General features: G+C 33.2%; 13 protein-coding genes and 1 long non-coding RNA gene across 14 annotated transcripts; 12 read left to right on the top strand and 2 right to left on the bottom strand.

Moving 5' to 3' along the window:
- Positions 1 to 10,370: 10,370 nt before the first annotated feature.
- On the top strand, positions 10,371 to 13,143 carry LOC123703144 (UDP-glucosyltransferase 2-like). Its single transcript, XM_045651047.1, has 4 exons — positions 10,371 to 11,248; positions 11,540 to 11,762; positions 12,433 to 12,652; positions 12,811 to 13,143. The coding sequence occupies exons 1-4, from the start codon at positions 10,427 to 10,429 to the stop codon at positions 13,106 to 13,108; spliced, it is 1,563 nt and encodes a 520-aa protein (XP_045507003.1). The 5' UTR covers positions 10,371 to 10,426; the 3' UTR covers positions 13,109 to 13,143.
- Positions 13,144 to 13,412: 269 nt separating this feature from the next.
- On the top strand, positions 13,413 to 16,777 carry LOC123703145 (UDP-glucosyltransferase 2-like). The gene is made up of 4 exons (XM_045651048.1): positions 13,413 to 14,250; positions 15,183 to 15,405; positions 16,084 to 16,303; positions 16,449 to 16,777. The coding sequence occupies exons 1-4, from the start codon at positions 13,429 to 13,431 to the stop codon at positions 16,744 to 16,746; spliced, it is 1,563 nt and encodes a 520-aa protein (XP_045507004.1). The 5' UTR covers positions 13,413 to 13,428; the 3' UTR covers positions 16,747 to 16,777.
- A 5,378-nt stretch (positions 16,778 to 22,155) lies between these two features.
- On the top strand, positions 22,156 to 24,761 carry LOC123703024 (UDP-glucosyltransferase 2-like). Its single transcript, XM_045650894.1, has 5 exons — positions 22,156 to 22,978; positions 23,123 to 23,345; positions 23,642 to 23,861; positions 24,059 to 24,307; positions 24,743 to 24,761. The coding sequence occupies exons 1-5, from the start codon at positions 22,157 to 22,159 to the stop codon at positions 24,759 to 24,761; spliced, it is 1,533 nt and encodes a 510-aa protein (XP_045506850.1). The 5' UTR covers position 22,156.
- A 1,589-nt stretch (positions 24,762 to 26,350) lies between these two features.
- On the top strand, positions 26,351 to 28,810 carry LOC123703023 (UDP-glucosyltransferase 2-like). Its single transcript, XM_045650893.1, has 5 exons — positions 26,351 to 26,518; positions 26,858 to 27,080; positions 27,442 to 27,661; positions 27,804 to 28,052; positions 28,804 to 28,810. The coding sequence occupies exons 1-5, from the start codon at positions 26,351 to 26,353 to the stop codon at positions 28,808 to 28,810; spliced, it is 867 nt and encodes a 288-aa protein (XP_045506849.1).
- Positions 28,811 to 30,237: 1,427 nt separating this feature from the next.
- On the top strand, positions 30,238 to 37,607 carry LOC123703022 (UDP-glucosyltransferase 2-like). The gene is made up of 5 exons (XM_045650892.1): positions 30,238 to 31,059; positions 31,464 to 31,686; positions 36,772 to 36,991; positions 37,135 to 37,318; positions 37,596 to 37,607. The coding sequence occupies exons 1-5, from the start codon at positions 30,238 to 30,240 to the stop codon at positions 37,605 to 37,607; spliced, it is 1,461 nt and encodes a 486-aa protein (XP_045506848.1).
- A 2,350-nt stretch (positions 37,608 to 39,957) lies between these two features.
- Positions 39,958 to 42,138, top strand: LOC123703021 (UDP-glucosyltransferase 2-like). Its single transcript, XM_045650890.1, has 4 exons — positions 39,958 to 40,779; positions 40,905 to 41,127; positions 41,440 to 41,659; positions 41,841 to 42,138. Exons 1-4 carry the CDS (start codon positions 39,958 to 39,960, stop codon positions 42,136 to 42,138), a joined length of 1,563 nt encoding a protein of 520 aa, XP_045506846.1.
- Positions 42,139 to 42,705: 567 nt separating this feature from the next.
- LOC123703020 (UDP-glucosyltransferase 2-like) lies at positions 42,706 to 46,104 on the top strand. Its single transcript, XM_045650889.1, has 4 exons — positions 42,706 to 43,527; positions 44,944 to 45,259; positions 45,494 to 45,713; positions 45,807 to 46,104. Exons 1-4 carry the CDS (start codon positions 42,706 to 42,708, stop codon positions 46,102 to 46,104), a joined length of 1,656 nt encoding a protein of 551 aa, XP_045506845.1.
- Positions 46,105 to 52,578: 6,474 nt separating this feature from the next.
- LOC123703143 (UDP-glucosyltransferase 2-like) lies at positions 52,579 to 55,178 on the bottom strand. The gene is made up of 4 exons (XM_045651046.1): positions 54,175 to 55,178; positions 53,524 to 53,746; positions 52,990 to 53,209; positions 52,579 to 52,868 (listed from the first exon to the last, which is right to left on the bottom strand). The coding sequence occupies exons 1-4, from the start codon at positions 55,087 to 55,089 to the stop codon at positions 52,580 to 52,582; spliced, it is 1,647 nt and encodes a 548-aa protein (XP_045507002.1). The 5' UTR covers positions 55,090 to 55,178; the 3' UTR covers position 52,579.
- A 19,696-nt stretch (positions 55,179 to 74,874) lies between these two features.
- Positions 74,875 to 78,601, top strand: LOC123703019 (UDP-glucosyltransferase 2-like). The gene is made up of 4 exons (XM_045650888.1): positions 74,875 to 75,903; positions 76,345 to 76,567; positions 77,194 to 77,413; positions 78,577 to 78,601. The coding sequence occupies exons 1-4, from the start codon at positions 75,088 to 75,090 to the stop codon at positions 78,599 to 78,601; spliced, it is 1,284 nt and encodes a 427-aa protein (XP_045506844.1). The 5' UTR covers positions 74,875 to 75,087.
- A 7,536-nt stretch (positions 78,602 to 86,137) lies between these two features.
- LOC123703300 lies at positions 86,138 to 87,174 on the top strand. Its single transcript, XR_006752971.1, has 2 exons — positions 86,138 to 86,217; positions 86,882 to 87,174. It is a non-coding gene; the product is annotated as an uncharacterized LOC123703300 (long non-coding RNA).
- A 1,577-nt stretch (positions 87,175 to 88,751) lies between these two features.
- Positions 88,752 to 93,608, top strand: LOC123703018 (UDP-glucosyltransferase 2-like). The gene is made up of 5 exons (XM_045650886.1): positions 88,752 to 89,576; positions 89,655 to 89,877; positions 90,178 to 90,397; positions 92,399 to 92,642; positions 93,579 to 93,608. The coding sequence occupies exons 1-5, from the start codon at positions 88,752 to 88,754 to the stop codon at positions 93,606 to 93,608; spliced, it is 1,542 nt and encodes a 513-aa protein (XP_045506842.1).
- A 1,284-nt stretch (positions 93,609 to 94,892) lies between these two features.
- LOC123703068 (UDP-glycosyltransferase UGT5-like) lies at positions 94,893 to 112,880 on the top strand. Its single transcript, XM_045650946.1, has 4 exons — positions 94,893 to 95,771; positions 99,735 to 99,957; positions 110,803 to 111,022; positions 112,457 to 112,880. The coding sequence occupies exons 1-4, from the start codon at positions 94,953 to 94,955 to the stop codon at positions 112,728 to 112,730; spliced, it is 1,536 nt and encodes a 511-aa protein (XP_045506902.1). The 5' UTR covers positions 94,893 to 94,952; the 3' UTR covers positions 112,731 to 112,880.
- Positions 112,881 to 117,763: 4,883 nt separating this feature from the next.
- Positions 117,764 to 120,097, top strand: LOC123703017 (UDP-glucosyltransferase 2-like). Its single transcript, XM_045650885.1, has 4 exons — positions 117,764 to 118,597; positions 118,677 to 118,899; positions 119,058 to 119,277; positions 119,815 to 120,097. The coding sequence occupies exons 1-4, from the start codon at positions 117,764 to 117,766 to the stop codon at positions 120,095 to 120,097; spliced, it is 1,560 nt and encodes a 519-aa protein (XP_045506841.1).
- Positions 120,098 to 122,451: 2,354 nt separating this feature from the next.
- Positions 122,452 to 128,071, bottom strand: LOC123703016 (UDP-glucosyltransferase 2-like). The gene is made up of 4 exons (XM_045650884.1): positions 127,240 to 128,071; positions 126,784 to 127,003; positions 125,105 to 125,324; positions 122,452 to 122,737 (listed from the first exon to the last, which is right to left on the bottom strand). The coding sequence occupies exons 1-4, from the start codon at positions 128,062 to 128,064 to the stop codon at positions 122,452 to 122,454; spliced, it is 1,551 nt and encodes a 516-aa protein (XP_045506840.1). The 5' UTR covers positions 128,065 to 128,071.
- Between the last annotated feature and the right edge of the window lie 16,108 nt (positions 128,072 to 144,179).

Here is a 144,179-nt window from a genome sequence, read left to right as displayed (position 1 = left end):
CGTTGTTGTTGAATTTTGAAAATTTGACTCCCTTACAAAGCTAGTACTTATAAAAACAACAATAATTGAATGTTTCCAGAACATTCGTCGCTCAAAGTTTGTACAGCACTCGAGCCGGCTGAACTGCAAAACCAAACTATTGTTGGAAATAAATTTCAAGTGTCGAAACACGCGTACAATAAAAATAGTTTACTTATTTTAATTGACTAGGCATTTCTGTTGGACTTTTTAACGACGCGATTTGCAGAAAATTTTGCAGCGCAAGTAAAATCTTCTTCTTTATATCCAGTAAACATTATGAGAAGTGTGTACTCTCTAAGAAGTGATCTTTCTCTCTCTGCAAATGTTATTTTGTAAATATTTAAGCCTACCTGCTGTTCAAATTATTACCAGATAAGCAGTGTACTTTATTATATAGGAGGTAAGGGAGCAGACGCGTCTCCTAATTGGAAAGCTTCGTCCATATGCAACCAGGAGGCCATGAACGTCGTGACTGTACTATCTACCTTTTATTATTTTCTTTATTTATTCGATGACTCAAAAGAGCTTTAGAAGCTCCTCTGAGTCGTCGAAATACGAAGTGTAGTTGAATAAATAAATGTTTGAGTTTGAGTAAATTCTATTCACGAATTAAGTATGATTGATAATTTTAACTGAATGATTCCAGGATTTTAAGTAAACCATTTATTTCAATACACCTTCCCTAATAAAATGAACACCGCATAGTTCAAATAAAATGGAATACCTAGTGCTAAAATAAAGGTTGTGGTTTTGCCAAAAATGTGATATACCCAGCCATGGGACATTGGCATACTTCCAACGTACATTTGGTGTCTGTTACGGACATGACACGGAATTTTTGTGGAATACCCGCTCGAATTTAATTAATTGCCCTTGACATGAAAGCACTGAAATCAAAGTTATGGATTTTCAATAAACGGTTTTAGGTTTATTAGAGAATATGGGTTTGCTTTTCCGGAAATTTTTAGGAAGCATAATATTTTTGGGAAGGTAAGGCATATAAAATATTGTATAGAGAAGACGGCTACAGAACATTCTTCGTTTAGTTCCAAAGTATTCGTATGGCATTATGAATTTTGTGAAAATTTTGGACTCTCCAACATAAATAGGCACACTTAAAAACCTATTACAAAATCACCCCTTTAACGATCCCAAAGAAATATTTTCCACAGACATATTTAATATTTCCAAAGAATAAACTTCAAATAACCACTGAGATTCCAAGAAAATTAAGCTAGCAATTTCCTTGTAAATTTTTGGTGGGTCACTGATTAATGAAGGAAAGTTTTGCAATGAGGAATAATTGAAATATATTACTGGGATTCTAACTGGGTCGCTTTAGATTTGATATTAGAATGCTAATAGACGAAGAAATATTTTCTGAGCTGAAATTAGAGCGACGCGGCATTAATTAAGCATAGTTTTGAAGTAATAAATGAAAGTTTTTGCGTTGGTATCATGGTAGTTAACTAGAATTGGATAAACTTTTTACTGGGTATATTAATCTGAGTATTATCATAGCCATAGCATATACCATATTTAGTAATCTGTGATATTAATCTTATAATAGTACAAGCAATTATTAATTTTAAGCAGCGGCTATATTATATTATAGGTAAAAAAATAGATATAAAAAAAAACTTGAGGGGTGTCAAGGGACAGCGGGATGGAACGAAATTAAGTTAGAGAGAGACAGACAGAGAAACACGCGTATGCCGCACGGCTTACAACTATAGCAAAAAATTTTGTTACAACTTTTCGTCTTAATTTTTTCCGCAACACGTAATATTAAGGAACTTCGTTCCAATAAATAAAAAAAGATAACCTTGAGTGATGAAGCATAAAATTAGTATCTACCTTGTTAATGATTATCATTTAACAGAGACTAATCATTTTTGATTTAATTATTAAAAAAATAAAAACAAGATAAAACACAAAATGAAGTCACATTGTCAGGTGTAGATACGCAGGTGTCAGATAACGAATTGTCTTTGATTGTAACTATAATTTAAAGATAACGATTATTATCTATAATATGTACATAATAATATGATAATATGTGTCATACTGCCTTAGCATACTGCATTACCGTCTAGGAACGATTTTAAATAAACAGCGGTTAAATAACTCAATTCAAATTTGGAATATGCAAGATATTCCCAAAAACCGTCTCGAATCTCTATTCCATTCTTTAAGTATTAAAAGACTTTCCTCTTACAATATCATTGAGCGGAACGAACTCGGCAAAACCTAGATTCCCGAGCAAATATATCGGAACCGTCACGTTTCGAATCTTCCAGAATATTTATAGCAAATCATCCTTTTAGTTCGACTTATATTAGGGTTTCCAATAAATCCTTTGTAAGGGTACAAAATAACAGATGCACATAACATCGATCGTCGCTTAGAAAACTCATATCTCAGCGCTGAGCAAATTTCATCTTTTTATACTGGCAATTTTTCATACAATATTTTCCTCATGGGTAATGCTAATACGCGGTTATTTTGCTGGCGGGAGTACGTATTTTTTGTAGTTTCGGTCGGGATGAATACATTTAAAAATGTGTTATGGTACCCCGATACTTCATTTGAGATTGTTTGGAACAGGGGAATAAATAGCGAAGCCTTTTGTTTGTAAAAAAGGTATTTTACGTTTACTTCGCTTGAGCGTTTTCATTACAGTCAAGTGAATGAAAAGTCTGTCAGAGAAACAAAGACTAAAACGAATAATATTATTAGTTTCTTCTAAAAATTCAACTTAACTATCGCAGTTCTTATGCATCTAAATATACTACATAGTAAAATCAAAGTCGCTTTCGCTGTCCCTATGAATGCTTAATTATTTAAAACTACGCAACAGATTTTGATGCGGTATTAATAGATAGAGTGATTTAAAAAAAGGCTTGCATGTATAATTTATTAGGTTTTATACACAGCAAGCGAAGCTGCGGGTGGAAAGCTAGAATTCCTATAAAGCATTTTGAAGGACCTACATACATTTTTTTCTAAGAATGACTCATATAAAATGCGTCATACAAAACTCAAGCGGAAGTCTCGTCAACCGCTAGTTATTGAATAAAAAGCTATGAAAATGCCTCGAACGTGTTATAAATATTCAGATGTGTAGATTTTTTCTTTGAACTGAAGTGCGTGAAGTCTAGGCGAAGTTATAGTTATAGTGTGGATCTAGCCTTATTTGCGTCATAGAATATCTTCTATAGTTTTAAAAAGCTTTCTTAGTTTCATTTAAAACTCAGTGTTTGTCTTATTAAGATTTTCCTGAAATAAAAATGCAATAAAGTATTCGTTTTAAAAGTAAATAAGAAGTTTCTTGTAGTGGAGGTGGTTATGGTTTCTAAGAAAAGTTGTGATTTATTCTTTCTCAACAATAGACATGTTTCGATCTACATAATATTATTCAGTATAATAAGTTATAATATTTATAATATATGAACGTTTCCGAACGAACGTTTTCGCAAACGAGCTATTATACTATTTTATGAGAAAGAACCTGCAGCAATTTATTTATTTAGAAATCATTGAAAAATGTACTTATTCAACACACATTGAAATTTCAAAGAATAATAACACAATATCCACTTTCTAAATCAGTTTTTACTCTTCAAGCAGAGAACCATCTTAAGCTAAAGTCACGAAAAACGCATTACCTTTTTACAGTTCGTGGCATTTGACATAATAAAACCTAGGAACCGGGTCTTAGAGAAAATCTAGTAAATTCTACGCAAAGATTTATAACAAAAAGACGCCCGAGATCGTTGTTAGCTCTTAAAAAGTTCACACTTCGTTAAAGTACTTTATTCTTTGAGTGCTGGGGTATATTTAAATTCTATTATGTTAGAGATCTTGTATATTTCTTTTATATACTGCCTGTTCTTTTAAGAATCTATTTTAAAAGAATTACGTAAAGATGTATCTTTATGTTTAACGGTGGCGTATTTTCAGTGACTATCTTTTGATACATTGAAATTATATTATAAAAAATGAGAAATTTTACAGATTTCATTTACTTAAAACTTTTCTACGGCATTGTGCTTAACCAGAATCTAAAAAAGGTAACAACCAGTTACAAACAACAGATTTATGACACTATTGCACGCCTCATAAGCGAAGCGTTGAGGTGGGTACTACTGTCACTTCGCGCAAAACATCTGATTTTTCAAACTTAAAATGTCTTTATGTATCATACATTGCACTTGTAAGATAATACATACACACACATATTAAGAAAAAACACTATTTTTAACGTTCATGATATTTTTGATGTCATTTTTGTTATTTAAACTAGTTAAAAAACAGTTTAAAAAAGTTCTGTCTTGGACGTCCGTGTGTCTGTATGTGCGGATCCTTTTTCTTGTTAACACGATAGCGACCGAAATACTTTACTAATCGAGTCTTTTTTTTTCTCTTACGCTTGAGTATGCTCAGGAATAGAACCCTTTCATTTTTCAGGGTCTGATTCGATGTGGTTTAATTGTTATTAAATAAACAAAAAAAATATAAATAAATAAATAAATAAATAAAACATTTATTGTCAACAGCACACAAAAACATACAATACAAGATTAAAAAAAAAACATTCAAAGTAAAAATAAGAGATAACAATACTTAGTAATAAAATATGTATAAGAAAATAATGCTGATAATAGGTATTGGACATTTCTCTGTTGACAAAAGGGACCAACTCAGTATCTGGCACGAATGATGAGATGGACCATTCGCACCACTGATTTTCAGTGGCCCCTTATGACATTTGGAGTTGACAATCACACACTGAACAATAAAATAATAAAAATACATTACACCTTAAACCTAAAAGAGATAAAAACAATAAAAATAAAGTAATGAAAACAAAATGAATAAAAGACAAAAAATAAAATAAAATAAATAAAACCAAAGGAGAAACAAAGCAAATCATGCAATCAAGATATCAAACACTTAAGAAAAAAACAATTGAAAATAAATAAACTTAAACTCAAACATCACAAGTTTTATTTTACACATTAAATATTACATATTTGCAAAGGAAGTTACACTCAGCGCCACCAAGTCCCCTATGGAGGGTTTAAAAGTAAGTGATTTCGATATTTGCGTCGAAAATTTTCCTTATTATATCGACTTTTTTTTTTTTTATAGTGTACTCAAAATTCACCATTATAAACTCGATTCTTTATTTTATAAGCCAAGGTTTAAAAAAATAAGTTGGTAGTCAGTCCCTTAAACCTGCGCAGTTTCACATCTAGGTGGGGCCACAAGAAAAATAGCTCAATTATTACGGTACCGCTTTCTTTACTTTTCCAAATGTTTTATTTTATTTCATTTTTATATTTATAGTCACGTACTCTTTATAAATAATCAATTTTATTGTAAAGGATGAGATTATGAGGCGTGCACTTTTGGATTTTCCAAACTATTTTATTTATTTTTTGCGTATGCTTATGCGTCCATATCTCGGAAACTATCCTCTTTCGGGCAAAAGTTACAGCGACTCTTTATTAGAAAGTAAAATTTCGCTTAAGGGGCAGATGCATTATGCATACATTTGATTTTCAGCTGATTACATCATTTAGCTAGATGTAATTAAATTCATGGAATTCATGTATTTATTTTAATTACTAATAGACAAGTCGAATAATTGCATAATAATATGTTGAGTGTTTGTTTTTGATAAGCAATAAGTACTTTGATAGCAAATTAGTATAAGTGTAATCATTATTTGTTAACCTTTGTAAATTAAATACAGGGCCATTTAATACACGGCCCTGAATAGGGCACCTTAAATAATTAAGATAACGATTTACATCTATACTAATAGATATTATAAAGCTGCAGAGTTTGTTTGTTTGAACGCGCTAATCTCAGGAACTACTGGTCCGATATGAAAAATTCTTTCGGTGTTAGATAGCCCATTTATCGAGGAATAGCTTATAGGCATATATCATCACGCAAGACCAACAGGAGCTAAGCAATGTGGGGCGAAACCGCGGGGAACAGCTAGTTCTAATATAAATTTAATATTAACTTAGAACAAACTGACAATCTACAAAAAATGTGTCGCCAAATGTGATGTAAATATTTTTTTAATAATAGTCCTCAGTAACAATTTCACAATATATCACAAAATATTAAAGTTTTCTATTTTCGAACCCACATCCAAAGCCACACCGCTTTATATTAGCAATTACTGAATAATAATTTAAAAGAAACAAGTTTAATACCTACATTGTCATCATCATCATCATCAGCCCATATATACGTTCCCACTCGACGAGGAAACGGCAGCCCACGTCATCATGGAATGTAAAGGGGTTGCGGAGTAGGTACAGGGCAAGATATCTGGGGTCTCCCGGGTCCCTCCCCGAAGCCTTTGGCAGCCCTCACAAGCTGCTTGGCTAATGGCTTCATGGAGGAGCTCGGGTGGTTTCAGTTTTAGCTGATTTCCCCCACCTCCCTCTCTCACGCAAAATAGGCGCTTGACGTCGAGTTGCGGAGAAATGCCCGTATTATTATTATTATGCGTTCCCACTGCTGGAACACGGGACTCCTATGAGGATAAAGGCCATGATCCACCTCGCTGGCCATGTGCGAATTGGCATGTAAGATTTCCCCACTAAAAAAAACGACATGTAACTCGTTGGAGGAGTGCCGCGGTAAAGCTATTGCATGCTATGCCTTCAAGCCACACCTCCGCCCGTCGGAGTGGGGAGCGTGAGGTTTTTTCGTTACGGAATTTCTCGATTCGGTCCCCGCGCTCAAGGCCCGCGATAGAAGCTACGCAATAGCTTAAAAAAAAGATGTGACATATCGTTAAACTTAAGTAGGTAAGTGAAAGTAATAATATATTATATTCCATCTTCTCATACTACATATTATAAAACTCACGTCTGAAAGAAATTCTTGGATAAAAAGTTCCCTATTCGATTGGGCCTAAGAATATTAATGTTGGCGAATAATCCAATCTGAAATATTTACCATTTTCATATGAAATCTAATACTAATACTAATATTCAGGATTACATTGTTATTCGCATGTCTAATTTGTATTATTATATTTTGATATTACGGTATCCATACTAATATTATAAATGCGAAAGTAACTCTGTCTGTCTGTCTGTTACTCAATCACGCCTTAACTACTGAACCAATTTGCATGAAATTTGGTATAGAGATATTTTGATACCCGAGAAAGGACATAGGCTCTCGGGAAAATGACGCAATCCCGGAAATCCTACGGGAACGGGAACTATGCGCGTTTTTCTTTGGCTGCGCGGGCGAAGCCCCGGGCGGAAACCTAGTGCTTTATAAAATAAACAATAATATTCCGTTACAAACTAAATATTATAAAATTACGTTTATAAAACCTTCTTCAATATTATATCGTAAATTACAAAGTATATATCTTTCGAATAATATTTATGAAACAAATCGGCAAATTTTTTGTCAAAAACATGGGTCACCAATAAAATGGAATTCAAAATAATTGACATTCAATTCAAATTCAAACCCAATCATTCATTCAACATTTAAATTTAATATCCGTTTTATTTTAGTGATAATTTCTATCCTTTCATCGTGAAACCTTTTAAAGAAATATTTGTAAATAGCTTCCGCCCGCGACTCCGTCCGCGCGGAAAAATTAAGATTTATTTTTTTCTTCCGGGATAAAAGGTATCCTATTTTATGCCCAGGTTAAAAGGTATAATTATACCAAGTTTCATAGAAATGGAACCGTTAGTTTTTACGTGATGCCTTCACATACAGACAGACAGACAGACAAAATTTTTTTTTAATCAGATATTTTGGTTTGGTACCGATCCAGAACACCCAATGCTATTTATTTTTTCAATTTTTTGTACTGAATTGACCCTTCTACAGATTTATTATAATATTATTATGTAGGATATTATATTTAATTTGTAATAATACGTCAAACTCCAAACAGACAAGGTTTTGAGAATTGACCGCAAAAGCGACAAAATCAATTCCCACATTAAAGGAAAACAGAAAATCCCTATTGAAAACCAGTGACATGCCCAATTAACAGAATGTAAAGCCAAGCGAATTCTCAAAGGCCTACTATTTTAGTTCTAAACCGTAATCATGCAAGTTTACGTTTGAAACAGTAGTGTCTCTAATTGGCAGATTTGACTTACAAATAAATTCTGTGACTAATGGCAGTTACAGACAGTGTTTGTGTGAGCGTCTGTCATTGATTTTAGTCGTTTTTCGGGGCTTTCTGACCTCTCGTAAGATTTAAGATACATTACGATGCGTTCGGTTTCTTGTACTAATGTTTTTATTTAAACGAATTTTATTTTGTTCTCTTACTTGTGGTGTTTATTGAAATGTCCTACCATTTTTAAAGATATAGATGCGTTTTACGATCTAAAATCAGGTACCTAATTGCCTGACTTGTGTAAACAAGCGAAGGAGATGTAATATGTTTCTTATCTAAGGGTGAAAGAGTGCGTCGTCTAGGCCAGTCCAAATAACAAATAAAACCAGGTTAATATTTATTTTACACATTTTTTTTTTTCTCTTACTCCCTATTGTAACCAATTTTAATTTATAATAATGAAGTACTTGCTAAGAGGCTTTTTGTGTATTTATATTAGAGGCAAGCTGTTTCTCCTAAACACAGGTTGCCCAGTAACCTAGCTAGGGAAACATTGGCTTGTATAAATAATTGTTTTGGTAGCCTTTTTATTTATATACTTTTACATGTATATTAATTGTATACCTATTGTAATAAATTGTAATTGTAATTATTGTATGTATGTATGTTTAATAATAATAATAAAAAATATTCCTGAAAAAAAGTAAAAAAATCAGTTGCTATGTTCGTACGAATCGAATCGAATGATTCACAAATATATCTTTAATTTTGTTATCACAATCGTATTTTTCGATATAATTACAAACTTAACATTTTCCAAGAACTTAATCAAGGGTGACTCAAACACACCTGTCTCGACTGAATTGGGTTGTTCAATCAATCAGGACAGGCCCTTTAGTAACAGATGTTAGTGCTTTGACTTCAAAAAGTGTATATTTAGTTTAATAGCATTCAAATGCTCTATATTTCCCATTAAAGTGAAACTTTTATTGCATCTGCATCGTCTCAAACTTTTTGGTCTGTGTAGCGCATGTCGCGTGACGCACGATACGTACAATAATTATCGTACAAATACGATAATTTTTAGTTAAATGTCTATATTGTGAAAAAAAGTTTCTTTTACCGTGGTTTCATAAAACCACACAACATTTTTTTTTTAGTTGAACTTCTTTATGCGCGTTGAGAGTAAAATTTCGAGGTCGTCACATGGCAATGCCGTCAAGTCATGGAGTAAGGCAGCGATTTTGATATCTTTGGATCTTGTCAAAGTAGTTAAACCTCTGACCTTAACCTCATGTGTGCTGAGCACACATGCTCTTTTTTGTTACTTATATCTGTGTAATTGTGTATATTTTTATTCTTATCTTGCTTCATTTGTGTGTTTAGAAATCTAATAATAGGCTACAGGCTATATCGCATTATGCATACCAATAGGGGCGGAGCAATGCGGCTAAAACCGCGGGACACAGCTAATTTACTATAAATTAAATTATTTTTGTGATATCGAAAAGCATGAATTCACATCGTGAAAAAATATGATAATCATTCAAGGATTAAAATGGTATCAAACGCTATGAGACTGCGTAATAGATACAGATAATTGATAGTAACACAATGATTACCAACTTAAGCCCGTAGTTTTGCTCGCACAGTTTTCCTATTAAATTAGTCATATTATTATGACTAATTTAAAATATTATCTTTTTTAATCCTTTTTTGTTTGCCTAATTAAGTACGTTGTAGATCACACTGCTGATTTTTAAAACTTTCATTATTATATTTTCATCAATATATTGTTGAAAATAATGTTTTATTTTAAGCACCGGATAACTCTACGCAATAGGTAAAAGGAAGGACGAAAATATTATTTTCCATATTTAATCTACATGCCAACATAGACCCGAATCCTCCCAAATCCGTTTATTTGTGTTTATGCGGGGGAATAAACTTCACATCTATAATATTACGAGTAAATATTATAATATTGTTTAAATAAATATCAAAAGACAGATTTTAAGAACACATCTAATAAAAAAATGTGACTGGAATTTATTAAAAGAAAAAATTTCGTAATTAGTGTTTGCGAAACTATCAGTCGAACTATGTATAATGTTTATTTAACAATATACCAAAAATAAGGTAACACAGTAACACATAATAATATAGATATAGAAATTTTATCAGTTTATTTATCATAACAGATAAAATAGCAACCTACAACAAATCAGTAAGCATAATTGAGTTCAAATATTCTATCGGTATTTAAGCATAATGAAATTATTAAGTACAGTTCTATCAATAGTTTTAATAGCAACTATAATTTCAACATCAAACGCGGCACGAATATTAGCAGTATTTCCAACACCATCGATAAGCCATCAAGTAGCGTTTCGACCGTTAACACAAGAACTAGCAAGAAGAGGCCATGACGTCACAGTTATTACCCCAGATCCTGCCTTTCCCAAAGGTCAGGCTCCAGCCAACTTGACTGAGATCGACGTCCATTTCTCTTATGAATTATTCGCAGGAATCTTTGACATGCATCAAGGAAATAAAGGAGGACTTATCAAGCAGATCCAGGAACTTGTTCAAAGTCTAACAAAAATATTTGAACAACAGTTGCAGGTACCAGAATCAAAGAAGTTGTTTGACCAGAAGTTTGATTTGGTAGTCATGGAAGCGTATGTACGACCTGCTTTAGGATTGGGTCATGTATTTAAAGCTCCCGTTATTCAAATCAGTTCATTGGGAACTGGTCCCACGATTTACAGTTTGTTTGGAGCACCATCGCATCCTCTCTTGTATCCATCTCCAGCTGCGCAAAGGCTATACAACCTAAGTCTACTTGAAAAAGCTGAAGAAATGGCAAAGAATTTATTCATTGAATATATATTTTCAACCACAGAAGAATTTGAATATCAAATGATGAAAAGAACTTTTGGTAACGACGTGCCGAATTATGAAGAACTAGAAAAGAATGTTCAGTTGTTATTTTTAAATGAACATCCGATTTGGGCGGATAATCATCCTGTGCCACCTAATATTGTTTACATTGGAGGTATTCATCAAAGTCCAGAGCGAGAATTACCTGAGGTAATGTTTTTCGATTATTGAAATACTTTTTAACGAATTCTTAACCGAATTATCTATTCAGCTAATTCAAAATTGGAAATGTTTATGTAATAGTATTTATTTTTCCAGATAAAAAATTATAGCTTGTGTTGCCGAACTTAATTTTGAAATTTAACATTGCATGTATATTGTATAGCCAAAACCTCATAGAACACTAATCTTAATAATGACAAATATGACCGCATTAAGATTTTTTAATAATAAATGTTATCAATATAATTTTTAATTAAATATATATTTTTTTTGTTTCAGGAATTTAAAACAATTTTAGATTCCTCAAAGAATGGAGTAATCTATATTAGCTTCGGTACCAACGTAAAAGCTTCTCTAATTCCACAAGAGAAAATCGCCGTTATGACGAAGGTTTTGTCTAAATTACCCTATGACGTATTATGGAAGTGGGACGGAGAGGAGCTGCCAGGAAAATCGAGCAATATAAAAACATTTAAATGGTTCCCTCAAGTTGACCTTCTAAGTAAGTGTAGATGATTTCTAGATTAAAATAATTTAAATTTTATATATTAAGCTATTGCATAGCTTCTATCGCGGGCCTTGTGCGCGGGGACCAAATCGAGAAATTCCGTAACGAAAAACCTCACGCTCCCCACTCCGACGGGTGGTGAGGCTTGAAGGCATGCAATAGCTTTACCGCGGCAGTCGGCGAGTGCCACACGTCGTTTTTTGACGTGACAACGTCTTATAATTCGATAGAGCCGTCTGCACGCACGAAAAAACATGACTCATGCGGCGTTACCTCGCTCTGACTCATCTGAGGCGTTCCATGTAAGGCTTGAAGTGCGAGCCAGAGCGCGGAACGAGTGACAAAGAAGCACAATCGGACGTTGTCACGTTCAATTATCGTCAGTAAACCGACTTTACAGACAACCAATTTTTTTTAATTCAATTTCTATTACCACTCCTATGTTTTGATGATTTTGTTACAACATCTCATGGCAGTCTTTGAGTCAACCACCAAACCATCACTGTTAACTAATTAAATATTATAAAAAATCTTCCCTTTTCTTTTTTTTAAAATTGTATCGTTTTTGTTAACAAAGTACCTTAGAATCACAATATTATTGTTATAATGTTGACAGTAAGAATTATCCAAATGCGGTATTTGAATTTTTGTAATATTTTTACAGAACACCCGAAAGTCAAGCTATTCATAACTCAAGGTGGTATCCAATCAGCAGACGAAACTATAAATGCTGCAGTACCTGTTATCGGTATTCCGATGATTGGTGACCAATGGTACAATGTCGAGAAATACGTAAAACATGGAGTTGGTCTGCAATTAGATATATCAGAAATAACTGAGGCAAATTTCGAGAATGCCGTGACTAGAGTAATTGAAGATAAAAGGTATGTTTAAAATTACATAATATTATGTATATAATATACATCAATAATGTTATTATGCTGCTGGGAAGAATAATCTGTTATTAGTTTCAACTGAAATTATTTCCTTTAAGACAAATGTTTCAAATCCATTCACTTCATTACCATATTATTCATTACAGTTTCAAGAATAACATGATAAAACTCCGTTCGCTCATGAGGGAGCACCCAGTGCCGCCACTAGAGCTTGCTGTGTGGTGGGTGGAGCATATACTGCGACATGGCGGTCAGCACCTGCGCTCCCCTGCAGCGGGGCTCATCTGGACACAGTATTATGAAGTGCCCTTAGTCCTCACTGTTTTAGGCGTGTGTTTTAGTGTCCTTGTAGTTACAGTTTTACTGGTATTGTCTTTGATACGGTTAGTGACGAAGTATGTTTGGGGCAAAAGTGATATACATAATAAGCAAAAAATTAATTAGGTAACTTATGTTAGTGAAATACAATATTTTTGGAATTTTCGTTTTTTTTTCTGTTGTCTGTTTTGCGATCCCTCTTTGAAGCATCACTATCACCCTATTTATTTTTTAGATTGATTATTATTCATTGTAGCAATATTCATTGGATGTATAAAACTTGAAAAAGGATTTGTCATATTATTAAAATCACAAGATAACTCTATTATAAGTTATATAGATATAATAATATAATCAGTTTATTTATCATACCAGGTTAAATAGTAATCTCGTATGTAATCAGTATGCGTAATTGGATTCAAATAATCAGTCGGTATTGAGACACAATGCAGTTACGAAGTTTAGTTCTAGTTATAGTTATAATAGCAAATATAATTTCAATAACAAATGCGGCACGAATATTAGGAGTATTTCCAACTCCATCGATAAGCCATCAAGTAGCGTTCCGGCCGTTAACACACGAGCTAGCAAGAAGAGGTCATGACGTCACAGTAGTAACCCCAAACCCAGCCTTCCCCAAAGGCCAGGCTCCAGCTAACTTGACTGAGATCGATGTCCATTTCTCTTTCGGTGACTCAGCGGAAGACATTGCCAAGCCTCTAGGAGATAAAAAAGAAAGTATCCGACTGATTCAGTCTACTTTTGAAGGTCTAATAGGATTATTTGAAATGCAGTGGCAAATTCCAGAAGTAAAGAAATTGTTTGATCAGAAGTTCGATTTAATAATCGTAGAAGAGCATATTCGACCTACTTTGGGATTAGGTCATGCATTCAAAGCTCCAATTATTCAATTCAGTTCATTGGGAAGTAATCCTCCTGTTTACAATATGTTTGGAGCACCTTCGCATCCTCTCTTGTATCCACATATAGCCGCACAAAGGCTATACAACCTTACTCTATATGAAAAGGCCGAAGAATTATTGAAGTATTTTTTCATAGAATATACTATGTCATCCATAGTGGAATTTGAATATCAAATGATGAAAAGAACTTTTGGTAACGACGTTCCGAGTTATAAAGAACTGGAGAAGAATGTTCAGTTGTTGTTTTTAAATGAACATCCGATTTGGGCGGATAATCATCCTGTGCCTCCTAGTATCGTTTACATTGGAGGTATTCATCTAACTCAAAAACGAGAATTACCTAAGGTAGGCACTGATCTTATTTTTAAAGTAAAACTAAAAAAAAAATACTTAGGAGATCAGCAATTTCATTACAAAATTTATCCCAGTACAAAATTTGTTCCTGGAGAGATGATATCAAAATCTTAAATATTATGTTAAGTGCTTATTTGAATTTGATATTTTTGATTTAATGGCATCCAAATGCTTTATAAAATATCTATATAAATTTATAAAGAATAGAAAAAACTCGATCACGAGGCGGGTCTCGAATCCACACTCTTTCGCGCCTAACCGGGGCGGATGCCTGACCAACTCAGCCACTTGTGACCCGCCAGAGCAATCGAACTTATTCTATTCTTTCAGTTTTATGTATCTATGGGACACAACGCGCGCCATCTATTGAGATTATTAAGAATCATCTCTACTAATATGAAACACTTTTCAGTGAATATAATATTGTAACGAAGGAACACATCTTTTTTTGTTGAATTTGATATTCTGGTTTATAAATATAAATTCACCTTGTAATCGAATTTTTTCTATTCTTTATAAATTTACTAGCTTAGGTACCGCCCGCGGCTTCGCCCGCTTTCTCTAAAACGATTTGAGATTTAAACTAACCTATCTCACAAGTTGGATCAAATTGCACACGGTGTGCGAATTTTATTATAATCGGTTAAGTGGTTTAGGAGTCCATTGAGGACAAACATTCTGACACGAGATTTATACATATTAAGATAAGTGCTTATTATTCCAAATAAATAAATGTAAGAAAGACAATATAATGGCTTTGTCTTCTGTTGCCAATATTCCCGGAGCATGAAGATGGCAATACCTCTGAAAATATTTTGTTTAATTTTAAAAGGATAATCATGGTTATAAATATGATAAACATTATTGCAATGAATAGGTGCAGTGACAAGCTTTCGTCTTAATATGATCCAATTTTGTTCCAGGAACTTAAAACAGTTTTAGATTCATCGAAGAATGGGGTAATATACATTAGTTTCGGTTCTAACGCCAAATCTTCCTTGCTTTCACCTGAAAAGGTTGCTGCAATGACGAAGGTATTGTCTAAATTACCATATGACGTCATATGGAAATGGGAAACAGACGAGCTACCAGGAAAATCAAGCAATATAAAAATTTATAAATGGCTTCCCCAAGCTGACCTTTTAAGTAAGTGTAGATAATATTTTCTAGATGCAGTTAATTTAAATCCATGATAATATATATTTTTGATGCCATTTCAAGTACCACCCCTAAGTGTTGAAGATTTTGTGACAACGTCTCACGATGTAAAGTCTCAGTCGTCACTCGTCAACACTATTTTATTTTTTTAATTATAAAACAAAACTGTAAACTTTAAACACAAAATTATTATATTGACTTGATAACAATTTAGGATGAAGTTTAGACATTTAAAATAATTCGCCGAGCGAATTGCAAATGTAGGCAAGCCTTTTAACCGACTTCAAAAAAAGGAGGAGGTTATCAATTCGGCCGGTATGTTTTTTTTATGTATGTACACCGATTACTCCGAGGTTTCTGAACCGATTTACGTAATTCTTTTTTTTTTCGATGCGGGATGGCGTCGAATTGGTCCCATAAAAATTTTATTCGGATAGGCCCGGTAGTTTTTATTTTATGAGCATTTTTGTCTGTAGGTATTTGTAAATTTTGCAAGTGCAAGTTTGAAGTCGGTTGTTTTTAACGCAGTTATCACTTGTTATGTTTAATATTTATTTAAATTTTATTTTTCATTTGTTTGTAATTATGATATAACTAAAATTATAAAAGTACCAAATTTTCCGGATGCTTTTTTACATTACGTAATAATTGAGATATTTTTTATAGAACATCCGAAAGTCAAGCTATTCATAACTCAAGGAGGTATCCAGTCAGCAGACGAAACCATCGATGCTGCCGTACCTGTTATAGGTATACCAATGTTTTATGATCAATGGTACAATGTCGAGAAATTCGTTAAACATGGAGTTGGTCTGCAAATAGAATTGTCCGATCTTACTGAGACAACTTTTGAGAGCGCAGTGAGAAGAGTTATTGAAGATAAAAGGTCTGTATAATATAATATTGGATAATAGCGTTATTTTGCCGCTGGCAAGAATGATTTGTCATTAGTTTCAACTGAAATTATTTCCTTTAAGACAAAATGTTTGTTTCAAAATCCATTCACTTTATTACCATATTATTCATTACAGTTTCAAGAACAACATCATAAGACTCCGTTCGCTCATGAGGGAGCATCCAGTGCCGCCACTAGAGCTTGCTGTGTGGTGGGTGGAGCATATACTGCGACATGGCGGTCAGCACCTGCGCTCCCCCGCAGCGGGGCTCACCTGGACACAGTATTATGAAGTGCCCTTAGTCTTCACTGTTTTAGGCGTGTGTTTTAGTGTCCTTGTAGTTACAGTTTTACTGGTATTGTCTTTGATACGGTTAGTGACGAAGTATGTTTGGGGCAAAAGTGATATACATAATAAGCAAAAAATTAATTAGGTAACTTATGTTAGTGAAATACAATATTTTTTGGAATTTTCGTTTTTTTATTTATCTGTTGTCTGTTTTGCGATCCCTCTTTCACTCCTTTGGAAATAGAATTTCCAAAAATCCTTTCCTAGTGCTCCCCAAGACTGCTTAAGAAACCTTCGTACCAAATTTTAACTTTCAACCCTTACTAGTTTCGGATATACGTTGCTCGTCAGTGCGACACACAGTAACTCATAAAATGCCTCATAGAAGTCAATTATTGAAAACAAAGCGTTGTCTGATTAAGATGATAATACTTGAAGTTGCATTACTTCCAACCAGCGTAGCGAATTCCCATCTATATCGTGACCTCAAATCAATACCTGTTTCATTTGGCCATAGCAGCTATACGAAAAAAGTAATATATTGTTAGCACCTTGGACCAGACCAGACAAATGTTAGAAACGCTAATTAATATAAATAATCTTTTTTTGATACCAATTTACTTTTTGTCTAGGCCTTTTTATACCTATTCTGTCTAAAATAATTGCAACAAATGATGTGCAGTATATAGCCGCCATCAATGATCCTCTTGTTTGTATATATGTTACCGGAAATGTATGTAATCCGTCATTGTATACAATTCCTAGGAAATGAATGTAATTCCTAAAATCGCACGGAAATGTGTGAAATAAATTATTTTATACACATTTCCTAGGAAATCTGTACATTTCCTAAATAGCGATCGGAAATGTAAAACATTTAAGATATTGATATTATGTCGCAGGTAAATTGTATAATCTGGCCGTTTACAAACGGTCGGCATTTTGTAATATGCCGATAATTCGTAATCAGAAATTTTTGGTTTGGATAAGGGGGTGGGTTAGGTAAGGTTGGTATTATTTAAGAATTTTGGAAAATGACGAATTTTCGGCATATTAAAACAGCGGCTAGCTGTTGTAATGTAATACGGCGGATTAAACAATCCGACTGCCACAGATATACGCGGGGACAGCGGGACGAGGGGACTGATTACTTGCCAATTGAAAATTTGCTTTTATAAGAATAAATATAAGTTGATTTTGTGATATTTACGTTAACAGTTAACCCTTAGCTGGTATCGCCTTTTTTGGCAACAATACCGGTATCGTGGGTCAAATTCTACCCATACCAAACAATCTGTTGTAGAACGTAGATTTTTTATTATTTGTATAAAATATGGTTAGATAAGAAATAAAAAATATTTTTTTTTACAAAATTAACTTTATTTAATTTTAGAATATAAAAAAAATATCATGTTTTACACGCATTTGTAAATAACCTTATTTTTTGGCACTTTTTGGTTAATGTGAACTTAAAACATCAAAAAAAATAAAAATGTTAGAAAAACTTTAACTAAAATATATTTATGGCACTTCTCATATCTTTATTATAACAAAAAAACAAATTGCTTCTGAAATCAGCATAAAATAAAAAAAATGACAACCAAAACCAAAATGACTTCTACCATCAACTATCATCCTCATCTTATTCACTCTCATCTCTCGTATTTTCGTTCCTCGTATATTTTCTATTATTCTCGTATCTCCTCTTCGTTTTCACTGTCGTCAGAACTTACTCCAAATACACTGTCTTCTAAGCAACTAACAGATTAGGGATTGTCTCGATCGCTGATGATTTCGTCGTCACAAAGTTAGTTTACATTTGGTATTCTTTAATTTTTTAATTCCAAATCATCACTTAAGTCGTTCATCAACTCCTCGATTTGTCTGTCGTTCAAAAAGCCCTCCAATGTAGTACAAATAAACAATAAAACCAAAAAAGTAAGTAATTACACTCAGTGAAAAAAGTTACTTATTTGGTGTCGTGGGTCGAACGTGACCCAGAAAGCTACTTACCTCCGCTCCTAAGATAGTCACAGTTCTGCACATCTACCCACCGCTGCAGCTAGCGACGCACTGAGAATACTTAGAAGCGCACAGTCGTTGCATAAATATTTAAAGAATTATAACCGAAAAAGTTCGCTTCTGGGTCAAATTTGACCCACGATACCTGCTAAGGGTTAATAGATAGTTGATTTTAAAAATGTTAATTAGTAAGATAATAATATGAACATAATATTATTATTATTTTACGGTATGACTGTTACCCGATTGTATCAATAAGAGCTAAGTATAATAAAAAAAATTAACAACGTGTTGTATTACATAAAGCGCGTTACTTTACACATTTCCTAATACGATATTGGAATTGTATACAATTCCGAGGAAGATTATACATTTCCTAGGATATCCATGCATTAAATAGTTTTTTAAACAATATTTTATACATTTCCTAAATGGTATCGGAATTGTACACATTTCCTAAGATTTGAAAGAAGAAAGAAAGAAAGAAAATACATTTATTTCAAGGACATAATAAACAAAATCTTAAAACAATAAACAAAACATAAAAAAAGTAAATTTAAAAAGAGAAAAAAAAAATAAAATAAAACAATTTGCACGGTAGTGTGTCCTCGAAAAAGGGTGACCAACTCAGCTAAATACTGTACGACACAAGTGTACGCACAGCGCTGGTTTTCAATGGCCCCTAAACGTTGTTGCAATTAGAGTGACCTCCATTCCAACAGTAAAATATAGAAATAAATAAATAATAGTAATAAATATAAACAATTAAACTAAACAAAAATAATACGTCTGTGTGCAGAGTTAAACAAAATTAATAGAATAAATAATAATATGATGTAGTTAGGTATGTAGTAATAAATATAGATAAAGGTAAGTTTAATTAACATAATATTATACATTTGATAGATTTACATTTATTATATAGAGACAGATAGTTATACTATTTATTATATTTATGCATTAATCATCATCAGTAGCCACTAAGGTTGGATCTGTTTCTCAAGTAATATTATAACAGTGTATTTTTTTTAAAGTTCTCAACCGCGCGGAGGCTAGGCAGCGGCGGTAATAAATTGTTCCAACACTTAGTGGCACTGTATTTGAAGCTACCTCGGAAACTGGCAGAGTGGTGCTTAGGAATCATCAATTTAGTCGCTGCTTGTCTCGTTTTGTACGCTGCCTGATGATCTCCCATCCAAACCAACTTTTGAAAAAGGTATCGGGGAGACTCAAACTTAATAATATCGAAAAGGAACGAGGCGAAATGGAGTCGTCGTCGATCGTTTCCATGTTTAACAAACAGGCTTTATTTAAAAATGGCGTAATGTGCTCCCGTGGGGGAATGTTAAAACAGAAACGGGCACATGCGTTTTGTACGCGCTGTATTGCTCGTTTCGTTCGCTTCAAAATCCGCCTACCATATACCACATCCATGTAATTAAACTTAGATAGGACAAGGCGGTCACAAAGCCTTACACGAAGTTCCGTATTCAGATATTTTCTAATTCAGTACAGAATTTTTAAACGATAGAAACAGTTAGCTATTGTAACATTAATATATTTTTCACATCGTAGATTTTCGTCAAAAATGATCCCCAAGTTTCGAGCTTCCGCAACACGTTTTATAACTTTGTCATTAATAGTTACTGGAATGAGACAATTTTGAATGGAGCTAACTGCTTTAGGTGTACCTAAAACCATAAACTTCGACTTATTAGGATTTAGGACAAGTGAATTTCGGCTTGACCATGCGGTTATTGAAGCTAAGTCCAAATTTAAATTGTTTATTGCGGAACATGTTTCATCCGGGTAAAAGGAGGTAAAAAGTTGAACATCGTCAGCAAATATTATGTGATATTTGCATGATTTTATTTGCTTTACGATATCGGCACTATATAATATGAATAAAAGGGGTCCTAAAATAGAGATTTGTATACAATTCCTTGATTTCATACATTTCCGATAACATAATATATAATATCACTAGCTTTCCGCCCGCGGCCCCGCCCGCGTTTTCAAAGAAAAACCCGTTCCCGTAGGATTTCCGGGATAAAACCTATCCTATGTGTTAATCCAAGTTACCCTCTATGTGTGTGCTAAATATCATTGTACCTAATCGGTTCAGTAGTATTTGCGTGAAAGAGTAACAAACTCACATACACACATACACATACATCCATCCTCACCTACCTAACCTATCCTGTGTCCCGGGGTAAAAAGTATGTCCTTTCTCGGGTATCAAAATATCTCTATACCAAATTTCATGCAAATTGGTTCAGTAGTTAAGGCGTGATTGAGTAACAGACAGACAGACAGAGTTACTTTCGCATTTATAATATTAGTATGGATGGGCCGCCATAGTAAGCAGCCTCTTTTTGAAATTTGATGTGGTAATACGCAGAACGTTTCGAAAATTCTTAAGTCCTTTGTCAGACAAATAGTAGTTTCTTTCTTTATTTCTTTAATTAACTAATAAATGGTTAATGCTTGTGTTTCTGTTGAACTGGTTTGATCATAATATGGAAATGTTTTGGAACAGTGTTTCGTGTAGTCTTAAAAAACGAGTACAAGAATTGACTACTAAGCTTGTACTAGTTCATAGTATATGAATCATATTGATGTTTTTTCGCACTATTTACGTGAACGAAATTTTACCAACTAATTAAAATGGAAACGAATCAGTGTACCAACGGTACACTTTGATGTGTTTTGTGAAGTATTCTGGATTTCTGCTTTTTCTTGTAAAGTCAAAATATACTTTAGCAAATAAATAAATAGTAAAGCATGCTTGTCTCACAATCTCGAAAGAGGTAAATTTGCCGTCACATTTTATTTTCCATGTTCACACAGGCTCGTGGATATAATTAATATTTTTTTATTTATGACCCCTATAACACAGGTTTAACCTAGCAAAGGGGTCATTGTTTAAACTCTGTTTGTAACAAAATGTATGTACCTGCAAATTATATCTGTATATTCCTTGTGTTTGTGTTTTTGAGTGAAATAAACTTTATTTATTTATTTAAACAATAACCTAGTTTGATAGCCTGACCATTGCCAATTCATACAGAATGTATTTTTACAAAAAACAACAAAAAAAGAGGGAGGTTCTCAATTCAACCATATTTTTATATTTGTCAGAACTTTTGACTCTGCAAACAGATTTTGATGATACTTCCTGTTTATTTAAAAGCTCTTTACTTCTCTTGTTTTCTTCCATTTTGTTCCATTTCAATTTGATCCAGGTTTTACTATGAAAACATGGAATCATGAGAAAAATAGCACCAATACGCTTTTTAAGCATCATGTCGCACTATTCATTTTTTTGATTGATTATTATTTACTGTCGCAATATTAATTTGATGTATAAAACTTGGAAAATGATTAATCAAAAAATAATCACAAGATAACTCTACTATAAGTAAAATAGATATAATAATAATATAATCAGTTTATTTATCATACCAGGTTAAATAGTAATCTTGTATATAATCAGTATGCAGATTCAAATAATCAGTCGGTATTGAGACACAATGCAGTTACCAAGTTTAGTTCTAGTAATAGTTTTAATAGCAAATATAATTTCAATAACAAATGCGGCACGAATATTAGCAGTATTTCCAACACCAGCGATAAGCCATCAAGCAGCGTTTCGACCGTTAACACACGAGCTAGCAAGAAGAGGTCATGACGTCACAGTAATAACCCCAAACCCAGCCTTTCCCAAAGGCCAGTCTCCAGCTAACTTGACTGAGATCGATGTCCATTTCTCTTCAGATGTCTCAGCGGAAGACTTTGCCTTGCCTCAAGGAGATAAAAATGAATGGATTCGATTGACTCAGTATATGTTTAAAGGTTTAACAGTAGCATTTGAAAAGCAGTGGCAATTTCCAGAAGCAAAGAAATTGTTTGATCAGAAGTTTGATTTAATAATTGTAGAAGCGTATATTCGACCTACTTTGGGATTAGGTCATGCATTCAAAGCCCCAGTTATTCAATACAGTTCATTTGGAACTAATCCTTCTGCTTACAATATGTTTGGAGCACCTTCGCATCCTCTCTTGTATTCACATGTAGACGCACAAAGGCTATACAACCTTACTCTCTATGAAAAGGCCGAAGAATTATTGAAGTACTCTATCATAAAATACATTATGTCATCCATAGTGGAATTTGAATATCAAATGATGAAAAGAACTTTTGGTAACGACGTGCCGAATTATGAAGAACTAGAGAAGAATGTTCAGTTGATATTTTTAAATGAACATCCGATCTGGGCGGATAACCATCCTGTGCCACCTAATATTGTTTACGTTGGAGGTATTCATCAAAGCCCAGAAAGAGAATTACCCCAGGTAAGGATTATCTAACGATCTCATTTATTAAGAGGAAAACGTATTTTTTACAAACATAGAAATGACTCATTTTTCCAAAAATATAATTCTGTATACGGAGCATGAGATGGAATGGGATGAGATTTTTGTTTTATTGTTTTTCAGGAATTTAAAACAGTTTTAGATTCATCGAAGAATGGAGTAATATACATTAGTTTCGGTTCTAACGTCAAATCTTCCTTACTTCCACCTGAAAAGATTGCTGTAATGACGAAGGTTTTGTCTAAATTACCATATGACGTCATATGGAAATGGGAAACAGACGAGCTACCAGGAAAATCAAACAATATAAAAATTTATAAATGGCTCCCTCAAGTTGATATTCTAAGTATGTTTTAAACCGACAAGGATAGATATTAATGGAAAAATGTCTGATGCCGATATAATTTTCGGCCACTTAATCACCACTGTTAATTAAGGATTTCCACATAATAATATATTATGAACTTTAGAGATGTACATTAATTTGTTCGTTCAACGAAAATCAAGATGTTTATTTATTTATATTTTTTGTATATAAAATTAAATCAATAAAATATCGAAGGCTACCAATGACATGCTCTATCATAATAAAAAAATCCAAATCGATTTCTATATTAGGTAATAATTGAGATATTTTTACAGAGCATCCGAAAGTCAAGCTATTCATAACTCAAGGAGGTATCCAATCAGCAGATGAAACTATCAATGCTGCAGTACCTGTTATCGGTATTCCAATGTTTGCTGACCAATGGTATAATGTCGAGAAATACGTGAAACATGGAGTTGGTCTGCAAATAGATCTGCCTGAACTAACTGAGTCAACTTTCGAGAGTGCAGTGAGGAGAGTTATTGAAGATAAAAGGTCTGTCTGAACAATTAGGTTATTCTGCTGCTAGAAATAATGATGTGTTTAGTTTTGTATGTGTTGGTTTCAACTGAAATTACTTGCTTTTATAGCATCTCATTTTGCACTTTTACGAAAACTTACGTTCTAAATGTATCCAATAAAATTTGCTCTACATATTTCAAATCTCACTCACTAAATATTATCGATTGCAGTTTCAAGAACAACATGATAAGACTCCGTTCGCTCATGAGGGAGCACCCAGTGCCGCCACTAGAGCTTGCTGTGTGGTGGGTGGAACATATACTGCGACATGGCGGTCAGCACCTGCGCTCCCCCGCAGCGGGGCTCACCTGGGCAGAGTATTATGAAGTGCCCTTAGTCCTCACTGTTGCAGCTGTATGTTTGAGTGTCCTTGTAGTTATAGTTTTTCTGGTATTGTCTGTGGTACGGACAGTGAGGAAGTATGTTTGGGGCAAAAGTGATATATGTAATAAGCAAAAAATTAATTAGGTAACTTATGTTAGTGAAATACAATATTTTGGAATTTTTGTTTTTTATTTATCTGTTTTTGTACATCTGTTGTCTGTTTTGCGATCCCTATTTCACTCTTTTGGAAATAGAATTTTCAAAAACTCCTTCCCAACCAATACATAGTATATTTGTGAAAAAAGCGTGGGGTGCCATGTAGAATGAAGATACGTATCTATTATACAATCAGCTCATGAAAAGCGTCCCACGCTTTTTTCACAAAAATACTATCTATGTATTGGTTATTGCTTGATTCCTAAATTAAGAATTATTTTCTACTTTTTAGTTGTAAGTATCTATCTTGAAAGCGTGTTTTTTAGTTTTTCAAAATTATGTTTATTTAATACTAAATTGCAATTTTTACGCAGAACGTTTCGAAAATTCTGAAGTCCTTTGTCGGCCAAATAGTAATTAATTAGTAAAGGGTTAATTGCTTGAGTTTTTGCTGAACTGGCTTGATCATATGGAAATGTTTTGGAACAGTGTTTCGTGTAGTCATAAAAAACGAGCACAAGAATTGACTACTAAGCTTGTACTAGTTTATAGTGGATATGATATCATATTGACGTTTTTTCGCACTTTTAACGTGAACGAAATTTTACCAACTATTTTATGGAAACGAATCAGTGTACCGACGGTACACTTTGATGTGTTTTGTGAAGTATTCTGGTCTTCTGCTTTTTCTTGCAAAGTCAAAATCTACTTTAGCAAATAAATAAATAGTAAAGCATGCTTGTCTCACAGTCTCGAAAGAGGTAAAATTTCCGTCACACTTTATTTTCCATGCTCACACACAGGCTCGTAGAAATTATTAATTTTTTTCTACAATTATTTATGAGCCCTATAACACAGGTTTAACCTAGCATAGGGGTTCATTGCTTAAACTCTGTTTTGTAACGAAATGTATGAACCTGCAAATTAAATCTGTATATTTCTTGTGTTTGTGTTTCTGAGTCTAATGAACTTTATTTATTTATTTAGATTGTAAGCCTGACCATTACGATTTCATACATTGTGTATTTTACAAACAACAAAAAACAGAAGGAGGTTCTCAATTTGGACGAACTTTTACTATGAAAACATGGTGTCATGAGAAAAAATAGCACCAATACGCATAATCAAGGTTTCAAGGCGCCATTTTAAGCATCACTGTCGCACTATTAATTGGATGTATTAAACTTGGAAAAGGATTAATCAAATAATAATCACAAGATAACTCTATTATAAGTAAAATAGATATAATCAGTTTTTTTTAATCATACCAGGTTAAATAGTAGATAATGCGTAATTGGATTCAAATAATCAGTTGGTATTGAGACACAATGCAGTTATCAAGTTTAGTTCTAGTAATAGTCTTAATAGCAAATATAATTTCAATAACAAATGCGGCACGAATATTAGCAGTATTTCCAACTCCATCGGTAAGCCATCAAGTAGCGTTTCGACCGTTAACACACGAGCTAGCAAGAAGAGGCCATGACGTCACAGTAGTAACCCCAATCCCAGCCTTCCCCAAAGGCCAGTCTCCAGCTAACTTGACTGAGATCAATGTCCATCTCTCTTCAGATGGCTCAGCGGAAGACTTTCCCTTGCCTCGAGGAGATAAATATCAATGTCTCCGACAGACTCAGTATACTTTTAAAATTTTAACAGTAGTATTTGAAGTGCAGTTGCAAATTCCTGAAGCAAAGAAATTGTTTGATCAGAAGTTTGATTTAATAATTGTGGAATCGTATGTTCGACCTACATTGGGATTAGGTCATGCATTCAAAGCCCCAGTTATTCAAATTAGTTCATTTGGAACTAATTCTCCTGTTTACAATATGTTTGGAGCACCTTCGCATCCTCTCTTGTATCCACCTGTACATGCACAAAGGCTATACAACCTTACTCTCTACGAAAAGGCCGAAGAATTATTGAAGTACTCTTTCAAAGAATATAGTATGTCATCCGTAGTGGAATTTGAATATCAAATGATGAAAAGAACTTTTGGTAACGACGTGCCGAATTATGAAGAACTGGAAAAGAATGTTCAGTTGTTATTTTTAAATGAACATCCGATCTGGGCGGATAATCATCCTGTGCCTCCTAATATCGTTTACATTGGAGGTATTCATCAAAGTCAAAAACAAGAAATACCTGAGGTAGGTCTTACTTTTTAAAGATAACTAAAAAAAATATATATTGAGGACATCAACAATTTCATGACAAAATTTATTCTCGTTCAAAATTTGTTCCTAAAGAGATGACATAAAAATCTTACATAATATATTTAAAGTGTTAATTTTTTTAAACATATAAATTTTAGAAAAACAATATAATAGCTTTGTTGCCAATATTCCCGGAGCATGAGATGGCCTCTAAAAATATTTTGTTTAATTTTATATGGATAATTGTTATAAATAATATGATTAATATTGTTAAGTACTGTGAATAGGTGCAGTGACAAGCTTTCTTCATAATATGATCCGATTTTCTTTCAGGAATTGAAAACAGTTTTAGATTCATCGAAGAATGGGGTAATATACATTAGTTTAGGTTCTAACGCCAAATCTTCCTTGCTTCCACCTGAAACGGTTGCTGCAATGACGAAGGTATTGTCTAAATTACCATATGACGTCATATGGAAATGGGAAACAGACGAGCTACCAGGAAAATCAAGCAATATAAAAATTTATAAATGGCTTCCCCAAGCTGATCTTTTAAGTAAGTGAATATAATTTCTAGATGCAATTAATTTTAATCCATGATAATATATATTTTTGCTGTCAATTTTGTAACAACATCTCACGATAGAAAGGTTTTGCAGTAGTCAACTGTTAATTATTAAGACAAACTTTAAACATATTATTATATTGACTTGATAAAAATTTAAGATGAAGTTTAGAGATTTAAAATAATTCATAAGCGCCGAGCGAATTGCAAATGTACGCAAGCTTTTTGTGTTTAATATTTCATTAAATTTTATTTTTCATTTGTTTGAAATTATGATATAACTAACATAATAAAAGTACCAAATTTCCGTATGCTTTTTTACATTACGTAATAATTGAGATATTTTTCACAGAGCATCCGAAAGTCAAGCTATTCATAACTCAAGGTGGTCTCCAATCAGCAGACGAAACGATAAATGCTGCTGTCCCTGTTATCGGTATACCAATGTTTGGTGACCAATGGTACAATGTCGAGAAATACGTTAAACATGGAGTTGGTCTGCAATTAGAATTGTCCGATCTTACTGAGACAACTTTTGAGAACGCAGTGAGGAGAGTTATTGAAGATAAAAGGTCTGTATAATAAATAATATTGGGCTATAGCGTTATTGTGTCGCTGGCAACAATGATTTGACATTAGTTTAAACTGAAATTATTTCCATTAAGACCAATGTTTCAAATTCAATTCGTTTTATTACCATAGTATTCATTACAGTTTCAAGAACAACATGATAAGACTCCGTTCGCTCATGAGGGAGCACCCAGTGCCGCCACTAGAGCTTGCTGTGTGGTGGGTGGAGCATGTACTGCGACATGGCGGTCAGCACCTGCGCTCCCCCGCAGCGGGGCTCACCTGGACACAGTATTATGAAGTGCCTTTAGTCCTCACTGTTGCAGCTGTATGCTTGACTGTACTTCTAGTTATAGTTTTATTGGTTTTGTATGTAGTACGGGTAGTGATAAAGTATGTTTGGGGCAAAAGTGATATTCGGAAAAAGCAAAAAATTAATTAGATAACTTAATATGTTAGTGAAATAAAATATTTTTTGTAAATTTCGTTTTTTATTTATCTGTTTTTGTACATCTGTTGTCTGTTTTGCGACCCCTTTTTCACCCTTTTGGAAGTATACAGGGTTACTTGTAAAACACCGGCAACCTCGCAGGACAAGATAGCTAACATCATAAGCAACAACATTTGTTCTACGACTTTTGATAATTTGTTATATTTTATTTTCATACAAAAATAAATATTCATTTAATTTTCCGTTTGAATATTATAAACTCTACGCCTCCCAAAAATTCTGTAAACAAAAAGCGAACGAGAGGGGGAAGGGGGCGTCGCGTCGTCCATCCGATAATGAATAGAACATAGACTTACAAATGTTTGGAGAGTACAATAAAAGTTTAAAAAATCATTTAAAAATAATTTATTGCGTTATACCAAAAGTCGTACAACAAATGTTGTTACTTATGATGTTAGCTATCTTGTCCTGCGAGGTTGCTGGTGTTTTACAAGTAACCCTGTATATTGAATCAGAACCATAAATGTAAAAATGGGAGCCAAGTTCAATCGTCGCGTCGACTCAATTGCCGAAAAAAGAATTGAGATCTAAATGTGTGCCAAGTTCTGTAAACAGTCCAGAAATTGATGTATTCTTAGGTGAACTGAAAACTCAATTGTTTTATTTTCCCTTAAAGAACAACGTTTATTCCAGAATATGACTTTACTAGTTATTTAAATATAGTATAATAATATATATAAAATATTATATCTTCTCAAATTGATGTTATTCAACGTTATTATTTGTGAGGTTCTAAAAACTAGCCAATTCAAATTATAGAATCAATAGGTCATTAGTTGTTTGCTTTGTGTAAATAATCATATTATTCAAATTAAAAGAAAAGTCATATTTTGAAATAAACGTTGTTCTTTAAGGGAAAATAAAACAATTGAGTTTTCAGTTCACCTAAAGATTTAAGCCTCTTCTTGCAATTTGGTGTGGTAATACCAAATTGCAATTTTTACGCACAACGTTTTGAAAATTCTGAAGTCCTTTTCCTTTGTCGGACAAATAGTAATTAGTAAGTAAATGGTTAATTGCTTGTGTTTCTGATGAACTGGCTTAATCATATGGAAATTTTTTGGAACAGTGTTTCGTTCAGTTTTAGAAAACGAGTACAAGAATTGAGTACTAAGCTTGTACTAGTTCATAGTAGTTATAGAAAGAAAGAATGAAACTACATCTATTTCAATGTATTGCCACATAGGAAAAATTTGAGAACAATAAAATACAAAAAAAATGATATGATTTAATATTGACGTTTTTTCGCCATTTTAACGTGAACGAAATTTTACCAACTATTTTATGGAAACGAATCAGTTTACCAACGCTACACTTTGATGTAATTTGTGAAGTATTCTGGATTTCTGCTTTTTCTTGCAAAGTCAAAGTCTACTTTAGCAAATAAATAAATACTTAGTGAAGCATGCTTGTCTCACATTCTCGGAAGAGGTTAATTTGCCGCCACACTTTATTTGCTATGCACATTGCACACCCAGGCTCGTGGATATTATTAATATTTTTGTACAATAAGCTATATTGTAAGCCTGACCATTACCATTTCATACACAGTGTATTTTACAAACAACAACAAAAAGATGGAGGTTCTCAATTTATTCAACCATATTTTTTTATGTTTGTCAGAATTTTTGACCCGGTAACTGACTGACTGATTTTGATAATAGGTACTTACTGTTTATTAAAAGCTCTCAACTTCTCTTGTTTTCTTCCATTTTGTTCCATTTCAATTTGATTCAGGTTATATATATGTACCAGTATGCAAACAGTGAATCATGAGAAAAATAGCACCAATACGCATAATCAAGGCATCAAGGCACCATTTTAAGCATCATATCGCACCATTCATTTTTTTGATTGATTATTATTATTCATTATCGCAATATTAATTTGATGTCTAAAACTTGGAAAATGATTAATCAAATAATAATCATAAGATACCTATATTATAAGTAAAATAGATATAATAATAACATAATCAGTATATTTATCATATCAGGTTAAATAGTAATCTTGTATATAACCAGTATGCGTAATTGGATTCAAATAATCAGCCGGTATTGAGACACAATGCAGTTACCAAGTTTTGTTCTAGTAATAGTTTTAATAGCAAATATAATTTCAATAACAAATGCGGCACGAATATTAGCAGTATTTCCAACACCAGCGATAAGCCATCAAGCAGCGTTTAGACCGTTAACACACGAGCTAGCAAGAAGAGGTCATGACGTCACAGTAGTAACCCCAAACCCAGCCTTCCCCAAAGGCCAGGCTCCAGCTAACTTGACTGAGATCGATGTCCATTTCTCTTCAGATGGCTCAGCGGAAGAGTTTGCCATGCCTCAAGGAGATAAAAATGAATGTATCCGAATGATGCCGATTATTTTTCAAAGTGTAACAGTGTTATTTGAAATGCAGTGGAAAATTCCAGAAGCAAAGAAATTGCTTGATCAGAAGTTCGATTTAATAATCGTAGAAGAGCATATTCGACCTACTTTGGGATTAGGTCATGCATTCAAAGCCCCAGTTATTCAATTCAGTTCATTGGGAAGTAATCCTCCTATTTACAATATGTTTGGAGCACCTTCGCATCCTCTTTTGTATCCACATTTAGCCGCACAAAGGCTATACAACCTTACTCTCTATGAAAAGGTAGAAGAATTATTGAAGTATAATTTCATAGAAAATACTAAGTCAGCCAATGTGGAATTTGAATATCAAATGATGAAAAGAACTTTTGGTAACGACGTGCCGAATTATGAAGAACTGGAGAAGAATGTTCAGTTGTTGTTTTTAAATGAACATCCGATCTGGGCGGATAATCATCCTGTGCCTCCTAATATCATTTACATTGGAGGTATTCATCTAACTCAAACACGAGAATTACCTAAGGTTGGTACTGATCTTATTTTTAAAGAAAAACTAAAAATACCATGTTTAATGTAAATAAAGAATTATGAATTATGAAAAAAAAAATACTGAGGAGATCAGCAATTTCATTACAAAATTTATTCCTGTTCAAAATTTGTTCCTGGAGAGATGATATAAAAATCTTAAATAAGTAAAGTGCTTATTTTTCCAAATAAATGTAAGAAAGACAATATCTATGATAATATCTATAAATCAATAGCTTTGTCTTCTGTTGTCAATATTCCCGGAGCATGAGATGGCAATACCTCTAAACATATTTTGTTTAATTTTATATGGATAATTGTTATAAATATGATTAATATTATTACAATGAATAGGTGCAGTGACAAGCTTTCATCATATATAATGATTCAATTTTATTCCAGGAACTTAAAACAGTTTTAGATTCATCGAAGAATGGGGTAGTATACATTAGTTTCGGTTCTAACGCCAAATCTTCCTCGCTTCCACCTGAAAAGGTTGCTGCAATGACGAAGGTATTGTCTAAATTACCATATGACGTCATATGGAAATGGGAAACAGACGAGCTACCAGGAAAATCAAGCAATATAAAAATTTATAAATGGCTTCCCCAAGCTGACCTTTTAAGTAAGTGTAGATAATTTCTAGATGCAATTAATTTAAATCCATGATAATATATATTTTTGATGCCATTTCAAGTACCATCCCTAAGTGTTGACGATTTTGCCACAACGTCTCACGATGTAAAGGTGTTGCAGTCGTCACTCGTCAACACTGTTTTATTTTTTAATAATTAAAAAAACTGTACATAAACTTTAAACACAATATTATAATATTGACTTGATAACAATGTATGATTAGAGATTTAAAATAATTCATAAGCGGCGAGCCAATTGCAAATGTACGCAAGCTTTTTATGTTTAATATTTAATTTAATTTAATTTTTCATTTGTTTGTTCTTATGATATAATTAAATCGTAAAATATGGTATGTATGTGCTAATATAATAAAAGTACCAAATTTTCCGGATGCTTTTTTACATTACGTAATAATGGAGATATTTTTATAGAACACCCGAAAGTCAAGCTATTCATAACTCAAGGAGGTATCCAATCAGCAGACGAAACTATCGATGCTGCCGTACCAATTATTGGTATACCAATGTTTGGTGACCAATGGTACAATGTCGAGAAATTCGTTAAACATGGAGTTGGTCTGCAATTAGAATTGTCCGATCTTACTGAGACAACTTTTGAGAACGCAGTGAAGAGAGTTATTGAAGATAAAAGGTATGGTATATTGTATATTGGACATTTGGTATGACATATGGTATATTGGACATTAGCGTTATTTTGCCGCTGGCAACAATGATTTGTCATTACTTTCAACTGAAATTATTTCCTTTAAGACCAATGTTTCAAAACCCATTCGCTTTTATTACCATATTATTCATTACAGTTTCAAGAACAACATGATAAGACTCCGTTCACTCACGAGGGAGCACCCAGTGCCGCCACTAGAGCTTGCTGTGTGGTGGGTGGAGCATATACTGCGACATGGCGGTCAGCACCTGCGCTCCCCCGCAGCGGGGCTCACCTGGACACAGTATTATGAAGTGCCCTTAGTCCTCACTGTTGCAGCAGTATGCTTGACTGTACTTCTAGTTATAGTTTTATTGGTTTTGTATGTAGTACGGGTAGTGATAATGTATATTTGGGGCAAAAGTGATATTCGGAAAAAGCAAAAAATTAATTAGATTACTTATGATAGGGAAATAAAATATTTTTGTAAATTTTGTTTTTTATTTATCTGTTTTTGTACATCTGTTGTCTGTTTGGCGATCCCTATTTAACCCTTTTGGAAATATATATTGCATCAAAAACATAAATGTTAAAATGGGAGCCAAGTTCAATCATCTACTCAATTGCCGAAAAAAGAATTGAGATCTAAGTTCAAGATCCAAGTTCTGTAGACAGTCCAGAAATTATTGATGTATTCTTAGATGAACTGAAAACTCAATTGTTTTATTTTCCCTTATAGTACAACGTTAATTCCAAAATAAGCCTTTTTTAAATTTAAATAATAGAATTATTTACAACAAGCAAACAACTAATGACCTATTGAACCCCATAATTTGAACAGGCTAGTTTTAACCTACTATTTATATATAATATATTATCTTCTCAAAATTGATGTTATTGAACGTTATTATTTGTGAGGTTCTAAAAACTAGCCAAGTCATAGGTTAAATAGGTCATTAGTTGTTTGCTTTGTGTAAATAATTCTATTATTCAAATTAAAAAAAAGTCATATTTTGGAATAAACGTTGTTCTATAAGGGAAAATAAAATACTTCAGTTTTCAGTTCACCTAAGGATTTAAGCCTCTCTTGCAATTTGGTGTGGTAATACCAAATTGCAATTTTTACGCACAACGTTTCAAAAATTCTGAAGTCCTTTTCCTTTGTCGGACAAATAGTAATTAGTAAGTAAATGGTTAATTGCTTGTGTTTCTGCTGAACTGGCTTAATCATATGGAAATGTTTTGGAACAGTGTTTCGTTCAGTTTAAAAAAACGAGTACAAGAATTGAGTACTAAGCTTGTACTAGTTTTTATTGGATTTGACGTTTTTTCGCCATTTTAACGTGAACGAAATATTACCAACTATTTTATGGAAACGAATCAGTTTACCAACGGTACACTTTGATGTGTTTTGTGAAGTATTCTGGATTTCTGATTTTTCTTGCAAAGTCAAAATCTAGCAAATAAATAAATAGTGAAGCATGCTTGTCTTACATTCTCGAAAGAGGTTAATTTGCCGCCACACTTTATTTGCTATGCACGCGCTCGTGGATATTATTTTTGTACATTAAGGTATATTGTGAACCTGACCATTACCATTTCATACACAGTGTATTTTGCAAAAAACAACAAAAAGATGGAGGTTCTCAATTTATTCAACCATATTTGTTATGTTTGTCAGAACTTTTGACTCGGTGAACCGATTTTGATGATACTTACTGTTTATTAAAAAGCTCTCAATTTCTCTTGTTTTCTTCCAATTTGTTCCATTTCAATTTGATACTGGTTTAATATGAAAACATGGCATCATGAGAAAAATAGCACCAATACGCATAATCAAGGTTTCAAAGCGCCATTTTAAGCATCACGGTCGCACTATTCATTTTTTTAAGATTGATTATCATTCATTGTAGCAATATGGATGTATAAAACTTGGAAAAGGATTAATCAAATAATAATCACAAGATAACTCTATTATAAGTAAAATAGATATAATAATAATATAATCAGTTAATTTATCATACCAGGTTAAATAGAAATCTTGTATATAATCAGTAAGTATGCGTAATTGGATTCAAATAATCAGTCGGTATTGAGACACAATGCAGTTACCAAGTTTAGTTCTAGTTATAGTTTTATTAGCAAATATAATTTCTATAAGATATGCGGCACGAATATTAGCAGTATTTCCAACTCCATCGATAAGCCATCAAGTAGCGTTTCGACCGTTAACACATGAGCTAGCAAGAAGAGGTCATGACGTCACAGTAATAACCCCAAACCCAGCCTTCCCCAAAGGCCAGGCTCCAGCTAACTTGACTGAGATCGATGTCCATTTCTCTTCAGATGACTCAGCGGAAGACTTTGTCTTGCCTCAAGGAGATAAAAATAAAAGTATCCGACTGATTCAGTCTATTTTTGAAGGTGTAACAGTATTATTTGAAATGCAGTGGCAAATTCCAGAAGCAAAGAAATTGTTTGATCAAAATTTTGATTTAATAATTGTAGAAGCGTATATTCGACCTACATTGGGATTAGGTCATGCATTCAAAGCCCCAGTTATTCAATTCAGTTCATTGGGAATTAATCCTCCTGTTTACAATATGTTTGGAGCATCTTCGCATCCTCTCTTGTATCCACATGTAGCCGCACAAAGGCTATACAACCTTACTCTCTATGAAAAGGCCGAAGAATTATTGAAGTATTATTTCATAGAATATACTAAGTCATCCATAGTGGAATTTGAATATCAAGTGATGAAAAGAACTTTTGGTGACGACGTGCCGAATTATGAAGAACTGGAGAAGAATGTTCAGTTGTTGTTTTTAAATGAACATCCGATCTGGGCGGATAATCATCCTGTGCCTCCTAATATCGTAAACATTGGAGGTATTCATCTAACTCAAAAACGAGAATTACCTAAGGTAGGTACTGATCTTATTTTTAAAGAAAAATAATAAAAAAAACTGAGGAGATCAGCAATTTCATTACAAAATTTATTCCTGTTCAAAATTTGTTCCTGGAGAGATGATATAAAAATCTTAAATATGTTAAGTGCTTATTTTTCCAAATAAATAAATATAAGAAAGACAATATAATAGCTTTGTCTTCTGTTGTCAATATTCCCAGAGCATGAGATGTCTAAAAATAAATTTTGTTTAATTTTATAAATGGATAATGGTTATAAATATGATTAATATTGTTACAATGAATTAGTGCAGTGACAAGTTTTCATCACATGATCTGATGTTGTTTCAGGAATTTAAAACAATTTTAGATTCATCGAAGAATGGGGTAATATACATTAGTTTCGGTTCTAACGCCAAATCTTCCTCGCTTCCACCAGAAAAGGTTGCTGCAATAACGAAGGTATTGTCTAAATTACCATATGACGTCATATGGAAATGGGAAGCAGACGAATTACCAGGAAAATCAAGCAATATAAAAATTTATAAATGGCTTCCCCAAGCTGATCTTTTAAGTAAGTGAATATAATTTCTAGATGCAATTAATTTAAATCCATAATCTATACATATAATTAATCTGTAGAAGGGTCAATTCTGTACATTGAAAATATTGAAAAAATAAATAGCAGGGGGTGTTACTGGATCGATACCAAACCCAAATATGTGATTAAAAAAATTTTTGTCTGTCTGTCTGTCTGTCTGTCTGTCTGTCTGTATGTGAAGGCATCACGTGAAAACTAGCGGTTCGATTTCGATGAAACTTGGTATAATTATACCTTATTATCCTGGGCGTAAAATAGGATACTTTTTATCCTGGAAAAATACGTAGAAAAAAAATAATCTTAATTTTTCAGTTTTATCCATAGACGTTGTTCCGTAGAACCGCGAACACACGTTGCGTATTATTATAGGCCTAGCCGTATTTGGGAATTGGGTCCAATAGATATTTATAAGATGTTATTGTCAGAGGTACTCAAAATGGTACTCAAAATAAACCATCCACGCGAAGACCGACATCCGCGCGGACGGAGTCGCGGGCGGAAGCTAGTAATATATATTTTTGATGCCATTTCAAGTACCACCCCTAAGTGTTGACGATTTTGTCACAACATTTCACGATGTAAAGGTGTTGCAGTCGTCAACACTATTTTATATTTTTAATTATTAAAACAAAACTGTAAACTTTAAACACAAAATTATTATATTGACTTGATAACAATTTAGGATGAAGTTTCGACATTTAAAATAATTCATAAGCGCTGAGCGAATTGCAAATGTACGCAAGCTTTTTACGTTTAATTTTTCATTAAATTTTATTTTTCATTTGTTTGTAATTATGATATAATTAAATCGCTAAATATGGTATGTATGTGCTAACATAATAAAAGTACCAAATTTTCCGGATGCTTTTTTACATTACGGAATAATTGAGATATTTTTTGTAGAACATCCGAAAGTCAAGCTATTCATAACTCAAGGAGGTATCCAGTCAGCAGACGAAACTATCGATGCTGCCGTACCTGTAATAGGTATACCAATGTTTTATGATCAATGGTACAATGTCGAGAAATTCGTTAAACATGGAGTTGGTCTGCAAATAGAATTGTCCGATCTTACTGAGACAACTTTTGAGAACGCAGTGAGGAGAGTTATTGAAGATAAAAGGTCTGTATACTATAATATTGGACAATAGCGTTATTTTGCTGCTGGCAAGAATGATTTGTCATTAGTTTCAACTGAAATTATTTCCTTTAAGACAAATGTTTTAAAATCCATTCGCTCTATTACCATAATATTATTCATTACAGTTTCAAGAACAACATGATAAGACTCCGTTCGCTCATGAGGGAGCACCCAGTGCCGCCACTAGAGCTTGCTGTGTGGTGGGTGGAGCATATACTGCGACATGGCGGTCAGCACCTGCGCTCCCCCGCAGCGGGGCTCACCTGGACAGAGTATTATGAAGTGCCCTTAGTCCTCACTGTTTTAGGCGTATGTTTTAGTGTCCTTGTAGTTACAGTTTTACTGGTATTGTCTTTGATACAGTTAGTGAGGAAGTATGTTTGGGGCAAACATGATATATTATGTAATAAGCAAAAAATAAATTAGGTAACTTATGTTAGTGAAATACAATTTTATACAAAAAAAAATATCTGTTGTCTGTTATGCGATCCCTATTTCACTCTTTTGGAAATAAAATTTTCAAAAACCCTTTCCTATACCGCTTAAGAAACCTTCGTACCAAATTTTAACTTTCAATTCTCACTAGTTTCGGATATAGTACGTTGTTCGTCAGTGTAACACTCAGTAACTCATAAAATGCCTCATAGAAGTCAATAATTGAAAAGAAAGCCTTGTCTGATTAAGATAATACTTGAAGTTGCATTACTTTCAACCAGCCAGCGTAACGATTTCCCATCTATATCGTGACCTCAAAACAATACCTGTTTTATATTGGCCATGGCAGCCATACGAAAAAAGTAACATATTTTTAGCACCTTGGACGTCTGGTCCAAGTTAACAGACAAAGGCAGAAACGCTAAATAATATAAATAATCTTTTCTTGTTACCAATTGACTTCAGCTTATGACGTCTACTTATGGTTCGATCACACTACCAACGACTACGACGACCACGACTAAAATTTGGTAAAATTGTTTTAAACACGTTATTACGTAAATTTATTTCATAAAATCTATATATTCAAAACTCAAAGGTGACTGATATAGGCATCTATCAACGCACAGCCCAAACCACTGGACGTATCGGGCTGGCAGATAGATCATATGACGTAGACGTTCCGTTAAGATTTTTTTTGCATGGAATCAAGTATCACTATCTATGTTAAAACAACCTGCAGTGTATAAACAACACCTAAAAGAGTGATTTTATGTTAATTGTTTTTTTTTTTGTAATTCAATGAAAGCAATAATCGATATTAATACCATAGTAAATGTAATAATAGTTACCGCTTGGTTACCGATGTAAGCGGTAATGGATACTAAATCTATAGTAACGGATCTAAACAATTTTATTACATGTCTAAAAAGATTTTACAAAACATTCCCTGTTCAAAATATATTTTCAGATGTTAAGAAAGCCTCTAAATTGCCGAGATTTTTTTAATAGTATTGTTATCTTGATGCATGAGAAAAACCTGTACCAAAAATGTAAGCAATAAAGGATACTAAATCTATGGTAACGGATCTAAACAATAACATGTCTTATTAGATTTTACAAAACATTCCCTGCTTAAAATATATTTTCTGATGGTAAGAAGGCCTCTTAATTGCCGAGATTTTTTTAAATAGTATTGTTATCTTGATGCATGAGAAAAACCAGTACCAAAAATGGGCATTCTCCTTTATACCGTTCAGACTAGACTTTGCATGCATAAAGCTACTAAGACGTAGGCATTCTAAGTAAGGATTTTGATAAATTCCACCTCTAAAGGGATAAAATATGTGATGAAAGTTTGTTTAAATCTTTTTAAATGTTCCACTGATTGAACTAGGATTTAACATTTGAGCTAAGTACTTAAGTACTAAAGGGACTTAATTGATGAAGACTAAAAATATACCTGATTAATATGAATACTTCTTAACGCAAGCGAAGCCGCGGGTAAAAACTAGTTATCTATAAAAAGGAACTAAGACATTTTAGTGTTTCTAGAGCATAAGTCGTAAAGAAATGGATTAGACTGGCGTTTTGCCATTTGTCTAGGCTAGGCCTGTTCTGTCTAAAATAATTGCAACAAGTGATATGCAGCATGTAGCCGCCATAGTAAGAAAGAAAGAAAGAAACCATTTATTCCAACACACACAAAACACGTATCAAATAGCATTGTAAATTATAAATAATAGGTAAATTATAAAAAGTAGAAAACATAACGTCATGTGTGGTTGCGTGCGCTAAAAAAGGAAGCCACTCAGGATACCTGAGGCATTATTATGCCTGCCATAATAACAATAGCAATAAGTATCAAAGCTACCTCTTTTTTCATACCAAATTGCAATTTTTACGCAAAACGTTTCGAAAATATGAAGTCCTTTGTCGGACAAATAGTTATTAATTAGTAAATGGTTACTTGCTTGTGTTTTTGCTGAACTGGCTTGATCATATAGAAATGTTTTGGAACAGTGTTTCGTGTAGTCATAAAAAACGAGTAGGTACAAGAATTGACTACTAAGCTTGTATGATAATATCATATTCAAGTTTTTTCGCACTATTAACGTGAACGAAATTTTACCAACTAATTTATGGAAACGAATCAGTGTGCAAACACTTTGATGTGTTTTGTAGTGTATGAAAACATGGCATCATGAGAAAAATAGCACCAATACGCATTATCAAGGTTTCAAGGAAGTTTCGAGGCATCAATTTAAGTATCATGTCACACTATTCATTCTTTTTGATTGATTATTATTCATTGTCGCAATATTAATTTGATGTATAAAACCTGGAAAAGGATCAATCAAATAATAATCACAAGATAACTCTATTATAAGTAAAATAGATATTATAGTAATAATATAATCAGTTTATTTATCATACCAGGTTAAATAGAAATCTTATATATAATCAGTATGCGTAATGGGATTCAAATAATAATCAGTCGGTATTGAGACACAATGCAGTTACCAAGTTTAGTTGTAGTAATAGTTTTAATAGCAAATATAATTTCAATAACAAATGCGGCACGAATATTAGCAGTATTTCCAACTCCATCGATAAGCCATCAAGTAGCGTTTCGACCGTTAACACACGAGCTAGCAAGAAGAGGTCATGACGTCACAGTAATAACCCCAAAACCAGCCTTCCCCAAAGGCCAGGCTCTGGCTAACTTGACTGAGATCGATGTCCATTTCTCTTCAGATGGCTCAGCGGAAGACTTTGCCTTGCCTCAGGGAGATAAAAATGGATATATCCGACTGATTCAGGATCTTTTTAAAAGTGTAACAATAATATTTGAAAAGCAGTGGCAAATTCCAGAAGCACGTAAATTGTTTAATCAGAAGTTCGATTTAATAATCGTAGAAGAGTATATTCGACCTACTTTGGGATTAGGTCATGCTTTCAAAGCCCCAGTTATACAATTCAGTTCAGGGGGAACAATTCCTCCTGTTTACAATGTGTTTGGAGCACCTTCGCATCCTCTCCTGTATCCACATACATCCGCACAAAGGCTATACAACCTTACTCTCTATGAAAAGGCTGAAGAATTATTGAAGTACACTTTCATTGAATATATTATGTCATCCATAGTGGAATTCGAATATCAGATGATGAAAAGAACTTTTGGTAACGACGTGCCGAATTATGAAGAGCTACAGAAGAATGTCCAGTTGTTATTTTTAAATGAACATCCGATTTGGGCGGATAACCACCCTGTGCCACCTAATATTGTTTACGTTGGAGGTATTCATCAAAGCCCAGAAAAAGAATTACCCAAGGTAAGGATTATTTAACGTTACTGATCACATTTATTCAGAGAGAGAAAAACTTATTTTTCCAAAAAAAAAATAAGTTTTTCATTCTGCAAAACCTATAACGTTTTTTTTTTTGTTTTTTTTTTCAGGAATTTAAAACAGTTTTAGACTCATCGAAGAATGGAGTAATATACATCAGTTTTGGTTCTAACGCCAAATCTTCCTTACTTCCACCTGAAAAAATTGCTGTAATGACGAATGTTTTGTCTAAATTACCATATGACGTCATATGGAAATGGGAAACAGACGAGCTACCAGGAAAATCAAACAATATAAAAATTTATAAATGGCTCCCTCAAGTTGATATTCTAAGTATGTTTTTAACTGACAAGGAAGATATTAATTAAGAATTAAAATGTCTGATGCCGATATAATTTTCGGCCACTAAATCACCACTGTTAATTAAGGCTTTCAACATAATATATTATGAAATTTAGAGATTTACATTAATTTGTTCGTGCAACGAAAATCAAGATGTGAATTCATTTATATTTTTTTGTAATTATACATAAAATTAAATCAATAAAATATTGATGGCTACCAATGCCATGTACTATCATAATAAAATTTAAAAAAAAATCCAAATCCATTTTACATTAGGTAATAATTGAGATATATTTACAGAGCATCCGAAAATCAAGCTATTCATAACTCAAGGAGGTATCCAATCAGCAGATGAAACTATTAATGCTGCAGTACCTGTTATCGGTATTCCAATGTTTGCTGACCAATGGTATAATGTCGAGAAATACGTGAAACATGGAGTTGGTCTGCAAATAGATCTGCCTGAACTAACTGAGTCAACTTTCGAGAACGCAGTGAGGAGAGTTATTGAAGATAAAAGGTCTGTCTAAACAATTATGTTATTCTGCCGCTAGGAATATAATGATGTGTTTAGTTTCGTATGTGTTGGTTTCAATTGAAATAACTTGCTTTTATAGCATCTCTTTTTGCACTTTTACGAAAACTTTCATTCTAAATGTATCTTTAAAATCTCACTCACTAAAATATATTCTCGATTGCAGTTTCAAGAACAACATGATAAGACTTCGTTCGCTCATGAGGGAGCACCCAGTGCCGCCACTAGAGCTGGCTGTGTGGTGGGTGGAGCATATACTGCGACATGGCGGTCAGCACCTGCGCTCCCCCGCAGCGGGGCTCACCTGGACACAGTATTATGAAGTGCCCTTAGTCCTTTCTGCTGTAGCTATATGTTTCAGTGTCCTGGTAGTTATAGTTGTATTGGTATTGGCTATGGTACGAATAGTGAGAAAGTATGTTTGGGGCATAAGTTATAAACAAAATAAGAAAAAAAATAATTAGATGATTTTAGTTAGAGCAATAAAATGTATATTGTTCATGTTGTGTTTTATTTTTCTATTTAGGATGTGTTCCGGAAAAAGTTGACATTATGTGAAATACATTCACCGCCGCTACAAGCAGAACTCATTTTTTAATAATATAAAGAATGAGTGAATTTTTGTGAGTAGGTACCTTTCTTTTTCGGTATGGGCCACCGCTAATCTATAACAGCCGTTGATTTGCCTAAGGCTCTGAGATCTAAACCGATACTATTTTTTTAAAGTAAAATCTTATTTTCGCCAAATAAAAAATCTGCATATTGCGTCAGTTTAGAATCACGGTCACATTTTAAATTTGATAGATTCACCATATTAATTATTGCAAACTCATTAAAAAAAAAGTACCTAATTTTCATTAAAGAAAATAGGTAACATAATGATAAACCTGTAACAAACTATTTAAATATTATAGCAATTAAATATCAGTTATACATAATGAGTATAAATTAGTTTATTAGAACAGATAAAATAGCTATCTTCGATAAAATCAGTATGCGTAATTGAAATGATCAGTCAGTGTCGAGATACAATGAAGTTACAAAGTTTAGTTTTAGTAATAGTTTTAATAGCAAATATAATTTCAATAACAAACGCGGCACGAATATTAGCAGTATTTCCAACACCAGCGATAAGCCATCAAGTAGCGTTTCGACCGTTAACACACGAGCTAGCAAGGAGAGGTCATAATGTTACAGTTATCACACCAGACCCTGCCTTTCCTAAAGGCCATGCTCCGGCTAATTTGACTGAAATTGATGTCCATTTCTCTTACAATTTCTTCCCACGAATCTTTGATATGCATCAAGGAGATAAAGGAGGACTTATCAGGAAGATTCAGGAATATGTCAAAAGTCTTACAAAGATATTTGAAAAACAGTTGCAAGTACCAGAATCAAAGAAGTTGTTTAATCAGAAGTTTGATTTAATAATCGTGGAAGCGCATATTCGACCTGCTTTAGGATTAGGCCATGTATTCAACGCTCCCGTTATTCAGTTCAGTTCATTGGGAGCTGGTCCCAACAATTACAAAATGTTTGGAGCACCATCGCATCCCTTTTTATATCCGTCCCCAGCTGCTCAAAGGCTGTACGACCTAACTCTCTTTGAAAAAGCAGAAGAGTTGCTGAAGAATTCATTCATTGATTATATTGTATCAACAGCAAAGGAATTTGAATACCAAATGATGAAAAGAACTTTTGGCAATGACGTGCCGAATTATCAAGAGCTAGAGAAGAATGTCCAGTTGTTATTTTTAAACGAACACCCGATTTGGGCGGATAATCATCCTGTGCCAACTAACATTGTTTATATTGGAGGTATTCATCAAAGTCCAAAACGAGAATTACCTCAGGTAATGTTTTTCGGTAAAGTATTGAAATATTTTTTTAAAGAATTCTTAAATAATTGACTTATCTATTGACTTAATTTAAAAGTAGAAGAGCTGACGAAAAAAAAATATTTTATAAATAAATAGAATAGTTATGAAATTATAATTTCAATGATTTACATCTTGGTTTCGGTCAAGTTTTGTGTGTTTACTATTGATTTTTTATTGATTTACACCATTTACATAGTTATGTACATTATTTTAAGTGGTTTTTAATTGTAGTTTAAATTTACGTTGTATTGTTTAGACTAATGGATTAATGTATTAGTGAGATTATAATTACCTGCTTATTGTATTAAATGTGCCTATCTATTTTTCTGTGATATTTTATAAATGTGGATTAAGTAAAGAGTTATATTTTATATTCCCTAAGTACTGATTTTTATGAATTTAATTATTAATATTTAAATGTTTTTTTTTTTAATGTAGTTTGTAGTTTTTAACTTAAATATGTATTTTTTAATTTAAGATTTATTTTGTTAAAAAAGAAAATAGTCATTTTATGTAAAAAATCGTCTGTTTCTTATCATCCGTGGCAACTTGTAATTAAAACAACAAACAACACTCGGCTATATATTTGTATCTTATAAATCTGTAATCATATTGTAAAGGTGCGTATAAATTAAGCGCGGCAGCCGCGCGAACCAATGTTCGACCAGGTTTGACGTTCATTTGCTGCGCGAGCCAATATGTAGATAAATTTTAAGCTTAACGTAGTTGCCGCGCGCGGCAGGCGATCCATCACGAACATCTCTTCTGTAGGACGCCAAAAATGTAGAATTTTCTTTTTCAAGTCAGGAATAGGTATATCCATTTTCTTACTGATTTCTACCCACGCATCATACCTCAGCGATTTATTGTGGTATTGGGAGGATTTGTTGTTCCACAAAAATTCATTAGCGCCATACAATTGTATTAGTAAACGGCACTTTTCGTTGTCCATTTTTACGTATACGCCGCGCGAGCCGAATCACCAAAACTACAAACCGTCCACACGGCGCGCGAGCGAACGCCTGAAGCTCCTTTGATGCGGTCTCAAAAACCGACAGAGAGCGGATCGCCCCGCGGCACGTTCGAGCGCGGCAATGTTCGCGTCGCCGCGCGCGGCAATCCCGTCTACATAGTGCGCGGCCGCCGCGCGCGCCTATGTTCGATGGTTTGCCGCGCTTAATTTATACGCGGCTTTATGGTGTCTGTTTTGTAAGTTGTCCTAAATAAATAAATAAATAATTTATACTTAACCCATTGAGCCCCAAGCGGCCCGATCGGTCCCAGACACAATAGATTTTCTATTGTGTCTGTGGTTCCGGGGCCTGAGTTATTAAATTTAACATAGCATGTAAAACCAAATCTTAAAAATAACTTCGTTTTATTCTAAAGTTATTAATGACAAATACGTGTGCGTTAAATAAATGTAATGGAATTAAGAAGAGCAATAAAAACTTTCCTCAAGTGATCTTTTTTTTGTTTCAGGAATTTAAAACAATTTTAGATTCATCGAAGAATGGGGCTATATACGTCAGTTTCGGTTCTAACGTCAAACCTTCCTTATTACCACCGGAAAAGCTCGCAGTAATGACAAACGTTTTGTCAAAATTACCATACGACGTATTATGGAAGTGGGACGGGGAGGAGCTGCCAGTGAAAGCAAGCAATATAAAATTTTATAAATGGTTCCCCCAAGTTGATCTGTTAAGTAAGTGTAGATAAAATTTCCATATTAAATTAATTAAAATGATATCATGATGAAATTACAATGATATTTTTAAGGGAGTGCTTATAGAAATGGAATTCAATTAAAACTCTCTACCTATTTACACTATCTAAAGCTATTTCGTCACTGAGGCCACTGTCCATCACTATTCGCTAATTTTTAATTCATATAAGTATGAAATTATCCAAGTGCTTTATTTGAATCAAATTTTTACAGAACATCCGAGTGTCAAGCTGTTTATAACTCAAGGAGGGATCCAATCAGCAGACGAAACGATAAATGCTGCTGTCCCTGTAATCGGCATTCCAATGATTGGTGACCAGTGGTACAATGTTCAGAAATACGTAAAACATGGAGTTGGTCTGCAGATAGATTTGTCTGAATTAACTGAGGCAACTTTCGAGAACGCCGTGAGGAGAGTTATTGAAGACAAAAGGTATATGAGTTAATTCTCATTAGAAAATCTCCTTCACATGCTATATCTACATCGAGTAAAATTCATTCTTAATCAAAATATTCTCGATTACAGTTTCAAGAGCAACATGATAAGACTCCGTTCGCTCATGAGGGAGCACCCAGTGCCGCCACTAGAGCTTGCTGTGTGGTGGGTGGAGCATACACTGCGACATGGCGGTCAGCACCTGCGCTCCCCCGCAGCGGGGCTCACCTGGACAGAGTATTATGAAGTGCCCTTAGTCCTCACTGTTTTAGCTATAGTTTTAAGTATCTTTTTAGTTATAGTTTTACTGGTATTGTATGTAGTACGGATAGTGAGAAAGTATGTTTCGAGCAAAAGTTATATACGGAATAAGCAAAAAGTTAATTAGATAAATATGTTTTAATAGATAAATAGTTAGTGAAATAAAATATATTTTGTAAAAGTTGTTTTTTATCTCTCTGCTTAAGAAGTCTTCCAAAATTAATGAATAACCATAACTACCAAAAATGTTTATTAAATCAAATGTTTATTGATATAAAGAGCGAAGTGTAGCCTTTTCTTCCCAATATGGGCATGGCCCAACTCATTTTTTTTCTTTATATTTTTTAAGTGGCTGATACAGTACATAGAAGCTATAAGTATTTGTTAGAACGAGTTTGTTTTAAAACTATTTGGCAAAAATGAGATGTTTTCTTTCATCGTTGCGAATGGTAGCAAAGTTAGAAAGCGGAAAATATCGAATATCAAACGAAGAACTATCTAATTAGATATTCTTTGCAATCAATACATAGCTTCTTTTGTTCAGTCTTTCGAAATGCATATGTGGATTGTTCAAAAGTTATTTATCTCATCTTTCTTAGTGGCGATAATATCACCACAATTAAGTGGTGAATTTGAACACTAAAAAGCTGTTTATATATCTACATTGTTTTACAACAATGTACCTCTAATATCGAATTAATAAAAGGGTCTGAATACATTATAGAAAAACAACAATTAGTAGTGGAGACTAAGGCTACAGATTTTCGTATCAAATAATAATAATATTTTTTTTTCTAATAATAATTCTATTTAACAGTATTAGTAAATATATTATCAACGCGTGCATCATTAAAGTAAAGAAGCAAAAGAGACTTATAAACAGAGACGTTGATTTATATTTTATTGATGGCAGATAATTTCTGGTAATATAATAGTAGTAGTAGTACATAGTAATAGTAATTCTTCGCGACGTGACAAATTCGTGGAGCGTCAAATAGTAGTTTGGAAGAATTGAAAACAATGATGGAGTACTTTGCTCGTATTTTATTAACGGGAGTACAATAATTAAAAAATATATATTGGTAGTTACTTGAAAGTATAACATAAAACGTGTTAATACAGAGTATATATTTAAAGTATACCGATCTTAAAATGAATCATCATCATCAGCCCATAAACGTTCCCACTGCTGGGACACGGGCCTCCTATGAGGGTACAGGCCATAATCACCGCGCTGGCCAAGTGCGTGTTGGCGGATGACACATGTCGTCGAACTTTTTAATTCTTCGACATGTCGGTTTCCTCACGATGTTTTCCTTCATCGTTCGAGCAGTGGTGATGTTACAACATGCGCAGATAAATTGAAAAATCAATTTAATTCCTGCGCGCTCGCCTGGTCTCGAACCCCGGACTTATCGATTCGAAGTCCGAGGTCTCACCACTGAGCCACCACTGCTCTCTAAATCTCTTAAAATGAATATTGAATATCATCAGATCTGATAAAAAATTGTTTTGTGTGTGTTTTAAACATTATGAACAAAAATGAATGTTCAAAATGGTAAGTTTTCCAATTCTTATTTCATTTTTTCCGTCGAAATAAACAATTGGTGCTACGAAAGTAAAGGAAAAAATAAATCTGCAACGGATAAAGTATAAATACGAGGGCCTAAAATGGTTCCCTATGGAACTCCTATCAGGAAGCTACTTGAATTTGAAAAATATCTATTTGCCTCTTTATGGTGCTGACCGCCATGTCGCTGTATATGCTCCACCCACCACACAGCAAGCTCTAGTGGCGGCACTGGGTGCTCCCTCATGAGCGAACGGAGTCTTATCATATTCTTGAAACGAAGTTTGAGTTCTTGAAACTATAATGAATAATAGTAGGATTTTAAAGATTTAGAATTATTTTCCCAGCTATAGATAAATATCAAATATATAATTTCCATTATACAGACCTTTCATCTTCAATAACCCTTATCGCTGCGTTCTCGAAACTTGCCTCAGTTAGTTCGGAGAGATCTAATTTCAGACCATATCCATGTTTTACGAATTTCTTAACATTATACCATTGTTCAGCAATCATTGGAATGCCTATGACTGGAACGGCAGCGTTGATAGTTTCATCTGCTAATTTAATTGCATTCCTCCTTGCGTTAAAAAGAGCTTGACTTTTGGATGCTCTGAAAAAAGTCACATTATCTGAATAAAACACAAATTTGTAAATTCAATTCCTTTATCGATACTTAGACGTTTTAATATGAATCGTAATTATAGATTCATTACATATCTATTACATTAAAAAGTCATTAAGAAATATCTGGTTACTGTAAATTTTAAAATATTATTATATAAATAATTTAAATTATTAACAAATTTATACATTAACAACGACAACGTACTTAAAATGTCAACCTAATGTGTAAAATGGCCGTAATATTTTTTTGTTATCTGTAATAGTTACGGAAAAATCGCCTGTGCACACTTAACGATTACAAACTCAAACTCAAACTCAAACTCAAACATTCATTTATTCAATTAGACTACTATTTAGTAGCACTTTCGAATCGTCATTACATAAGTATTTTTAACATTTACCACCGATTCGGAAAGCAGTATCTATGGAGAAGAATCGGCAAGAAACTCCATAGTTGCTCTTTTAAAATCATGTCAATATTACATAATATGTAACTTATATCTAACTTATACATTATCATAATATGCAAAGAACTGTCCTGTGGTTTTTACGCGACAACCCTCCATGGGTCTTTATCGTCCATATATTCCTGAATACTGTAGTACGCTCTCTGAACTAGTACATTTTTTATATAAGTTTTAAATTTAGAACTAGTAAACTCTTTAATATTGAGAGGAATTCTATTGTATAAGCGTATACCTTGACCCATAAATGAATTTTTAACTTTAGCTAATCGGAAAAATGACATTTCAATTCTATTCCTGTTCCTTGTGCCATAATCGTGTCTATCTCCTACTCTTGTGTGTAAGTCGGCGTTTTTGTGAACATGCAAAATATTATTAAATATATACTGTGATGGTACAGTAAGGATACCAGTATTCTTAAAATGATCTCTTAGTGAGTCCCGAGCACGTAAATTATATATAGAGCGAATGGCTCTTTTCTGTAAGATAAATATAGTTTCTATATCTGCAGCCTTGCCCCACAGTAGAATTCCATAGGACATAATGCTATGAAAGTAGCTGAAATAAACCAATCTAGCCGTATCTTCATCGGTGAGATGCCTTATTTTTCGGACTGCATATGCAGCTGAACTGAGCTTACCTGCAGCGGTGTTGACATGGGCTCCCCACTGTAGTTTCTCATCCAATGTTAACCCTAGAAATACAGTAGACTCAGTAGGATGCAATACCTCCCCGTTCAAGGTAATATCTCTGTTCAACTTTTTTACATTAGGAAGTAAAAATTCAACACAAGTGGTTTTTTTGGCATTTAATAATAAATTATTGGCAGTAAACCATTCAGATATGTGTAAAAGAGCACTGTTCACTTCGTCAACATTTGGGTCATGCCTATCCACATTAAAAATTAATGAGGTATCATCTGCAAACAGAACTATTTCACACCTATCCTGCAAATAATAGGGAAGATCATTGATATATACCAAGAACAAGAAGGGACCTAAAATGGACCCCTGTGGAACACCAATGTTAATTGACGCACCGCTAGAACGTTCTCCATTAACAACTACAGTCTGTATCCTATCATGCAGGTATGACGCTATGAGGTTCTGGGCTTTTCCTGTAATTCCATAGTGATTAAGTTTACGTAACAAAGTGCAATGTTCAACGCAGTCAAATGCCTTGGAGAGGTCACAAAATATCCCCAGAGCATTTTTTGAGTTTTCCCATGCTTTATAAATATGTGTTAGAAGTGCAACTCCAGCATCTGTGGTTGAGCGCCCCTTTGTGAAACCAAACTGTTTGGTGTGCAGTAAATTATTAGATGCAAAATGACTACTCAATTGGTTTAATATTAACTTCTCGAATACCTTACTTAATGTTGGTAAAATAGAGATAGGTCTATAATTGTTACAGTCTTCTTGATCGCCCTTCTTAAATAGAGGTATAACTTTACTAAGCTTTAGTAAATTAGGAAATGTACCATAGTCACAACACTTATTAAATATGAAAGCTAAATTTTTCGCAATATTTTCTATTATATTATTAACTAAATTTACGGACATTCCCCAAAGATCACAAGTATTTTTTAGATTAAGCGTCTTAAAGGCAGTAACAATATCACTAGCAGTTACGTGTCGTAATTCAAATAATGTACTGCACCCCGCAACATGGTCCCTCAAAAAGGTTTCTGCAAGTGCTGAAGACGAATTTAAACTATTAGTAATAGTAGCAGGGACACTACTGAAGAATTCTTCAAAAGCAAGCGCAACATCAGCACTTTTGTCAATAACCCTGTCATTATTTACAAGTTTTATGGTATTACTTGATTTGCTTTTACCCATTTCACCATTAATAATAGACCAAACTGTTTTAACTTTATTATCAGAGTCGCGTATTTTTTCTTTGATATACAAACGCTTTGCAGTAAAACAAACTTTTTTTAAAATTTTCGAGTAATTTCTAACATAACTAAGAAAAGATGGGTCTTTATTATATTGCTTCATACCATATAATTCACATAACATACCATATAATACACCCTGTATACAAACAGGGAAGCTAATATTCAAGCGTGTTTAAAAAAGCACCCGACCATGGTAAACGTCGTTTCAATTTCTCCTTACATCCTCCTTCATTATCCTCCTCCTCCCCTCAAACGTCGAATCACTGACATCTGCTACAAAAGGCCCTGTCGGACATCTGGATTGATTGAACCTTCGAGGTGTCAGGTGTGTTTAGATCAATCTGAATAAATTGAGTTCGAAAAGCGTGGTTATATTTGGTCCTTTGTAGGAATATAATTTAGTAAGTATTGAAATCACGATTATTTCATTTTATTGCCGATTATTTTTATTTTTCATACATTAGATGCGAAAGTTTGTGAGGATGGATGTGTTTGTATGTTTGATTTTATCCCGGAAATCCCACGGGAACGAGAACTATGCTGGTTTTTCTTTGAAAACGCGGGCGAAGCCACGGGCGGAAAGCCAGTAATTTATAACAATTAAATTTATAATGTTTAATTAATTGATGCATGACTATTATAACTGTATTTAAAAGTCTAATCGAAACATTATTGCACGCTCATTAAGTTACAAATAGAATTTGAATAGTAGTGTTTGATACTAATTGATAGGAATTGACTTGATTGATTGGACTTGAAAGGAATTTATATTGAACTAGCTGTGCTCCGCGGTTTTACCCGCAGTGCTCCACTCCTGTTGGTCCTAGCGAGATGATAATAATTTATATAGGTAGCCTAATAATGAAAATAGGTTCCTCGATAAATGGGCTATCTAACACCGAAAGAATTTTTCAAATCGTACGAGTAGTTCCCGAGATTAGCGCGTTCAAACAAACAAACAAACTCTTCAGCTTTATAATTTTATTATATTATATAAAAATAAAAAATAACAAATTTACTTTTACAATTGCAATAAAAAGTTGCAAAATTTTAATGAGACACAAAGTAACGTTGCGTACGTCAGAGAGTCTACAATCTACAATGAAATATAAGAATTAAATGACTGATTTATTGCAATCGATAAACTTATTCATAATACAAAAATCAATAATAGCAAATTTATATTAAGTTCTATTTTTATTCTCTATAAAATATTCCGTTTCGTTCTATTTTCTTTAAAATATACTCCACATTCACAGATTAACAAATTGATCAACACGTCATAGTTTTACATATATTAATAGCAAATATAAATATTTATTTTTCATCAAATCAAATTCGCATTTTAAATTCCCATCCATATTTGCAGCGATAAAAATATTTCGTACGGATTTAAGCGGGTTGTATTTTGTTTGAATGTACGTATTTCCGAGTAGGTTTTCTAGGCCAAATCCTCGATTTCCGAATCTACAAACAACAAAAAAGAGCGCGTGTGCCGAGCACACGTATCAGAAGTGAAACTTCTTTCGCAAGATTCAAAGATACCAAAATCGTCGCCTTACTCCATGACGTGTCGGTATGAATATCAACAGACGTCCATCTGTTATGTCTCAAGTACTTTATTGCTAATTTTGAGGAATCAGATGAGACGGGAACACCTTGAAGTAATTAGAAAAATTCTCATCGATTAGAATTTAATTGAAACTTTCTGCAACATGCTTGCTAATCCAAAACTGACAGGATTGACTTAACTTTGAATTGTTTCAATAAAATAAAATAAATAAAAATTCTTTATTGACAAAAGATTTTACATTTTGAAATATTGAAGTCTCTGACTCCCAAACTAGGTAAAAACCTGTATGTTTAAGTGTAATTCTGGTTTATTTTATATCCTACACCACTGCCAAGTATCAGCTTACAAATATCTTAAACAGAGAGGAAGAAATAAAAGAGAATCACTGATTTTAAATTTAGTTTTGTATTAATTAAAATAAATTACATTACTCTTATTATTTAGTTCTTTCTTAAAATTAATGACTTAACTAATTTTTGTTTTACTCCGTAAATTACTTTTAATACAAAAAAGCTTCCTTACAATACAAAATACCAGTAAAATTATGACTACAATGATACTCAAACATACAGCTAAAATAGTGAGGACCAAGGGCACTTCATAATACTGTGTCCAGGTGAGCCCCGCTGCGGGGGAGCGCAGGTGCTGACCGCCATGTCGCAGTATATGCTCCACCCACCACACAGCAAGCTCTAGTGGCGGCACTGGGTGCTCCCTCATGAGCGAACGGAGTCTTATCATGTTGTTCTTGAAACTGTAATCGAGAATATGATTTAGAATAAATTTATAGAGTATTAAAGAGTTGAAAGAGTTAGAACATTGTAATATAAATTAGTTTTAGTCACAACTAAAGGCAGCTCTTGTCCAATATTCACCTTTTGTCTTCAATAACTCTCCTCACAGCGTTCTCGAAAGTTGCCTCAGTTAATTCAGACAGATCTATTTTCAGACCAACTCCATGTTTCACGTATTTCTCGACATTGTACCATTGGTCAGCAATCATTGGAATACCGATAACTGGTACAGCCGCGTTGATTGTTTCGTCTGCTGATTGTATACCACCTTGAGTTATAAATAACTTGACTTTCGGGTGTTCTGTAAAAATATTACGAAGGTTTAAATACAGCATTTGTATGATTTTATACTTTTATAGTTATAGTTTCTTACGATACATTGGTATCAAGATAAGGTTACAATTCTTAAAAAAAACCTATAAATTTTTTTATAAAATAAACGAGTAGTTATGGTCAGTAGCTCCAACGACTACAGTAGCTATAATGTCGTGAGATGTTGTGACAAAATCGTTAACACAAGGAACTGGTCATGGAAATGGAATTCAATGGTAAATATATTTCGAATTTAATTAAATATTATAACCTAGATTTCTAAATTCAATTATCCACACTTACTTAAAAGATCAACTTGGGGGAACCATTTATAAAATTTAATATTGCTTGCTTTCACTGGCAGCTCCTCTCCGTCCCACTTCCATAATACGTCGTATGGTAATTTAGACAAAATCTTTGTCATTACTGCAAGCTTTTCCGGTGGTAATAAGGAAGGTTTGACGTTAGAACCGAAACTGACGTATATAACTCCATTCTTCGATGCATCTAAAATTGTTTTAAATTCCTGAAAAAAAAATTTCACTTGATGAATTTATTTTATTGATTGCATTTATGAGAATTAAAACTCAAATTCAAACATTTGTTTATTCAATTAGGCTTCTTCTAGAAGCACTTTTGAAACGTCATTACATATTTTTAACATTTAGCACCGAATTTAACTCGCAACATAACATATTATATCATGTCATTTTTCTTTAGTCAATAAAACATAGTTCTCTATGAGGTTATGGCTGTACATATTATGTTAAATTTCACGATTTAGTTAGACAAAACAAGCTTTGATTCAATTATTTTTATTCATTTATCTGCGAAAATAAATCTGTTTACGTAAACTCTTTTATGTTTTAATTAAGTAACTCAACCGATTAGTCGTTTATTTAGGAATCCATAAAACAAAATAATAATTTCAATAATTGACCGAAAAAATGTTACCTGGGGTAATTCTCGTTGTGGACTTTGATGAATACCTCCAACATAAACAATATTAGGTGGCACAGGGTGGTTATCCGCCCAAATCGGATGTTCATTTAAAAACAATAACTGGACATTTTTTTCTAGCTCTTCATAATTCGGCACGTCATCACCAAAAGTTCTTTTCATCATTTGATATTCAAATTCCTCTGTGGTTGATACAATATATTCAATGAATGAATTCTTCAACAACTCTTCAGCTTTTTCAAAGAGAGTTAGGTCGTATAGCCTGTTCGCGACTGGAGATGGATACAAAAGCTGATGTGATGGTGCTCCAAACATATTGTAAACGGCGCCACCAGCTCCCAACGAACTGAATTGAATAACTGGGGCATTGAACACATGACCTAATCCTAAAGCAGGTCGCACATGCGCTTCCATTATTATTAAATCAAAATTCTGATCAAACAACTTCCTTGATTCTGGTACTTGCAACTGTTTTTCAAAAATCGTTGTCATACTTTCGAAAATTTCCTGAACCTGCCTGATAAGTCCTCCTTTATCTCCTTGATGCATATCAAAGATTCCTCCGAAGAAATCGTAAGAGAAATGGACATCGATCTCCGTCAAGTTGGCCGGAGCCTGGCCTTTGGGAAAGGCAGGATCTGGGGTAATAACTGTAACATCATGACCTCTCCTTGCTAGTTCTTGTGTTAACGGTCGAAACGCTACTTGATGGCTTATCGATGGTGTTGGAAATACTGCTAATATTCGTGCCGCGTTTGCTATTGAAATTATATTTGCTATTAAAACTATTACGTAAAGAAAGCTTTGTAACTTCATTGTGTCTCGACTCCGACTGATTATTTGAAATACGCATACTGATTTTATTGAAGATATTTTATCTATTGCGATTAATAACTCATTATCACTCATTAAAGATAACTGATAATTAATTACTATAATTTCTAAATTGTTTGTTACAGGTTTTTCGTTATGTTACTTAAATGAAATTTGTTAATTTTTTTTATGAGTTTGCAATAAATATTGTGAATATACAATCTACTAGCTTACCGCCCGCGGCTTCGCCCGCTTTCTCTAAAACGATTTGAGATTTAAACTATCCTATCTCTCAAGTTGGATCGAACTGCACATGGTGTGCGAATTTTATTATAATCGGTTATGTGGTTTAGGAGTCCATTGAGGACAAACATTGTGACACGAGATTTATATATATTAGATAAAGTATAGTGTGACCATAGAGATAATATTTACTACGTACAGTGTGACCGTGATTCTTCACTGGCGCAATATGCAGTTTTTATATTTGGATAAAATAACATTTTAGTTGAAAATAGAATGTGCATCTCTGAGAAGTGGTTTCAATTATGTATTATACATATGAGTGGCTGAGACTGGATTTCATATAACGTATATCTTTTTTGGTAAACATCTTAAAGAGAGAAATGAAAAACAAGCCGTGAAAAATATTATATTATTTCACTAACTAAATTACCTAATTAATTTTTTACCTATTCCGTATATCACTTTTCACCCAAACACACTTCTCACTATCCGTACCACATACAATACCAGATAAAAACTTGAGCGATGTCAAGGGACATCCGGATGGAACGAAGTGTTAAGTCAGAGAGAGACAGACAGAGAACCACGCGCACGCCGCACGGCTTACATTCTAGCAAAAAGTGTCGAGACAACTTTTCGTAAGAATTTTTTCTGTCTAGCCCCCTTTCACAACGCGCGGAAACTTCGTTCCAAAAACTATAACTAAAAGGACACAAAAACATACAGCTGAAAAATTTTGTTGCTGGAACAAATCTTTGATCCACAGTGAACCTCCATACATATAGAAGCCGTACGAAGCTGCTGGTGGAAAGCTAGTTAATAATGTTGCAAATAAGGAGTTAGGAAGGTTAAATAAATCATGAACGAATCAGAAATTGAGATGTAAAAACTGTTTTTTTTATATTAAAAAAATACGTGTGGCACTCGGGGACTGCCGCGGTAAAGCTATTGCATAGCATGCCTTCAAGCCACACCTCCGTGCCTGTCGGAGTGGGGAGCGTGAGGTTTTTCGTTACGCAATTTCTGGATTCGGTCCCCGCGCTCAAGGCCCGCGATAGAAGCTATGCAATAGCTTAAAAATTCATCCACGTGTTTTCATTTATAGCAAAAAACAAGAAAAAGACTTATTTCCAACAGCTTTATTAACATGAGTCTTTTGATCTATACTTATTTTGATACACTTATTTATAGTATTTCCAAGTATAATTTTACATCTGAAACGGATTTGGAATACATTTGGAATCAAGAATTTATACGGAATAAGGATAATTTTTATCCCAATATCAAGACCCATTACGTAAAATGAACTTCGATATAAAATAATATTATTTATAGTGACGAAAATATAATATACTAGCTTACCGCCCGCGGCTTCGCCCGCTTTCTCTAAAATGATTTGAGATTTAAACTATCCTATCTCTCAAGTTGGATCGAACTGCACATGGTGTGCGAATTTTATTCTAATCGGTTAAGTGTTTTAGGAGTCCATTGAGGACAAACATTGAGACACGAGATTTATATATATTAAGATAAAATCTAACATATTTTTCACAATAATTTGAAAAATTACTTCGCAACGCAAAATATTTTTATTTCCATGGGAACATTATACATTAGCTTAATAATTTAGAACTACCCCGAAATATATAAATACCGATAGATGGCGCTATATTATATGATACAGTTTTTTTAATATACAGTAATTCAAGAAGAAGCGGCAGTGGGCAGGTATTTCCAAAGATACAAAGAATCAATATTATACAGTTATAGTACCTATAGAAAAAGTTTTAAGTTTAAGCACAACCCAGTTTATTAGCATATACCCTCCACACACAACCCTACTAAAAGTTATCCAAAAATTATCACATCCAAGTTAAATTAGAAACAGTGCTACATACATTTCTTTGAAAGGAATTCAGTTTGTTTCGGAATCTTAGAACTAAATTGGAGTCGAACTTTCGAGAATATTGTATTCCGATCCTTTGTGGAAGTAATGAGTTTTGCAATTTGAATCTATTTATATTTATGACGTCACAATTCGCAAATTAATCATTAAAACTTTGCTATTATCTAACTTGGGATTGATGTAGCTAGATATAATTTTTTATGACTATGTTTTATAATTGTAGTTAGCATTCCAACCGCGGCTTCGCCCGCGTTTTCAAAGAAAAACCCGCATAGTTCCCGCTCCCGTAGAATTTCCGGGATAAAACCTATCCTATGTGTTAATCCAAGATTCCCTCTATGTGTGTGCTAAATATCATTGTACCTAATCGGTTCAGTAGTATTTGCGTGAAAGAGTAACAAACTCACATACACACACATACATCCATCCTCACAAACTTTCGCATTTATAATATTAGTAGGAAGGATTAGTAGGATAGGATAGGATAGTAGGACAGTGTTTAATGGGTTGCGTGATAGTAGATAATATTTAAAGTACATTACCTTGGTTTAGGTTGTTGGGAAATTATCACTCACTATTTAATGGCGTTTATTTCCTCCATTCAGAAAGAAAAGACAGAATATTATAATCACTATACACAATGAATTTATAATATTCTTAAATGAAATGTAACAATCAATAACTGATAAAACTATTTGGAGCATTGAATGACGAAGATCGAATGATGTTTAGTTTAAAAGTAAATTATAACATTAAATTTTAGAACTACCCGCTCGGTATCTGATATTTTAGTCGCGGTACGCATACAATGCTTATACCGCGACTATGCTATAGAATAATAAATATTATAATTATTTTGTATGATTGTAATGCATGTCTGTATTTTCTGTGTTTTTGTGTTATGTTTGACTACGTATATAAATATGAAATAAAATGTTTTAATACTATTTTTCTGTACATAATACATACAAAATATGATAATATAGGTAATACATAAAATATTGTGTGTTAGCCACACAATGTGTAAATTACTAAATAAAAAGCAATTATTAACCTTCGGCGTATAAATTCGGGTATTTTTAACTCCGGTTGGAGAAAAATACTTCCATTTGTAAGTAATGATTTAGAAAAAGGTTAAATTATGTACAAAATTTCAAGAAAACTTCGTCTATTTTAGTCTTTCGCGTTCGACATTTTGCGTAAAGGCAGATCAAAGTTTGGGTTACCTTTGGGCTCACAATATTTCGTTTACTATACTAATATTTATAAAGCTGAAGAGTTTGTTTGTTTGTGTTAACGCGCTAATCTCTGGAACTACCGGTCCGATTTGAAAAATTTTTTCGGTGTTAGATAGCCCATTCATCGAGAAAGACTATATTATATCATCACACTAAGACCAACAGGTACGGAGCCACGCAGTTGAAACCGCGGAGCGCAGCTAGTTAGGAATAAGATTGATAGGTTATTTCCATCTAATTTCGTCTTATACTCGCACAATGTTGAATTCTCAGTGGAAATTAAACTTTTGGTCAACATTGGACGCGAACTTCCGTGACGAGTTGGGACTATGAAAAATGTTTATGAATTTTTTTTTTTTTGGGATACATTTATTTAAAGAAAAAGGTATACGAAATTGTATGTATTATTAATAAAATTAATATTATAAAAAGAACATCATTTTATTGAATAGAAATGCGAGAGTTTGTTTATATTTTGAAAATCGCTACCCGTCGCAACGGAGCGGTTTTTTTTCGCGAGCGAGGCTGTAGCGGAAAACTAGGTACATTGTTAGTATTAAATAAACAAAGATATTATTTCAAAACTCAAAATCAAACTAAACTCAAATATGTAAACTAACGTAATTTAATACTTAGGTACATATTCTATAATGGTGCGCTCAAACTGTTAATCTACATTTAATTTAGATTATTATTTGAAATACTAAGTAATGTAGAATTTAAATCACGTTCATTTATGTTTTCCTCAGATTTTCGATTTCCTCCGATTTTAAGATTTTCTTATCAGTGTTCAATTTTAATTTAGTTAAATTTTAAGACAGACAGAGACAATTAAGAACATTCAAAAAAAGTGTCACGTATTTTTTTTAAACGACGAATAACGAAAAACGACGTAATCGCGGACGAAGTCGCGGGCAACAGCTAGTAAACATAATATAAGAGATTTCTTCTTAGCACTAAAATCAGCAGTTTGTGTCCTACCATGTATAAAAAGATGTAAAAACTTTTACGGTTCGCGGAAGTACTGCATACATAATATATAGCTAACAACAAATAACAATACCTTTCTAAACACCCATTAACCACGTAAACTGTTATCACATAATCCCACGTGCGAATATCTAAATGAATAATGTTTTTTAGGGTTCCGTACTCAAAGGGTAAAACTAAGACTTCACTATCCGTCTAACAGCACCAGGCTCTATATCATTAACAATAGGCTCTATATAATTGTAATTTCAGAGATTATATTGTATTTCTGTTTCCGCTATAACAATAATAAAAATAAAATAGTTGGCTCGGTCATAGATTCGGATGGTGATCGATTATACAGAGTGTAATCGTTAAGTGTGCACAGGCGATTATTCCGTAACTATTACAGCCGTAGTCGGGTAAAAACTAAAACTAGTTTTATTTTTAAAAATTAACTATGGACATTTTACTCATTAGGTTAAGTACTTTCGATATCAGTTTTAAGTTTTTTGATATTTGCAATAGTTACGGAATAATCGCTTGTGCACACTTAACAATTCTATCCTGTATTATGTTTGTAGTTGAAATTTCGTTTCTTTGAAGATGAAAGTTCATGGAATGTGAATCTCAGAACAGGATTATTATTATAACATATTATGAAAGATTAAAAGTGATTGACATGATATTAAAAGAGCTATTTCTTGTTGACGCTTTTTGATCCGGTAGTAAAATATGTTAAATTATGTATTTTGTCAATTTAAAAACACTTCTGAAGAAAGTCTAGTTGATGAATAAATGTTTGTGTTTGAGGTGAGTTTTTACGGAACCCTTAGTGCCATGAGTACGAATCGTACTTGACCGTTTTTTCATCTAATGGATTGCGCTGTGGACCTGTGGTTGGTCGCGCGGAATCGTTTTGCGTTGCTGATAACGTTGTTTTAAAATTTAGGTGTTTACATGAGATTTTTAAATGCTTTATGTTTGTACCTCGTACCTAAACGTACTAACGTGTTATGAAAGGACAATTTAGAAATTTTGATTCGCATACCTTTCAAGTCGACATGTAGGAATCTTAACTTTTTGACACAAATTAACATTACCAGAATAATTATTTTACACAGTCTTTTAAAAAAGAAAGATAGATGGACGGTTCTTTTTATTAATTGTTGTACATAATACGATTTTTTTTAACAAAAGAAATTTTTATGGAACTATAGCATGCATGTTTAGTGTTTACAACTCAAACAAACCAAATTGTTAGAAAATTAAACAAACCTTCAGTTTCTACATTTACTTGGTTTGCTGAATAAGCTTGATATAATATATGTTAAAGCGTAGTTGTATTACGTAATTAAATACTGATATAATATTTCTTAGACATCTTTACTCGACCAAAGTCAAGACAAGAATGACTTGCAACTGCAGACGACAGTTATTTATAGTACGATCAAAACAACTATTCGAGTGGCGTGACAGTGTGAGTCAGCGCAGGTGTTATTTGTGTTGTTTTGATCGTTATTTTGAATACGACATGAAATATTATTATTACTCGATAATTAAATGATTGTTAATACTTTTATCCAATTGGTTATTTTTAAAATAATTAATGAAGTTAATAAATTGATTTACTTTTAAAATATAATTTTATCTTTAAATTAAACGCGCTAACATATATCAGGTATATATTTTTTTTTTATGAAATGTTAGGCCGGTTGCATAGCTTCACGGACCATCAGTGCGTACGCGCTTGTCATTATGTATAAAAATTCATAAAACCGTTCATTATAGCTAGACCGACCATACGCACGCGTATTTCCATACATAATATGACAAGCGCGACTGACGTACGCAGTACGCACTGATGGTCGGTGAAGCTCTGCGACCGGCCTATGGCTGATGATTTTAACTTTTAAGACTGACCAATTATTATCAATCTTATATCTGATCTATTTGGCCAGAAATATTTAATTGCATGAGCCGAATGTAGGACCATGCTCTGACAACGAATACATACTTACCTACGATAGAATATTACGAAACGTATGAAAACTTTCTCAAATGTTTACCGCTTTCATGCATTTCCACTCAACTAATTGATTAAATTGGGAATGAAGATTGAATAAAACTTTGTCAAGACAATATTATAAGGTGAGAATATATGTATTTATACCATGACTGTATCGCGGTAACAACAAGGTGAGGAAGAAAGGAGTCAGCTAACGAATCCCTAGTACTCTATAATATAAAGCACTAGCTGTTGCCCGCAGCTTCGCCTGCGTGGAAAAGATAAATTTACATGATGCAAATTTTCATCCCCTATTTTACCCCTTTAGGGGATAAATTTTCTAAAATCCTTTCTTAGGGGACGCCTACGTTATGACATCTACGTGCATGCCAAATTTCAGCCCGATACGTCCTGTGGTTTGGGCTGTACGTTGATAGATCACTATATCACTATACCTTTGAGTTATATATATATATAGATTAGCCTTTCTAAGTTCGAGAAAGCTGCAAGTGCCCGCGTGACCCAATTCACGCTAATTCCCATAGTATTCGCAAACAATCGGAACATGCATAGCATCTCATATTATGAAACTTGCGTATTCCAAGGGATTGTTAGGACAACTTCATCCATGCAGAGTTATTTGAGATATGAAATATATGAACGTGTTGTAGGAGCGTTTGGAACGCAGCGTTTTTGAAGGTGTATCCTGGATACTATATTTAAATCTATCATTTATTATAAGTTTTTGTTGAATTAAGTTTTTCAATAACAGCTTTTATGATTATGCAAATGAGACGATAATAATTTATAATCAATTGAATCTTTTTTGTCATTCTCATTAATTGATAAGGTTCGTAAATAAACCAATTTTCTTTTAAAAATGGGTTAATAATTATTATTGATTAGATAATGATTTCCGTTTGCAATACTGTTTTTAGGGTTCCGTAGCCAAAATGGCAAAAACGGAACCCTTATAGTTTCGTCATGTCCGTCTGTCCGTCTGTCCGTCTGTCCGTCTGTCACAGCCGATTTACTCGGAAACTATAAGTACTACAGTGATGAAATTTGATGGGAATATGTGTTGTATGAACCGCTACAAAAATATGACACTAAATAGTAAAAAAAAGAATTGGGGGTGGGGCCCCCCATACATGTAACTGAGGGATGAAATTTTTTTTTTCGATGTACATACCCGTGTGGGGTATCAATGGAAAGGTCTTTTAAAATGATATAAAGTTTTCTAAAAAACATTTTTCTTAAAGTGAACGGTTTTTGAGATATCAGCTCTCAAAGTCGTAAAAAGTATGTCCCCCCCCCCCTCTATTTTTATAACTACGGGGTATAAAATTCTAAAAAAAATAGAGGTGATGCATGCTAATTAACTCTTTCAACGATTTTTGGTTTGATCAAAGTATCTCTTATAGTTTTTGAGATAGGTTGATTTAACTGTAATTTATTATATTTGCTGCTACGGAACCCTTTGTGCGCGAGCCCGACTCGCACTTGGCCGGTTTTTTATCTTTTGCCATTTTCCGAGTTCTAAATTAAAGGTACTATGTACGCTACTGTAAATAGTGGGTATTTATTTACTTTCATTAATTGAGCGGCAAGATAGTTTTCCTTGTATCTGTAGTGAGGCTCATGACTTTGTTAAGTGACCCAAATTAACTTTAGTAGGAAAGAAGCCACGAGTTTTGTAGCATTTTTGTTTGAGTCTATTATTTACTCAAAATTTATACTCATTCTTGATACTATTTATGAGTATACTTCAAGATATACACGCGGTTCGATTGCGATTGATCAAATGTCAAAATATTACGATAAAAAAATGTGACTACTAAAATGAAGTGAAACTTTCGCAATGGTGGTAAATATTAAGCCTGTCCCAGACAGACGCGGTCTGCGGTGGCGATCTGCTGTTGCCTTCTTGCTTGACCGTGATAACAATATACTGCCGCGGCCGCGGTGGCGGTCATTCTAACCTACAGCGGCACATTAGCTCTCGAGTCTCACCTGCAAGTGGACGTTAGTAATGGCCAATCGTACGAAGTTTTATTGCTTTTATTGCCCATATTTTGTCTTTAATTCTTTTGTTTTTTTAGTCTTTATGTGATGTATCATACAAAACTGGGTAATTTTGCACTGTTTGAATAAACAACTCAGTGTTTATAGGCATAATTTCACGCGGTACACGCGGCCTGTTGCAAAAATTTACAACTGATCGCGTAATGACCGCCTCATGTCCGCGCGCTTATTCACACAGAAGCGGTGGCGGAGAGGGCGGGGCTTGCGGCCGCGGTAAGCCGCGCTGTGACTGCGTCCAGGCCGCGTCTGTCTATGTCGTTCCTAGAACTTTCAAGTCATCCAACTTACCGCCACCGCCACCGCCACCGCAGGCCGCGTCTGTCTGGGACACGCTTCAATCTATGTGCTATGACTATTCAGTATTCAATAGTGCTAGAAGCTATCTAGTTGAATGAATGAATTTATTCAACTCCGAGTCTTTTAAGCTATTGCATAGCTTCTATCGCGGGCCTCCAGCGCGGGGACCGAATCGAGAAATTCCGTAACGAATCTGTATATACACCAATTATAATATACAAAAATCACCTATATTTTTAACCGACTTCAAAAAAAAGGAGGAGGTTATCAATTCGGCCGGTATATTTTTTTTTTTTATGTATGTACACCGATTACTCCGAGGTTTCTGAACCGATTTACGTGATTCTTTTTTTGTTCGATGCGGGATGGTGTCGAATTGGTCCCATGAAAATTTTATTCGGATAAGCCCAGTAGTTTTTATTTTATGAGCATTTTTGTCTGTAGGTATTTGTAAATTTTGCAAGTGCAAGTTTGAAGCCGGTTGTTTTTAACGCAGTTATCACTTGTTATTTATTGACTCTGTATATAAGGAATAACAAATAAACATGTCTTCGATATTCTCAATAGCCACGCTCGTGAGTACACCGCCTTATTCATGCACCCATCCAATTTATAACAGTTTCTATTCTGGCAGTGTTACAAATCTCGGCATCGAGAGAACTAGAACTAACGAGTTAACAATGCGTTTGAAAATTTTGCGCACCATTTGATTCGAGCGCTGGCCAAGTGGTCAATTTCGGATGCAATCATTCGTGAATATCTCTGCAGTTGGGAATGGCGAACTTTTATCAGGCACGTTTAGGTTTGACCTTGAAACGATATGAACTGTGGTTGTATGTACAATGAAATGTTGGATGACACTGGCTCATTAATGTGAACTGCTCTTTAGCTGGTGTGCAATACGGTGGCTTAAAGAGGAATTAGCTCACGTTTGGAAGAAGAGCAGATAATGCTGCCATTTGATTCGAACACTGGCCAAGTGGTCAATTTCAGATGCAGTTTCAGATCAGTCGTGAATATCTCTACAGTTAGGAATGGCGAACTTTTATCAGGCTGGTTTAGGTTTGCCCTTGAACGATATGAATTATTGTGGTTGTGTTTTTGTACAATCATTAAAATTAGAAAATTATACACCTACCTAGTATGTTTATATTATACAATATGTTATCGATGGTCTGTTACTTAAAATAATCCTAGTTACCAATATTATTAATGCGAAAGTTTGTATGGATGTATGGATGTTTGTTACTCTTTCACGTAAAAACTACTGAACCGATTACAATGAAATTTAGCACACATATAGAGGATAACTTGAATTAATACATAGGATAGTTTTTATCCCGGATATCCCACGGGAACGGGAACTATGCGGGTTTTCTTTTGCAAACGCGGGCGAAGCCGCGGGCGGAAATCTAGTGGTTAATAAAAATAGCAGTCAGAGTATCTATCCAATCTAATCATTATTTCACAAGCACGCGTGCAAACGCGTCTATAGTATGATCTTTGAATTTATTTTGAAGTCCTGACAAAATAATCTTAATATATAGTTAGCGGAATAGGCAATAGGGGACGTATTCGGCCTTCATGGAGGTGAAAGATGGAAAAGGGATTGCTGGCCAGTTAGAGAGGACGGCGGATATATGTCAGGCACCGCGTTCGATTCGCTCTCTTGTTTTTTCGACGCCCGGATCGGATAGACGTCACCATTTTTCGCTTATTATAATAATTGTTAATATTTTAATATTAAACATTGTGATTATTCTTTGAAAGTATTTTCTTTATAAATAGCCGCCTAAAAGGCTAATTTCAGAAGTGGGATAGATACCACCCGCATCTGAGTTGGTTTTCTAGACTGTTACGCGAATTGTTGTAAAATAAATTTTAGTGAGATCTTTTGAACTTGTGTTAGTTTATCATAATGCCTAAATAAAGTAGTAGTAAATCTCGTAAACGTGGACGTTCTTCTGATCCGGGTATCAAACAACAGCTTCAAACGATTATGTCGCGTTTGACTGCGTTGGAGGATTCTTCTAGGGGCCGCAATATAGGTGCAGCTAGCGCAGCGTGCCGGGCCACGCCCTCGCGCTCGCACACGCCGCTGCCGCCGCTGCCATCGCAGTTGCGGATTACCGAGTGTCTCATCGAATACGGTGGCCGCCCGCGACGCGACGCGCACCAACTTGTTGGCGCCTAGTGAGACATCGGCTACGGGGAGCGTGCCTGCACCGTTGCCGTCGAGCGCTGACGCCGTGTTGTGCGAAGTGTTGGATAAAATTGCTACGACAATCGATGCTGTAAACTCGGTGGGATCCAACCAGTAGCTTATAGCTTTGACCCTGCTTTAAATGATTGTAACGTTTGCTATGAGTATGTGGTTTGGCTATTCATGGTGCGCATCCCGAGGGCTCTGCGCGTATTACTTTACAACCCTCTGAAAGCCTAGTTGTATAACCGCTTATTTTTGCGTTTTTGTTTTGGCATCCTGAGGGCTCTGCCTGTGGTACATCCTGAGGGCTCTGTACTAGATGTTGTTGTTGTTGTTTTGGCATCCTGAGGGCTCTGCCTGTGGCACATCCCGAGGGCTCTGTGCGTGATGAAATCTGGTACCCTGAGGGCTCTGCCAGTCATACATCCCGAGGGCTCTGTATGGTGACTAGTAACCTGAGGGCTCTGCTAGTGTTTATAGTGTTTATTTTTATGTTTTACATCCTAGGCCCCGTTTAACATAAAAATAAACCGAACATTTTGCCATCTCAGTTGAGATGAGTGTAGTTTTCATATTTCTTTATTGTGGTCTAATGCAAACAATGTTAATAGGTGCTGCTGTTGAGGATGACTCCTTAGACTCCGAAGAAAACGCGGAGGGAAACATGCAAGTACAAGCAGAGGTCCACACTCAACCACCGTGTCAGGTGCTACCTGAAGATGATGCGGTCGAGGACGAACCGACGTCAGGAATGGCCGAGTTAGCGGAATAGGCAATAGGGGACGTATTCGGCCTTCATGGAGGTGAAAGATGGAAAAGGGATTGCTGGCCAGTTAGAGAGGACGGCGGATATATGTCAGGCACCGCGTTCGATTCGCTCTCTTGTTTTTTCGACGCCCGGATCGGATAGACGTCACCATTTTTCGCTTATTATAATAATTGTTAATATTTTAATATTAAACATTGTGATTATTCTTTGAAAGTATTTTCTTTATAAATAGCCGCCTAAAAGGCTAATTATATATAAATCTCGTGTCACAATGTTTGTCCTCAATGGACTCCTAAACCACTTAACCGATTATAATAAAATTCGCACACCATGTGCAGTTCGATCCAACTTGAGAGATAGGATAGTTTAAATCTCAAATCGTTTTGAGAAAGCGGGCGAAGCCGCGGGTGGTAAGCTAGTTATTTTGTATAACTTTAATCTGTATAATATTCTGTGTTTTTTTTTTTGCAGAAAATATAATATTCCTACATTCGTGCCCAATTGTTAACCATCGCATCAAAATCACTTAATATATTTTCAAGTACCTATATATACAAATAGTCGTTACTAATTCTGTTCGCATTCAACTTTAATCTTTAGCAAAATTTATTTAAGAGCAAAAGCTTCCACAAATAAAAAGTACAGAGAAATAAATCTGATACCACATGCTAAGCGTACTTAAGTACAATTTTTCTTTCCAATGATAAAACTTTGTAAGCAATTACTATAAATCCTGAATAATCACTAGCGCTCGACCTTTACTTAAATGATAGTTAACCCTGCGCTTGCAACTTAGTTTTATTACACTCTTTCACCCTTGGGTACTTTATGACAGAGCTTATCATAAAAGTGACTTAGTCTCACCACTGTTTAAGAGGTAGTGTAGAGCATTCGCAAGAACAAAGGAAGTGTTATATTTGTAGAATGCGGTTAAAGGATAAATTTAATAAATGCTTGATAAAGTAACAAGCGCTTCCTCTGTTTCTTCGTTATGTAATTAATATAACAGCCTTAGTTACCTAGTTTTATATATTTTCTAAAAGTCATGATTTATATTTTAACATTTAACAACACGACACAAAAATTAACTTTAAAATTACTGCCACAATAGAAGGACCTTTTAAAACAAAAAATAAACGTTCCACACCTAAATAATGATCCAAAAACCAAGCCCGAGTCCATCCTCCAACATCAAAAAAACATGCACGAAATACACAAAGATAAAACCTGGAACAAACGACGGTGTAATTATTATCCATCCAGCAAAAATTATACCATAATTGTCACGGGTGTTAAATACCCTACGCACGCGTTACCGGGTTAATAGGTTATTGTCTGGTCTCTTTTGGCAAATTTCCAATTAGGGAACAAGGAAATGTCTAATGTTGTCTAATCGGCTGTTTATTTGTGTCCCGGGAATGAGGGGTCTTTCTTGTCCAATTACTTTTTCGTTTAGGACTTTCCAAATTAGAAGAGTGTGTTTGTAGAGCCTCTCGAAGTTTCCTGAGTATATTATGTTCTTGAGAGAAAATATGTGGAAGGGAAGTTCCAGACCATCGTGTTGGAGTATTGTCTCTATTAGAATCGACATTGGGGAAGATGGATAAATTCCTGTCAGCATTATCAACCTATTTTTATTAATATCATAATTGTTATCAAGTTAATTAACAATAATTGAGCGCCTAATAAATTCGACTGCACTAAGATGACAAAAGTCAGGTTCACTTTTCTATTTTGTTTTAATACATCACCAAAAATAAAGTACAAGTCTCCTACTACTTATATTCGTATCTCTTTATGGATATTAAATTCTTAAAGAGATACGAATGTAAGTAGTAATGAAGTTATGAATATATCTACCATAGCCAACAGAGAATTCCCATTCAAAAGATTGAGTTTGAAGACGAGCGTTTGGGACAATGTCCTGTTGTTTATGGAACGCTAAGCAATTATGGTAATTCTGTGGAGTAAACAAGTTTACCTGTAATTTTATCAACTAGGAGCATTGTCCTTTACCACCCTCTAATTGTATACGCGTTTCCAGAGTGATTTCAATTATTTATTTTCTGAATTCCTGGGAACTTTAAATCTTTTGTTTAGCTATATTTGACATGTTTTTGTTGGTCAAATGACTTATGAGTTGCCATGAAATTGTCATTTTTTGTTAATATTTTCACCGACTTCAAAAAAGAAGGAAGTTCTCAATTAACTTTATTTTTACCTCAAAACTTTCGATTGGTTGAACGAATTTTGGTAATTCGATTCGATTCGATTTGAAAGCTGGTGGCTGCCATTTAGTCTAAATTAAATCTAAATCATTTCTGAAGGCAGTTTTTAGTTTCTTGCTTAAATGTTTGTTATGTTTTATCTTTAGCTTTTGATATCTGTAGGAGTTACTGTAAAAAAAGGAGTTACTGTTATGCGATGAATGCTTTTTAGTTAATGACCCTTTTTTGATTCCAAGAACAACTCAAATCAACCATGCCCAAACGGCTTCATAACTAAATATTATGATTTGCCTCACGAAATAAAACCAGATACTAACTCTTAAATCTACGGTTCAGAGGTTATTTAACAAAACTTTTCCAACTTCCCCCGGAAAGTTATCACTAACATTTGCGCTGGGCTCATAAAGTTTCTGCACAAAGTACGTAACATAAATTGAAATTTTAATCCGGCTCACGAAAAGTTAGCATTTTTGTGAGCCCGTGCAGTAAATTCATAAAAATTCAAGTCATCACGTATGATATTGCTTGTTGTTGTTTGTTTTTCCGGAATAGTGTCTTTTAAATAGACACTTTCATAAAGATTTTACTACAAAATATTATGACTTAAGAAAGTTTAATCTCACTTTAATCTTTGTTGTCGTTTTCAAGATGAAATGAGGTAAGGTGCGTATACTTTCTACCTACCTACCTCCTATTTCTAGTTTATTATTTATCCTTCTATCTGTGGTTGCCTGGAAGAGATCACTCTTGAGTGATAAGGCCGCCTTCTGTGCTGTTTTTCTTTTAGAATAAGTTTTAAGTTTGTATTTTATGTATTTTGGCAGCACAATAAAGAGTATAAATAAATAAATAAATAAATAAATAAATAAAACATTTATTAGTTTTGATTAATTTTGATAAAAGCAATATAGTTATTATAAATGTAGTATGAAGCGAGGGTTTGAACTTAGCTAGCTATATTCAAACACTGATGCTTCTTCGTATAGGAACATTATTTTTGTTTTTGCTAATCCATTTATCGACGAACACTATATCATGACCCAAAGAAGTTGATTGTCAAATAAAAATGTTGCAAAAACATTCCTTTTGAGCAAGCGAAGTCATGTGGGTCAGTAAGTAATATACAAATGAATCGAATACATCATAATTAACCCTCGTGTGTCCTATTGATTGCTTATTGTTTGAGCATTTCGAATGAATCTGTTTTAATTTAGCATTTCATTTGTGGTTACTAATGTTTTAGAATCTAGACGGACTAAATTACTGATAAATTAAAGATAATATTTTAGGCATTCTTCTTTTCGGTGGTAAATGTTAATAAATGTTATCACAATTCAAAAGTGATTTTATAAGAAGTCTAATTGAATAAATAAATCTTGGAGTTTAAGTTTTATTTATGGTTTTTGAACGAAACATAGTAAAGGCTTTTGTTGTTTATTTTTTATTTAATCTAGTCTGTGACACTAAGTTGTAATGCAGCTTTCAGCTTTTGAAATAATTTTAGAAATCAGTATTTTTTTTTTAGTTTATGTTATACCAAAATTCAAAAACATAAACCTTTCTTCTTAAAGCATTAGTATAGATTATTACTTATCATGCTTTTAAAGTAATTCCTTACAAACTGTCCACTATGAAGCATGCGCTAAGGAGCTTACAAATAAAGTTGGAAAGAAAAATTTCAAACGTCTAAGATCCAGTAATATGGAGTGACTGTTTCATTTTAGACTCAGTGATGCTTGAGCGAATTTGTTTTAAAATAAATCTTGTATGAACGTCTTAAGTGTTAGGTATTTTTGTTTTGAAATGTGAAAGAACTTATTTTTGATCTGTCTTCGATGTAGCAAAAACATTGAATTATTTGGAAAATACAAATACATATTTATTGAAAATCTCAAAGTCGCGTCATTTCTATACCGTCACGTCTTGGGCGAAGGCGACGATTTAGGTATCCTTGAATCTTGCCAAAGTAGTTTCACTTCTGACATGTGTGCTCTGTATTGACGTTCTTTTTATTTTCAGATAAAAATCGAAGTTAATATATCAGGAATTCAATAATACAAACAATAAATAAGGACCTTTCTTTTGGTGATAAATAGATAGACGATAGATATTAATATGTAATAATAGATTCACTTTATAAATAAAAATCGCATTCCCGGTGAAAATCATTTATTCCTTACATTGGCTTGTAAGAGATCAAGCTAAAGCTATTAATCTTCTCTATTTTATGAAATAAAATATAGCCACTCCTGAATCCATACTGTTATGTCAGATAACCTCTTCGAAATTATTTTATTACATTTCGATATTAAAAATATCAAAGGATTCGTCGAGACGACATTGCTATCAATTATTTGTGAAACTTGCTCATGCTTTCACCTGCGTTTTACCTGCGTAAAAAGTAGCCTATAATGCATAATGTTTTTTTATTAATTAATCTCTAGGCAAATTAATTCAATCAGGGGCCTTAGACAAAGTAACAATAATTAGAAAACGATAACGAAGTTAGAAAAGGAAAAATGCATGGGATTGACATTAGATAGACCACGTTATCTAACGCGGCGTATGTCAATCCCATACATTTTTGCCTTTTCTAACTTCGTTATCGTTTTTTAATTGTTACTTTGTCTACGGCCCCAGAGGTACTACCACATGTAGATCCGATCAGCAAATTTTTAATTGAATGACAACTCTTAAACAAAACTTAAAAATTTAAGTTCATAATTATATGCTGCTGGATTAAACATATAAATTCTTTCCAATATTTAATTAAGTTAAATTAAATTAAAAATTATGAAATAGGCATGCATAGATGTTTAAATACAATATGATTAGGACAAAAAAAAACATCAAGGGGACATGTTATTCTGCTACGTACTTGCTAATATTAAAATAAAAGGCGCATATTTTTATCAATTTAAGGAATTTATTAACGACACAGCATGTTTGTGATTGTGGTTACAAAAACTGGAATATCCCTGATAAGTTAAAAACCTCTTCGAAAGTTGGTTCTACCTTATAGAAGGAAGTAGGAATCGAATTTCGCACTTTCGCAAAAGTGAAAAATTCAATCGCTGAAACTGTGGGTAATCTAATGTTCAGCGGCGTCAATACGGCACGCGAATTACGCAGGTTCGAATGCCGTGCCAATTGCCATTAAATATTATACATATTTTTATGTCCAATTTTAAGCAACTAGCTTTCCCGCGGCCTCGTCTGCATAGTCAATGAAAAATGTACATAGTTACTGTTTCTGTGGGACTTCCGATATAAAACCTATCCGATGTTTTTTCTTATGTCTCGAACTATCTTTGTACTACATTTAATCCAAATCGGTTCAATGGTAGAGCGTAAGTAACAGACAGATAGACGGAGTAACTTTCGCATTAATAACATACCTAGATAATGATGTAAAGCTGCAAAATAAAATGTCAACTTGAACAATCCATACTAATATTATAAATGCGAAAGTAACTCTGTCTGTCTGTCTGTTACTCAATCACGCCCAAACTACTGAACCAATTTGCATGAAATTTGGTATGGAGATATTTTGATACCCGAGATATGTCCATACCTTTTATTGCGAAATATGTACCTACATTTTCATTACACCCTGCCTGATGGAAACTATCCAAACTGAAGCTGCCGTTTAATTTCTTCTGAAAATCAAGTCACGTAATTGCAAGACTGAAGCGAGGCACTCAAGATATAGGTTGTAACAGCCGCCTAGGGAATGCACCAAATTGGATACTTGAAGCACTGAAATATTTCCTGTAATATATCACAAACTACGTTTTATATTACTTTAAAACAGAAGTGTGCGTGTTGAGAGGGAAATGATGAAATGCGGGAACTGTTATCTGTAGAAATAAATACAATTGAAGTGAAGGACACTTTGTGTTAAATGCATTCGTTCAATGGTGATTAAAATTAATTTCAGTAAGTTTCTTCAAACTCGTATTGTAATGACTGAACTGTTATTATCACAACATAGTAGTGCAGTGATGCTTGAGCGAATTTGTTTTAAAATAAATCTTGTTTTGAACGTCCAAGTGTTACTTAGGTATTTTTGTTTTGAAATGTGAAAGAACTTTTTTAATACGTCTTGAAACTAGCAATAGCATTGAGTTTTTATAATAAAGCTATTGCATGCTATGCCTTCAATCCACACCTCCGTGCCCGTCGGAGTGGGGAGCGTGAGATTTTTTCGTTACGGAATTTCTCGATTCGGTCTCCGCGCTTTAGGCCCGCGATAGAAGCTATGCAATAGCTTAAAACTCTTAATAAAAATAGCGTAAATCCTAAGAGCATGCGATTTTTTATTATTAAACACTGCTAATTTTATAAAAGAGGATAACTCAGAAAATCCCTAATAGATATACTTCCATTAGGTATTCCCTACGGAGTTACAAGGAAGATCACGACCTATTTACTCTGCTAATACATTAATCAGATTATCCTAATGGAGACAAACATTACTAAGTGCAGGTTTCATTCATGCAAATTCATTTAAATACGTGTTATTGTGTTGGATATTATGCTAATGTTGTTACAGCATCGTCATTTGGAATCATAATCAGAGCATATTTGTTACCACTGCAGGGTATAGGTACTATGAAGAGTCAGGCCATAATCCACGCACAATATTTTATGATTTGTTTCTTTCGTATCCTGCGTTGGGAATTGTGTAAGCGAAGAAGTTATGTTTCCGTACCTAATAAAAAAAAATAGATTTATGACAATACCATAAGTACAATTTTTTTAAAGAGCGTATGCATTGTGGCATTATTATTATAACAGCCCCAAGCAACGATCAATGTCATAAATTAATGACGTTTTGCAAGATGACAGCATTAAGTATGAATAATTTTTGCCTTAATTTTTGCCTTGATTTTTGCCGAAAGATCCGTGTAGTTGGTGTAGATAATACCACAGAATACATAAGCTAACTTGAGCTAAACGCTAATAATAGTTACTATAATATACTGATACCAGCGTCTCTTCCAGTACATTTCGGATTATTCCCGTAAACGGTGTATAATTTCCTATTCAATGCATTTGAATCACTTATACCAAGTTGGCGCCGTGTATTCTCAGAATACGCTCCTACAAGTAGATAGTACTTGAGATTCCACAAAACTTGGCTTAAATTAACATTTAGTTAACTACTTCATTTGTTTGAGTTAAACTTACACTTTGTCAAAATTGATACAACTTGCCGTTGCTTCTTTGGTGGAGTGGTTAGTCATGTTGATGTTCATACTCCCTCTCCCTCTCCCTCCCCCTCTCCCCCCCCCCCTCTCTCTCTCTCTCTCACTCTCGAATCGACTAATTAAATCATTATTTTTCTATTCTTTAAAATTTTTTAATTATAGTGTTAATTCTTCATTCTACTATTGTTTTAAATCCCTATCTAAAAATATGATAAATTTCACAAAATATTTGTAAAATTATTCAACTTCAGTACATAATCCAAGCCTAAAACATCCACATTTAAATTCAAACAGCATTCATGTAAAACTTTGAAGCAACTTAAAATAAAGGCTCTAACTATAGACTAAGCCTTTACGTGAATGGCCAAAGTGAGAAACCCTTTAATCACCTTAATTAACGAGTTTAGTGGAGTTACGTTTAATTTATTAATTAATCGTTTAATGTTTTTAGTATGTTCTAAGCTTGGTTTTGTATTTTTATTTACAGATATTTATTTATTTATTGAGGTATTTATTGAAGAAGAAAATGTTACAACAACAGGACATAGGATGGAAATGATGAGACTAAAATATAATGGTATCTTTGATATTTTCTTGAACTTGTATTATAAACACTTTTATCCCATATGGAATCCATCAGCACTATGATAACGACAAAAACGACATAATTATTATGCCACACAATATAAAAAAAAAGTTATTTATATTACGTTAATAACTTTTAAAAGTCATTTATTCCAAAATATGAATTGTGTTTAATGCTATGTATTGTATAATATTATTTTCCAAACACCTGCAGTGCCGTAAACAGCTGAACAAACATCGATTATATTATTTGTTCGCAAACAATAGATGTCCCATTAATTTATGTATTTGTTTTCGAAAACTCGGCGGGGACATTACTTGAAATATTTCATAAAATAAGCAAAATGTTGTGCGTAATATGGTTATTAAGTTTGCATTTTATTTTGGGTGAATCTGCGAGAATTCTTGGTATATTCCCGTCACCACATTTAAGTCACCAGATAGTTTTTAGACCTCTAATGCATGCTTTGGCTCAAAGAGGACATGACGTGATTGTCATAACAACGGATCCTGCTTTTCCTAATGGTGGTGGACCATCTTCATTAAAAGAAGTTAATATCCATAATGTAACCTATCCTTATTGGAGAGAACTAATGCAAGAAGCAAGCAAAGATGTCGCCAATGATATATTTTCGCAAATAAAAGCTGGAAGATTCTTAGTTAAAACCGTGTTCGCAAAACAAGTTCAGAGTGACGAAGTACAGAATGTTATAAAGAGTGGCATCAAATTTGATTTAATATTAATTGAAGCATATTTCAGACCAGCGCTAGGCTTAGCAGAGTCATACAAATGCCCAATAATATCGATAAGTTCGTTTGGTGCGTCATATGGCAATTACGAGAAATTCGGCGCTCCAACACATGCGTTACTTTATCCAAACCTTCTAAGACAACGACTGAATAATCTAACACTGTTTGAAGAACTGAACGAACTGTATACAGATAAAATATTCCATGATAATCTTATAACAGATGAAATTGAATATAATTCTATGAATAAAGCATTGTTTCCTAATGCTCCAGATTTAGCTGAAGTGGACGATAATATTCAAATGCTGTTTATAAATACTCATCCTGTGTGGGAAAGGATTCGACCGGTACCTCGAAATGTCGTTTATATCTCCGGAATTTTAGATAACCATTCAAGATCATTGCCAAGAGTAAGTTTTATCTTTTATCGCCTTTCTTTAACAGATGTTATGGCTTTAGGACCTTAACGACTTTGGAGGACCACCTTTATTACTCCGGTTTTGGGATTTTGAATGTTGAATAGTTTGACTTTACGTAAATTTGAAGAAAATATAACTATAACAATTTATATATTTTTAAAAATTTTCTCCATATTTAAAATTGCGCGTTGTCAAAGGGAAGTCCACATCATCAGTTTTGGGATAAAACCTTTTCGTTCTCAGGTATCGAGCTACATAATATATTCATAGCCAATTTCATCTAAAACGTTGTTAAGGAGAGATAAAAAGACAGAGAAAAAGAGTTACATTTACATTTATAATATTAGTAGGGATTGAATTTTGACGATTGGATGTTTCTATGACTTTTTTAAATAAAAATCTTAAATTGAATTGAAAGATTTTTACTTTCAGGAACTACAATCATACCTGGATTCATCAAAAAACGGAGTAATATATGTTAGCTTCGGAACAAGTGTGAGCACTAAATTGATGTCACCTTTCATAGTCCAGATGTTTGTGAACGTGTTCTCAAAATTGCCATATGAAATATTATGGAAATGGGACGATGACGTGTTGCCAGGAATAACGGATAATATTAAAATTGCCAAGTGGTGGCCTCAAACGGAAATTTTAAGTAGGTTATCCTTAAGAATTTTATTTATTTACTAGCTCTACCTCGCGGTTTCACCCGCATTGCTCCGCTCCTGTTGGTTTTAAGGTGATGATATATAGGCCTATAGCCTTCCTCGATAAATGGGCTATCTAACACCGAACATTTTCAAATCGTTCCTGAGATTAGCGCGTTCAAACTAACAAACAAACAAACTCTCATGCTAAAGCTTTATAATATTATTAGTATAGATTGCCAAAATATAGATGTTTCTACCATTACGGTTACGTAACTTCCATCATATTGTACTGTCTTTTTTTCCCCCCAAACATTCTATTTATAAATACAATAGTTTCTTTTTCCGGCTTCACTCGTGTTTGACATGGATAAAAATATAAAAATTGACTATTTTACTCGGGAAAGATATTGCTTTTCAAAAAATTAAAAAATATTTAAATTCTGTCGAATAGTTTTGGACCCAATCTCGACACGCTTAAAAATGAAGACGCTTCTTAAAATAATCTTATATAATTAAAAAATGTTCTTTTCCATTAACAATATGTACAGACATAACAATAAACATTAAGCATAAAATATATATTTGTGTCGATACCGGTTTATATCATAGTAATGTGTTTCTTCTACTTCAGAACACCCAAATGTTAAACTATTCATCACACAAGGAGGTTTATCTTCCTCCTTCGAATCGATATCAGCTGGAGTACCTCTGGTTGGTATACCAATGCTTTTCGACCAATGGTACAATGTGGAAAATTATGAATACTATGGTATTGGTATTAAACTCGATTTGACATCGCTGACTGAAGAAAAACTTAGGCATGCAGTTGAAACAGTTATAAAGGATGCAAGGTTAGTTCCATGTTTTTGGGCAGAAAGTTCTAGTAAGTTTTTAAATCATTATATTTTATGTTGAACTCAAATTCATCTCAAAAAGTATGTTTTCTGTCTTAGTATCTAAGATAGTTAAAATTATTTCGTTATGACGTATTTCTAGCAATAGATGTTTAGAAAATGTAAAAGTTGTTTTTCCAATAAATTGCGGAACTCGAACCCTGATATCTATGAAAAGTTGGCGATCAATACAAACTTTTATTGTTTAACGTAAAAATAAATGAATAAGTAAAAATTAAATAGGGATAAAATAAACACATAACTAATAAAAAAGACGTATGGCACTCGGGGACTGCCGCGGTTAAGCTATTGCATAGCATGCCTTCAAGCCACACCTCCGTGCCCGTCGGAGTGGGGAGCGTGAGGTTTTTTCGTTGCGGAATTTCTGGATTCGGTCCCCGCGCTCAAGGTCCGCGATAGAAGCTATGCAATAGCTTAAAAATTGACCAAATGTAGCAAATAACATAACACCATGAAACAGTACAATAATTAATCGTAGAATCAACTCCTAATCACATTTATTTAACAACTTTTACAAGTGAAATTATGCTGAAAGTGTGCAAATTGCTTCAGAGAGCATAATTCCTTAACAGAAACTGTCTTGGTTCAAACTGCGCTGATTTACAACATTGCTTTTTTCTGGAACAGCGTAAATCTGTAGCGGAATGAAATGCTTGAATTAATTTTATTTCTTTTTAACGTCTTCTGGTATTGTTAACCCGCCATTGGTGACGTGAATTTGACTTACACCGATGGTGACCCCGGTCTCACGCACCAGGGTTTTTGACTACGAGTTTTTCTGTAATTTGCGGTTCATGCTACTTTTCATTGGGACATATATAAAGTTTCATCTTTTATTGTCAATAAAACATAGTTATTTTATAAATCAAATCTCTTTTATTAGCATAAGACAATATCTTTGGAATAACTAAAATTTTCAAGTATTTTAACAAAGTTTTTTTAAAACTCAAAAATAAAGCAACAATCTTAATTATTTAACAATAAAATTAGGCTTAGTCAGTCTTATGACATTGAAAACATAAAATTAAGTAACATAAATGGTAATACTTCGACCAAAAAAAATATATATATACAATACTAAAATCACTCATCTTCAACAGCCAAACAACTAGAGCAAGTGGGTAGGTACTACGTGCGATCTGGTTCAAAATAATCTGATTCGAAGTCACTTCCAGATTCACTTTCCGATGACGTTTGTAATCTGTCCTCATCAGATACTGCTTCTTGCAAAAGAGCCTCGAGACGACGCTGATTACTTTCGTAAGGCATGCTGAAACAATGTTCACAATTTGAACAAAAACACGAAATTTCTTGTAAAATATCGATCAAATCTAGCAAAACGCTTACTAATAATAGAATTATATGATTAAACAATAAAATTACAACAACAGCTTTATGAAAATAAGTAAAATAAAAAAATACATAATAACCATTTGACTTACTTAGTTGGTGACGCCGGTCTCACGCACCGGGTTGGGGCCAAAAATCTGTAACGTGCGCCCGCGTCGCTATCGCGGGGTAGGGGTAGGGTAGGGGGCGCGAAATTAGGCAGCTACTCGAAACCACAGTGTAATTCGATAAACGATGACAAAAATATTTGGGTTTCTTTAACTGCCCGGTCTCACAGACCAATAGGTCACCAATGGCGGGTTAAGTCTTCCGCGTATTGCACAACACAATGTTTTGTTTGTGATGGATTTAATTAAATAGTGGAATTGGAAAAATATGGAGAATTTTGCTTAATATCTTTTTACCTTTTTTTTTCAATTTCATTCTGAACTATTTAATTTTCCCCCTCCCCCCACCATAACAAAATCACCTTCGAATTTTTTTCATATATTATATAGTCATATATCATACGTATATAGTAAGTATACATAAACTTAAATGTTGTGATAGCCACCATATCTCATGACTTACTTCTGATTGAAGACGATCTTTAGCTGGTTCCACTTATTCCATCAGGGTTGCCAAATACCTCTCCAATTTATAATAGACTAGATTTCCACCCGCGGCTTCGCCCGCATTTGCAAAGGAAAACCCGCATAGTTCCCGTTCCCGTGGGATTTCCGAGATAAAAACTATCCTATGTGTTAATCCCAGTTACCCTCTATAATTATGTGTGCTAAAATTCATTGTAATCGGTTCAGTAGTTTTTACGTGAAAGAGTAACAAACATCCATACTTACAAAGTTTCGCCTTTATAATAGTAGTAGGATATTAGAATATTAGATAGATAGATATTAGATGTCTCGGTCTGGCAGGGCAAAAAAGACTTGCCCTTTAAGAAAATTCTATTTTTGAAACAGATATATGAATATCTGCCCCTTACCCCACTATGGCACACTATTATTCATACTAGGTACATAATAGGTATGTATATAATTCTACCTTCACTATGTTACAGTTATCGAAATAACGTCATCAAACTGCGTAGCATAATAGCAGACCAGCCCTGGAGTGCCGTGGATCGCGCGGTGTGGTGGACGGAGTACGTGCTGCTGCACGGAGGGGCGAAGCACCTGCGGGCCGCCGCCGCCAACATGCCCTGGACTCAGTACTATGAGATTGAATTAGTGCTTATAGTACTAGGTTTTATTTTAATGCTAACGTATTTGTTGCTGCGTATGGTTATGTATGTATTAGCTTCGTATAGACGTGTTACAAGGAAATTGAAGTTACCTTGATTTGAACATGGATGAAAGTTTATAAATTATTATACGTAAAAAGTAAAATATATGCAAATGAGTAAATGTTTCTTTTAAAATAGTATTGTATGTAAGGCCTAGGAAATTTATTAATAAATCTTTATGTTTATAATTATTGACATTTGTTTGGCTGTAGTAGTAGTAGCAGAGGTGGTATTGGTATTAGTTTAAGCATAAAAACACGTTCATTTATTTTTACAAACTTCTTTATTGTATAAAATATATAGATAGATACTATATAGTAAATTGTTTTAATTATAACGAAATGGATGGGAATGATGGATTATGGTAAACCATTATCCATTTCGTTATAATTAAATTAGGTATTTATACCTAATATAATATTTGACACACTTTAAATTACTACGATAAAAACTGTTAGCGAAAATTAATCTTAATCATAAAAAGTTTTCAGTTTAAATTAAAGATCAAAGGAATAAGTTTATTTTGGTTCTTAATTAATTTAAGAACGTTATAAATTCCAATAGATTTTTAATCTATCGTCTATTTTGACAAATATCTTGCTAACAGTAATATAATATTATTCTATGTTAGATATCCGTAGGATAATATTGATAACAATTTCTTTAATCAGGACGCTTTATAAGTGGCTATTTAAATTAATCTGATAATAATATAAAATTATTATATATATTATATATAAATAAATATATCCAAACTTTCCTTGAATCTGAAAAGGAAGAAAAATATTAGTGCCATAATAGGTATGTGAAAAAAGTTTCAGAACTCGCTAGTCTGCGAAGTAAAAAGGGGTTAAGTAATTACCAGAGAAAATATACCGACCATAGTTAGTAAGTCAGACAGAGTCAATCGTAAGGTTGCTTTTCCTCCAATAATATGCGAGGAGAAGTAAGCTCACAGAACATATTATATACTCAGGGGAGAGTAAGCTATAGTATCGCTTGAGTAATCTAAGTAACAGTCGTAGTAAACGCTTGAAACTTCAATCTAAATGAAGCAATATGATTGGATTGGACAAACATATTCCTCGCTACACAATACACATCCTCGCACATTATGCGTGGAAAAACAACCTTACGATTGACGCTGTCTGACTTACTTACTCTGGTCGGTATATTTTCTCTGGTAATTACTTTCAGTACATACAGACATAGGCTATAGACTTCCCGACAAAATAGAGACGACTTATATTGTTAAGTTTATTAAACGTCTTGTTGTAAATAAAATCCAGTCAATAAATTTCAGTCTTTAGAATGTATTCAACTCCGAAATTACGGCAAATTACATTTAAGCAGATTTAGAAAAATAAGTGACTCAAATTCTAATATCTCAAAGAAAATGAGTTTTACACAACTTATTAAAGGTATTAAATTAATAAAGGCCCTATTAAAAAGTCCTATTATAAACAAAATCCAATCAACTACGTGTTTTATCATTATTTACAAGCCGCAAACTACGTGGGCTAATATTTTTAGGATCGAACGTCAACTAAATAATATATGGGGGTAGTTAAAATATGGTATGTCAAAATAGAAATATCGTTCTTGTCGCCCGGTTTACACAAATTGGTTTCTTCTGATTTATGGTCGAACGCGACGCACATAACTTATAAGGTCAGTTTCTAATAAAATGCAATTGACGTGGTTTCAAAAAGAAATAGACCGTACTATATAGTTTAAAGCAAAGTCGCTTCCCGCTGTCTGTCTATGTATGCTTAGATCTTTAAAACTACGCAAGGGATTTTAATTTTTAAGCTATTGCATAGCTTCTATCGCGGGCCTTGAGCGCGGGGACCGAATCCAGAAATTGCGTAACGAAAAACCTCACGCTCCTCACTCCGACGGGCACGGAGGTGTGGCTTGAAAGGGATGCTATGCAATAGATTTACTGCGGCAGTCCTCGAGTGCCACACGTCTTTTTTTAATAAATACAGTGATTTCTGATGAAGGTTTCATTAGTATATAAATTTTTTTAAATCCTAGAGTTAAGTTTGAACAGTAATGTTTTTATTATAATCTAATATGACTCTCGTCGCGTTTGGCAATTGTTCATTGGAATTACAAGCTTCAGAAATAACTGTGTTTTATTTGGTATCCCACTTCTATCCCTATCCCTATAACAAGTATAGATAAAAAATACTCATAAACTGCCAGCAGTTTAGGAAGTTGAAGATGATGTATATGACTTACATGGCTGAAAAGTTTTTTGGGTAATTTGAATAATTAAATGTTAAAGTGTTAAATGTGTTGATTGCATCATATTATTATTTGTAAGCTATGTCAAAAATAGGAACAGCTCTTTTCTACATGCAAAGAACAACCAGATTTTTATCAATAAAATTTATTATTATACTAACTAACTAATTAACATACCATGTATCTGTTGAACAAAACTTTATATTGTCTAGCAAATATTAGACCACGGCACAAGTGAGCCTAACTCACCAAATTACTAAGTCGAGCCCTCATTACGTCTCTTACCAACGAAACTTTGACCAATTCTCGCAAGGTTAAATGGATTACACTGAAATATTTATTTGGCGGTTACCTAATTAGAACTTCTTAAGTTCTTAAGTAAAACATGAATTTTTGATTTGAAAATTTTGAGTGTAATAAAATTTTTAAAGGGGCCTTTGCCTTAATTTTTACAATTTTTCTACCTCACTATATTTAGCAGGATAGTTGAACCATAGAAGTATATTAAAAATTGTTCTAAATAATATTCTTAATAAAAGCTATTGCATAGCTTCTATCGCAGACCTTGAGCGCGGGTACCGAATCCAGAAATTGCGTAAAGAAAATCCTCACGCTGCCAACTCCGAGGCACGTAGGTGTGGCTTGAAGGCATAGCATGCAATAGCTTTTCCGCGCCAGTCCCCGAGTGCCACACGTCTTTTCGTCTTTTTTATTTATATAATAATAAGCATAAATAAATTATTCTATATAAATATATATTATAATATAAGCTACATAATAATATGTTTGATATTATGCATAACACATGATTAATAATTTCCATGTTGCAGTTTGATAAATTTCTAATTGAAATGCACATTTTATAGAAAATATATTGTGTTTAATTATTATTGAGCAAAATATTATGAGAAGACTAATTTAAAATTCAAATTTGATCCGCAAACAATGTATATCATGAATAATCGACGTATTCATAATTAACGTTTCTTTATGGCCTAATAATATAATATCAGTTAAGTAATTTGAAATAAGGTATGACTTAAATTTTGGTAGAAAATAATTAGAATTAAGTAAAGTAAAAAATATTTATACAAGAATCAAGCATACAATCTCGTTGATATTTATGGCATTATGGCTGTTAACACAGTAAATTGAGTAGGTATAAATTATTTGAACCAAGATGCCCACACTAGACTCGTGGCCTGTATTGTGAGCATCAATACAAAAGTCTATAGGATTAACAATTGAGGAATGTTTTCTTTTGCATTATTTTTAATGTTGAATGTAGTGTAGCGATAAAACTCGGAGGAAGAGAAAAAGTTAAATACTTACTTTGGAAACCAAATTTAAGATTATTTTTTACGAACAGCAAAGTGATACAGCAAAAATATTTAAAAAAACCGTCTTTAGAATTTAAATTACAAAACCAATATACTTAATATGTCACTATTGAATAGTATTTTGTAAAACATTGTCCGTGTAATTCGCAAAATTCTAACAAAGGGAAATAATTAATTGGTAATATTCGATAACCACTTATTTATAATATTGCTATAATTATTATTATTTGTTATTATGTAATGAATATTGCTAATTCTTCTTATTAGAATTTAGTAAATGCTCCTAGTATAATACTATCACATACTACCAATCACATAAAAGAAAAGTGATAGGTATCATATGTTCCGTAGTTAACAAGGATTCACATCCAATTATATACTCAGAAGTCAGATATTCCACGAAAGAGATAATACAGCGCAAAGATTGGATCGCTGATTCAAACATGGTTTCTAGGAACACACACGCGTAGAGCAATAACCGAAATTATAATTATGTCAATACTACTATGTCAACATTTCTGTTTGAATTATAATAGATTTCTCAACACGAAGGTCGATGACGCTTCTGAACACTCTCTCTTCCAAACACTTGTACATACCACGTTAGTTTGTTCTAACAATGGCAGCTCGTTTATGTATAATATATTTATTTTTCGTTTGTGTGTGTAATGGTGCTAGGATATTAGGAATATTTCCAAACCCATCAATCAGCCATCAGTTGGTATTTAGATCGATAATGCATGAACTTGCAAAACGGGGAAACGATGTTATAATCGTCACGCCTCAACCAGCATTTTCTAAAGGAACAGCCCCAAAAAGCTTAACTGAAATTGATATATATAATATAGGTGCTTCATTCAAAGGGAAAATGGTTTCAAATCGGACTGGAAATAAGAAAGATTCCCTTCCAGAAATCAGGAAGGTGATTGAAACCACAGTAGAGATTATGGATCTTGTGTTTGAAAGTCCGAGTGTCATGAAACTGTTAAAGTCGAAGGAAAGAATTGATTTGATAATTCTAGAAGGTTATGTTCGATCTGCTTTAGCACTGTCGCATGTTTTTAAAGCACCGGTAATTCTAGCAAGTTCGTTTGGAACTATTCCATATACAAATTCCATGTTAGGTGGTCCTACACATTCTTGGATTTATCCTTCTATGTTTCAACAAAAGTTGTATAACTTATCTATTATGGATAAAATTAAATCTCTAATGATGTACAAGGAAATGGACGATATAATGGATTCTGTTGAGGATAGTGAATCTAATGTGATTCGTAAATATTTTGGTGAAGGATTGCCAAATATTAAACAATTGGAGAAAAACGTTCAAATGTTGTTTGTGAACTATCATCCTCTTTGGGCTAACAATCAACCACTGCCAACAAATATGCAATTTATAGGTGGAGTACATAAAACGCTTGATGAACCTCTGACTCAGGTACGCACTTTTCATTATATTTATGATCATATTATGAATATTGAAATTATAATGAAACAGTTATTGATTTTTTTAGGATTTACAAAATTATTTAGATTTGTCACAAAATGGTGTCATTTACGTAAGTTTTGGCACAAATGTAAATCCATCTGGCTTGCCAGGCGAGGGGATGAATAAAATAATGAATGTTTTGTCCAAAATTCCGTACGATGTTCTATTTAAATGGGATTCGGATAAGATTCCTGAAGAATTCCCTAATATTAAATTCGCAAAATGGCTGCCGCAATCAACTCTGCTCAGTAAGTTAATCAATCTCTCATTCTAACTTCTATCACGTCAAAAATAAATAGGCATGTTGCTAAGTTCTTGAAGTGGTTGGTATGTATGGTTGCAAATCTAGAACTTCACTATTTTTTTATAACTTACTAGATTTCCGCCCGCGGCTTCGCCCGCGTTTGCACAGGAAAACCCGCATAGTTCCCGTTCCCGTGGGATTTCCGGGATAAAAAACTATCCTATGTGTTAATCCAAGTTACCCTCTATATGTGTGCTAAATTTCATTGTAATCGGTTCAGTAGTTTTTACGTGAAAGAGTAACAAACATCCATACATCCAAACATCCATACATCCATACAAACTTTCGCCTTTATAATATATGTAAGTATATTAGATAAGGAACCAGGTATTTAGGTATCAATCACTTACATGTAAACTTCAACTTCAAAGCTGATGAAAGAACAAGTCAACAAATTTTATATGAATTGTTGTTTTTAATATGGCATTCATTAATTTAAATACCGTTAATCCTTGAGTAAATTATCAAAACAATTCTACAAATAATGTTTACTCTCTCTATAGAGCACCCAAACGTAAAAGTTTTCATCACACAAGGTGGTCTACAATCATCAGTGGAAGGAATGAATGCTGGTGTTCCACTAATTGGATTTCCGATATATGCTGATCAGTTTTATAACGCAGAAAAATATGCTCACTATAAGATTGGCTTTAATTTAGATTTCTTGAGTTTTACTGAAGATGAATTAGAGGCTGTTATTGATAAAGCTATCAATGATCCGAGGTAAGGTACAAATTACAATGATTAATATTTATTTATTTATTTATTTATTCTTTATTGTACATAATCTTATAAATAAAAGTACAACAAAACCATTCAAAATGTACAAATGGCTGCCTTATGGCTCTAAGCCATCTCTGCCAGGCAACCTTCATTTACCTATAGACAAAGCAGTAAAATAATAAAAAATTATATAGAAAATAAAGTCCTACCTATTTCAAGATATTCGTTTCAAACATTGTGATAAAGTAGTAAGTAATTGCTTAGAAACTTTTGGAACATCGATCAATTTTATATTAGGACTTCCAAGATATACATTCAAAAAAGTAGTAAATAAAAATGATGAATATTCTCACTGACCAAATTTAACACAGAGTAAACTTACCATTTTATAAATTACTAGCTTTCCACCCGCGGCTTTGCCCGCGCAGTCAAAGAAAAACCCGCATAGTTCCCGTTCCCGTGGGATTTTCCGGGATAAAACCTATCCTATGTCCCGAGGTAAAAAGTAGCCTAAGTATGTCCTTTCTCGTATCAAAATATCTCTATACCAAATTTCATGTTAATTGGTTCAGTAGTTAAGGCGTGATTGAGTAACAGACAGACAGACAGAGATACTTTCGCATTTATAATAATATTAGTATATTAGTATGGATTATTTTTTCAGTTACAAGAGAAACATCAAAAACTTTGGCGCCTATATGAAAGATCTGCCCATACAACCTCTGGATAAAGTTGTATGGTGGGCAGAACACATCATCCAGCATGGTGGTGCACATTTACAGCCATTATCAGCTCATTTATCATGGACAGAATATTTTGAATTACATTTAATTCTAACTGTTTTAATAGTATTGGTTGTATTAATAGTAATGGTTGTAGCTGTACTAAGATTTTTGTGTGCAATGTTGTATAGAATGTGTTGTAGTAAACTAAATAAAAAGAATTTATAAGCAATTACTTTTATCGAGTTTTAATTATCCTTGTTATAGTAACACGTATTGTAAACTAATTATTAATGAAGTAAAAAACTATTATATAAAGTAAAAAAAAAAAAAAAAAAAAACAAGATTGTATATAAGTATTCAAGATTGTAAAATTACTTTAAATAGTTAAGTCATTTACACTAAATGTTTAAATAAATTTACAATTAATATTAATTATTTTCGTTCATGCACTCGATGTCACATTTAGTTGATTTATATCCGCGTTAGCATTCCTTACGAACACAGCCATACCGTCATAAGACGATATAATTGCACAGAGTAGTTCTCCGCTCACCCGCAAGTTTTTAACTTTTTTGTCAAGGTGTACAAGTTAACACTATTTAATTAGAATACTTAAGTGAATTGTAAAATTCTTTTGAAAATAAATGTCTCTAAACCTAAACCAACAGTGCAAAGAAAATAGTAAAATGAAATGAAATAAATTTATTTGTCCATTTTATGTTTTACAATTAATGTACGGCAGCGATATACAGTGACAAATTGATTTCAATATTTTTTTTAATACCTACCGCTTACAAGGTTTCATAAATTTAGTAAGATAATATTTGTAGAACCAAAAGAAGAAAATATAAGCTACTAATATCTGAATAATTTAAGCTTAAATTTTAGTTTCAATTTACATATAGATAGAATTAATAGGTTGAAATAACGTAAGGTAATTGTATTATTTTCAATGCAGTTTTTTTTATAATGAATAGGCAGACGGTTGACCACGATCCCACCTGATGGAAGGCGGCAGTGGTTAAAAATAATTATTAGTTTACCATAATATATTTGGCTATTATTTTGTACTGTACCTAGCACTTTATAAATCCTAATAAAATACATTTAACATCCAAGAATTACTTAAGTCTTTTAATCATAATTACACATAACACAATTGCTCAATTTTTTATCGTAGGCGTCGAAAAAGCGTGACATTACATTTCAATTCTTGTAATTTTTAGCATGGTGAATTCTGATAAATACATTTTAAACTTTTTGTGGATCTAATACCAGTGATAGTAAGTGAAGTTAGACATATTTTTGAATACCATACAAGTTTAAAAACTAGTAACTTGTATACGTATTTATTTCATGATTTATTACATACTAGCTGTTCCCCGCGGTTTCACCCGCATTGCTCCACTCCTGTTGGTCTTAGCGTGATGATATATAGCCTTCCTCGATAAATGAACTATCTAACACCGAAAGAACTTTTCAAGTCGGCAGTAGTTCCCGAGATTAGCGCGTTCAAACAAACAAACTTTTCAGCTTTATAATATTAGTATAGATTTCAGTTTTTTGCCAGATAACTCGTCATTTCAATGTACAATATTAAAACCACAAAAATGAAACAACATTAATATCAACGTCACCACGATCAGAAAATTAATTGATCTTATCAATACATATCATACCATCCAGATTTACAACAAGTGTGATTTTTGTACCACGTCTATAATCCATTACTTATCTATATTTGCGTTGATAATGTTTTCAATGAAGATATTATTATAATGTTAATCAGTTTTTAGTAATGTGTCCAAAATGTTACAAGTGTTGTTGTTATTATGTGCTGCCGATGTGTTTAATTCTGCACAGTCTGCAAGAATTTTAGCGTTCTTTCCCGCACCGTCAATAAGCCATCAAGTGGTGTTTCGACCATTGACACAAGAACTGGTAAAACGGGGCCATGAAGTAGTTGTTATAACTCCCGATCCTGCTTTTCCAAAAGGTAAAGCACCAGCTAACCTTACAGAAATAGACGTACATGATATTTCTTATGCATTCGCTGACAAATTCCTTGCTAAAGATAGAGGAAAGAAAGAAGATTTCTACACACAATTTGCCGCACTGATGGAAGTTTTTCCCGCCATTTTCGAAGCTCAACTACAAGTACCCGAAGTAAACAGAATTATCACGGAAGAGAGACACGCGTTTGATTTATTAATTGTAGAATCATGTGTGCGAGCTGCCTTGGGACTGAGCCACATCATTAAAGCTCCAATGATACAAATCAGTTCACTTGGAGTTACAGGACTTCAATATGCCCTTGCTGGTACTCCAATCCAGCCATTTTTGTATCCAACATCTATGCAGCAACGAATCTATAACCTGTCGTTGTTTGAAAAAATAAGACAAACGTATGATTTGATGTACTTGATGTATAACATATATAGAACACAGCACCTAGATTACGCTATTGCCAAAAAGTATTTTGGAGATGATATGCCCATATTTGAAATATTGTTCAGTAATACAAAAATACTATTCATAAACGAACACCCTTTCTGGGCTGATAACCGACCTGTAGCTCCAAACGTCATATACATTGGTGGAATACATCAGACAAAGGATAAACCATTACCAAATGTATGGTAAATATTATCTTAAGTTTTTATTTGTCTATCAAGTGAAAAACTAGTAATTAATACAACTAAACTGTTGCAGGATCTCAAAGCGTATCTTGATTCTTCTAAAAATGGTGTTATCTATGTAAGCTTTGGTACTAATGTCAAACCGCATATGCTCGCGATGGACAAAATTAAAATAATGGTGGATGTATTATCAAAAATGCCATATGACGTGCTCTGGAAGTGGGATGCTAACGAATTGCCAGGAATCTCAAAGAATATCAAAATATCGAAGTGGTTCCCCCAGTCTGATCTATTAAGTACGTATAAGTATATAATAAATAAAAAGTTTCCAATCTGTTACAACCAAGATTGTCTTCATTATTACCAAAAGATTAAATCTCGGTGTTTATCTACTGTTAAGTTCTGAAAGTTGAACATCCATAAAGTTTTTTAAGTGAAACTTCTTGAGGCATGAGTAAAATTGCATGGTACGCCACGGCAATACCGTCACGTCATGAAGTAAGACGACGCTTTTGGTATTTCATTTCTGACACGTGTGCTGGCACACGCTATTTTTTATAAAAAGAGCTTAAAATATGAAGTATTTCTGTTTTCAGAGCATCCAAAAATAAAATTGTTCATAACACAAGGTGGATTACAATCAACGGACGAAGCGATTAGTGCTGGAGTACCTCTTATTGGTATTCCTTTACTAGCAGACCAATGGTATAATGTTGAGAAATACGTGTTTCATAAAATAGGTCTACATCAGGATTATTCTAGTATTACAGCTGAAGGATTTAAAAATGCTTTGGATACTATTTTGCATAATTCAAGGTATGTATTAGCCTAACTTAATATTATTAATACGAAAGTAGGTCACTCTATGTGTATGTCTGCCTCTTCTTTACACCTTAACCATTTTACTCAATACCTCAACTATTTACTTTGTTGGTGGTTGGTACAACTTTGTTGGTTCCTGAAGTTTATTATTATTTCTTATATTGTGTATTGCCCTTTCATCTTTCATCTGTGTACCTATATGTTTATTGATATTATATATACTATAATTTTATAAATATCTGACCTTTATCTCCCTTGCATTATCTATTTATTTAAGTTTATTTTAATTTTCTGCCCTCAAGAGGCATTGGCAGAATATCAGCGTCGGGGTTTCTTTAAAAACTCTGAGATTTATGCTGAGCCAAGGCCTGTTCGTAGGACGCAGTGCACATTATCGGTTTAATTGTTACACTTTTAATATTTCTGTGTGTATGAGTGTTTCTCTATTGTTTTACTGTTTTTATCTTTTGTGTTTTACTTGTAAGTGTGATTGTGTTCTATGAATAAACGTTTTATCTATCTATCTATCTATTTAGATGAAATTTACTACAGAGATACTTTGACACCTGACAAAGGAAATAGGATAGTTTTTGTCCCTGAAATCTCCAGGAACGGAAACTACGCGGGTAAAGCCGCGGGCAGAATGCTAGAAGGAGATAAAATAACTTGCTTACAAAATATACTAACTTCTTCTTTTGCACTGATATTGAAAAGGCGCGGAAATGAATGCTATTAAGATTTATATAAAATTTTATATTTTAAAAACGTTCCCTGATGTTATTTTAAGAGCTCTGTATTCAATAAAATCGTGTGGTGATAATAAGTACACACAACTTAACTGTAAATAATTATTGTATTTGTTTTATAATTAAACTAAGTTTCTCTGGCATAATACGATTTCAAACTTTCATCCTAAACATAATAAGAATTGTTTCCAACTAAAGCAAGACGATTCGCTATTCAAAAATACGTCACGCATGCACGCCTGCATTCGGTGCATGCATACGACTATAGTCTACTTGGTCTATTATACCTACCATAATTTAATACAGGGTGTCCCACTATCTATTGGTATGCTAAGCGCGAAGGCACTTGTAGTTTTGCATATACTGATCACGTAAAAAATACTTAAATAACAAAATTACGTCAAAAAAATTTTGCTAATTTTTTCCTTAAAATCCATGTTTTGCTGGCATATACCACTTCGCTTATGTGAGCCTTTTGTCTATGAGTATGAAAACATAATCTTTAATGATCGCTCACGAGCGGGTTGCAAAATTGGGCGGGTTGCTTGTTCGAGGTGTACACATAGTTTTAAGAATTCATCTATTTGAAAAAAAAAATGCATCTGGAATTTTATATGTACAATATAATTTTTACGTACTCAGCGTATGCAAAACTATAACCTCCTTTGAGCTTAGCATACCAACGGCGGGACACCGTGTATATCTTACACGAGTCGATTATTATCTCCTTTATTAATCTCTATGAAATGATAATTGAAAACCACGTAACTGGGTATTTTTAATGAAGATTTATTAGGTACACTAATATTAAATAGTGGAAAGATTTGATTGTTTGTTTGAATTTAAATGGCTCCGAAACTAATGAAACGATTAAAAAATTATTTGACTACTTACTAGATTTCCGCCTGCGGCTTAACCCGCGTTTTACAAATAAAAACACGCATAGTTTCTGTTCCTGTAGAATTTCCGTAATAAAAAGTATCTTTTGTCTTATTTTGTATTTTCAGCGTCCTACATACAAAATTTTATTGTAATCGGTTCAGTAGTATTTGCGTGAAAGAGTATCAAAATAAACTACCATCCATCCTCACAAACTTTCACATTTATTATATTAATAGGATTACAATCCTACATTATCCCTGATGAACATAGGCTATATTTTATGATGTTTCATCTCGGGTCAACCCGGACGTTGTCGCAACGAGCGGCTAGTAATAAGTAATCTAGAAACATTTAATTATATTTTCAGCTACAAGACCAACATAGTGCGTCTGGGAGGTTTAATGCGTGAACATCCAGTTAAACCTTTAGATACAGCAGTGTTTTGGACTGAACACGTAATCAAACACGGCGGGGACCACTTGCAACCACCAAACGCAGGGATATCGGGAATTATCGCGTACTGCGAGTTCCCACTCGTCTTTAGCGTACTTTTGATTCTGATATCTGCAACGGCCTTGATAGCAATCACATTATCTTACATATGGAAATTAGTGATAAGCAATGTACCACTAAAAATTAAATTAAAAGTATTGTGATAATCTATGTTTTATTTACCTTATCTAACTCGGGTGAATTCAATGAAATGGTTAATACTTTGATTGCGCATAATATTTACGATTTACGACTCATTAAATAATACAATCTACACTAATATTATAAAGAGGAAAACTTTGTTTGTTTGATTGTAATGAATAGGCTCATAAACTACTCAACCGATTTTGATGAAATTTGGCACAGACAATCTTTAGACCCTGAGAAAGAACATAGGCTACCTTTTATTGCGAAATATGTACCACGGGCGAAGCCGGGGCGGACCGCTTGTTTATTATAAAGACATTATAAAATTTAGTAAATAGTTCATGCAGGGAGGCCAGTCAGGCTTTTCACGGCAGTGAAATAAATTCCCATAATAATTTAGACAACGCGAGCAAAGCCTCAGCTAACATCTCGCTTTCTATAATTCTAAATACACTTAGAATACCAGTGGCAGACTGTAAAGTGGAGTCGTGTGCTGGCGTCCAAAATGCAAAGCAAAATCTGCGTGTTGGATTTATATAAATAATAATATACGTGTTAACGTAATCGCTAATATTTTTAATCAGGAATTGAAAAATATATATTATACTAGCTGTGCCCCGCGGTTTTACCCGAAAAGCTCCGCTCCTGTTGGTCATAGCGTGATGTTATATTATAGCCTTCCTCGATAAATGAGCTATCTAACACCGAAATAATTTTTCAAATCAGACCAGTTCCTGCGATAAGCGCGTTCAAACAAACAAACAAATAATCAAACAAACAAACTCTTCAGCTTTATAATATTATAGTATAGATAGTATAGATAATATTATTATTATTGAAAAGCATACAATAATTTAAACGATAGATACAATTAGTTGTACAGCAAAATTAAATTAAATTTTACACAGTTCAAGGGAAAGGCAGTTAGTATTAGATAAAGCCGTTAATGGTTAACTAGGTTTCCGCCCGCGGCTTCGCCCGCGCAGTCAAAGAAAAACCCGCATAGTTCCCGTTCCCGTGGGATTTCCGGAATTGCGTCATTTTCCCGGGATAAAAAGTAGCCTTCCTTTCTCGGGTATCAAAATATATCCATACCAAATTTCATGAAAATTGGTTCAGTAGTTTAGGCGTGATTGAGTAACAGACAGACAGACAGAGTTACTTTCGCATTTATAATATTATAGTATGGATTCGGCAACAACTAAACGTTGTTGACACAAGAAATGGATTAACTACATTAACGTTAGTCAAGTCACGCGATTTTCTTAGCAAACTAGTTCCGTTCACGCACATTAGTAATATTTTATTAGACTGTGTTTTGTTATCAGAATAATGTTATATTATGTTATGTTGTGGTATTATTTAATCATATTATTAGCATTGTATATCAATAGCTCGCCTATAGATAAATGGGCTATCCAACAACGAAATTTTTCAAATCGGACCACTAGTTCTTGAGATTAGCGCGTTCAAACAAACAAGCAAACTCTTCAACTTTATAATATTAGTATAGATTTGATACTACCTACCACAATTAATATACTACTGTATAATATATAAATATAGGAAGATATTAAATAAAATACGTATTAATAAATATATAGGAAACAGTGTTTCTTATCGGATAAACCGCGGAATAAAAAATAATCTGCAAACATAATATTATAAAGGTAGATAAGTCTTGTTGCAATTTTCCTAATTTTAGATATTTATTTTATTTATTTATTTATGACACTTCATTGTACATGTAAGAGAATTTTAAAATAAATGAATACATAAAATTGAAAAGCAAATATGTAACTATATTGAAAAACTTTTCTTAAGATAAATACTATTTTATAATAACAAGAGATCCTTAGTAATTCATTTGCTTAACATCTCTTACATTTGTTTACAATAAAATAAGTTAAATATCAATATTTACGACACAAAAAAATGCAAAAAAAAACTATAGAAACTGGTTGATCGCAGTTGACGTAATTTATTGCAATTATCATATCAATGTGAAGGTTGAATTTAATTTAAACTTAGATAAAGTATTCAATAAACTTATTTAACAAATTATTGTGTCTAATAATTAAAGTTTTTATGAACAATTAAAGACACTTTTATCGAAACTTACTTGTCGACTCTTGGTAGCAATCACTGCCATAAAAAGTTGATGCTAATTCGTAAAAAAATGTATGTAGTTTATATACAGTCGCTAGCAAAGATGACAGGCAGTTAAATGTATTACATAAGGATAGAGCTTAGCGTGTAGACGCGTTTAGTCAGCTCTCAAAATGAGGTTGTTTTTGTTTTTAATAATAATGCTATTCGGTTTCGAAGTGGACAGTGCAAGAATATTAGTGATGGTTCCAACTCCTTCTATAAGCCATCAAGTGGTGTTCCGACCGTTAATACAAGAACTGCTCAAAAGGGGTCACGAGTGCGTTGTTATAACAACAGATCCTATATATCCCAAGGGAGAAACACCAAAGAACCTCACCGAAGTAGATATCCACGATATGTCATATAACAGCGTAGTTGACATTTTGCAGAGTATAGATGGTGATAAGGATAACTATCTAACCCTATTTATTAGGATTTTCCACCGTATGTCTATAATTTTTGAGAAACAAGTGCAACTGCCAGAGGTGAAAGAAGTATTAGATTCTGGAAAATATGATTTGGTGATCGGTGAGGCGTACATTCGACCCCTGCTCGGACTATCCCATTATTTAAAAGCACCTGCTATTTTGTTGAGCACGTTTGGTGGTCTGCCAACGCATTATAATCTGCTTGGAGCTCCGACACATCCACTCCTATTTCCGTACTTTGTACAGGCTAAATTATACAATTTATCGTTTTTCGAGAAGATTATCCAGATTCTAAATTATTTGCGATACGAATGGCACTCGTATTGTTTGGAACGGTTAGATTATGAGATAATGGAACGGAATTTTGGAAAAGATGTGCCAAGTTTTAGAGAATTGTATAGGAACAATGTGCATTTGCTGTTTTTGAATGAGCATCCTCTTTGGGCGGAAAATAGACCAGTTCCTCCAAATATAAAGTATATAGGTGGGATGCATACACCTCAGGAAAAACCATTGCCAAAGGTACTTTTTTTTCTTTGTTTTGGTAGATACATAATATTATTTTGTATATAGTTTTTCAACGTGAGATGATGTTAATGTTAGGTATTTTTATGGTGCGACTGTCACGATGTTTAACAGAGCGATTATCTATTATGCGAATTTCGTACAAAAATGCCAAAATAAACACTCTATTAATTTATATTTAAGCGTGCCATGGCTCAAAGCTGAAACTAGACAGATTTATACACAATATATTTACAAGGTTACATCCGGGACTTTGCTATTGGCTTGTTTGGTTTTACGTTTGACGTCTCTATACAAAAAAATCGATAAAACTTAACTCTATTTATAGACACAGTTTTTCCACCTTGACGAGATACAGACAAGGAAGAACATTTAAATATAATTTATGATAATATAAAACGCTTACTTAATAATGTGATTTAAATTCTAAACATTGTGACTAGATTATTAATACTATTATATATAATAATTATATATGGGTGATTATACAAAAACGGGGTAACTTTTAAGGAAATTTTGTTTACTATATTTTTTATTTCAGATTATTACAAATTAGGGTGTATATGAGTCGATACATATCAAACTCCGGTAAGTCCACTCCCTGCCAAAATTGAGATAACAATGGCGCCAATTTTGAATTGTAAAACTAAACAAGTCTGTACTTTTCAAAGTTAGGTAAGTCAATCGTATCTTTATTAAAATAAGGTTTAAAGTAAATGTTTTTTTTCAAACTCCGGTATGTCCGTCGATAGTGGTGTATCAAACTCAGGTAAGTCCATTTCGACCAATCACAGCGCAGTATGGCACTAAAATGGCTGCCATTTCTCTCAATTTTGTTGAAGCTAACACGTGTTACCAATGCTTATAAATCGTTTTAATTGATAAATAATGGAAGAAAACAGTTTTACTATAGAGGTGGTGGTTCTAGACAAAGCAAGGAAAAAAACAATACCAAAAGCTAAAACCGACAAGGCTCAGAAAACAGCTAAAAGATAAATGAAACTTGACGCACAGCACACGCACAGTAGTTATTCCCAGCCATGAAGCCCAGGGCCGTACTGAGATTTTTTCAACCGTTTTGATTTATTGACCCCTCTCTTTGCCCAGCAGTGGGATGATAAAGGTTAATAATAATAATAATTTGTATCTTTTAATTTACATATTTTATTTTAACGTCCAATACTTACAACGCGACGAACTATCTACCCATTTCCACCACCTCAGTACGTCCCAAAACTGAGTTCTATCAAATCCCTGTAAGTCCATTAGAGATTTTTCAAATTCCTGTAAGTCCAAGACGATGTTTTTCAAAACCCGGTAAGTTTTGCTGGTACATATCAAACGCCTGTATGTCCAGATTTAAATCTAATTTTGTGGCATAATCATCAAGTAATACATTTATTTTTCTTAGTAAAAATAATTCTAATGTATTATATTATATCCGTCATAAATTATAAAGGTCCAAACATATTGATTTTTTAAGTTATTAAAAATACCTCGATTCCCACATTTCTGTTAGAATGGACTTACCGGAGTTTGATATGTATCGACTCTTATGATAGCGAATCAAATGAATATATTGTTCCAAATCGGGCCAGCCACTTTTTTAAGTAGATTGTGAGATATTTTAAATTTTCTGGATTTGGCCTCCAGATAATAAACACAATTTTGTAATATTCTTAAAGAAATTAAATGAAAATTACTTCAAATGTCTCAGTTTTAATAATGGCACATGTCTTTTAAGTATTAAAATCACTTAGTTACATTTAAAAATGATACTTAATTAATAATATATTGTGATACTGGGAAAAAAAATGTCTCAATTTTCAAAACAGCCTTCTGACATTTAACGCAACGTGAATATTCTTACTCTCTTACTTAACTTACTACTTTTACTTAGTTTTACTTAATATTTCATGTAATTCACAAACAATAGAAACAAAAAAACGGCCAAGTGCGAGTTGGACTCCTAACAAACATATTTTTTATTATGTTTGTAACTTAAAATTTTCACTTTTATCAATTTTTGCTTTATCTGTGTTATAAGACGTTGCTTTTTACCATATTTTAAGACTGTATACACGGCAAGCATCCTGTGTATTTTTTTATTCCCTTGCGAATATTTAATTTTGCGGAAATTTGCAGTATTAACGGATGTAGGTATCTTTTAATTGCGTTGAGTTATAAGTTTGATTTTTTTACAGCCCCAAGGGTTCTTAATCTTGAGTATTCAATATAAATTTCAAATTGATATTATGCTATACTCTTATGCTATATTCAATATACTCCACGCGCTTCAAAAAAACGTCTTAACAGACAAACGGACAACAAAGTGATCCTATAAGGGTTCTGTTTTTTTTCCTTTTGAGGTTCGGAGCCGTAAAAATCTAACATTATTTATGTTAAAAGTACTAATTTTCATAAAATTAAAAACCAAAGGCTTGAATGAAAGTCTCATCTGAGTTTTCATAAGAGCCTTTTGACATTTTTATAATGTTATTATATTAATTAACTTTTATGTTATTTTGAGGTAATTTTACTTCAAAATATTATACGTATACGTATTTATCTAATAAATATAACAAGCTATGCCCTGAAAGCATCAAAATCAATAATTAAAATAAAATAAGATCTTTTAAATAAAATTATTAGTAGTTTGTTTCAATAGCTCTTTTCTTTGCTACTTTTTTTTAAATGTTTCTTCCCTAGTCAAATTCAGTTTCTTTTAGCGTGGCGCATGATGTTTTAAACTGAAATATCAAATAGAAATGCTTATACCAATAGCAATCAAAATAAAAGTTCTCAAAAACGATAGAATCATCAGTACTATGAGGTCGCGTCAGTCCACTGGCGCGATATCTGACCATAGGACTGATGCCAGCGGATTGATAAAAAGGGACTTAATATGAGATTATAATCACAAATTATGTTTTTTTGCCTTATTTCTAATATCAACAAACTATATTTTCACAAATCATGGTTAACCATGTATGAATGAAAATAAAAATCAGATTAACAATAAAATAACGACTCACCATAGGACTGAAATGTTGACTGGCGCAGCACGAATTTAGAGGACAAACACAACCCTAGCGCTGGTACAGTTATGACGGCCGTCAAAATATGGGATGCACAAGTAACTTCATTACCAACATTAATATTTAGACAGGGATTTGACCTCGACTTGGTGATATTTAGCGAGAATTTCAAATTTAAAAAACACACAACGGACTGACCAATAAAAACGATGACAAAGTTTATTTTTATTTTTTAAATAAAATGTTAAACATTTCGTTATGAAAACTATACTATATAATACTATGTCTAACAAAGATTGTCCTGAATTAGTAAGTTTTCTCAAATCAATGATAATGTTTATAAGATAGTCACTTGATTGTTGGTTTTCAGAGTTGTGACATGCCAAAGTACTGATTATTTATGTATTAATTTTGTTTTTTTATCAATTTGTATTTTAAGTAAAGAAGTGAAAGTGAGTGACCAAATAAAGGACGCTTTATTGTTTTAAAATAGATTGTTATTTGATTAAAATATAATAAGACTTTGTATAAATTGGCTGGTGACATTGAGTTACCCCATTTTTGTATAATCACCCATATGTATTCTTAAAATTACAACTAGATGAAGTATATAAACTTATGGGAAATCAATGTTATTCAGTTATGAAAATGAATGTTCTACGAAGATGTTCATTTTTCATATTTTTCCAATCTTATTTTAAGATAAACGTTTGACATTTTTAAAATATCTAGGTAGGTACTATTATTTTGTAATTTATAATATTTCATATCGTAAGGTGATAATATAATACAATAATTTTATGAGTTTACCTATGTGTGTTTTTTAACTACGTTTATTTTTATTTCTAGTGTTTTTGAACCGAACAAGCGCTCGTAATAAAATACACAAACAAAAAAATAATCATTTCTTTATTTTTTTCAGGAACTAAAAGATTATCTTGATGCTGCTAAAAGGGGCGTCATTTACTTCAGCCTCGGGTCCAATGTAAAACCTTCTCTTATGCCTGCAAACAAAATGAAAATGATGCTAAATGTATTATCCAAAATGCCATACGACGTTCTATTTAAATGGGATAGTAAGGAATTTCCTACAGGATACGATAATATTAAATTTTTCACTTGGCTACCGCAATCGGACCTTTTGAGTAAGTAATAATTAATTATCTATACTAATACTTTACTTAATAATATAAAGAGGAAAGGTTCGTATGTTGTATGTATGTATGGTTTTCACGCATAAACTACTGGACCAATTCCAAAAATTCTTTCACCATTAGAAAGCGGCATCTTCAATGAGCAACATAGGCTATATTGCATTTTCAAAAAAATTAGAGATCCTTACCAAAAATGAAATAACCCAAGGTGTAAAAAATTCCTTAATAAAAATTCTGTCGTGTGCGCTGCGGAATCTATTCCTTGAAGTACGAGGATGGTTCTTATGAAAAAAACGTAAACATGTAGGTACCACGGGTGAAGCCGGGGCGGACCGCTAGTCATGTAATCCATACTAAAATAATTATAAATGCGAAAGTCTGTCTGTCTGTCTGTTACTCAATCACGCCTTAACTACTGAACCAATTTGCATGATATTTGGTATAGATATATTTTAATACCCGAGAAAGGACATAGGATACTTTTTACCCCGGGACACAGGATAGGTTTTATCCCGGAAATCCCACGGGAACTGGAACTATGCGGGTTTTTCTTTGACTGCGCGGGCGAAGCCACGGGTGGAAAGCTAGTATTATAATATGTGCAAGAAAAAAGTACTAATTTAAAAAGTGGTTGATCACTGATCATATTATTGTATTGACTGAGATATCTTATGATATACTTGCTAACTTTTATTAGCTTCACATGTATATGTTTTTATATGTAACTGACTCCTCTAGATTCCAAACTTTGTACACTTATCAAGAATCGGTGACAATACAATCTATAATATATACATTATACAGGGTTAGTAGTATTAGTCGTAGAACAAATGTTGTTACTTATGATGTTACCTATCTTGTCCTGCGAGGTTGCTGATGTTTTACAAGTAACCCTGTATACATGAACCTAGAGGTGTTTATCAGTTGTTTAAACTATATAAATCACTATTTGAATACACAGAGTATCTCTAGACAGGTTTTAGAATATAATTAATTAATAAATAGACAAAGCGGTCGAAGCCGCGGGCGGAAAGTTGTTTTTTTTTTTTTATAATGTTTAGTGTAGCTGTGTGTAGGGAGATGAAATTAAAGATAGCGGCCAATTAAATTTTATATTTCTTCTAAATTACACAAAAATATACTATTTATATTCTCTAACTACAAAACGTGGGTCGGTGGCGCGAGCTATGGGACAACTGAGGGGCGACGCTATGTGACTGTGCGACGCGGCCGAAAATCCTGCGTCAGCACAGCACCTACAATATTCCCCCCTTTTCAAAAAAAAAATGTGGAACATTTTTAAACAAAATCAAATTAAATTATCTTTATTTAGATTACTAACTCGCACAACGAACCCTAACAATTCTGCTGACAGACAAAAAATAACAATGTGAAACATAATACAAGATTAGTTCAGGAGTCGGTGAAACATTTTTATAGACACATGAACATTTATTTAAAAAAAAAAAAAATACTTAACATATAAAAATTACTAGTCTGCAGCCATGGTGTTTGATATAACGTTATGATGTCCTCTCTTGGCATCATTGCGGCCATTTGCCAACAATACAATCTAATAAAGTCCTACGATCGAACAACATAACATTACATACACACAAACATTATAATGTAAAGTAACATTATTAATAAAAAAATACGCAATGTATAATATTAAGGTATCATGCACCTTGTACATTAACATGCAAATAAAATCATTCACAATTAATACGAAAATATAATTAAAATTATTGTTCCCGTCTCTTACACTATGACGATAGATACAATAACAATGCAATATATGAAACGTCATGACATTAAAATTTTAATAACACACAAAGAAATATAACTTACACGTTTGTTAATACATAACTTTATTTAATTCTCGTGTTCTTTCCACCTTGATTTCAGGAACAGATAAGCTAGTAGTACTCATAACTTCTTTTTAAAACCAATTACTAGCAACTTTAATACACTGTTGTTTCAAAACACAACAAACAAAAATAGTTAATATAACTGCAATGAAAATTATTATGATTCCAAATATATTAATTTTATTTTCCAGCTTTGAAACATTGGAAATACTTTCGTTAATGACAACACTTTCCTTGGTTTGATTTAATCCCATAGTAAAATTGTAAAATATTGTATATAGAAAAATAATTGTATAAAATGTATATATTTAGTTGTATATAGTTTGAAAATAAAAAATGTTGAATAAAATATTTAAATATAACCATTCTTTAAATTCAAAGAATTACGTGACCTAAAACAACAACATACAATTTGCAACTTTGCATGATTGCAATAACAATGGCTATGTACATGATTAAAACATAAATTTACTTGGCGTTTTTCGTATTCGCCCTGATCGTGTAACATAATTTTTACAGCTGGATTTGTCTGTCTCAAACGTTACCTTTTTAATTACCTTTTTTGTATGTAGCGAATCATTAATTTTACTATCACTCATATTAACAGACTTACCTGTGAACTTAGTCACAATATTATTATCATCAGGTAAAACGTATGCAGGTTTTAACCTATCTACTGAAACGTTAAGTTGTCTGTCCATTAATTGAATTTTAAAAGTTTTATCCTTTCTACTAATGACACGATATGGCCCATCATACGGCGGTTGTAATGGTTTCCGTACGGTGTCATTTCTTAAAAATACATATTCGCAATCAATTAAATCTTTATGAATGAACATTTTACACGGTAATTTATTAATTCTAGGTACCGGTTTCATACTGTGTATAATCGACCTCAATTTATCAACATAACTATGTTCGTCACACGGTTTTATATTACTTGTGTCATAAAAATCACCAGGCAGCCTTATATTACTGCCATAAATCATTTGAGCTGCAGTTACGCCTGTGTCTAATTTAACAGTTGTGCGTAACCCTAACAATACTGTTGCTAGTTCATAAACCCATGAATTACAATTTAAACGAGCCATAAGCGCTGCTTTTAAAGATCTATGCCAACGCTCTACTGCACCGTTGCTCTGTGGATGATATGGGGTGGTCCGCAACTTTTGTATTCCCATAAATAACATAAGCTGCTTAAATAAATTACTTTCGAATTGTCGACCTTGGTCACTTGTAAGCCTAAGGGGACAACCGAACCTACAAATCCAACCCTCATACAACACCTTTGCCACAGTCTCCGCAGTAATTTCTTTTAAAGGAAAAGCCTCGGGCCACTTGGTGTACCTATCTATGATTGTTAGACAATATCTAAACCCTTCTGATGAAATTGGCAATGGCCCTACAAGATCAATATGTATATGCTCAAAACGGCTCGAGCCTTGAAAACTTCCTAAATCGGATACAGTATGTTTTGAAACTTTAGCTCTTTGGCACTTAATACATGTTTTAGACCAAATTCCTATATCCTTATTCATTTCTGGCCAAAAATATCTATCTGTTACTAATTTTTTTGTGGCTCTAATACCCGGGTGACTTAAATTATGCACAGCATCAAAAGCTAAACGTCGAAATTGTTTAGGTAAATATGGTCGAATTCTATCTGTGGATGTTTCACAATAAATTTGTTTATTACAATCGAACATTGCAACACGCTTAAGTGTAAATTGACTGTTTACGTTTGACCGGTGTCGCATTTCTGCAAGTTGTTCATCCGTTTCCTGCGCTCGGGCGAGTTCTGCGAAATCTAACACGGTGGGACATGTTATTGTTTCAATTCTCGATAACGTGTCAGCGACTATATTTTCCTTACCTGTTACATGACGAATATCTGTACAAAACTCACTAATAAACATAATTTGCCTAGTTCTTCGAGCAGTTTCCCTATTTGTGCCTATTTTACTGAATGCAAAACAAAGTGGTTTATGATCTGTATAAACTATTAATTCGCGCCCTTCAACCATGTTGCGAAAATGAATAATTGATAAATATATCGCTAACAATTCTCTATCATAGGTACTATATTTACGCTGAGCTTCTGTAAGTTTACGTGAAAAATATCCTAAAGGTTGCCAAATATTGTTAATTTTTTGTTGTAAAACTGCACCTATACACGTATCTGAAGCGTCAGTCATAAGAGACAATGGAGAATCTAAGGAAGGATACGTCAACAAAACTGCATTTTTCAAATCGATCTTACATTGTTCAAAATTTTGTTCTGCTAATTTATTCCAATTAATTTTACTTTTGTCTTTCCGTTTCGCACTACCAAGATATTTATTTAACTCTGACTGATGTTCAGCCGAGTGAGGAATATGAGATCTATAAAAATTTAACATGCCTAAAAATCTTCTAAGTTCTTCTATAGTACTAGGCTTAGGAAAATCTAAAATTGCTTTAACCTTGTCTTCGAGCGGCTTAATGCCCTCGGTAGAAACTTCATAACCTAAAAACTCTAATTTTTGCTGACCAAAACTACATTTTGAAAAATTGATAGTTATACCGAATTGATTAAAACGATCAAAAACTTGCTCTAAATGTTCTCTATGCTGACTTTCTGATTCTGAACTGATAATGACGTCATCGATATAAATAAATAAGAAATCTAAACCTTTTAAAACTGTTTCTTGCATGAAACGTTGGAAAGTTTGCGCAGCGTTTCGCAAACCAAATGGCATACGCATAAATTCAAATAAACCAAAAGGTGTAATAACTGCTGTCTTTTTTATGTCATTTTCTGCAACAGGCACAGAATTATAGGCTCTATTAATATCTAATTTAGAGAAAATTTTCTTATTACCCAAAATATATGTAAAATCATGTAAACGTGGTACGGGATAACGATCTGGTTTCGTAATTGCATTTAAACGTCTATAATCACCGCAAGGCCTAATATTACCATCTTTTTTTGGAACTATATGTAGTGGACTTGCCCTTAAAAGCGTGGCTTATTAATCACTGTTTCTATTCCTTAAACGAATTTTTTAGATTATAATTACCGAAACGATAAATGTACCTAACTTGACAAAAATTGACGTAAGAAATCAATTATAATGTAATAAAATGTATAGGTCTACCAGAATCTGATGGCATATTTATATTTCAAAAATAAAAGATTTTCATGGGGCAACTTATTTGACAACTATCAAATTGGTTCTCAAATTATTTGTGTTGATGATTAATTTTTAGGATTTTGTCTTCAAAATCTTCGAAATATCGATAAAACCACTGCGATCACAAGCAATAGGTGTTGTTTACAATGTGTATAGAAAAACATTCGATGAAGAAGGATCAAACACATCACAATTTTCAATTTTAAAGCGCGTGAAAGATTTTAGTGCTAAATTGGACTTACCCGTTGTGATACTTTAAATTAAAAATATTATGAGTAGGTACTTAACTATACTATTGTTTGTTGATTAAAATATAATTTTATGGAAACTTATTACAGGCGTTTACAATACGGCTATTTGTCAAGTCCAAGCAGTCCAAGTCAATTTTATAATATTGTGTTAGTACGAAAAACGAAAATAAACATGATTTTACATATTTTATTTTTGTTTTATTTTATAAAACATCGTATCATATTATCATATAGGTATTTTATAAACAGTTTTTTAGTTTTGATCTGGATTATCATTAAATCCATATTTTACAAAAATAGGTATGTATTAATAAATAATATATTGTATTACCTATATAAAAATAATATGTATATGTAATAAGTGCCTACATAATATTTCGTGGATATCTCATTATTAAGTACAGTATTATCCACTTATGTAATGTGAATAATGATATTGAGGTCAAAATAAAAAGTAAGCAGTATCAAGATCGTTCAGTCCATTTTCCCTAGGGTTGCACACTCAAAATTTTGATTTCCCTATTTGCCATCAGATTCTGGTTTACCTATAATAATCAAATTGTCATATTGCTATATTATAATTTATAATGTGTATGTAGTAAATAAATGTAAAATGAACTAATGTAAATAATATATTGTTTAAATAATTAAATTATAAAATTAAAATATTTGTATGCCAATTGTTGGCGAATTGTGCGGACGAAAAATTTATTATAACTTTGTAACCACAATTCATACAAATAAATTTTCATTTCATTTCATTTCAAGGACTACTACTCGGTCTACAAATCCCTAACTCTTGCATAACAATAAATTCATTTTTAGCCTTTACGTACCTGTCAGGAGGAAGCTGCCTCGCTCTCGCATGCACCGGCGGTCCTGTCGTCTCGATATAGTGACAAACATCGTGTTTTGGCGTCTCTTTGTAAGAAATAGGTTTAGTTAAATCAGGGAATTTATTCAATAAATTGGAATATGGACATTCCATAATTGTTTTTAAAGTGGGCACAGTAGAATTTGAGATATTTCCCTTAGTACTCAAATTAGTTACTTGATCAATCAATCTACGTCCGTTTAAATCAATTAATAATTTATGATTAGCTAAGAAATCCGCACCAATAATTGGTTGCTTTACATCCGCTAATATAAAAATCCAACGGAACGGTCGTCTCAGACCCAAATCTAGAGACAAAAAATGAATACCATATGTTTTAATTTCCGTTCCATTAGCAGCAAATAATTTATATTTATTACCTTCTGCATAAACCATACCATACACCACACTACGCGGGATGACGGACACATTTGCACCACTATCAACTAAAAAGTTTAGTCCTGAATTTCTGTCCAAAACACTGAGACGGTTATTTCTGTAGACTCGGTCGCAGGCACCCGTCGCTGGCTGCACCGATGCTAGTTTTCCGCTGGTTTCTCACGCTGACTAGGTTTCCAGTTGCACGGTTTCACACATTTCGTCGCTTTGTTTTTATATTTGTAATGGTATTTACAAAGCCAATTGGGATTATGCCTTTGATTACGTTGAAATCTACCTCTTGACCTGGATCGTGACCTCGTTCTAAAATTTGATGTATTATTTCTTGTTTCCAATCTTCTCAGTCGATTATTTAATTTTTCTATCTCACCAATCAAATTATTTTCTGGACTGTTGCTTAAACTGGACTGTTGAACTGCTGATACCGAGTTTAAGGGTGTCATGCTCTCCATAACTTTATCTGCTATTGATGCCAAAATATCTTCACTTTTACTCTCAGATACGGCTAACACAGCTCTTATTGCCGGCGGTAATAAATTTTGCCATAAAACTAGAAGTGTTTCTGTTGTTACTCGTCCACGCGCCAAATCTTGCATTTTCCTCATTAATTGTGACGGTTTTTGATCACCCAATTCCATTTCGCCAATTAATTTTTTTATTTGTCGATCTTCCGATTCTTCAAAAATTTGTAATAATCTTCTTTTTAATTTTTCATATTTTCCTGTCTCCGGCGGGCTAATTAAAATGTCCGTGACTTGCTCGATGACTTCTGGCGTTAATTTAGAAATGACTATTTGGTATTTCGCTTCATCTGACATTTTCTGTGGCGTTAAAACTGCCTCCGTTTGAATAAACCATATTTTCGGCGATTTCTTCCAAAAATCTGGGATGCGGGACGTAATGGAGACTGACGATAAACTTGCAAATTCTTCTTTAACCGGTTCCATGGTGATATTTAATTGTTATATGTACTTTTATGTGTTATTAAATTTTATTTAGTTATTTAAATTTTACCGCTGCCACCGCCCTGTAGTTTCTTCTTGAGTTGTCCGTATATATATATTTATATATTAATTTTGAATATTTATTCTCCCTACTACACACTCACGTCGATATATCACGCCGGTCGATCACGTCGGGGTCACCAATTTAGTGTAGCTGTGTGTAGGGAGATGAAATTAAAGATAGCGGCCAATTAAATTTTATATTTCTTCTAAATTACACAAAAATATACTATTTATATTCTCTAACTACAAAACGTGGGTCGGTGGCGCGAGCTATGGGACAACTGAGGGGCGACGCTATGTGACTGTGCGACGCGGCCGAAAATCCTGCGTCAGCACAGCACCTACAAATGTAACTGACAATATAAGTAAAGAACAACATTCAACGTATTCTTAGAGCATTAAGAAGTTCTATAGAGATTCTACCTATACATATCGCGGGTCTCAAACCATAGGGGCGTATCCACAAAACCCCTACTTTTCAGGAGAGACAAAAAACTTAATAACTTTTTTTGTGATTGAGCCACCTTATTGTGTTTTTGCATGTAGCTATATATTTACACTGCAGTTAATATGGAATGCTTGGTTTTAAGATATTCCCTCTGTAACACTAGTTTTTAGCTGATACGTCTATTTGCCATGACGAATAGACGGCAAAACTCCGTCAAATTTCCCCCATAAATGTATGGAATTTATGGACGTAAAACCCTTCTCCTTAAATTATTAATATTTATACTTATATTTATTTTTACCTAGTCGGTAACTCAAAATATTGTAATTTAGGAATGAGAACCCACCGAAATTAACGTTATTTACGCGGTTTTTAAAATTCTTACGCCTGTTTGGCTTGGCATTTATATTGAGAGGCGTTTGAATTCAAAGTAGAGGTATAAACCAGTTTTATTCTACAATCTAGACAAAAAAAAAACAAATGGAAGTAATTAGTTACACAATATTTTCTGTGTGAAAATAAAAATAAGCATATAAAAAAATTAAATTTATTTATAAATCTGAACATAGTTACTTAGGTAGGTACCTACCTTAAATGACTAAAGTCACAAACATTTTTAACTACGTTAAAAACAACCGACTTCCATATGTAACGGAAAAGTAAAAAATAAAAAAAAAGATTTGATGTTATTAATTTTAACATATTATTTAGATGTGCTATTTACTAAATAGGTTTGATACTAAGTGCTTAGTGCTTGGCACCGACTTCAAAGCTATTTAATAAATAACTAGCACATCTAAATAATATGTAGTAATTAATAATATCAGATCTTTTATTTTTATTTTTTACTTTTCTGTTATTGAAGTCGGTTGTTTTTAACGTAGTTATTTTTATTTAATACTTTATAACTAGTGTATTTTTCAACACGAATCAAACGAGCCCAAACTCGATAAAGTTGAGTCAATATATTACTGAGTCCCTATGGCCACCTTCCGATTCCATCATCAAATCATCTCTATGTCATGATAATGTTTCATCGTTATCCAATTTACATACGTATACAAAATTTCAGCTTAATCGGTTACCGGGAAGTGTATCAAAGTTACTTGCTAGATTTCAATTCGACACCATTACGCATCAAACAAAAAAATAATCACATAGATCGGTCCAGAAACCTCGGTGTACATACATAAAAAAAATATACCGGCCAAATTGATAACATAATTTTTACATGATTTGCTGGAGACATCATTACATATCTTAGCATTGAAGCTACCACTCAATTTCGATTTTGTCCTGGGCAGCAATCAGAATAAAGAATCAGGTGTTCCAAATTGGTAAGCTTGGTGATATAAGTATACAAACATGTTGAGACTTCATTTGCCCCTCTGTTTCTCTCGTACTCTGGCCAAAAGTAACAGTAGCCCTGTTTGCTCACTGCATTATGTATTGTGAAATTCATAAAGCCCAATTTCCTTTTATAAAAGATAGGTTTACCCAAAAGATAGGTTTTTAAAAAGGTTTATAACAAAGAGCCACCAGTTCTTGACACCCAGGTAGCGAGTCAGTGCGGAGCCAGCAGCGCGCGCATAAGTCTAGATGTTCTTAGCATTGCCGACGTGAGGAAGGCGCTAACACGGTTGAAGCCAAAGCGTTCAGCCGGCCCGGATGGTATACCAGCCTTTATTTTTAAAGATTGTGCTCGAGTGCTGGCTGAGCCACTGCTGCATATTTTCAATACGTGTGTCAATGGACAATATAATACTGCTTCGAAATCAAATACAGGTACAGAAAAGAAGAGTAGAGTCAACCATTGCCTTTAATTTGTCTTCTTCTTTTCTTCTTTGGCATATTATTTCCTATTAACATGTTCTTCATTATACTCCTCCTGTTTTTCTTTCTGTTCTTCTTCGGGTAACTGCTCAAACTTATGACACCAACATTGGTCTATCCTCGGCTTGTGAAAATCTTAACCTTATTATTCTCCATGCAATGTTCTTTATAAAATAACTAGCTTACCACCCGCGGCTTCGCCCGCTTTCTCTAAAACGATTTGAAATTTAAACTATCCTGTCTCTCAAGTTGGATCGAACTGCACATGGTGTGCGAATTTTATTATAATCGGTTAAGTGGTTTAGGAGTCCATTGAAGACAAACATTGTGACACGAGATTTATATATATTAAGATATTAAGAAGATATATATATAGTAAATTCACTAAAGTTATTCCACGCATTAGAATTACATCTACTCGCTTTGGCATCTCACTGCAGAATGATCGTGTTTCCGTGTTGTTGACATGACGATACGTCCACCAACTTGCTCTGTGACGTCCTCCTAGTGACGAAATCTGGAGACAGCAATACTAAAATATGTAGACGTATGTGCATACGTCCGCAGTGATGACTAAATATCCCCAGGATCATGTTGACATTGATGGTCGTATGTGCATACGTCTATATAGCTCGACACAATGATTTCAGGTTAAAATAAAACAAACAGTCGTATGTGCATACGTCTTTAAGGCACGTCAAAATTGCCTCAATAAGTAATAATATTGCTCTTACGTCTATTATACGGCTATATGGCCTAACAATAATTGTAGACTGTCTAGCTTACGGCAAATAATATTTTGCATTTTATACAAAAAGTAATCGGTATTAAATTATAAGAAAAATTGAGGTTATGTATTGCTTAAAGTAGAATCCAATGGCATTAAAAACGAAAAATCGCATTTTTGCATATACGCCCCTATGGTTTGAGACCCGCGATATGTATACCTACTCTAAATATTAACCAGACTATTCTTGCAGAGCATCCAAACATAAAGGTCTTCATCACACAAGCTGGTCTACAGTCAACAGACGAAGCCATAGATGCAGCAGTACCGCTGATCGCATTCCCAGTTTTTGGTGACCAATTCTATAATGCTGAGAAATACGTGAAACTGAACGTTGGTCAGCAATTGGATATCAGCACAGTGACTGAGAAACAGTTCCAAAATGCGTTGAATGCTGTTACCGGTGATGATAAGTAAGTCCTTCTAATCCTATGCTATAATATAATCCTTCTAATATTATAAATGCGAACGTTAACTTTGTCAGGATGGATGTGTATGTGTATGTTTGTTACTCTTTCACGCAAATACTACTGAATCAATTACAATGAGATTTGGCACACATATAGTGGGTAACTTGGATTGACACATAGGATAGGTTTTATCCCGGAAATCACACGGGAACGGGAACTATGCGCGTTTTTCTTTAAAAACTCGGGTGAATCCGCGGGCGGAAAGCTAGTTTAATATATGTATTTTTATTTATTTATTTGGGTGGCAGGCATCATTCTGATAATGATATCTCAAAATATACCTACGTTTTAATAAGTAGGTACTTAAAGGTTTTTGAATGAATATGAATAAATAAATAAAAATATTGTAAATTTTAAGTTAGTCATTAGTCATTACGAATTGAAATCGATTTAAGAATATTTAATCGATAAGTCAATAAAGAAAGAGTTAGGCTAACGAAGAAAAATTTTATCAATTTGTATTAAAATTACTTTGTAGAGTCGCTACAAGCCGAATCGATGATTTCAATATTCTAATAAAAAGTTATTATTCTTTAGCACTTCGTGTTTGTGTTTGAACTAATAGTTAATATTAGAACCTTTTTCGCAATCATACTTTATTTTAATATTAACTAAGTAGTTAGATAGCTTATCAGTGTTGATATGAGCTTGTTCAAAAACAATCAAATAATGAAACAAACTCATAACCTTTATTATTATAAAGGTTAAGAGTTTTTTTCATTATTGTACTCTTCTCCATAATACTCGGGTACCACCAGAAGGACGGTACCCGGATCTTTGGAAGGCTTACGTGGGGACACGGATCCAACACGCAGAGGCCCTTTCGAGACTTTTAATGTGTTGTGGGACACCATATTGTACTTACTATTAGTAATATTTTACTACGAACTCCACGGACAAACTCATAACTTTTAACATTACTAGCTTTTTGCCCGCAGCTTCGCCCGTATAGTCAAAGGAAAAGCCGCATAGTTCCCGTTTCCGTGAAATTTTTGGGATATAATTATTATATGTGTTAATCCAAGTTACTTTTTATGTGTGTTCCAAATTTCATGAAAATCGGTTCAGCAGTTTTTGCGTGAAGGAGTAATGCGCGTCACACACGGTGAAGATACTATTAGGTATGTTAAGATTCTCTAATATAAAATATTACAGTATCTTAAGGTATCCGGTATCAGCGTTCTGACCATCATCTTTATTTTTGTCATTGCGTACTAAGACCCCTGTAGAACCGCCATCCTGTTACAAATGACCCGAAACACTGACACAAAATTTTGGGTGTGTGACGCACTTAACAAACAAACATACACATTTTCGTATGATGATAGTACTATAGGATCTTAAATTTTCTATTTCCTAACAATATAATTCTTTCAGATATAAAAACAACATGTTAAAGCTACGCGGTCAAATGCGAGAGATGCCCATTAACACTCTGGACTTAGCAGTATGGTGGACGGAACACATTTTGAAATTCGGCGGGTTACATCTCCAATCGGCCTCTGCTGGCCTCACTTGGTTTGAATATTACGAACTATACATTGTATTTACATTCTTATTTATATTAGCATTAATGGTTATAATTCCTTATCTTGTATTACAGTATTTGTGGAGATCAGTATTATCAAAGAGTAAATTAAAGATTAGTTAATGATTTATGGTTATATTTTATTAGTTACTATTGTAAAACTAGATTTATTATGAAAGTTGAAATGCGTAGTTACTTACTGTGTTTTATTTGCTTGGCTTTGCTAGCGTATAAATATGTAAGTACGGTCTACTTTAAATAAGAGGGATAATGGATATAGGGGAAACTTGCCTAATTCGTACCACTTAAGGAGAACCTCAAAAATTTTGGAAATGAACAATGATACACAGTTATTTATATTAAGTAATTATAATTTCACTAATGTTCTATTAGTATTTCAACAAAAAATAACATATATCTTATAAACTTCTGAGAAATAAACAATTTTCAAAAACTTAAAAAAAGTACGATTTAAGACCATTCATCTTAAATCGTACTAGTATATTCTTAAATCGTACTTTGAGATCCTATCATTGGTTTACAGTCTTAAAAATCACAATCTTAATAATCTTCTCCTCTTTTTCTTAATTTTAATGTACCTAGATTAATTCTTATTAATACAGCGGATGGTCTTTGCCAAATCCTGACAGTCATCGCAGTAATAACATTTTGTTTTTTTAGTTGTCCCTGCACATAGCTCATGTAGGTAATTGTGAAGTATGGGTAGTTACCCATACTTCACAATTACCGCATTTAATCATGTTTTCTTTAACGTCTTCTTGACATATTTTGCAATACCAACTGTCATTTTCATCTTGTTCTTGTTTCTTTTTCTTGTTTCCTTTTTGAGGTGTTTTCGTTCGTTCGTACAGGTACGTTTTAAGAAGTTGCTGCGAGTACGAAATAGGCACAAGTATCAAAAGAATTTCAAATTTGCCGCAAAAAAAACTGTCAACGAACAAGCCGGCTTTACTATGTGAAATATATTCACAAATATACGCATAAATATAAAATAAACAGTTAAACAACTTATGAACGGTATACTTGGAAGACAGTTCTTGTGAAGTGTGCGAAAAAATTACTCAAAAAGTAAGAAAAAACTTACTTGATAAATATTTTAGTCGGGAGCAACGTAACAGGTATTTATTTGTCACATGGCAATATGGCCGACTATTATTGACATTTTATGCCACCAGAGGCGCTGGTAACTATTACCCAAGCCGAGATATAGACGAGGTACGATTTAAGCGCAGGTACGAATTATGCAAGTTTACCCTACACAATTGAGTAGAATCTTTTGAACGAACTATTTGAGATGACAGAGAAAATATAACAAATATTGTATTTAAATTAGTGTGTACTTTTATAGTAATATTATTGCCTATATAATATTACAAAAACATGTCTCAAAATAATATTATATAATATTGTTGTGTATTCTATGTTAGTTATTAAGCACAGTTTATGATCTATCGATAAAGAACTTTATGAACTACAAATTGTCAAATTGTATACTTACATGTTTTATTACATTATTATTGTTGGAATAAAACTTAATCATAAATGTTTATTATTATTTATATAAACAAACAAGTAGTCCGTCTCATGGTACATGTACATTGTACAATGTAGGTACATAATAGGTATTAGGTACGTAGTATGTTATAGCCTAGCCTTCCTCAATAAATGGGCTATCTACACCGAAAGAATTTTTTCAAATCGGACAGCGCCGAGCGAGACAAACAAACGAACTCTTCAGCTTAGCTTTATAATATTAATAAATATGTATAGATTGCATATTATTCACAAATGGTCAATTTAAATAACTAGGTCATGGTAGAAACTAGATTTACACTTAAATACTCATAAAATGCTGTATATGGTCATTCATAATATTATGTTGCTATCAATTATATTATTGGCCATGGAAATATGTAACTGACCTAATTTTAAGACATTTATCTGAATAACGGTAAAATACGGTATAGATAAGAATAAATATTATTTAATACTGGACGATTCGTTTGCTATCAATATTTCTCATTGACCCTCCACTATTTTTGGTTGTTGGAAAACAAAAAAAAAATCAAATTTGAACTAGAAGTCACTGAGATTAGCATTTATCCAATTATCCATTTATCATATCACATATATTTAATATTCCATTTATCCAAACAGCCATTTTATACCTAAGTAGTACAGACTATTACCTACTTATCTACAAAAGAAAGACACAGTGATAATAATTTTAAAATTTATTAATTTATTTAAAATATTGTAATTTCGTACTTAAGGGTTTTACTGTCGTACTAAAGGCACTTTATTGTCAGCTACTAAATTAATATAATTTAAAATTATGAATGAATGTTCAATTTAGAACGCCTGTTGCTTTTACCGAGCAACAGCTGTGAATAAAAACTAAATAGAAAGCACATTTAGAATTCCTGCCATAAAATATTAGCAATATTACAAATTAACGCCAACAGGTTCTCAATAGCTTTTAAAAAAGAAATAACAAAATTAATAATGCACTTATGATAATATTATAATTACTGATAAAGTGATCAAGGAATAAATATTCTTATAATAAAAAAAAAACTTAGCTTCTTCTACAATCAAAATCATATATTTTCTAAAACTGAACCTAATTATTATATATATTAGAAGTACAGTTTATTATAATCTATATTCTATACTGATACATAGTATAAAAATGAACAGTTTGTTTGTTTGAACGCGCTAATCTCAAGAACTACTGGTCTGACTTGAAAATTATTATTATTATTATTTTTTTTTTTTTTTATTAAAGATAGCCAGGCATTTGACTGCATCCTACCTGATGGTAAGTAGTGATGCAGTCTATGAATGAGCATGCCTGCCTAGAAAGAGCCTATTCACTTTTACCCTGAACAGATCCGGATTATAGGTTTCTGGAAAGACAGACGCGGGCAAGGCGTTCCAGTCCCTCGCTGTTCGGTTTATAAAAGAGTTCTGAAACCGTTTTGTGCGCAAAAAAGGTACATCAACTATGAAGGGATGGAAGCCAAGCGCGCGTCGAGATGTTCTGTGGTGGAAAGGGGAGGGTGGAATGAGATTATGCAGCTCCGTTGCACATTCCCCGAAGTGCAAGCGGTAAAAAACTGATAGGCATAAGGTGTTGGATAGCCCATTTATCGAGGAAGGCTTTATCATCAAGCTAATACCTATAGAAGCGGAGCTACGCGGGTGAAACCGCGGAGCGCAGCTAGTATGTAATATTATGTTGACAAAAAGTACAGTTTCTTACTTGGAAATGTTGCTTTTTCGAAAGGGTGTGTTTCTATTAAAATGGTACCTATTAATTAGCTAAGTGAAGCAATTACCCATGTTTCATGTACTGCATGTTTCTTTGAAATCGTATCGATGAGAGAAACCCTTTTCAAAGTTAACATTTCATGGAAAATCTTAGAACTTAATACAACCCTCATGTTGAGTTATATATCTATCTATCTATAGCTGGCTTTCCGCCCGCGGCTTCAAAATAAAAATAATATTAAGCTATCGCATAGCTTCTATCGCGGGCCTTGAGCGCGGGGACCGAATCGATAAATTCCGTAACGAGAAAACCTCATGCTCCCCACTCCGACGGGCTCGGAGATGTGGTTTGAAGGCATAGCATACAATAGCTTTACCGCGGCAGTCCCCGAGTGCCACACGTCGTTTTTTTATAGTTCAGATGTTCCACCGCGCTAATAAGTAGCCTATATTTCATTCTCTAGCTCGGTAGGTATAATACAACCATAATTATCACGATATCGCTGCTTTGTGACATAGGTAGCGGAAAGACAAAAAAAGAATCAAACTCACTTTTGTATTTTTAAGGATAAATAAGGAAAAGTCGTGGTAAAAATGCATTAAAAAATCTTTATTAATGTTACCTATAATAATTATCTCCGCTTTGAAAAATTATTTATGTGTCAGATGGTCAATTAATCGAGGAAGGCTATCATCACGCTAAGACTAACAGGAGCGGAGTACTGCAAGTGAAGCCGCGGGGCACAGCTAGTATTTAATAAGATCCAAAATTACCCCCTACAAAAGGAATGATAACTATTCCGAATGTAAATAAGTTTATCGTGTCACGATTACTGCACAATCCGTAGATATTTAATTGAGGTGTTTATTATCATACTAGCTTTTCACCCGCGGCTTCGCCCGCGCAGTCAAAGAAAAACCCGCATAGTTCCCGTTCCCGTGGGATTGCCGGGATAAAATTACCTATCCTATTTCCCGGGGTAAAAGTAGCCTATGTCCTTTCTCGGGTATCAAAATATCTCTATACCAAATTTCATACAAATTGCTTCAGTAGTTAAGGCGTGATTGAGTAACAGACAGACAGAGTCTTTCGCATTTATAATATTAGTATGGATTGTAATCATGCATTTTTGATTAAATTTAATTAAAGATAAAATTTTAATAAAAGATGATTTAGAATTAATTATGCTTTTTCCCCACATTACCTACAATATTTCCTATTTGTAATACTGTGTTTTCCCCCCTTTGTGATGTATTAAATTTCGGTTAATTTTTGTTGGAATTTATGTAGATACCTAAACATCATCAGTCTAAAAATTTACCCAATTTTTTTATTATGACGTCATAATATTTTTATCAACAACAAAAAATCTCAAAAAACAACATACCCAAAATGTGACAGAATTATATTGAACGTCAGCACAAGTTTTCGGTATGAATTATTGCGCGTAAGATATGAGAAATGAATATATATTTATGATGAAAGATAAATATTTTTTTTTATATTTGTACCGAAATTTTCTTGTAGGCAGCAATGGAGGTGGGTTTGATCGCATAGGTACTCAATTAATAAAGAGAATGCAGATTTGTAGATTGTTTTCGATGAAAACAATATTAGATATCACGTCATGTGAAAAAACCCGTGGAACAATTATTATCGCGTATGATTTACACATAATTGCATGATTCCATCCATTATCAAACGAAGTAAATTTTAACCCAGATATGCGAACTTTATAAAAATCCAATTAGTATTCACCTATCAGCTTGTAAAACTGATAAAATAGTGATAAAGCATTGATTTAACGCATTAATAGATTGCCATAAATTTAATGTACTATTAGTTTCTGTATTTTCAAATAATGTGGCGGACGATAAAAATAATATTTACAATAATATGTGTTACGTGTGGTTCGTTCGTGGACTCTGCAAGGATTCTGGCTGTGTTCCCGATGCCATCTATAAGTCATCAGCTAGCATTTCGTCCCCTCACACATGAACTAGCGAAAAGAGGTCATGAAGTAGTAGTCATCACCCCAGACCCGGCATTCCCAAAAGGAAAAACACCTACAAATTTCACAGAGATCGATGTTCACGATATATCTTATGAAATCTGGCAAGAAATGTTCAACAGCCATACGGGAGATAAAGATGATGTATTACGAAATATCGTGTTGATGTTCAAATTGATAACTAAAACATTTGAAAAACAAATACAAACTCCTGAAGTGCAGCGGTTAATAAAGGAAGAATATGATAAATTTGACATTGTCCTTATTGAGGCATGTGTACGTCCTACTATAGCTTTAGGTCATGTTTTCAAAGCTCCTCTTGTTATGGTTAGCTCATTTGGTGCAGTTCCAGCGCAATACGATTTATTTGGTGCACCTATGCATCCACTGTTATATCCAAGCAGTGGAAGAGTCAGAGTATACAATTTGACAATGTGGGAAAAAGCGAAAGAAATGTTTATATCAATATTTCTACAGAGGTTAATAATGACAACGGAGGAAAATGATTATCAAATGATGAAACGAAATTTCGGAGAAGATTTACCGAGTCTGGCAGAGTTATTTATGAATGCGGATATGTTGATGTTAAACGAACATCACATTTGGGCTGACAACCATCCAGTAGCTCCGAATATTGTTTATATAGGTGGTATGTATTACAGACCGGAAAGTGAATTGCCAAAGGTAATTAAAGACTAAACTTTATTGAGATTTTAAATACATGATTTAAGTTAAATTCTACGAAATAAATCTTATCTTCCAGGATATTAAGGAATTCTTAGATTCATCTAAGCATGGTGTCATATACATAAGTTTTGGAACCAATATTATACCATCAGTTCTTCCTCGTGAAAGCATTCAAGCGATGGCCAATGTATTAAAACAACTACCCTATGATGTTTTGTGGAAATGGGACGATGATAAAGTGCCGATACAAGCGAAGAATATTAAATTTTCTAAATGGTTCCCTCAATCTGATCTTCTAAGTAAGTAATTATTCATGGTTAGTGCTGAGTAATAATTAATAAACAACCTTTGAAATATATAATATGATATACATGTAATTTTCCACATAGACTGTTTTTTCAAGATAGGACTTAGACCTACTTCCAAATTTAACAAATTAACGTTGTTTTTTTTTCAGGACACCCAAATCTAAAACTATTTATTACCCAAGGAGGTCTACAATCAACGGACGAAGCTATAAATGCTGCAGTACCCTTAATAGGTTTTCCAATGTTGGGTGACCAATGGTATAATGTAGAAAAGTATGTTAAATTCAAATTTGGCAAACAATTAGATATAATGTCACTATCTGAAGATGAATTTAAAGATGCTGTAGTTACAGTTATTGAAGATCCAAGGTAATGTATAGTATTTTTATTTAAATAATAAGGTTTGCATAGAATATGAATCATTAGTGCTATTCTTCTTCCATCTAATTAAATCATTTTCCTTTTTCATGTTTAGCAGATATAAAACTAACCTTTAATCAATATCCGGTATAAATGGACTTTCCTAATTACATAGTTATTTTTATTTCAAAATATCAATGTATTAAAAATTGTGCCAACTTTGTGCCATTATATATTTAACTAGCTTACCGCCCGCGGCTTCACCCGCTTTGACTAATAAATTATATACTAAAACCTTCCTCTTGAATCACTCTATCTATTAAAAAAACCGCATCAAAATCAGTTGCGTAGTTTGAAAGATTTAAGCATACAAAGGGACATAGGGACATAGAAAGTGACTTTGTTTTATATGTACTATGTAGTGATGATGAATCTTTGCTTTTCGACCTACAAGTTTTGTTTTTGACAATGTTTTCATTCCAACTCTTATTATCTCTATGAAGACTATCGTTTGTTTTTGAAAGTTTATGTTTTATTTTGTTTCAGTTATAAACAGAACGTGAAGAAATTGCGGGATCTAATGAGAGAGAGTCCAATAAAACCACTAGATCGAGCTGTATGGTCTATAGAGCATGTTATAAAGTATGGAGCTAAACATTTGCGTCCTCCAACTTTTGGAGGCATGAGTGCGTTTGAATATTATGAAGTTCCTCTTATATTGTTCGTGCTTGGCATCTTGGCAGCCATTTTGTTAATTGTGATCATTGTAATAGTTTTAGTTATACGTTGTGTTAAAAGATTGAAGAATAAGAAAATTAAAATAAGTTAAATGAGGTAGTTATAGATAATAAATATAAAAAATATTTTATTAAAATGTGCCATTTGTTATGCTGTTTTATTTATTTCAATTGGTAGATACACATTGGTAGATAAGTACATCTTTTTTGTTGTTACCTAGGTTCCATAAAATTTGAGACCATTGATGTTCTATGGAATGAATCTAAGTTAAATGAATGTAGACTAGCTGTCCACCCGGGGCTTCGCCCGCTTTTTCAAAGAAATACCTGCATAGTTCCCCTTCCCATGGGATTTCCGGGATAAAACCTATCCTATGTGTTAATCCAAGTTACCCTCTATATGTGTGCTAAATTTCATTGTAATCGGTTCAGTAGTATTTGCGTTAAATTTCATTGTAATCGGTTCAGTATTATTTGCGTGAAAGAGCAACAAACACACACACATCCTCACAAACTTTCGCATACAGTATAATATTAGTAGGATAGGATTTAGAAAACAAAAGGGGGTTGGACTTATTACTATGATAAAAACACAAACGACAAGATATAGGAATAAATGGTAAATTATTTAATAACTAGCTTCCGCCCGCGACTCCGTCCGCGCGGATGTCGGTCTTCGCGTGGATGGTTTATTTCTCCATTTTGAGTAACTCTGACAATTAAACATCTTATAAATATCTATTGGACCCAAATACGGCTAGGCCTATAATAATACGCAACGTGTGTTCGCGGTTCTACAGAACAACGTCTATAAAACTGAAAAGATAAGATTAATTTTTTTCTACGTATTTTTCCAGGATAAAAAGTATCCTATTTTACGCCCAGGATAATAAGGTATAATTATACCAAGTTTCATCGAAATCGAACCGTTAGTTTTCACGTGATGCCTTCACATACAGACAGACAGACAGACAGACAGACAGACAAAAATTTTTTTAATCACATATTTGGGTTTGGCATCGATCCAGTAACACCCCCTGGTATTTTTTTTTTCAATATTTTCAATGTACAGAATTGACCCTTCTACAGATTTATTATATGTATAGAAAACAGATTTGAGCCAATTTCAACTTTCAAGACGCGATAGCCAAAGACTGTTTTTATAAATTGATCCGCCTGAATATTTTGTGTTGATTTAATTCATACCTGAACAAATTTGCCAATATATTTTATACAGACAAAAATATTTTTTGAGGCACACCGTAACAAAAATATTAAATCCTAATACTATTGGGAGCTGTCCTCAATCAAATAATTATTTTGTAGTCCTACAATTCTCTTAGAGTAATTGTTATTTAATATTTAATATCATCGCCATCATCATCGGCCTATATTTTTCCAATGCTGGGCCACGACGAGGGTACAAGCCATAATGTCACGCTGGCCAAGTGCGTGCAGATGTCCCATAGCGTTGAACTTTTTTAATTCCTTGACATAGGGGAGGGGGAGGGGGTTTGTACATACAAATTCGCATGGATAATGTACTGAATTTAAAAAAATAAATTAAATTTATATATGCTTGTCTGTTCAAAAATATTACTTTTCATATCTTACGAGATACTCTTACGAAATAAAGTGTTTAAGATATTTTTTCCTCGTAAAATAAATAAGCCTTATGGCTTATTAGATGATCAAAAATACCTTAAACTGGCTTAATATTATTCCACGAAAAGTCTCTATAAATATATATTTATAAAGTTAATACAGAATTTCAAGTGATAATTTTTCTTATTGGATAATGACAACAAAATTTAAAATTATTGAGTTTATTTTAATTTTATAAGAATTTTATCAGAACGATGAGAATAAATAAAAAAAAAAGAATAAATAAATATTTTAAGTTGCGGTCTAGGTGGATATAAATGATTGTTTGTCAAATGAATTCAATTTAGCTTAACTGCGCATATAATATTTGTTCAATTTAACTGCGCATGTGAATAAAAGGACAATAACTTATATTTTATACCTTACTATAGCTTTGCGCCCGCGGCTTCGCCCGCGCAGTCAAAGAAAAACCCGCATAGTTCCCGTTCCCGTGGGAATTCCGTGATAAGACCTATCCTATGTCCCGGGGTAAAAATTAGCCTATGTCCTTTCTCGGGTATCAAAATATCTCTATACCAAATTTCATGCAAATTGGTTCAGTAGTTAAGGCGTGATTGAGTAACAGATAGACAGACAGAGTTACTTTCGCATTTTTAATATTAGTATGGATTTTTACCACCAGATAGGCGAAATAGATCTAGAATATATGAATCTATTTGTGGTGAAACTAGCTATAATTATATCATCTTTGAAATATAAATAAAGACAAAAGAAGATAATAAAATCACAGCATCATAAATAACATTTATTTCCAATATGTACAACTTACCACTAAACTAATCTACTTCTTTTTGATTTTAACATTAAAAGTGTACATTTTTCTCACCGATCTATATACAAATCGTAACACCAAGAAGACTGTCATATTAAAAGTTAGTACTATTAATAATAATGATAGTAATAGATTGATTTCATAATACTCCGTCCATGATAGGCCCATGGCAGGTGGTCTTAAGTGATCACCACCGTGTTTGATCACGTGTTCTATCCACCAGATAGCGTTATCTAGCGGTTTGATGGGCGCATCCCGCATTATGGCGCTCAGTTTGAGCATGTTCTTCTTGTAACTGTAAAGAGAAAATTGTATGAAAAAATTTAGAGGATATAGATTTGACAAGAGACGAGATTTGAACAAGTATTTTTCGCTGATAATGATTTTGAAAAAAAATAGCGTGTGTACCGACCATACGTGTCTGAAGTTAAACTTCTTTTTGCAATATTGAAAGATATCAAAATCGTCGCCTTACTTCATGACCATGACGCGACCTTGAAATTTGACTATCAACGCACCTAAAGAAGTTTCACTTCAAAAAATCATTCCAATATTTATTTCTAAGCTACACTTGGCAGGATCTTACAAAATAAATCTTCTTAAAAGTTTCTTTTTTCCACGCATCCCGTACAACCAAATATTCACCATTAAAAAGTTTTAAAAGGAAAAAAAGTAATTATAATAATTAAAAATACATTACAGAAATCAATAATTTCCCAACTTGTAGTCAATTGTTTCAAGGTAAGCGGATAAGCTTATCGAAAATCTTAGCATAATGTAGTAATGATAACATCTTATTAAATACGTCAAAATATATTGTATTAATTTCCATTTATTTATCAGTTTATTACATGGCGTGATTGCTTCATGAAGATAATGTTTCATTCGGTGTTTTATGATATTCTAAGTAAATAATAATAATGATGGACTTTGACCTTATAGGTGATAGGACTATGTGGAAATTACAAATAACAACAGATCGTTTTATGTTTTCTATAAATGTTATTTCATAGTTTGTTCAATTTCATAGAACTTTAGAGGATTATAGGAAGTCTAGCCGCTACAAGTTGATCAAAATTTCTGCATTTTTCCACTCGGTACCAAAATATGTTAACCCATTGAGCCCCGAGCGGCCCGATCGCCCCACGACACAATAGATTTTCTATTGTGTCTGTGATTCCGGGGGCTGAGTAATAATATATCAAAACCGTACAAGTCTGTCTGACTGAAATTTGGGTCCTGTCTCTCCCATATATAGTGGACATTGGCAGTCCCTGCTTTTTGGGTGGAGCCATTAATTAAGAGAAGAAGAAGAAATGTCGGCGTCGACAAGAAATATAATAAAGTTAAATGCAACCCTTTTATCGTTTACTAGCTTACCGCCCGCGGCTTCGCCCGCTTTGTCTAAAACCTAATAAATTATATACTAAAACCTTCCTCTTGAATCACTCTATCTGTTAAAAAAACCGCATCAAAATCCGTTCCGTAGTTTTAAAGATTTAAGCAAACCAAGAGACATAGGGACAGAGAAAGCGACTTTGTTTTATACTATGTAGTGATTACAGTAGTTAATCAAACCATAACCAATTAATGATTATTCTGTTATTCCTATTATTAACAAAAAAAAGACGTGTGGGACTCGGGACTGCCGCGGTAAAGCTATTGCACAGTATGCCTTCAAGCCACACCTCCGAGCCCGTCGGAGTGGGGAGCGTGAGGTTTTTTCGTTACGGAATTTCTCGATTCGGTCCCCGCGCTCAAGGCCCGCGATACAAGCTATGCAATAGCTTAAAAGTAATTTTTAATACGAACACGGACATCAATCGACATTTAATACAATCTGCTAGATTATCATCATTTAAAATAAAAAATTTATTGAAAATCTCAACTCCACAGGGATTTACGAAAAATAACAAGCATTAATTCAAGCATGAAAGAAATAAAGTATTTGTTCTGCTTGCTTGTGCAGTGGTACTTGTGAAAATATTGTTCTTTTTCAAATAAAACTTCCTCAGTATTGCATTCTTAGGATGTTGAATAATCTATATGTTGTTTATTTTGTTTGGAACTTGTATTATCTTTGCACTAGGAATTTTATAAATGGTAAGAAGTTTGTTTGAGATAGAAGATATCGATAACATAAAAGATATCTCAGTACTTTATCTTTAAAATTTTCACTAATACCTAACAGTATTTTTATGGTAAGTTAGTGATGAGGTTCTTTACTTTGGACATAGTTATGTAGAACCAAACTGCTGAATTGAGTGATTTTTAATTAATTTGTAACAAAGAAAGAGCATTATTAACTTTTAAAAATATCTAAATTCTGCGTAAGAAGTATTTAATTAATTCATATTTCTTGAAATCTTGCTTCATCGTTAGTTCTCAGTTCATAGAAAAGCAATTCATTTGATATAAATTATAAAATGTTTTTGTGTTAGTTACATGTATATAAAATCATATTATTATATCACCGGAGAGATTTGTTGAAACTTTAAGGTTGCGTCATGGCAATACCGTCACGTTATAGAATTATGCGATCTTTGAAACTTGGCAAAGAAGTCTCACTTTTGACACGTATGTTCAAAAACATACGGCACACACGCTCTTTTTTTGGTAGTAGGTTTTTCCAACCTAGTAGGTTAGGAAGGTTCATATTTACCTTGGATCTCCAATAACAGTCTGTATAGCGTTACTAAAAGATTCCTCCGTCAATGTATACAAATCTAGTTTAAGGCCAATCCTATGGTGTACATATTTTTCCGCATTATACCATTGGTCTCCCAGTACAGGCATGCCGATAACAGGCACTCCGGCTGTGATCGCTTCATCCGTTGATTGTAACCCCGCTTGGGTTATAAAGAGCTTTACGTTTGGATGTCCTGAAAATTGTGTTCATTTAATAGCATTGATAGGTAACAAATAATCATAGAGTCCCTTAATAAGTCGCTTGCCTTTTGCCCGTTGTAAATGTTAAAAATATGTAGTGACGATTCAAAAGTGCTTCTTGAAGAAGACTAATTGAATCAATGTTTGAGTTTGAGTTGAATTTTTTGTATATTTGGTAGTCTAACACTACAGCAAAAGTTGACCTAGTTCCAAGAAAAAAATATTAATTTTTGAAGACATAATAATATCTATAATTTTCTATAAGTTCACTAGGAGACGCGGACATTCACTTGTGATTAAATTCATGTCTTAAAGCTTCATGTAAGCTTCATGTATTCACAAAAAAGACCCTAATTATTATATTTATTACGCTAGGTAAATAACTACAAAATTATTTCTATTGGAAACAGCATCATACAACAATGTTATCGTATGAATAAACTTAAGACAAACATTCTACAGGGCGACTAAAGAACTGCAAGGGAACAATAGAATGAGTTACTGTTATTAAACCTTGCATTATCATGTAGGTACCCTTATTCTATTCATACCTGGTTCTATTTTAATATAATGCAGTAATGGGGTTATGAGGTAACTATGCTTCAGTATCACAGAATAAATAATACTTCAGTTAATCTCTATATAATAGAGATAAATCGCCAAATGTGTAGGTAAGCGTAGAACTCGAGAACGACTGAACCGATTTCGTTATTTTTTTTTTTTGTAATATTCATTGACGAGGATGGTTCTAATGGAGAGAAAACGTAAACATGTACCACGGGCGAAGCCGGGTCGGATCGCTAGTTTTTTTTTTTTGTTATACACAAATACAGTACAAAAACTTTGTCTTTTATGTTATTGTAACATCAGTAAATCATCATAAAATATTGTCTCCATTTTAGAAATATATTACGAAACTGCAGGTGCGATTCCTTTATCAATTTGATTAATGATATAATTATTATGGTGCTGATAAAAAATTCAAGGTTTTGCTCCAATTCTGTCACAGATAATTTCCATTCTAATCAATTACATCGCGCTTACTATCAATTCTTCATAAATTTTAATATTTTTTTAAATCTATAATATAAAAATGAATCGCAAAATGTGTTGGTAAGCGCATAACTCGAGAACAACAGGAACCGATTTCGTTAATTCTTTTTTTATTACATTTCTTGAAGTACGAGGATGGTTCTTATGGAGAGAAAACGTAAAAATGTACCACGGGCGAAGCCGGGGCGGACCGCTAGTTTCAAATAAAATTATGCTTTCAATTTACATGAACCTCATCTACTTTCATTATGAGGTACTCTTCACAAACCATTGAAAATCCCTTGATATCTAAAACTACGGCATTATCATCTCTTAGTATTTCTTCACTTCATCTAATCTATCATTCTAATTAAAGCTTTATTTCATTAGCATTATAATACATTTTCCATTGCTACTTACTCAATAGATCGGCTTGCGGGAACCACTTCGCTGTTTTTATGTTTTTCGGTTTACCAGGTAGATCTTCGTCCCATTTCCATAAAATGTCGTAGGGCAATCGAGAAAGCACTTTGATCATAGCATCAACAACTTCTGGAGCTAGTAGAGAAGTTTTCACGTTTGTACCGAAACTTATGTATATGACACCGTTTTTGGAAGAATCCAGGTACTGTTTCAGATCCTGTTGAAGAATTTTATTTTATAATAATTTATTGAAATAGAATTCAGTGAACGTTATCGATATCAAAGGAACGATATCAAAGCTTTTGACTACATATATTTGTATATTATTCATTTATTTACTAAAAAACTATATAAATAATTTAATTGGAAAATAATATTATTAGTACAATTTTGAGATTAAAAGCGCAAGAAATTACTTCCTTATGTCACACTTCTATTAAACGTAATTATCACCTTTGGCAATTCATTTTGCGGTTTCTGATGAACACCTCCAATATACTTAATGTTAGGTCCCACAGGATGATTATCCGCCCAGAGTGGATGTTCATTCACCAACAGCAGTTTTACATGGTTACTCAGATCATCAAAACTTGGCACATCTTCACCAAAATGTTTCCTCATTACCTGGTAATCGTATTCTTCAGTTGTACTCACTATAGCACTTACTGTAAGCATGGTCACTATTTCTGTAGCTTTTTCAGCAAGCGTCAAATTGTATAACCTTTGCCGGTCAGGTGTTGGGAACAAGAATGGTTGATATGGAGCGCCATAAGCACTATACTGTATAGCTAGTAAGCCAAAAGAACTTATAAGTACGACTGGTTTCTTGAAATGGTGCCCCAACGCGCCTGTCACACGTACACACGCTTCAGTGATTATCAAATCAAAGCTGTCCTTTTCTTCTTTCACAATTCGTTTCACTTCTGGCACTTCATTTTGTTTGTCAAACACAATTGTGAATCTTTCTATGAATGCTCTTAACTGTGCTATCATTTGTTGCTTGTCCAGTCTCTTGTCTATAAGCATTTCTTGCCAATGCGCATATGATACGTCATGGACATCTATTTGTGTTAGATTTGCGAGGCTCTTATCTAATGGTACTGGATCTGTGGTGATCAGTACCACCTGGTGACCCCGTCTTGCTAGTTCATGGATGATAGGACGAAACACCACTTGATGACTTATTGATGGTGTTGGAAACCATGCCAGGATCTTCGCCGATTCTATCCCGGTAAGGGATAGAATTATAAGGGCGAATACAGCCACTATCTTCGGCATGTCTTAATCAACTCATTCAGCAAAAATTGATTTTCATATCAAAGCGATATCTTAATTTGTTGATAAATAGCCAGTTTTTGTTTTCGTGAAGATAATGAAATAATATGTAGTTACTTATATAATTGTAAAATATGTCATGGATTGAAGATATTTAGCAAAAAACTCATACTTATTATTATTAAAGGGTGAACGAACCTTTTAACCTTAATAAAAATGCATGGGTATTTAGAAATCAGCTGCTAAATACAGAAGATTGTTGATGAAATTATGGACTGTTTAGCTATTGTTTTCTGAATTTACTAATGTTGTAATTTTTTTTATATAAAATAAACAAAAAGATTCTCTCTTGGATTTCACTGTTATTATCACTATGAAACATACACTCCTGTATAGATGATATATCTGTTATTTTGATTCAAAAATAAAGAATCATTGTTATAATATTTTGTAGAGTTTTTGTTTGTTTGTTTGCGCTAAGCTCAGGAACTACTATGTGAAACTGCGGAGCCTTCCTCGATAAATGGGCTATCAAACACCAAAATAATTTTTCAAATCGGACCAGTAGTTCCCGAGATTATCGTGTTCAAACAAACAAACAATCTCTTCAGCTTTATAATATTGGTAAAGATAAATATTCCAGTCACAGTTCAAAATTACCGATAACCGCACATAATTAATTAGGTTATTTATCAAAGGAAGGTAAATGAGAATGCTTCACCATAACAAATAATACAGGAGTAGCCGCAAAGGGGTTCCAATTAAATTGTAATGTAATTAACTAGTATTCTCTCTTCGGTCGGCTTGAACAATCTTTTATATTAATAGCTCCGTCTCAAGCCATCGTATACTACACTATATTTAAAGGTATCTAGAATAACAATTATGAAAACCCAATTAAATTCCGTGTTCCAACTACTAAGAAGAACGCATGTTCGCCTTTGCACTGTTACTCCAGAACCTGGTCCCCTTTTTGCATATAAAATAGCTGAGTATCCACTCTATAATCTATAAATATTGTAGCTAAAGTTTTGGTAAAATAGAACAACGCCGTATCAGAAGCATACACAGGTTATATAGTACAAAGTAACAATATTGTTTACGCGCTCTTTCTCTTTGAATCATAAAACAGATTACATTTCGCTTTCCTTTATACGAGTCAAGCAATTACCTAACTTTAAAAAAAATCGTAGGCAAAGACATCGTTTGTATATAGAAAACTTGACCCTTTTCCTCATTATCATAAAATAATATACAAACAAACTAAAAAAAATGTGTGTACTAGTGTACACACGTAAGAAGTGAAACTTCTTTATGAACTTATTTTTCAAAAAAAAATTTACTTTAAGCAACTTTACAGAAATACGTCAAATCACGCGTGGTAGGGATAAGAAAAAGATGGCGCGTAACGGAAAAATGTCACGCGTAACGAAAAAATGTTACACAATTTTTTTTCCAACCCCCATAAAGACGTTTCACTTCAATTATGCAATTAGACTTCTTCTACACAGTTTTGAATCGTAATTACATTTTTATTTACCACCGATTCATACAGCAGTTTAAAGAATAGCAATACCCATTAATTCTTGTACTCACGAATTATTGCACCGCCCTCCCATACACATTAATCTCTACAACAGGGCAGCAAACACTCAAGTGGGACATTAGGAGATCTATAATTCTGAACCAGCAACTAACCTATTAAACTAGATATATATATCTATACTAATATTATAAAGCTGAAGAGTTTGTTTGTTTGAACGCGCTAATCTCAGGAACTACTGGTCCGATTTGAGCAATTATTTCGCGAACAAAGCCCCGGGCAAACACTAGTATAGCTCAATAATATAGGTACGATCCCTGCAATAACACTGAGTTTATAATACGCGATAAATTGACAAAATCTCCCCCGGCTATTAGCAGTTTTCCAAAGCGATATCTGCTACCATTTGTAGCTACATTTTTGTTCGTTAAATTTTATTTATCATACATTTTGAATGCCTCGTTTATTCTATAGTAAGAATGTTAAACTACTGACCTAATAGATACAGACTTTATACTCAGAAAGATGCTATACGAAAAAAGAGCGTACGTGCCGAGCACACGTGTCAGAAGTGAAAGTTCTTTTTCAAGATTAAAAGATATTAAAATCATCGCCTTACTCCATAACATGACGGTATTGCCATTGTGACCTTGAACATTTTCTCTCAATGTGCCTAAAGAAGTTTCACTTCAAAAATGTGTACAAAAGAACGTCACGCTGAAAACAATGAGAAGCAGACGTAGCCCAATCGTTCAATATACAATCCTTTCTTGCAAATGATTAAGTAAATCCTTAAATAATGGACAAGGATACAATTCAAAGAAAAAGGTCGTTCAAGAGACGTCCTTTTAAATGGACATGACGGATTGTGTCTCGCTGGATTTGATGTCGTTAAAGTTCAAAAAGATTATTCAAATCGAATCTTGGTTCATCAATCATGAACAGATTAAATTGCCAAGAGACAGTTTAATGTTTTCAGGGCATTTGAGACTTTATTGTAGGGGGATATAGTTAAAAATGTAGTAGCGGGAGCGAAATAAATTGGTAGGTAATTAATTGTTTGTGCGTTTAAATAAATGGTTTCGGATAAGCAATTTCTTTATCCGATACATTAATAGAATTGTCCCTATTATTTATTCTCTTCCATTATTCTCTGTGTGTTATTTACTGATATCTGTTGAGGTAGGTACTTCAATTGCTGTTGCTTCTTCTAAGCTTTTGCACTTAAAGTAATTTTCAAGTTATCATCACTAGTAAAACAACCAACGATGCGTGTTTTGTATTATTTCTCTATGTATTAAAGGTTGTCTGGAAGAAATCGATCTCAAGCGAAAAGACCGCCAATTGCACTTAGTTTTAGCTATTTGTAAGTTAACTCATTGCATTTTTTCTCTCTTTATAAGAGCAATAAAGATTAGAGAAATTTGTTTATAATATAAACATTTAAAATACACAAATAAAGAATTATGAATTAATTAACTGTAGATTTATTTATTTATTTATTCTCAATTCTTTATTAAATCTAACAAAGACCGCTACCTACATAATATATAATAAAGGTTTAATATGAGAAATATATAACAAATACAAACCGTTCATAACACAGCACGGGTAATATCTTCGACCCATTTGTAAGCACATAAAGAAGGAAAAATACGCGTTCACCCGTCGCAGAATATTGTACCGTGTTTCAAAATCATCGACAATGTTATAGAGGACTGTGAAATTGTGGATAATATAAGGGTATGTTTTAGTAAATTAATGAGAATGTTTATTTCTTAATGTCATTAATAATTATTGTATAAATTATACAATTCATGTAATAATAAGACGTTTATGTAATACTGAATTATAATATGAATACAGATAAGATGAAACCTACAATATTTTTTTCCGTTAATTTATGTAGCGTTAATGTGTGTTTTAATCATGTTTTCACTCCAAATCAAAATTCTTTTAACTCATCTATCAGCTTTAAGCCAAAAGTATTAAAAAACAACCCAAACATGACGTAGAACTTCTCAAACTTTCAAAAGACTATAAAGCTATATTATTTTTTCCCAATAAACATTGTTTAAAATAACGTATCTACAAATAACATGTATATTAAAAAAAAAAATTACTTCAGTCTCTACATGCATAGCCAAATGTAAAATTCGGAATTAAACATTAAACAAACTGCACCATAAATCTAAAACATTGTAAACATCTAAAACGTATACAAAATTATATCCACTATCCATATATTTTTCGTACAACCTGACCCAGTTCTCGTATGGCGGCCGAAATTATCCATCAATACATTTCCTTGGTCCATAATGAAGGCCATACGTCAGTAAGATGAGCCTACATCCACTTTGCTCATTGCTGCTTCGCTTTGTCATCCCGGCATTATGTGGGCGGTCATTTTCTGGTCGCGTTCGTTTGGGTGTTTGGTCTATGTTAGGTGGTGAAGCGATAGTTATTCCTAATAATATTAAAAACGCGACAGTTAGTACTTTTATGTTTATAATAAAATGCGTGAAAGAGTAACAAACATACGTACATATACCACACACATCCTCACACACTTTCGTATTTATAATATTAGTAGGACAGGATAAACTGACAACTAGAAAAATTAAAACTATCCGTGAAAAGGCACAATCTTGGAGGAATCAAGGAAATATGTATCTTGTGAAATTTCATAGAAGTCCTGTAGCCATACCTTGCTCTGAATCGCGAGAAATGTTTTCTCTACAGAGCATAATCAATACAAATTTTTGAAATCAAATTAATCGGCTTTACCGGCTGGCCAGTCATGTGTAAAAACATATAAGAAACATACGTTTAAAAATGTTTGTAACAGAGACAGAACAGAGAGCCTATTTAATATCAGCTTATGACTTAAGGCACAGTTACATCGTGATGACATTTGATGAAGTTAAGGTGCGACACACATGGGGCTAACGACAGCGATTTATTTAACAACCCCTTCTAAATCCATGTTCACTTTATCAGATGGGTTTTATAGGTTATAATGTACTTTTATTACGTTTTGAACTAGCTTATTTGCAGTAAGTATAGTAATAAATTAATAAGGAAAGGATTTGGTTGTGTTTACGTTTTCGCAGTCGAAATATCGCAACTCAATTAAGAAAAGATGCGAATTAAACCAATGCCACATAATTCCGAAGTGAAATAGATTATTTTCGTATGAAGCGAGTAAGAGAAGATACTATTAATTCGTGATAAATAGTATTTAATAGTTACGAACCACACATTACAGAATTGAGTTGTATTTAAAAATTAATATACTTTCATGTATCACACTAAATATTTAACAAATATGCTCATAAATGTCGTCTAAAAATACCTATATCTACTACTATGTCAAAAACCCGTAGTATTACGATTCACATAAAATTGTGCCGCCTATCTCAAAGACGAACTATCCTTATCATGCAACTATTAGTACGGGAGCTAGCAACGTTTAAAAAAAAGTCATTTTAGTATAGTTGGGTTTTTGATATACTGTTTCTCTTGCTATTTCGGTTAGAGTCCGGGCTGTCTGGCTGGCCGCAGTGGTTGCGTTTATTAGTGCGCATCTTATCTGCACAGAAAAATATCCTTAATTTAAAGTCATTTTTTAACGCGTAATTTTTAATCTTTTGCCTTTAGATAGATCCATCAGACATAATTTTTTTATTGCAAGACGTTTTTTTCGTTGTAAAATAGGTGCCATACGCAATTTTTATTTCAAAATAACTAAAATGTCATCGAAATAAGTGAAATTACATCAACATAAGTCCGCTTAAAAGGTAAGTAATAACTTTATTATTTATATTATATTATCCTTTTTTAATACTTATATTGAATAATTAGTAAACTAATATTTTTAATAGATGGTTTCATATTTATTACACTTTTGGGTATAAATATGAATTTGATGATATTTGTATTTTCTAGTGTTTGATTTTACGCGAGTATTATACATTTTGAAATTAAAGACTTGGGAAAATAATACAATGAATAAAAATCGCGTTTAAAATCCGTTAAAAAGTATTTAATTTCTTGATGATATTTGGTTTTTATCAAGTTTACATTAACGTCCTATTTGAGGTTCGTTGGGAAAAAGGAGGCGATATGGTAGATTGTTGCAAAAAAACTGTAAATATTAAAATGAATATTATATAATATAGTATAAGTAACACAGTGATTACTTATCCTTCACGACTCATGTTGATGGAATTTCACTTATTTCGATGATATTTTAATTATTTTGAAATAAAAATTGCGTCTGGCACCTATTTAACAACGAAAAAAACGTCTTGCAATAAAAAATGTATGTCTAATGGATCTATCTAAAGGCAAACGATTAAAAATTACGCGTTAAAAAATGACTTTAAATTAAGGATATTTTCCTGTGCAGATAAGATGCGCACTAATAAACGCAACCACTGCGGCCAGCCAGACAGCCCGGACTGTAACCGAAATAGCAAGAGGAACAGCATATCAAAGAACCAACTATACTAAAATGCTCACTTGTCAACGTTGCTACCTCCTAGAATATATAAAACTTGTTTTATCTCCTCCAATCCACAGTTCTCAGCTGTCAAATTATACTCATTAGGAATAGCTTTAGTTCCCACCAAGTTCCCACCATTAAAGGATTCCAATCTTAAAGCAATTTAGTTCCACTGTCAAGTTCGAGATGTCAAATTAAAGTCGTGTCGATTAGCCTGAACGTAGATAGATTGACATAGTGACAAGTAATGTTTGTTTTATTTTATTTGGTTAAGTTTTAGTTATCCTTTTAATACATATAATAAAAGCGAAAGTTTGTTATGCATGTTTGCTCTTTCACGACATAACTACTGGGCGGTTTTGACTAGACTTTACAGTAATACAGGTTATACATCGGAATAACACATAAGCTTTAGAATAATTTTCTTTTTGCCCGCGGGATCGTCAACGGGTGAAACGGCGCAGCACAACTAGTTAATAGTTATAATAGTTAATAGTTATAAGATAAGCAAAGGATCAAGACGTGTTAAGTGGTAGCTACGTCGCGTAGACACTCGTAGACCTTGTTAAACACTTCAATCACTTATGTAGCAGACTGCTGTTTCAGTGATCGGGGGCTACAGTAAATGCTTTTTCAACCGTGTTAGAATATATTATACTCCTTTCTTCTAGGCAATGTTGCACTGAAACAGTAAGAGGTAGTTCGTATGGCAATAATTTCTGAGATAAAAAATGTATATGCATTACCTTAAACTTCCAGTAACTAGGTTTTTCATAATTGGTTGAGTCGTTTAGAATCACATTATAGTGCCAGGCTACGTTTAAAAGCAAAAACAATCAGAGATTATTATCATTACGAGACATGAGACAATATAAACATTGGGCAATATTTTGAGGTTTATGAAAAATGTCTTGCATTTCATGAATCCCAAATATTCCGTACAAAACCAATACAAAATCGCTAACAGTGATCAAGCATGTTACATAGTACAGTCGCAAAGACAATGCCACAATTCAGTGATATGAAACAGCTCATTAGCAAGTATCATGGTACAGTCGCGCGCATCGGTGAGTAATATGTCTGGAACCGTGCCAAAAGAATGCAATGCGACGTGTCGTCTTCTGCTCATTTAGGTTTTTTGGTTATGCAACAGTGTGACAAGATAGAAATGATTTATTTATTTTTGGATAAAGTTATCATAATCGGAGCTACAACGACAGAAGATTGAACTAACGAAAATGTTACAGCATAACAAAAATGTTATAGCATGAACAAATAAATTATTATGACGAGAAGTTCGTTTTCAGATTTCGATTGTGTATTTTATTTAAATAATAAAGGTAACAACTTTGAGTGATCATTTTCTCCTACGTAGATACGATGCCGAAATATAGATACAAATCATTTTATTTTATCATTTTCTTTGACGATTATAACAAGCAAAAATAAAAACGATATTCAAACATGGCTACAAATTAAAAATTGCTTCCATATACCGTTAGTCTTTATTACAGGTGAGATTAAATTAAGGATCTCTTGTTTGAGTTTGGAATTGAGTTTGATGCTCCACGGATGTGAAATGTGCCCTTTTCCCTCTAACGCTTCAGGAAACTTTTACATCACGTTTTAGACTTTAAATCTTATTATAACTTGTGTACTCGCGTAACGACTTTATTGTGGACTTGTTTATATAGACGTATGTTTTTTCTTCATTCCTTATATGACTTTTTGAGATGTTCTTGCTGTCAAATTGAGTTTGCGTGATGGAACATGACAATCTATACTAATATTATAAAGCTGAAAAGTTTGTTTGTTTAAACGCGCTTATCTCAGGAACTACAGGTCCGATTTGAAAAATTCTTTCGGTGTTAGATAGCCTATTTATCGAAGAAGGCTATAAGCTATTCACCATTACTCTAAGGCCAACAGGAGCGGAGCAATGCGGATAAAACCACGGGGCACAGCTAGTGGTTCTATATTTATAATGAAGCATTTAACACGAAAATGTACAATATTTCCGAATTACAAATTATTTAGCCCGTTTACAAACAATACATTTATGATAAGCTACACTACAGCTTATACTTTCATAATTAACAAAATACGCTACAAGCGCAGTAAGAAAGCTTCACTTTAACACATCAGACTGCATCAGACATATAATTCACAATAAACAAAAACATTAAACATCATCAAGCTCACGACAGCCATAACAAGTGTTCCATTATACAAAATTACTTTTAAGTAAATTAAATTTAAACTCATTTAACTTTTCCACATTTGCTCGCTACACTCTCGAATAAACAACAATATGTAATGGCGGGAAACAAAAGCGAGCGTGTAAGCATGGACAATCGGGCGCGCGTTCATTGTAACAGTCATGACCGACATACACGCCTTATTGGAGCGACTTTTTGCAATATTGAAAATCGCGGACTCATTTTTCAGGTTTGAAATTACACGCTGTTGAGGCTCATAGTAATTGTTGTTTTGTAAAGTTATAATAGAGTCATTATTTTGTAATGTGATAACTAACCTGTTGCAATTATATAAACTCAGTACTCAAAAATGGGAAACAAAAGTGAACGTGTAAGTATGGATAATCGGGCGCGCGTTCATTGTAACAGTCATAACCGACATACCGCCTTATTGGAGCAACTTTATGCAATATTGAAAATAGCGGACTCATTTTTCTGTTTTTAAAAATCTCATGTGGTGTTGAATAGTTAATTAAGGTTGTTATGTTGCGTGTATGTATGTGATTAAAGGAACACGGAGACAAGTAAAACGCTCGGACGCTAGATATCAACTAGTTTATTAAATGAAATATAAACTGTAATACAACGCACGCTCACATCTTGCGCTGTCATCATCCTCACACATTTATATAGGTACGTGTCGCCACAAAGTCGAATTGTGTTTTGTTTAGATCTATGTAACTGTGCATTTACATCAAACGAACAAATATTTTAATGTAAACAGGCGTAGAGCATTTTTTTGTTGTTTCAGTGCGTTCGAAGAGATTATATTCTATACAATATTTTCATATTGAACTGTGAAAAACACTGAATATGAGTTTTCGTTTACACTAGAAGATAACGAAAGAATGCCCTTGTTAGAACATAGCATAGAGCTCTAGCTCTATGTTAGAGTTGCAACTCTAGCTCTATGTTGGTTTGATGTAAATGCACTGTAATACGATAATTTAATTAGCTGTGTCAACACAGAACGCGACAAAATTCGCGAAGCAATAAATCAAAAATAGCAACACACACGTCTTCCTCTTATTATAATTGATATTCCTAAATAATATAATCGTATCAATAAAATATTGTTTATTACGATCGTATTTCAAAAATATCGCTCTTCCATTATAGCAAATAATATTAAACTACCCAATCTCCTACAACTTATTTCACGCACTATTTTTATCCAAACCCCTATAACAAACATACCCATACGTTCGTACATTCGTTAACCCATTTCGTACGATTTGAACGTACCATGAACAATGTGAGGAAACAATAGGTACGGGCAATCGCGCTTACTAAGTCACGACTGGAAGGGAAGTTATCAGTTATGTGAGCAAGGGAAGTTTAATGAACATGCATGTCATCATTGGATGTTATACGTTTTGGGTTGGAAGGTTTATGAAAAACATACTAAGTATACCAGCTTTTACAGCTGTTATATGTTTTGTTTAACATAATACAATATTATAGGGCTTTTTGATACTGTCTTCTGTTCATTATCTGATTTTTATTCAATTTATCTTTCAGTTAAAATCCATACTATAATAATATTATAAATGCGAAAGTAGCTCTGTCTATCTGTCTGTTACTCAATCATGCCTAAGCTACGGAACCAATTTTCATGAAATTTGGTATGGAGATATTTTAATACCCGAGAACGGGCATAGGATACTTTTTATACCGGGAAAATGACGCAATCCCGGAAATCCCACGGGAACAGGAACTATGAGGGTTTTTCTTTGTCTGCGCGGGCGAAGCCGCGGACGGAAACCTAGTTATAAATATTTTAGTGCATAAAAATTTACATTTAATAGTATCATAGTTATAAGCTATCAAATTTTAACAAAGTACTAGAAACACATTATTTACATAGTTTATTTCATTTTGTTTGTTTCAGCAAATCTTCTAATCGGAAACACGTATTTTTGTGAGAGATATACTTACAAGGAAACCTTATACCTATATATTTAATTCAGTGATCGGTTTTCATAAAACACACAAACCATACAAATCAATATGCAAATAATATCATTGTTCGTTTCCATTTCATATACATACCTATTTAAATAAATTCAAATAAATATTTCAGGACAATTTTCACACTCGTCATGATCTGATTCCATACTTACCATTCGTTTGAGTTATGGAAACCAGATGGCTGATAAACACATATTATAATGTAATTTTAAATAGATAGTTATTGAGATAATTAATTAACACCCAGACACAGAGTATAATAACATCTATAAAATTGAAATTTATGTTTCGATTATTTTAAAAGTTGTATAACAACTTCAAACACGAATTAAATCCGAATCTACGCACAATAATCTCATCTCATGTATTCGATAACGAAATAATATAAAAACATAGTACAATATCAGATACGCTTGTAGCGAAATTCGATTTGCTTGTGATACGCACAGATGTCCAGAGATGCTTCTAGAATAACTTAGGAATTTGTTGAACCTTCTCCAAAGAATGTACGCGATCTGGAAATTGGTTGCGGATTAGTTGATACAGGTTTTTTATTTATTTATTTACGGTATACGCCAAAGCGTCACTACATAGTATAAAACAAAGTCGCTTTCTCTGTTCCTATGTCCCTTTGTATGCTCAAATCTTTGAAACTACTCAACGGATTTTGATTCGGTTTTTTTAAATAGATAGAGTGATTCAAGAGGCTTTAGTTTATTAGGTTTTAGACAAAGCGGGCGAAGCCGCGGGCGGTAAGCTAGTACATAATATATAAAACTAAATTAAAATACTACTAATTTAAACTTATCACTGTGTCCTTAGGAACCTCTTTACATTCGTCACTTATTATTCCCATCTCTGACACAAACAAATCAGAATAAACTGGTGCAGAATTGAGGAATGAATTCAGCAGTGAAAGCATGCGAGGCACCGTAGACTGTTGGCGTTGAACCGTGCGTGTGCGCCAAGCAGCTAACAGTTGGTGGCTACGAGCCCGTGTATTATAATTGTCAGGCACATTGTTTGTATTGCGTATTAAGTATTTTGTAGTCTGTGTTGGTATATATTTGTAGTCTAATATAATGAGATTAAGACGTAATTACCTAATTGATTTATAATTTAATTAAACCGCTGAAATGGAAGGCAAATCTAAACTTAATCATTTACATGTAAATTAATTTCTTTAGAAGTGGTTTTGAATTAGTAAAATATTTGTGATATTAAATATTATTAAAAAAGAGAGGAATGCGAAAGTTTGTAACTTAATCATTATAATATTATAAGTGATAAATCTTAACTTATTTTATAGATGAAAGATTAGTTTTTATTTATTTGTTACGATTAAAATAAAAAAGCACGGAATCGAGTAACATAAACTACCTATATCTATATGTATTAATTTCTTTCGATTTCCAAAATAAATAAATAAACAAACAAACGAAAAACGCCTAATGTACTGTTTTATTCCTTTTATGTATAATTGTGAATATTATTAACATGGTGTGGTACCTAAATATAATGCAAAGTCCGAGGCATAGTCGTTCCTGGGTTCGATTTCCGGTGGAGACGAAGAAAAAAAAATTTCTCGGTCTGGTAGGACACAGAAGGTTGATGGCCTACTTTTCTCTAAAGAAAATCGATCAGTGAAACAGATGTATAAAGCATCTGCCCCTTACCCCACTAGGGGACATGGGACTTCACTTTTTTAAAAGTCCTTACTTCAGAGCTCGTGTTCATTTGAAATCAGATATTATAATAAACCAATATAACTTTATAAGAATCTCAGAAGATTTCAGAAACGGATTACTTCACTTACATTTCTCGGATTAATAAAGTTCAAGGGATTTTTCTTATCCCTTTTAATTAACGATTTGTTAAGTTTGAAGGTGAAATCTACTTTTAATAATTCATTATTTTCTGAATTAAGTGGTTATTAAGCAGTTTTACTTTTAACTTCGGCTTATCGGCAGTATTATAAAGGTGTAGCAGGTTCATATAAAATACGATAGTACCTAATACTGAAATTATATGATATTGAATAAATAATTTATATAAAAAAGGTATATAATACCTCAATTTGTACCATAAGGTAGAGTCAGTTTAGACTTTATATAGAAAGGTATTCAAGTACTAGCTGTGCCCGCGGTTTTACCCGCATTGTTTTATTTTTATTTTTATTTTTCTTTATTAGGGATAATAAACAGCAGAACAGTGGTTAATTGTACAATAAAACTTAGTCTAAATACAGGTATAACTGTCCAACCAACAACATTATCCACAGTTTGGATACATACATTTTTATACGTGCAACAAATGCGAATAAGAAAAAATAAATATAAATGTGCACTTAGCCATGGCAATAAAAATAAAATAAATCAAAAATTAGAGATAAAGGTAGAGGGACGCAAAATAAGATACCTAGGTTATTGCATGTTTAGGAGCAGATCAACTAAACTTCTTCGAAACTTAAATTTTGAATTCGAAAAGATGTCAAGGTCAGAGAAATTTTTATTAAAATTGTCAACAACATGACGTAAAGGGGAGCGCAGGCCAGCATTCGAACGACATGCCTCAGTAGCGAATAGATGATAAGTGCGTAGCTTTCGCCGGTATGCAGTTCGTGGCACGGTGTAAAATAATTTACTCACAAGATACTGACAGTCAAATTTGTTATTACAAAGTCCGTACAAGAACATGGTCTGAAGGAGCAAACGCCTATTTTTAAAAGTCAAAAATTTGTATTTATTCAAAACGTCTGAATATGGGATATATTTTTTATGACATCTGTAGTTCATGGTATTGAAAAACCTTTTTTGAACTTTTTCAATAATATCAGCGTACTTGTTGTAAAATGGGTCCCACACGAACGAGCCATACTCTAATTGCGGACGGACCAACGACGTAAATAAGTGTATAAACGTAGAAGGCTTTTTGAATTCTAACGATGCGCGCATTATAAAACCGTACATTCTATAAGCTTTACTGGTGATGTTAGCGATATGTAAATTCATGTGAAGATTTTCGTCGAGAGTGATTCCAAGATCTCGCAAATACGTAACCTTATCTAATGTTACATTACAAAGATTGTAGTCAAATAGAATACGATTCTTATTCTTTGTAAAAGTAATAGTGTGACATTTGGGAATACTTAGATTTAATTTGTTATTTGTTCCGCTCCTATTGGTCTTAACGTGATGACATACTCATAATATGTTAATGCCTTTCACGATAAATGGACTATCTAACTATGAAACAATTTTTCAACTCAGATCAGTGGTTCCTTATATTAGCGCGTTCAAACAAACAAACTCTTCAGCTTTACAACATAAGTATAGATTTACAAGATTTCCGTATAAGAGATAAATTGAGTTATCATTTAACATTCCTCCATAACAAACACAAGACACGTGTCCTGTAAGATACAAGCCTTCGAGAAACTTCGAGGTAATTTGTCGTCTGATTGGCCTTGAACTGAGAGAATTCAATAATATTAATGGAATCCTTATATATTTATTATTTATATATAAAATAAAAATTGTGCGTTATGGAATTTTAACTAAGTAAATAAATATTATTTTAACAATAAAAAGTATAAACAAAGGCAAAATACCTATGTATAAATTAATAATAATAATCAAATCTATTTTATTTTTATACTAGGTAAAGAGGTATAAACCTAGTGGTTCGTCGAAAAAATATTTAATTTTACAATGTGATAGTATGTATTGAACTAGACACGTGGAAAATTATATATTTTTCGACATTTAGTGGAAAATCTTGGAAAGATTAAAAACAAATCGTTTTCAGAGCAGACCCAATGTCGCGATGTGAATGAAACCTTATATCGTTTAGCATAAGGTACAAAATCCCGTAATACCGTCTTATCGATATACGATATAACTTCTAAAGTAAAAAAATAATATTTCATATTATTGGTGATTAGTTTCCGTTACTTGACTTCCACGAGAAAGTGTCAAGAGGTGATTTATTATATCTGGCAGCTTCGACAATTTATGGAGTTTGTAAAAACCTGAATATTGTACACTGATATTTTATTTAAGAATTTTCTTTCTTGTTTGGTACAACTTTTAGAAATTAAAGATTTTAACGGGATTTATTCAGTATATTATTTTTGTTTAAAATCCGTAAAATCATATACTAGAAATTGTTATGTACTCAAGATTTTCTCGGTCAATTTTAAAAACTCGTCTATCATTATAAAAGTAGTTAGGTTGCACCGAATTATTTATATTTACAAAGCTCACTTCAATGAAATCCAAAATATTCATCAATAAAGGAGATAATGTTTAATTCATTATTCTTTGATAGCAAGAAGGGCTTATTAGCATTTCCTCATTGTAATTTCAAGTAACTTAATGTCTGATTTATTTCCGTTCCCGTGGGATTTCCGAGATAAAACCTATCCTATTTGTTAATCTAAGTTACCATCTATATGTGTGCTAAATTTCATAGTAATCGGTTCAGTAGTATTTGCGTGAAAGAGTAACAAACATACACATACACATCCATCCTCACAAACTTTCGCATTTATAATATTAAGTAGGATAGGATTATAATAAGATTGGTATCATTCTGCATCTAATATTACTATCTAAAGATGAGCCTATCAAAATGGTAAAGTTGATTTTTAAATTAAAACTTAACAAATAACAGTGAAATCTTAACAAATTACAGTTATATTATCTACTAGCTTCCGCCCGCGACTCCGTCCGCGCGGAAAAATTAAGAAAAATTACGATTTATTTTTTTTCTACGTATTTTTCCGGGATAAAAAGTATCCTATTTTATGCCCAGGATAATAAGGTATAATTATACCAAGTTTCATCGAAATCGAACCGTTAGTTTTCACGTGATGCCTGAACATACAGACAGACAGACAGACAGACAGACAGACAGACAGACAGACAGACAGATAAAAAATTTTTTAATCACATATTTGGGCTTGGTATCGATCCAGTAACGCTATTTATTTTTTCAATATTTTCAATGTACAGAATTGACCCTTCTACAGATTTAATAAATGTATATAGATATTGTATTAGCACAGATAATATAATACTATTTACTACTAGATTTCCGCCCGCGGCTTCGCCCGCGTTTGCAAAGGAAAACCCGAATAGTTCCCGTTCTCGTGGGATTTCCGGGATAAAAACTATCCTATGTGTTAATCCAAGTTACCCTCTTTATGTGTGCTAAATTGCATTGTAATCGGTTCAGTAGTTTTTACGTGAAAGAGTAACAAACATCCATACATCCATACAAACTTTCGCATTTATAATATTAGTAGAATAGGTATTAGTTTGGATGTGCGTGTCTTGATAAATAACGTAATCGCAATAACCATTCGTTAGTTTGTATTGATAGGAAAAGAAGGGGAAATTCCATAGATATTTGATTGATTATAGCTGTTTTTCTTTTTTCCTTTAACCGAAAAAGCGTTAAGGTTACGCTGAGTATTTTTATTTGTATCTATGATACCAATTTCATTGGAAATGTACCTAATATATTTTGTTCGCATAATATAGAAAGAGGTTTCTAAATTCCCGTATGAATCTTTTTATAACTGTTTGTTAATATAATTTATGTATGTTTTTGTACATATATATTTATTTTATTTACACTACTGACAACTTGTTACGATTTCGCCCTGATTGATTCATAAAAATAAAAAATATGTCGCTTTAAAATCATTAAGCTTCTTCATGGTGAATTAATTGCCAAATCGGTCAAGTAACTTTTGAGTATATTTACACACATAAAAACTTTATTAATTCCCTTTAAAATTGTATAAAAAAATCATCAAATACATTCATTATTT

Source organism: Colias croceus, chromosome 25, assembly GCF_905220415.1.
Source record: "Colias croceus chromosome 25, ilColCroc2.1".
In the NCBI taxonomy this organism is placed as follows: Eukaryota; Metazoa; Arthropoda; class Insecta; order Lepidoptera; family Pieridae; genus Colias; species Colias croceus.
The sequence above is the reverse complement of the archived record's forward strand: the minus strand, read 5'-3'. Positions and strand labels throughout refer to the sequence as shown.

Coding starts and splice junctions, on each gene's coding strand:
- LOC123703144 (XM_045651047.1), top strand. CDS start 10,427: ATGAAATTATTAAGTACAGTTCTATCAATAGTTTTAATAGCAACTATA. Junction 11,249..11,539: donor CAGAGCGAGAATTACCTGAG/GTAATGTTTTTC, acceptor TTTTTGTTTCAG/GAATTTAAAACAATTTTAGA. Junction 11,763..12,432: donor CCCTCAAGTTGACCTTCTAA/GTAAGTGTAGAT, acceptor ATATTTTTACAG/AACACCCGAAAGTCAAGCTA.
- LOC123703145 (XM_045651048.1), top strand. CDS start 13,429: ATGCAGTTACGAAGTTTAGTTCTAGTTATAGTTATAATAGCAAATATA. Junction 14,251..15,182: donor AAAAACGAGAATTACCTAAG/GTAGGCACTGAT, acceptor ATTTTGTTCCAG/GAACTTAAAACAGTTTTAGA. Junction 15,406..16,083: donor TCCCCAAGCTGACCTTTTAA/GTAAGTGTAGAT, acceptor TATTTTTTATAG/AACATCCGAAAGTCAAGCTA.
- LOC123703024 (XM_045650894.1), top strand. CDS start 22,157: ATGCAGTTACCAAGTTTAGTTCTAGTAATAGTTTTAATAGCAAATATA. Junction 22,979..23,122: donor CAGAAAGAGAATTACCCCAG/GTAAGGATTATC, acceptor ATTGTTTTTCAG/GAATTTAAAACAGTTTTAGA. Junction 23,346..23,641: donor CCCTCAAGTTGATATTCTAA/GTATGTTTTAAA, acceptor ATATTTTTACAG/AGCATCCGAAAGTCAAGCTA.
- LOC123703023 (XM_045650893.1), top strand. CDS start 26,351: ATGAAAAGAACTTTTGGTAACGACGTGCCGAATTATGAAGAACTGGAA. Junction 26,519..26,857: donor AAAAACAAGAAATACCTGAG/GTAGGTCTTACT, acceptor ATTTTCTTTCAG/GAATTGAAAACAGTTTTAGA. Junction 27,662..27,803: donor AGAGTTATTGAAGATAAAAG/GTCTGTATAATA, acceptor TATTCATTACAG/TTTCAAGAACAACATGATAA.
- LOC123703022 (XM_045650892.1), top strand. CDS start 30,238: ATGCAGTTACCAAGTTTTGTTCTAGTAATAGTTTTAATAGCAAATATA. Junction 31,060..31,463: donor AAACACGAGAATTACCTAAG/GTTGGTACTGAT, acceptor ATTTTATTCCAG/GAACTTAAAACAGTTTTAGA. Junction 31,687..36,771: donor TCCCCAAGCTGACCTTTTAA/GTAAGTGTAGAT, acceptor TATTTTTTGTAG/AACATCCGAAAGTCAAGCTA.
- LOC123703021 (XM_045650890.1), top strand. CDS start 39,958: ATGCAGTTACCAAGTTTAGTTGTAGTAATAGTTTTAATAGCAAATATA. Junction 41,128..41,439: donor CCCTCAAGTTGATATTCTAA/GTATGTTTTTAA, acceptor ATATATTTACAG/AGCATCCGAAAATCAAGCTA. Junction 41,660..41,840: donor AGAGTTATTGAAGATAAAAG/GTCTGTCTAAAC, acceptor TCTCGATTGCAG/TTTCAAGAACAACATGATAA.
- LOC123703020 (XM_045650889.1), top strand. CDS start 42,706: ATGAAGTTACAAAGTTTAGTTTTAGTAATAGTTTTAATAGCAAATATA. Junction 43,528..44,943: donor CAAAACGAGAATTACCTCAG/GTAATGTTTTTC, acceptor TTTATTCTAAAG/TTATTAATGACAAATACGTG. Junction 45,714..45,806: donor AGAGTTATTGAAGACAAAAG/GTATATGAGTTA, acceptor TCTCGATTACAG/TTTCAAGAGCAACATGATAA.
- LOC123703143 (XM_045651046.1), bottom strand. CDS start 55,089: ATGAGTGATAATGAGTTATTAATCGCAATAGATAAAATATCTTCAATA. Junction 53,747..54,174: donor CACAACGAGAATTACCCCAG/GTAACATTTTTT, acceptor TTTTTTTTTCAG/GAATTTAAAACAATTTTAGA. Junction 53,210..53,523: donor CCCCCAAGTTGATCTTTTAA/GTAAGTGTGGAT, acceptor ATATTTTTACAG/AACACCCGAAAGTCAAGTTA.
- LOC123703019 (XM_045650888.1), top strand. CDS start 75,088: ATGTTGTGCGTAATATGGTTATTAAGTTTGCATTTTATTTTGGGTGAA. Junction 75,904..76,344: donor ATTCAAGATCATTGCCAAGA/GTAAGTTTTATC, acceptor TTTTACTTTCAG/GAACTACAATCATACCTGGA. Junction 77,414..78,576: donor ACAGTTATAAAGGATGCAAG/GTTAGTTCCATG, acceptor CATCTTCAACAG/CCAAACAACTAGAGCAAGTG.
- LOC123703018 (XM_045650886.1), top strand. CDS start 88,752: ATGTTACAAGTGTTGTTGTTATTATGTGCTGCCGATGTGTTTAATTCT. Junction 90,398..92,398: donor ACTATTTTGCATAATTCAAG/GTATGTATTAGC, acceptor TTATATTTTCAG/CTACAAGACCAACATAGTGC. Junction 92,643..93,578: donor TATCTTACATATGGAAATTA/GTGATAAGCAAT, acceptor AATTTTACACAG/TTCAAGGGAAAGGCAGTTAG.
- LOC123703068 (XM_045650946.1), top strand. CDS start 94,953: ATGAGGTTGTTTTTGTTTTTAATAATAATGCTATTCGGTTTCGAAGTG. Junction 95,772..99,734: donor AGGAAAAACCATTGCCAAAG/GTACTTTTTTTT, acceptor TATTTTTTTCAG/GAACTAAAAGATTATCTTGA. Junction 111,023..112,456: donor GCTGTTACCGGTGATGATAA/GTAAGTCCTTCT, acceptor TAATTCTTTCAG/ATATAAAAACAACATGTTAA.
- LOC123703017 (XM_045650885.1), top strand. CDS start 117,764: ATGTGGCGGACGATAAAAATAATATTTACAATAATATGTGTTACGTGT. Junction 118,598..118,676: donor CGGAAAGTGAATTGCCAAAG/GTAATTAAAGAC, acceptor CTTATCTTCCAG/GATATTAAGGAATTCTTAGA. Junction 119,278..119,814: donor ACAGTTATTGAAGATCCAAG/GTAATGTATAGT, acceptor ATTTTGTTTCAG/TTATAAACAGAACGTGAAGA.
- LOC123703016 (XM_045650884.1), bottom strand. CDS start 128,064: ATGCCGAAGATAGTGGCTGTATTCGCCCTTATAATTCTATCCCTTACC. Junction 127,004..127,239: donor CGCAAAATGAATTGCCAAAG/GTGATAATTACG, acceptor ATTCTTCAACAG/GATCTGAAACAGTACCTGGA. Junction 125,325..126,783: donor CCCGCAAGCCGATCTATTGA/GTAAGTAGCAAT, acceptor CACAATTTTCAG/GACATCCAAACGTAAAGCTC.